Source organism: Muscardinus avellanarius (genome assembly GCF_963383645.1).
Source record: "Muscardinus avellanarius genome assembly, chromosome: 17".
Lineage (NCBI taxonomy): Eukaryota > Metazoa > Chordata > Mammalia > Rodentia > Gliridae > Muscardinus > Muscardinus avellanarius.
In genome coordinates this window covers 44,902,733-45,033,867 of record NC_137803.1, presented here as the reverse complement: position 1 = coordinate 45,033,867, position 131,135 = coordinate 44,902,733, and the positions used below count along the sequence as shown (strand labels likewise).

Genomic DNA, 131,135 nt, shown 5'->3' with positions numbered 1-131,135 from the left:
CCCTCTCCCCTTCCTCCCCTCCTCTCCCCTCTACTCCTCCCCTCCCCTCCTCTCCCCCTCCTCTCCCCCTCCTCTCCTCTCCTCCTTTCCCCCTCTCCCCTTCCTCCTCCTCCCCTCCCCTCCTCTCCCCTCTACTCCTCCTTTCCCCCTCTCCCCTTCCTCCCCTCCTCTCCCCTTCCTCCTCCTCCCCTCCCCTCCTCTCCCCCTCCTCTCCTCTCCTCCTTTCCCCCTCTCCCCTTCCTCCTCCTCTCCTCCCCTCCTCTCCCCCTCCTCTCCTCCCCTCCCCTCCCCTCCCCATCCTCCTCTCGGCTTCGCCCCCCGCGGGGCCGCGGGCGCTTCTCCCTCCTCCCCGGGGCGCCCGGAGCGCTCTCCGGACCCGACCGCAACTCCAACGGAAGGTGGAGCAGCCGGGGCGGGAGCGGGCTGGGTCTCCCCGCGGGCTCGCCTCTCTCACCGGGAGGACCAGCAGCAGACGCGCGCGCAGCGCAGCCATCGGGGCGCCGGCCGGAGCTGCAGCGATCTGCGGCGGGCCGTCGTCTCCCGGCCCCTTTGGCCTCTGTCGAGCTCGTCTGCCCTGGAGCGGGTTCTCTTCTGAAACCGGATTGGGCCGAGGAGACGCCGAGCGGCCCCTCCCAGCTATTTCTCAAGTTTTATCACCGCGGGGAGCTGTCCGAGCCTGCACCGCGCCGCGCTCGCTGGCGGGAAAGCGGCCCGGCAGCCCACGCCCGCCGCTCCCCCAGCCCACGCCCGCCCCGCCCGGCAGGACGCCCTTGGCCTGGACCAGCAGATTGCTCCCTCCAGCTCCCCAACAAACTGTGTCTTAGAGTTTAGACTCTAAGTGTTTTAAGCGTGTTTTAAGCGCATCTAACAGGACAAAATAAATGACTGAACAAAAATTACCCTGAATGGTCTTGAATAACCTGGAATGTGTTGTGCCAGGATTTAAAACCAAGTAACAGAAAGTCTGATTCAGCCTCAGCCATCTCTTTACACACCCCAGATGCGAGAACGTACACTAAGCTTTACTTATTGCCATTTTTGTGGCATTCTATGAGCCTTCTAAGAAAGAATTTGCTCCTAGATGTGAATTAATGGTCTAATAGTACTAAAACAAAAAATTTTAATGGTCTAATAGTACTAAAACTAAAAAAAAAATGGTCTAATAGTACTAAACCAAAAAATTTTCATTTTGTGATCAAAGGAAAATTTATCGCACAACACTTTTACCCTAAACTAAGGCCTATAAATATTCCATTCAATAACATTTCCCAGCGTTCACAGTCCCTAGACCATAATCTCAGGGACTGCAAGAAAGAAAATTCACAACAAAACAGTTGTGCCCAAAAGCAAAAGAAAGTTTAGGAGGGCAGAAACGCTGTCATTAGTCTGCTAGGCATACCTGTAACAGTTGGGCCATGCCCCTTTGCTTCTCTCTAAAGTGAATTGTATGTCTTCTAAGCCCCTCAGGCTGGAGACACAAGAGCCCTCTCAGGTGTGTGTTGCTGCTTCTGCTTCTCAAAGTCCATTCCAAAGCTTAAACTCTGACAGTCCAGAGTACAGGAAAGGGTGTGCTGACCTTCATTTATCCCACTCTGTGTGTGTGTGTGTGGCTGGAGATTGAACCAAGGGGGGGTTCTACCTCTGAGCTACACCCCCAGTCCTGTTTTATCTTATTTTATTATTTCATTTTATTTATTTTCAAACAGAATTCCACTTAGTTGAGACTGACCTTGAGCCTGCCTTAGCCCTTGGTGTGCAGCCCCCATACCAGGCCGCACCCTAGCCACTTCTAATAGACAGCTGGTCAAAGCCATATTATGCTCCAGTAGGTCTAGGACATCCCTAAAACTCCTGGCCTTCAGTTCTCAGGACTCAGACACCATAATGGCTCAGCTTCCCAGTCATCTCTCAGACACCAGAAGCATCCATCCGTCAGGGGGAATCTGTCTGAAAGGCTCTTCCAGGCATAGAGAAAGCACCCCAAACTTCTCTGCATGCCAGCAAGTTCTCCTCTCTCCAAACCTTCACCTCTGCCCACACCCTCACAGAAGGTTCCTCAAAATCTCCTCCCGCCTCAGCCAGTCTTTGGAAACACAAGTAGAATTGGCTTTTCTGAAGCACAGACTAGGAAACCAGATACCAACACCCGTCTCCCTTGCTCTCCTTCTTGGGCGTCACTTGGCCAGAGAAGGGGATTAAGAAATGAGGAATTGAAGTGAGGACAGAGGTGCCAAAAGATTTTGGAGCAAGGGCTCCAATTCATCTGAAGAAGCCTCTGAGGACGCAAGAACACCTGAGCTGAAAACAGAGCGAAGGGAAGGGCAGGAGAATGCTCCCGGCAAGGCAAGGCAGCTTAGCTGCGAATAGGAAGCTGAGGGACTGCCGGCTCAGAAGGCTGGGAACCAAATCTGGCTAAAGAGGGCTACTTAGTGCTGGGGCAGAAGGGTCACTTTGACGAGTTTTTACATTATTAATGCACCTATGCTTGCCTTAATAAGGTTTTCCTTAGTACTCGGGGAATATATAGTTTTGGTGTGTTTTTCTCTATTCTAAGCATTCTTCGTTTTTCTATTATTTCAAATTTGTATTGATAGTAACTAGAGTCTGACCTGATTATGACTGTCTTTCTTTTTTTTTTTGCAGGTCTGGGGATGGAACCCGGGGCATTCGACCTTTGAGCTACACCCCCTGTCCTACTTTTTATTCTTTATTTTGAAACCGGGTCTCAATGAGTTGCAGAGGATCTCACTAAGTAGCTGAGGCTGTCCGCGAACCGCGATCCTCCGGTCTCAGCCTCCCGAATGCTGGGATTACAAGCGTGCGCCACCACGCCCTGCTTATGACTGTCTTCTGAACAGTATGAAACCATAAAAGTGCTGTCCTCTAGCCATTTGGGCTGTGCTGTGCTGTGTATGAGCATAGTGCTGAGCCTGCTGACTGTAAGCCTGCTACTTCTAGCTTCTATAAAAGTTGTAACAATCTATACTGGAAAAGCTGTAGGAACGCATAATAGAGATATTTTCTACTCACATTGCAAAATACTAGTTGTTAAAGAATACTAATAATCAAATGTAGATTAATAATTATTATGGAATTTTCTATTTTGTTATAGTATATACTTGTCTATTATATTAGTCTAAGTTCTAATACAAACAATGCATGTTTTATAATTTAGAGGAAAAGCTTTAAAGACAATTTTAATGACAACTACCCTGTGGATTCAATCCCCAGGAGCAAAAAATCAGACTTGAAGATAAATTAAATTTCTTAATTACTTACATTTTCCAATATGAATTATAATTTAAAATATGAGTTTTGGTTCAAATATAGTTAGAACTGGATGTCGTCTATGATAAATTAATTTAAATCATCATGAGACATTATGAAGCATAAAAAACTTTTCTGACATGCCTTTATTTTATTTATTATTATTATTATTATTATTATTATTATTATTATTATTATTTGGTAGTACTAGGGGTGGAACTTAGAGGGTTTCGACCTCCAGGCTATAATCCCAGACCTTTTTCTATTTTATTTGGAAACAGAGTTTCACTAAGTTGCTGAGAGCCTCACTAAGTGGCTGAGGCTGGCTTTGAACTTGTGCGATCCTCCTGTCTCAGCCTCCCAAGCGCGGGGATTACAAGCGTGCGCCACCATGCCCAGCGACATGCCTTTATTTTAAAATCCTATCTCACTGGGCCTGGTGGTGCACACTGGTATTCTCAGCATTTGGGAGGCTGAGACCAGAGGATCATGCATTGTGGACAGCCTCATCTACTTAGTGAGACCCTTTGCAACTCAGTGAGACTCAGTTTAAAAATAAAAAATAGGGCTGGGGGGTGTAGCTTGGAGGAGGTCAAATGCCCCTAGATTCCATCCGCAGACCTGCAAAAAATAAAAAAGAAACAAAAGAAATTCTACCCCTCAAATTATAAAGCCTATTATGGTAAAAGAAAAGCAATTTATCATTTCCCCTTATGATTGTTTCAGTTGAAAGATAAGTGTAATAATAAAGGATAAGAATGGGAAGTGATTTTAGATTAAAAAAAAATACAAAGCTTCAGGAATCCAAATAAACTGTGACGTTTTCAGCAGAAAGCAAACTGAAGATAATTAAGAAGAGTTCTCTCTTTATGTCCAAGAGAAACGTCTGGCCTTGGAAGGTTAACTGATCTTCGGAGGTGAGCACTCACCCCGCCCACTGTGCCAAGTGGCCTTGCTCAGTTCAAAGCCAGCAGGTCCAACACACCCATTCGTCCTTCCATGGTCAGTCTTGTGGCAAGCGTAGTCCACCTCAAACACTTTTTATAAAATCTCTCCGCAATTATCATTTGATATCTGAAACAAATTTGCTAGCCAGAAAAATGAGAAGTAGGAAAAGAAGCTTAAATTAAAACCAGGTAAAAGCCTGAGCATTCCTTCCTGTGACAGAAAGAGAATTCTGCATGAAACATTAGCTCACAAGCACTTCTGGAATACGCATGATTTAGAACAAAAAGTCACCATGGAACTACTAGCCCTCCCCTAATTTCCCAAAGAAGCATTGAAAGCGTCCCTGGCTTTGTGGTCATTTTAAAAGACCTCTGGAGGCTTGGGGCTGGTGAAAAGCTTCAACCAACACCTGTAATCCCAGTACTTGGGAAGCTGAGAATGGAGGGTCATAAGTTCGCCGCCAGCCTCAGCAACTTAAGGAGGCCCTCAACAACTTAGTGAGACCCTGTTTCAAATAAAAAAGGTCTTTGTGGGGAGTTCAGAGGTAGAATGTCCCTAGATTCAATCTCCAGCATAACAACAACTTAACAATTATTTGGTCTCAAGTAACACCATTGCAGTAAATCCACTCCACAGAGAGCAGGCTGGCCAACAAGAGGATAGGTTATTTGCAGTCTCGAGGAATCAAGGACTGTCACAACAGCCTTCTTCTTCCTCAGCTAACATCTTCATAGTCCCTACTGGAAGCAATCTACTGGAAACAATCCTTCAAGCGGGAAGGAGCACGTTCCCAGGGACTTCTCACCTGGCTGGAAGGAATGTGAGTTTCCACTGAGTAAACAAAGCCCTGTTGTATGAGTAACTGGACTTTTTTTTTTTTTTTTTTTTAGGTACTGGGGATGTGACCCCAGGAGCATTCTACCTCGGAGCTATGCCCCCAGTAGCTCCTCCTGTCTCAGCCTCCCAAGTGCTGGGATTACAAGCCTGTGCCTCCACATCTGGCCTGGACTTCTTAAGGTAACTGAGTAAGAGCAGTGTAACAAAGCCTGGACTCAGAGTCCTTCTCCTTTGGAATCATCCTGTAACTCTTCACTTGGTTTCCTTTGCAGGGAAATCTCTTTCTTACCAGGTGAGACTCTAGTTTTCCCATGCTGTGCTCTCCTGTCCCCAGGAGCCCATTGCACACACTGTCTGTACAGGGGCATTGCTCAACCCTGAAGGTTATAGGAGCGAGCAGGCTTAATGCCAGAGCTCATGTGTCATTTATGTCCACGTCATTCCTGACTCACTGCCCCATCAGCCTTCTCTTTTCCCAGAAGCTCTGGAGGACCATATCTCAGCATCAGCTTGGGCAGGACACATCCCCAGCTCAGACACATATCATCATACCGGGAAGCAGAGGAGCAGCTTCTTCCACCAGCTCTCTAGAAGCAGTATGCTATTTAACTCAACATGCATTCATTTATTATTTTCTTCATTAATAGTGAAGTGTTGCTCAATGTTATTTTATGTTTTGCAGTACTGGGGATGGAACCCAAGAACATTCTACCTCCACACTACACCCCCAGCCCTACTTTTTATTTTTATTTTGAAACAAGGTCTCAATAAGTTGGGGAGGGGCTCTCTAAGTAGCTGAGGCTGACCGCAAACCTAAATCCTCCTGTCTCAGCCTCTCAAATACTGGGATTACAAGCGTGCACAAACATACCCAGCTTTGATCAATTTTATTTACTTCAAGATTTATTAATCTCGATTTTGCCTTTTCCTTTTATATACTTTTATTAATGCAACATAATTATACATCAGAATGAGATTCAAAGTGAGACGAACATACGTGCGCTCATCACTTGGAGTGTTTCCTCTTCCCATCATCTTGCTCGATTTGCCAAGCCCTTGCCTTGTGTCAGTATAGGACAAGTGACTTTCCACCAATCAACTATTTAGTGTGCATGAGACAGGCTCCGTTTGCAATATTTGGTACTTTTATTGCATTAACTTCAAACATCATACTTGCATTGCCTTTTTCGTATTATAGTAAGCTATATCCTGGCGAGGTCTGAGTCCCTCAAGCTGTTTGACAAGGTCCCAGTGAGAGGAGGAGGAGGAAGACCATGCTCACAGTGACCCTGTTTTGTATTCTGTGTTCTACTTGGGTTATTAATCAAGCCAAATGTTCTAGGTAGTCTCAATGAGACATGCTGTTCTTTGCATGTGAAGATTTTACAGAATAAAAGGTATTAAGAAACCTGGAGATTGCACAGAAATTCATAAAATCCCATATAGTAAGAATCTTTGACTAGTAAAATTGAAACAATTATAGATGTTTATAGATGCTGAGTCTTTTGAGGAAACACGTGACGTGATGCCTGCAAAATTAACCGGGCCAGTTTATATGATGAAAGAGTGTCCATGGCTGCCACTTCAGGGGGCCAGAGCTAATTAATACCCCCCTAAAGGAATAATATAAGATGGAGAAGGGAGAGTAAGTGTTAAAGGAAAATGGGTTTGGGCACGAAAAAATACTTTTATGGAGAGGTTAAGTAGGCAGGAACCTCCTTGTTGCCTGCTCACTAAAGCACAAAAGAATTTTCTTAGTAAACAATATAATAGGTGTTATTGAAAATTAGGTGTAGACATTGTATATTAGAGAAATAGAATAAGTTCAGTGTGGGTTTGGTGGTTGGGTCAGAATAAGCTAATAGAATACATAGTGGTCAAAATAGCAGATAAAATTAGCAGTTAATTTTTGAGGTAGAAACAATAAGTATAGCACTTAGTACTTAAGGATAAGTTTACTTAAAGTTTATTATGAATGACAGAGAGATCAGCCAGGCCAGGCCTCCCCTTTTGGTGTTTTCTAAACAAAGATCAAAAGAACTCAAGAAAATTGTACACTTTGTATTTTAAAATATGAAACATAGAAGTAAAATTCCTTGTGCCCTTTATAGATCTTTTGTAATCTTTGTTTCCTTTCTAATGAAAAAGCCCCCTGAATTTTCTGTACAGAAATTTCTGTTTAGCCTTAAGTGTGAACGTGCTCTGTCGCTTTGCAGAATTATGTTGTTATTTAGGTTAATATTAAATAGAATTGATTTTTGTGGCTAGGCAACTAGAATGAATTGTATGATGTTAGTTTGGATAATTTTGGATGTTTTTCCAACCATGGTATTGGGAATTGAGCTCATTGGAGCCGGTGTGTGCTGAAAATTTTATGTTAAAATATGTTTTGCCAAAAGTAGTTTGTACCTAGGTGTGCTGAGAAATTTATGTAAAAATAAGTTTGGTCAAAAGCTGTTTGTATCCACCCAAGTATGCTGAGAAATTTTGGTAAAAATATGTTTTGCCAAAAATTGTTAATACCAAGTACTTCCATGTAAAGGCATATAAAAGTAAAGCAGTGGTTCTGAATGGCAGAGTCATGCCTCCAGGTTCTCTGAGAACGGCTGTCTCTTATGCCCTCAAAGCGGTGACTGCTCGCCCACCTTTGAGAACTCCTGAATTGGCTGGCATAGGTCTTCAGCAAACCCCATCTTAGCAGATAAGTACCAGCATCAACTTGCATACATCTGGGTAGGTCTATACCACATCTCCACCCCCCTAAAAATCCTCAATCCAGAGATCCTTCCTGAACATTAAAAAAGCTGAGGAGTTAGTGATCTTCCTAGTGTGTACACAAGCTACCAGGAAGGTTATTTTGTTTCTCTCTTTCTAGAATGACTTCAGCATTATTCACATGTTCAATGAAATTGACTGTCTCAGTTTCACATTTCTGTTTAGATAGCATCAGGGAAAGTTCTGGACTTAAGTATAATAATTCACTTTTAAAATCAGAATCTCTGAGCCAGGAGTGTGGCGCATGCTTGTAATCCCAGCCTTCGGGAGTCTGAGACTGGAGGATTGTGGATCATAGACAGCCTCAGCTACTTAGTGAGGCCCTCTGCAACTCAGTGAGACCTGGTTTCAGAATAAAGAATAAAAAATAGGGCAGGGGGTGTAGCTCAGAGGTCGAATGCCCCTGGGTTCCATCCCCAGACCCACACACACAAACAAACAAAAAAATCAGACTCTCTGGCCAAAATCTTCCTGCAAGCCTTCCAGAATAAGAAATAGCCTTTTTAAAATTAATTCTCAAAATAAGTGATTCCAATCCCAAAGAAAGAGACACCAGCGAAAAGAGATTTCTCACTCCCGACTGGAGAAAGCATTAAGTAGATAATAAGCACCATCTCAATCCTCTAATGATGAATTATCTATCCTCAGCTTCTGTAATGTTCTGAAGATCTAAGAAGAAATTAGAGACCTCTGCTTTCCCCTTTCCTGACATCCTGGGATAGGTGGAAGAAAAGAAGTTGTGATCATGGATATGACCAAGACATCTTTTCTTTTATGCCTTTGGGTCTGCTCAGTGAATGCTAATCAGCAGAAAGCTACAGACCTGCCTTTCTGTGATGCCCCAAGTCACTGACACCAGTGTCAGCCGGTCTCAACTCCCCCTCGTTTGGTGTACTGACAGTTGGGATTTCTCTCTTCTGAAAGGTTTTGGGAAGTAACAAGCACACGCGAGTCTTTAGGACGTAACATAAGATAAGGAGCATCTCATTTTCTGCACGTTCCCTTTTACACCGTGTACGTCACTGGTAGGCAGACACACGAGGGCACCAAGAGCTCTGTGCCTGTCTGTCTCTTGTCACTCATCTTCCTTATGATGTGAGACTACAATGCACCAACAAAAGCAGGTCTATACACTAGGGCGTGCGAGCCTTGCTCTGCTAGGCCGCCCGCTGAGCTCTCCACACCCTCATCACAGAGGAAGGGAGTTTAAGGGATGGCGGTTCACTGGGAGAGTGCCAGATTTTCCCTCTCAGTTGTCCAAGGGCTTCTGGCCTAGTCCTCCTCTTGATCATCCTTTTAATTTTTTTTCTGTTTGTTTGTGTGGTACTGGGAATTGAATAAGGATAATTCTAGCTCCAGTCTACATCGCCAGCCTTATTTTTAATTTTTATTTTGAAACAAGATCTCACTAGGCTTCTAAGGGCCTCATTAAATGGAAGAGGCTGGCCTCAAACCTACAATCCTCCTGTCTTAGCCTCCCAAGTACTGGGATTGCAGACATACACCACCACGCCTGGTTTATAAGTGCAATTTTTAATCTCATTCAGGTGGCTACATTCAGGCTTCAGGTCCTGTATGACTGTTAGAGACATAATGGCCCTTTCTAGGGCAACAAAAAGTGTGGATACTTGGCTTCCCTCAGAAGAAGCAAGAAGACAAGGTCCTTAAAGTAAAAGTTACAGTCATTTGCAACACAGTATACTACCATGCCCAGCTCAAAGAATCCCTTTTTAAAACTAGTTTTATTCTGATTTAAAAGTAGCACCCCATTCCCCATGTTTTAAGCCTCTTTGCAGCTTTCGTCTGATCTGTGTTTAAAAAGAAAGGTTTTGATCTCCTTTTGTATTTCATGACACCCTTTCATGGAGGCATGACAAAATGTGTTGCAGCTTCTGCCCCTTATTGCCTTCTTGTCTTTGTCTGTATTCCATATTTTTTTATTTTAAAATCTCTCCCTTTAGTAAACTCCAGTAGAAACCCGTATTAAGGAAGCATTTCTCCCACATATTCAAAGCCAGAAATATCTATTGCTAGGAAGCTGTCATGGCTCTTTCTCCCCAGGCCAGGAGAAGGAGGGCTTGTTCTAACCCTTGGGCTTGGTGTTTGTATGGCTTCCACATGAACTGCACATGCCATTAAAATTTTCCTCTGCTTGCAAGAAACATAATTTTCCCAATTTACTGTGATGCTCAAAGGCATTTGCCAGGGGAAAAAAATTCCCACATTATTCTGGTATTCTTCTCCTACTCAGCTCACCAAAACCATCATGCGTGACATTATGAGGCAGTAAATATGGGACAAAGATAGGCATTCTCATTGCCTTCATACTAACCACTGCATAGTGAACACTTCATACTAAATAAATACCTTATTAGTCAGGGGTATATGACAGTCTTAGAACCACAGCCTCCTCCAATTTAGAAAACTCTGCTCCTCTCTGCCTGGAGGTGATGAACTTTTTGTTTTGCTCTATTCTCCTTTGGTTTATGCTTTACCGTGTGTGTGTGTGTGTGTGTGTGTGTGTGTGTGTGTGTGTGCACGCACGCACGTGCATGTGTGTTATTGGGAACTGAAACCAGGGCATTTTACATCTGAGCCACATCTGCAGCTCTATTTTATTCTTTATTTTGAAGCAGGATTTTACTATCATGCTGAGGCTGGCCTTGAACCTTCAATTCTCCTGACTCAGCTTCCCCAGTACTGGGATTACAGGCATGTGCCACCATAACCGGCTCTTACCTACTTTTTGTCTTTCTCTCCCACACCCTGAACTGGGATAATAAAAACATCATTGGGCCATAGATCATTGACAGTTATGGTGGCCTGATTCCTGAAACCAAAACTCTTTGCCTCACATCTTTTAGGAAGATTCAAAGGCCCTAATACTCTAAGTTGGTTATAGCCCAAGAATTGGGTATTTAAAGGGATTTTGCAGGAAGCGTTGCCTGAGATTTTAACTCTGGCCAAAGACCTGAGTGTGAGAACAGACCACCCATCTGGAGGAAAAGCATTTCAGCCTGAGAGAGCAGCAGGTAAAGAAACCCTGGGTGTAGCAAGACAAGCTTGCTATGTGAGGACAGAGACACGGCAGCAGGTTCTCGGGTGAAGTGAGGGGTACTGGAGGAATAACAAGAAGAAGCAGTGATTTTGTTTTTTAAACAGAACTCATTCAAGGGTTTGGCTTTATTTTACTTTCATTTATTCATGAGCACTCACTGAAGGATTTTGAATATGAGGGGGAATGATCAGATTTCTACATTTTTAAAATTTATTTATTTATTTGGTGGTACTGGGGTTCCTGGAAACCCTTCTACCTCTGGGCTACACTCCCAGACCTATTTTATATTTTTATTTGGAAACAGGGTCTCTTAAGCTAGTGAGGCTGGCTTTAAACCTGTGTGATCCTCCTGCCTCCACCTCCCAAGTGCAGGGATTACAAGCGTGTGCTACCAAGCCTGGCTATACATTTTATTTTATTTTATTTTATTTTATTTGTGGGTCTAGGGATGGAACCCAGGGGTATTCAACCTTCGAGCTACACCTCCTGCCCTATTTTTTAATTCTTTATTTTGAAACCGGGTCTCACTGAGTTGCAGAGGGCCTCACTAAGTAGCTGAGGCTGTCCGCGAACCATGATCATCCCGGGTCTCAGCCTCCCGAATGCTGAGATTACAAGCGTGCGCCACCACGCCCGGCTTGGCTATACATTTTAAATATCATTTATGATGCATGTAAGAAAACAGGCTCTAGAGAGGAATAAATGGCAGAGGTAGTAATTCTGTGTCGGGGGTACTGGAGATTGAATCCAGGGGATTCTACCTCTAACCCATACTCCCATCTCTATTATTATTATTGTTATTATTTATTATTATAAAACAGATCCTCACTAAGTTTTTGAGGGCCTTCATTAAGTTGTTGAGACTGGCCTCAAATCTGTGATCCTCCTGTCTAAGGCCCTCAAGTACTGGGATTACAGATATGGGCCACCATGCCCAGCAAAATTTGTACTGTAGATATAACTTGATGCTAGACCTCAAAAGACTGGTTTATAGTTTAGAGATAGGACTCCAAAGAAACAGGAGACTCAAGAAGCTTGTCAAGGACTTTGGACTAAGCAAGCATGAACAGAATTAATAAATGGAGATTATGGGGGAAGGAAACAGTTTGCATTAAGATACAAAAGGGTTTTATTAGACATGAAATTTGAGGTGCCTAATTTATGTCCAAGTTGAGATGTATTGTTTAAAACTGTTGGGACTGAAAGAGAAAATCTAGATGATGAGTAGAGGCACCCCGCTCATAGAGTCATCAAGAAAAGAGGAGCCGGCCTTCTCAAGTAGGGGTGGGCAGCAATTGCAGAGAAACAGGCTTTGAACGTGGTATCCCAGGAGCCAGGAAGACAGATCGTCAACCAAAAGGAAGCCTGGCTATGGCACAGGCTTTAGAGAAGTCAAGTAAGCTTAGGCTCTAAAACTGACCATTGGATTTGACATGAATGAGGCTTTGTCATAACAGCAAATCAAGATCCACTGGCGTGGCAGGGAGCAGAGCCCCTGCCAGTGAGGAGGAAACAGAGGCTGATTTCCTCATGCTCTTGTTCCTTGTACCTGTCACACTGATTCTTCTGAAGCACAGATGTCAGAGAATAGTGTATTGGGAGATCAACCCAGAGGGAGAGGCAGAGAATGGGGAGATATAAAAGTCAATAAAGGGTGTGTTATTTTTATTTATTACTGTTTTTCAGTAGCAGGAATTGAACCCAGGGGCACTCAACCTTTAAGCTACACCCACAGCCCTTTTTAATCTTACTTTATTATTTTGAAAGAGGATTCTGCTAGGTTGCTGACAGTCTTGCTCAGTTGCTGCAGCTGGTTTCCCACCTCTCATCCTGTGTCCTCCACCCAAGTACTGGGGCATACACTACCACGCCCATCTAATGTGTGTGATTGAGCTGATTAATTCAGAAGGATTAATCCAATTAGCTACACTTGAAAAAAATGGTGTAGCATGCACCTCAGAACTATATTACAGAAATAAGAAGCATTCCTAACTCTAAGCTACCACAAGTGCATGGGCTTAATAAAACACCCATTGATCTCCACAGCTGTGCATGTAGGAAGTGTGGACTGGGCTCGGCTGGGTCCACTCTGTTAGCATTTCAGCAGGTTGCCACTGAGTTGTCTGGGCTCATGTTTCCTCTGGGAGGCATTCACTTGCACACTCAGATTTTTGGCTGGCTTCCATATATCTGTATCACCATGGGCCTCCTTCTTGCTGACTGTTGCCTGAAGGCCACCTGCAGTTCATGAAGTCATTCCAGTTCCTTGTCACATGGACTTTCTTAATATTCTGCTACTTCTGGTTAGAAAGTAGAACTCCTTCCTCCAGCCTGCTAACATGGAGTCTTCTGTAACATAACTATGAGAGTGATGTCCCATCATCTGTACCATATATTACTGATCAGAAGCAATTCACAGGACTCACACAAACCCCAGAGGAGAGAAATTACACAGAAGCAAGGGTATCAAAAGGCAGGAGACCGCTGGAGGGTCCCTTTAACAGATGGTAACCTGGGACATGTATCCACTGACTCCTGCCCCCCATGGTTGAGGGTGGGTCCTGAGGATAGTAGCTTCCCTGATCCTCTGAACAGTAGCATCCTCTGCCCAGCAGCACCAGACTCAGAGACATGTCAGCAGAGCTTCAGGTGGGCACTGGGAGCTGCCAACCTCAGCAATATTGAAATTGGGTGAAAGATATTTGGAGTGTGGAATACAAGATGTATCTATACAGCATCATTTTGGGTCTCTGTTATATCGATTTTTCTATAAAGGGGACTGGAGGAAATGAGAAAGTAGCTGAAAGACAAGTTAAAGTCAACACATTTTATTCACACAAAAAGCAAATTGTATAGTGGTTAAGAATTCAACCCCCAGAGACAGAATGCCTAATTTATATACTGATCCGGACACATTATAATACTGTCACCCTGAACTAGCGACTTCACATTTCTGTGCTTTGGTTTTCTCATCATAAAATGAAAATAATAATAACTTTTTGTCTGAGTGATGATGAAAAGAATCAACATGTATAAAGTCTTTTTCCACAGGATATGGTACACGATAGCTGCTATGCACAAGATAGCTCTTATTTTAATTAAGCATTTCAGTTAATGATTAGGAATAATGCAGGTAAAAGTAAATAGCTGATGAATATGAGGCAAGTTTAATTGTTTTAGGGGTAGTGCATTGGAGATAGAACCCAAGGATATTCTACCTCCAAACTACATACCTCCAAAACCCTTTTTATTTACTTATTTTCAAACAGGGTCCCAATAGGTTGCTGAAGTTAGCCTTAAATCTGGGATACTTCTGTGTCAGATTCCCAAAAACTGATTAAAGGCATGCACCAGCATGCTTGAGAGAGACAAGTTTAATTTGATGAACACAGGGCTTGTTTAAAGGAAGCAAACGATGGTGAGAACCACGTAGTCATGGAGAAACTGCCTTACAGAGAGAGTTCATTTATTAGAAAGATTACAATAAATAGTACAGATGCTGTCAGTCTGGTATATTGGTGAGAGAAATATGGATAAATTCTCTTCTGCTTCGGTTTTGTAATTACAATCAGACGTGAAATGATAGAGGTGGATTAGAGACTTGAAAAGATAGTAAGTATAGAAAGGAAAATTGACAAGGTCAGTATTTGGATTTTGTCGACTAATTTAAGAAATATTTTTAGGGATAGTAGTGTAGTTCAGTAAAAGTGCTTTCCTATCATACACAAAGGCCTTAGTTTAATCTCCAACATTGCAAAGGAAATTTTAAATTTTCTAATATACACTGGTACATAATTCACTGCATATACAAATATATCAAATCTGGAACAAAAGTTTTATAAAAACAGTTACTATTACTATTCCTATCTAATACAATCTGATTGTTTACTGAATTCTATTTCATTCATTATAGATATATCAATTCTATATAGAAATGTGTATTATATATTATATATGTATATATATACATACATACATCTGGAACAAAAGTTTCCTAAGTCAGTTGCTAGTCTTATCTAATACACTCTATTTCTTTTTTAAAATTTTTTATTGGTGCATTGTAGTAATACACCTTAATGGAATACAAGATCACTAGTGGAGGCATACATGCACATATCACCCAACTAGCCTTTACTCAATTCCCTCCCAATTTTCTCTCCCTCCCTCCATCTCATATTTGGTTTAGTGATCAACCTTGAAATGTTGTTAATTTACGTCATGAACATTAGAGAATTTCCCTCTTCTTCCCTCCCATCCCTCATTTAGTTCGCCTTATTTGCTCATCTACAGTATCTCTTTCTTCGTCTAAAGTTCCTCCTATGACCCATTTTCTCCCTAGTTTTTGCATATTAGGAAGAGCATACAATTTCTTACTTTTTGGGACTGACTAATCTCACTTATCATAATGTTCTCCACTTCCATCCATTCCCCTGTAAATGATGTAATTGTGTTTTTTGTAATGGGTGAGTAAAATTCCACTGTGTACATATCCCATAGTTTTGTAATCTATTCATCTGTTGATGGAGATCTGGGTTGGTTCCATAGTTTGGCAATTGTGAATTGTGTAGCTATGAACATACATACACATGCATTAGTATGGTAGTTAGGTTTTCATATGGTAGTTTGGGTAGATACCCAGAGTGGTATTGCTGTATCATATGGTAACTTCATTCCCATTCTTCTGAGGATCCTCCATATAGTCTTCCAAAGTGGTTGCACTAATTTGCAGCCTCACCAACAATGTCTTAGAGTTTTCATTTCTCCACCTCCTCATCAGCATTTGTTGTTTGTGTTTTGAATGCCATTCTAGGTGGAGTTAGGTAAAATCTCAGGGTAGTTTTGATTTGCATCTCTCTGATTAATACACTCTATTTCTGTCTACTGACTTCTATTTCATTGAAAATATAAGTTGCCACCTATCAAATTAGGTTTATTTGCAAAAGCTTAGATAATATGGTAGAAATGTGGTCAGTGCTGAGAGTTTCAGGGCTCTGTGTTTCAGGGCTAAAGTAAAAATCATAAAGTAGGTACAAATGGGGTTTATCCGATAATAGTGTTTTGCCAAGTGATTACAAAGCAAGAGAGGAGAGAAAGGGGGTATAGGTTTATAGGACAATATATTAAAGCAATAAATAAATAAATAAATAAATAAATAAATAAATAAATAAAAGCTAAGAAAGAAAGGAAATGCTGAGATTAATGATACTATTATGATATGGTAAGGTTTACAAGTTAGAATGCAAGAGTGAGGGAACTAAGAAGCTAAGAGAAAGTATTCAGGAAGTAGGATGCTTGAAATTTAAAATCTGAATGAAATACAATTAGGAGTTATTGCAAAATAGCAAGAATAAGAATGGTTAACCAAAGAAGGATAATGAATAAAAGTGTTCAGAGTTGAACTGCCAGGAGGTTGGGAAGAAAAAATAAAAATGGTGGATAATAATTTACAAATAATGCAGTAGGTGCTAAAAGAATTAATTAAAAGGAGTGTCTAGAAGTCAGTAGACACTACAAGAAGATGTGACAGGTGATGTCATTCACTGATACATTAAAATATAAGTTACTTTTTGATTTTTTATAAATAGGGAAGAAAAATGGTCCTCATTGCTAGTGACAATGATAAGGAAAGATGACATTTACCCCATTTCAGGAGTGTGAGAGAAATACACAGCAACCCCTTGATAAGATTGTGGGAGAAAGAATACTGAAAGTAGCCAAGGTAAGAGTGAGAGTGTAAAATAGAAGAAAATATTCAGAGAAGAAATTAGAGGTCAAGAGTAATGTTTTCAGAATATGAATTTCAGAGGGAAGAATGGAAACATTTTTCAGATACAGAAAGTAGCAAGAGGTAGGGCAACATGTCGTACATTGTCCCAGTTGGTCCTTCTTGCTCTCTCTCGCTCTCTCTCTCCCCTTCACTCCTGCTCTCTTTCTCTCTGTCTTCCTCTTTCATTCTCCCCCCCCCTCTCTCTACCTCTCCCTCAAAGTTTTACCACCAAGCTTCATTCCCAGCCAGTCTGCTTGATTCAAAAGCTTTGGAACATTGTTGACATGTGATGTCACAATATTGAACATTTTTAAATACAGAGGGGTAAACATCTAATGCCTGTTGTATACCAAGCAGTATGACTTCTGAGAGTGGGGCCATCCTTCCCTGCAATAGTACACCTTAGCACAGGGATCCTCTGTATTACCGCAGAAGGATCTGTTGGATAGACATTGTGTCCCTCATTTATGGGAAGAGCCAACTTTAAAAGGCTTAGTTCTCTTATTCTCTTTAAATAAAAAAATATATGACTAACTAAAATATAAAAAATAGCTATTTTAAGGTTCCCATATAAGATGCTAATAGTTAAACGAATTTTGTCCAACTACCAGAGACTAAAAAGAGTTAAAAACAAAAGAATCCTGTCATGGCAGCACACACGTGTAATCGTAATTCCAGTACATGGGAGATGTAGCAAGATCTCAAAATAAAAGGAAATAAATTGATTGGGAGTGTAGTTTGGAGGTAGAATGCCCCTGAGTTCCAGCCCTAGTACCAAAAAGAAAAAGAAAAGAAAAGCTGTCTAAATATGACAGCTTGCCTAAAGGAACTAAGATTCAACACCAAAGGGAAATTCCTAAGAAACTGAGTTCAGGTGACTCTATAGACAAATGACACAGTAGAAGCATCAAAAGAGCCCTGGAGTTAAAACAGAGGCCTATATGTCTCTTATGTCCCTAAGAAATGTGTGGTCAGGGCCACACACCAGCTCACACATGTCCAGAGGGGACAACAACAGAACCCAAACAACCTTGGCCCCACCCTACAAAACCAGACTTAATGTACAATACCTTTGACCTGAAAAAAGTGTTCAGGTAAATACTCTACTAATATTTAATTACCATTTTACTCATTTAATCAATATAGACTCATAGTAAATAACTGAAAATGACTGTGTTTAATCTAGTAAAATTCTTCATCTTATTGAAAAAACACATACCAAAAAAGGGCTATGTGGCTTACTTGAAGACACAAAGCAGAGTCCTAAGAAGTCTAACACAAAACCTAGAGTGAGATTTGTATTACTTCTGCTTAAAGAAAAAACATTAGAAATAAATCAGACTAAAGGCGATTGCTATAGCAATAATACCATTTTTCTTTTCTATGTAAACCTAATAGATATTGGCATGATTTAAATTACTAATGTTATTTTTGGAAGCACCAATAAATCTAATTTTAACTGTTGAAAATGAAGCTATATCTGCAAGTTAAATCCTGTTTGGATCCCTAGGAAATTATCCAACTTCTCTTATTGTCATAGACTTTATTGTTTGAATCCTAATGAGAAACCAAATGAGCCTCACAGATTTTTTAAAATATTGTTATTACATAGAAGTGTTTTTCAATATTTCCATAGTATTTTATATACATTATACAACAAAGAAGAATTTAAATTAACTGATGATTATATTAAAACTGAGATAAGAGCTATAGTAACATATTAAATGATTGCTATTTTGTTTTCTTTTTATTTATTATTTTCTTTTCATTGGAGTTTTGTAGTTATACATCTTAATGTGATACAAGATGGTAAATGCATACATGCACACATCACTCATTTAGCCCTTCCCAAATTCCTATCCCATTCCATTCTCCCTCCCTCCTCCTCATGTTTGGCTTAGTGATTGACTTTGATATGTTTATAAACGTACATGAGGTACATTAAGAAATTTCCCTCTCCCCCCCTGCAATCCCCCTCAGTTAGGTAGCCATATATGGCATCCATAGTTTCTCCTTCTTTATCTAGAATTCTTCCTATGATCCCTTTTCTTCCTAGCTTCTGCATATTAGGGAGAACACCTGATTTCTTACTTTTTGTGACTAATGTCACTTAGCATAATTTCTCCAGTTCCATCCATTTCCCCTCAAATGACATAATTTTGTTCTTTTTTATGGCTGAATAAAATTCCATTGTGTATATGTCCCATAGTTTTGTAATCCATTCATCTGTTGATGGGACATCTTGGCTGGTTCTATAGTTTGGCAATTGTGGATTGGCTATGAACATAGATATACATGCATTATTTTGGAAGTTTGGTTTCCATTCTTTTGGGTAGATACCAGAAGTGCTATTACTGGATCATATGGTAAGTTCATTCCTATTCTTCTGAGGGTCCTCCATACAGTTTTCCAAAGTGGTTGCACTAATTTACAATTCCACCAACAATGTGTTAAGTTTCCACTTCTTCACATCCTCACCAGCATTTGTTGTTGTTTGTGTTTTGAATGATTGCCATTCTAGTTGGAGTTAGGTGAAATCTCAGGGTAGTTTTGATTTGCATCTCTCTGATTGTTAATGATGTTGAACATTTTTAATACATTTATTGGCCATTTACATTTCATTTTTTGTGAAGTGTCTATCTAGTTCAGTTGCCCATTTTTATAACTGGGTTATTTGTTTTTTTTAAGCAGTGAGTTTCTTGAATTATCTTTATCTTCTAGATATTAGTCCTCTATCAGAGGAATAATTGGCAAAAATTTTCTCCCATTCTGTTGGCTCTCAGTGGAGTTTCTTTTGCTAGATAAAAGCTCTTCAGTTTCATGCAATCCCATGTATTGATCGTCCTTTTAACGTATTGTGCCTATGCCCTCTTTAAGAAGCTTCAATGTTTCTGGTCTGATTTCCAAATCTTTGATCCAGGGTGAGAAAATGGGGTTTATGTCCCTTTTTCTGCATATGATTAACCACTTTTCAGTTGAAGAGGCCATCTTTTTTACAATGTATGTTTTTGGCTCCTTTGTAAAAAATCAATTGGCAGTAAGTGTAGATTTATTTCTTAGCCTTCTATTTTGCTCCACTGGTCTGTGTGTCTGTTTTTATGCCAATACCATGCATCCCTGGGATAAACACAACTTGGTCATGGTGTATGATTTTCTTTTTTTTAATGTAAAACAATTTTTATGTGGATTGTATTGAAAATGGCATATATTCACACAGTGCTTGGTGACCCCCACATGTGCTTCCCCCCCCAAAAAATGAGTGTCCAGGTTGACCATACTACATTCACACTTATAAACATAGTTGAATATAGTTCATCCAGTTAATCAACCTCAGCCTTCTTCCTCTCTTACCATTTCTAGCTTTGCTGAGCTTCCCCTCCATTATCTGGAGTTCCTCTGGTATCCCTAATATTTCCTAGTTTGGGCATATTAGAGAAACTATATGTTCCTCCTCTCCTCTCCTCTCCTCTCCTCTCCTCTCCTCTCCTCTCCTCTCCTCTCCTCTCCTCTCCTCTCCTCTCCTCTCCTCCCTTCCCTTCCCTTCCCTTCCCTTCCCTTCCCTTCCCTTCCCTTCTTTCTTCTTCTTCTTCTTCTTCTTCTTCTTCTTCTTCTTCTTCTTCTTCTTCTTCTTCTTCTTCTTTTCTCTCTCTCTCTCTCTCTCTCTATCTCTCTCTCTCTCTCTCTCTCTCTCTCTCTCTCTCTTTCCATCTCTTCTCTCTTTTGGTGGTACTGGGGTTCCTGGAAACCCTTCTACCTCTGGGCTACACTCCCAGACTATTTTATATTTGTATTTGGAAACAGGGTCTCTTAAGCTAGCGCAGTTGGCTTCAAACCTTCGTGATCCTTCTGTCTCCGTGGGGATTACAAGCATGCACCACCATGCCCAGATGCTGTTCCTTCTCTTTCTAAGTTTGCCTGATCTCACTTAACATGATCTTCTCCAGATCTTTCCATTTTCTTGAGAATGGCACGATTTTGTTCTTCTTTATTGCTGAGTAGAATTCTATTGTGTGTATTTCCCATAATTTTGCAATCCATTCATCTGTTGATGGAGACTAGGTTGGTTCCATATTTTGGCTATTATGAACTGTGCTGCTATGAAAATGGGTATGTATATGTTACTATAGTTCTCTGATTTCAACCCCTTTGGAAAGATACCCAGGAGTGGTAGAGCCAGATCATGTGGTGGATCCATTCCCAGTTTTATAAGGAATCTTCACATTGATCTTCATAGCAGCTAATTTATCTTGCACTCCCACCAACAGTGTAAAAGAGTTCCTATTTCCCCACATCCTCACCAACATTTGTTGTTATTTGACTTCTTTATGCTTGCCACTCCTATTGGGGCTAGATGGAATATCAGTGCAGTTTTGATTTCCATCTCCCTGATGGCTAATGATGTTGAACATTTTTTCATATATCTATTGGCCATTTATATCTCTTCTTTTGTGAAGTGTCTATTCAATTCAGTTGTCCACTTCTTAATTGGGTTGTTTTGTTAGTGTAGCGTCTTTTGAGCTCTTTGTATATTCTGGATATTAGCCCTCTATAAGAATGGTGGCTGGTAAAGATCTTCTCACATTCTATAGGCTTTCTCTTTAGGTTCTTGGTGGTTTCTTTCCTTTGATGAGCAGAAACTTTTTAAGTTTGATGCCATTCTACTTGTTAATTCTTGTTTTAATTTTCTGTCCTTTGGAGTTCTTATTGAGAAAGTCACTGCTGTGCCTATATGTTGGAGTGTTGAGCCTATGCCCTCCTCTAATAGCTTCACAGTCTCTGGGTCTAATTTCAAAGTCTTCAATCAATCTTGAGTAGATTCCTATGCACAGTGAAATGTAAGTATTTAGTTCCCTCTTTATACAAATGAATAGCCAGTTCTCCCAGTACCATTTTTTTCAAAAGGCTCTCTTTTCTCCAGCATATGAGTTTGGCCACTTTGCCAAAGATCAATTGACTATAAGTGTGTGGGTTTGTTTCTATATCTTCTATTCTGTTTCACTGGTCTGTATGCCTGTTTTTGTGCCAATACCGTGCTGTTTTTACTACTATTGCTCTGTAGTACAATATGAAGTCAGGGATTGTGATGCTCAGCATGGTTCTTATTGCTGAGAATTGCTTTGGCTATTCTGGGTCTTTTCATTTTCCTTATAAAAGGACCTGATAAATCATATACCTGATTTTTCTAGGTCTATGAAGAATGTCGTTGGTATTTTGATAGGAATTGCATTGAATCTGTAGATCACTTTTGGCAGAATGGCCATTTTGATGATATTTATTCTGCTTATCCATGAGTAAGGGAGATCTTTCCATTTTCCAAGGTTCTCTTAAATTTCTTTCTTTAATGTTCTATAGTTTTTATTGTAGAGGTCTTTTACAACTTTGATTAGGTTTATTCCTAGGTGTTTTATTGGTTTTGAGGTTATTGTGAATGGAATTGTTTTCTTTTATTTCCTTCACTGTGGATTAATTGTTAACATATAGAAAAGCAACTGATTTCTTTAGATTGATTTTGTATCCTGCAACTTTGCTGAATTGGTTAATCAGCTCCAGTAGTCTTTTGGTTCAGTTCTGTGAGTCTTCTAGTCTTTCCTCTTAACACCACCTTCAAAGATTCCCATATATTTTGATATGTTGTATCTCCATTTTCATTTAATTCCAGGAATTTCTTTATTTCTTCCCTTATTTCTGATCTTACCATTAATCATTCAATAGTGTATCATTCAATCTCCATGTATTAAATAGTTTCTTTTGGTCTTACTGTTGTTGATTTCTACTTTCATTCCGTTGTGGTCTGAAAAGATGCAGGTAATTATATTGCATCTTTTGAATTTGCTGATGCTTGCTCTATGGCCCAAGATGTGATCTATTTTGGAGAAGGTTCCATGGGCTGATGAGAAGAATATGTACTTTGCTGTTCCTGGTTGAAATATTCTGTATATGTCTCTTAGGTCCATTTAGTTTATAGTTTTCTGAAGAGTCTTTACTCATCTTTTGCCTTGAAGATTGATCTAGTGGCATGAGTCATGTGTTGAAGTCTCCCAATCTTGGGTCTATTTGAGATCTGATGTCCTGAAAAGTTTGTTTTACAAATGTGAGTGCACCCATATTTGGGGTATAAACATTTACTATCATATCTTCTTGGTGAATTGTTCTCTTTAATAAAAGCAAATGCCCTGCTTTGTCTCTTCTGATGTGTTTTAGCTTAAAGTCTGTTTGGTTGGATATCAGCATTGCTAGCCCTGCCTGTTTTTATCTCCATTAGCATGATATATCTTTTTCTATCCTTTCACTTTCAGCCTATGAATGTCTTTGGCTGTAAGGTGAGTTTCTTGCAACCAGCATTTATTTAGATTATGTTTTTTTTTAATCCACATTACCAGTCTATGTCTTTTAATTGGTGAGTTAAGTCCTTTGACATTCAGGGTTATTATTGAAATATGATTTTTGTTTTTTTGTCATTTTGTGTTCTATTTTCTGTTTGATAAAATGTTATGTCTTCTTTGCTTATTTGCCCCGCTGATCAACTTTATCTCTTCTCTGGTTCTGAAATTTGCTTCTTTTTTATTCTTTATGGTTTAGTTCTTTAAGTATTTTTTCTAACACTGGCTTTGTATTCACGAATTTTTTGAGATTTGGATTATCTTGGAACACTTTTGTTTCTCCATCAATTTTGAATAATAACCTTGCTGGATATAGCAGTTTGGGTTGGAAGTTGTTTACTTCCAAGGTTTAGATTATATCATACCAGTCTTTTATGGTATTCATGACTGGTTGTAAAATCTGGGGTGATATTATATTGTTTATCCCCTACATCTCACACATTCTTTTGTTTTCACTACTTTTAAGATTTTTTCCTTACCTTCTATGTTGGTCATTTTGATTATTACATGGCGTGGGGAGGTCCTTCTTTGATCTTGTCTTAATGGTGTTCTGTATGTCTCCTGTACATGTATGTTCAAGTCCCTTTGATGTTTGGAAAATTGTCTGAAATTATTTCTCTGAAGAGATTAGGAATACCATTGGTCTGTAGCTCTATTCCTTCTTCGTTGCCTTTTACCTGTAAGTTAGGACATTTCATGTTGTTCCATACTTGTTGGATGTTTAGGTTTTGTTTCTGTAATGACTTCTGTATGCTGTTTCCTGTGCTTTTCATTTTGAATGAACTATCTTCTAATAGTGATATTCTATTTTCTATTTCATCTAAATCTCCCAGAATTTCTTTCTATTGCTGTCTTTATTTCATTCATTTACTCTTTCATTTCATTGCAGACTACTTTCTGATTCTTACTTAATGTCTCCATTTTCTCTTTCATTTCTTGTACACTTGCTGTGAGGCCTTTCATTATATTGAAGATCAAGATTTGGAATTCTCCTTCTTGCATTTCTTGTAGGTTAGTATTGGTGATTTCCCTTATTTCCTCACTGTTCTTAGTTTTCATATTTTCAGGGTTCTCAGGCTTGTTTTTCTGATGTCTTGGTATCTTCTTTTTTGTGTGTGATTCTGTGGGTAAACTGATTCAATCTTAGCAGTAGGAATTTAGAAGTGTCAGAAGTTTTGTACACAGGTAAGCAGTGTTTTTTCAATGGTGAAGGTTGAGTAAGGGCAGAAGAGCTGGGGTGATGGGTACAGGAGTAGGATAAAGTAAAGGATATGATTAAGTTGAGTAAAGATTTAAGTATAATGAGGTAGTATCTGATTGAGAATGAGAGAAGGTTAGATAATAGGATTCTTGAAGATAGAGTATTTATGTATGGATATATGAAATAGCTTGAATATAAAACAAAGAGATACAGTAAAAGAAAAAAATGTTTTGAGAGAAGAGAGTAGATAGGCTAGAGTGGCAAAGTTTATAAAAGGAATGGAGGGAAGGAGCCAACATGCAGAAGGTAAAAGAACAAACAAGTCACAAAAACTAACAATTATTAATAAAAGACAAAAGAAAAGCAACTTTAAAAAGGTATAAGAAAAAAAGAAAGAACAAAGATAAAAAAGAAAAATAATACAAAGAAGTAGTGACAGTGTAAGAGGACAAAAAACAACAGTCCTGCTAATTTACATATATAGGTCCCAGACCCATATAATTATCTGTGTGTCTGTTCACTGTGGTAAATTCTGTAGTATATTCCAATGACTCTCATTTGCTCCATAACCTATTGTCAGCTTTTGAGCCCACTTTATGAGTGTTTGAGAACCCCTCTTGCCTCTGACAGCTTTGTGTTTAGGTGCTAGGGTGTTGGGTGTCACTGTTAATGAGTTCCGTATAAGTTCAGGGTTCTGCATTTCCCCAACCTGGGCTCTGTGATTTCCAGCCCTGTGTTCCATGATTTCTTGCCCTGGGCTCCATGCCCTCTGCCTTCTGGCTCTGGGCTCCTTGCTCTCCACCCTGGGTCTAAATCTCAGAATTTGTGCTCTGCACCTTCCTGCCCTGGGCCTGCACCTCCCTACCCACACTGGCAAAGGGCATCCAGTGTAGTATTGAATCGACGCCCTGTGACCCTGTGCAGGCACCATGCTTTGAACACTATGCCTTTCCTGTGTCTCTGAAAGTTCTAACTGGACTACCTCCAGGATGGGCTACCAGGTTGTAGCCCACTGGGGTCCTGCAGCTGCTCTGGGCAGCCTTCTGCCTTTGCCAAGTACCAAGTAACGCAAGTGGTTACCTTGCTGTCCTGCGGGTCGGGTCTCTGAAGGGCACAGTGCACCACTGTGGCTGCCACCTTCGGTGAGCACATGGGCTTTTGGATCTTTTTCTGCATCCCTGAAGAGTGGTGCTGGTTGCTTAAGATGTTGGAGCTCTGCCACCACTTTCTGCACTTCAAGTTCTTGGATCATTTGTTGGGAGTTCTTGGAGCTGCAGCACCAGAGCCAAAGCCTGCAATCGTGGTTCAGGCCAGTGGCCTGAGATGGCACCAGTTGTCACACCAGGTCATTCACGCTCAGGCTTCTTGAAGTGGCTATTGCATTCAGAGTACTGGATTTCCTTCTGTGGTTCCTGTTTGTGTTTTAGTTTGTTATTTTGTTTGTCAAGATCCTGTCATCTTGGTAGTTGAACTTTATCTTTTTCAGTTACTGAAATGTACTGCAACCTGAAGTCACCATTTTGAGTCTCTCTTCTGTGTGATTTTCTAGATGTGGTTTTGAATGTGTGTTGCTAGTATTTTGTTTGACAGGTATGTGTCTAAGTTCATCAATGATATAGTCCTATCGATTTTTTTTTCTTGAGCTGTTTTTATTTGGTTTGGGTATTATTGTGATACTGGCTTCATAGAATGGATTTGGGAAAGTCCAGTTTTTTTCTATTTCACAGAATAGATTGAGGAGTATTGGGATCAACTGTTCTATAAAGGTTTTAGAAAAACTTTAGAGATGGTTTTTCAGAAAGCATCTGGTCCTGGGTTTTTCTTTGATGGTAGGCTCTTTATTGTTGCTTCAATCTTTTTTATTGCTATTGGTTGGTTTAAATTTTCTATATATTATTGATTCAATTTAGAAAGGTTGTATGTGTCTAGAAAATTGTCAATCTCTTCTAGTTTTTCTATTTTTGAAGTATAGTTTTTTCAAAGTAGCTTTTGATGATCCTTTGAATTTACACACTGTTCATGGTAATATCTCCTTTTTATCTTTTATTTTAGTAGTTTGATTCTTTTTCTTTTGGTTAGGTTAGCTAGTGGTTTATCTATCTTGTTTATGTTTCAGAGAAACAAGCTTTTGGTTTTGTTGATTTTCTATATTTTTTAAAATTCTCTAATTCATTGATTTCTGCTCTGATTTTAATAGTTTCCTGTCTTCTGCTGGCTTTGGAGTTAGACCGTTCCTGATTTTCAAGGGCTTTGAAATGTATCATTAGGTTATTTATTTGGTGATTTTATGTTCTTCTTATGTGGTCACTTAATGTTATAAATTTTTCTATTAATACCACATTCAATGTGTCCTAGAAGTTCTTATATATTGTGTCTCTATTTTCATTGGTTTCCAGGAATTTCTTTCTTTTTTATTTTTGGTAGTACTGAGGATGGAACCCAGGAGAATTATTTCTCTGAGCTACACCCCCCAGCCCTATTTTTTATTCTTTACTTTGAAACAGGGTCTCACTGAATTGCAAAGGGCCTCACTAAGTAGCTGAGGCTGTCCTCAAACTGCAATCCTTCTGTCTCAAGCTTCCAAAAGCTGGGTTACAGGCATGTGTCACCATGCCCAGCTTTAGAAATTTCTTAATTTGCCCCCTTTTTTTATGACCCATTCCTCATTCAGTGGTGTGGTGTTCAGCCTCCACATTGTTTATGTGGTTATTCTGGGTCTTCTTATAATTGATTTCTAGTTGCATTCCATTGTTATCTGAAAATATGCAGGAGAGTATGTCACATTTTTTAATTTGCTAGTGCTCATTTTGTGGCCCCAGATGTGGTCTTATTTGGTGAAGGTTCCATGAGCAGCTGAGAAAATTGTGAACTCTGCTGTGGTTGGGTGGAGTATTTTGCTTGTGTCTAATAAGTCCATTTGGTTGATGGTGTTCTTTGGATCTGAAGCATATTTACTGACCTTTTGTCTAGAAGATCAGTCTATCAGTGTGAGAGGAGTATTGAAGTCTCCCAGTATTATTGTATTTGGATCTATGTATGATGTAATATCACAAAGTTTGTTTCATGAAAGTGTTTGGGGCATAAATGTTGACTATTGTTATTTACTCTTGCTGTACTGTTCCTTTTACCAGTAAAAAAAATGACCTGCTTTGTCTCTTCTGTTAATCTTGGGCTTGCAGTCTAATTTGTCTGAAATCATAGTTGCTACTCCTACTTGTCTTCGAGTTCTGTTGGCATGGATTACCTTGCTCAAGTCCTTCACCTTTAGTTTATGACTATCTTTACTTGTAAATTGTATTTCTTGCAGTCAGCATAGATGGATTCTGGTATTTAATTTATTTTGTCACTTTATGTCTTTTTACTGGAGAGTTGAGGCCATTTATATTTAGCATGATTATTGAGAGATGATTTTTAATTCCTAACATTTTGCGTTTTAACTTCTATTTGAGGCAGTGTTGGTTCTTCTTTGCTTATCTTTTTGTTTGATAAAAATTGTTATTTCTCTAATGCTTGCATTTATTACTTATTTATTCTTTGCAGTTACTCTCTTTGAATATTTTCTATAGTGTTAGCTTGGAAGACATAAATTCTTTCAGCTTCTGTTTGTCATGAAAGATTTTTATTTCCCTATCAAATTTGAGAAATCATTTTTCTTGGTAGAAAATTGTGGCTACATGTTGTTTTCTTTCAGAGTTTCAAATATGTTGCTCCAGGCCCTCCTGGCTTTCATGACTTGGTTTGGGAAGTCTGGAGTGATTCTAATTTGTTTGCCTCTGAATATCACTTGGTCTTTTGCTTTTGTTGCCTTTAAGATTCTCCTTGGCTTCTACATTAGTAAATTCGACTATTATGTAGTGTGGTGAACCTTTTTTCTGATCTTGTCTAAAGGGGTTTTATAAGTTTCCTGTACCTGTGTATCGACCTCTTTTTCTGTGTTTTGAAAACTTTTCTGATATTACTTTTTTGAAAAGATTAATTCATTTGGTTTTACCTTTTATTCCCTCTTCTATGCCTATTATTCTTAGGTTAGTTCTTTTAAGATGCTGTTTTCACAGTGATAGGGATCAAGTGTTAGTAGTACTGATATGTGCTGCTTCCCTCTGTCACCATCTTCCCAGAAGTCTCCCTAGCTTCTTTCTTTCTTTCTTTCTTTCTTTCTTTCTTTCTTTCTTTCTTTCTTTCTTTCTTTCTTTCTTTCTTTCTTTTCTTTTCTTTTTAGTGGTACTGGGGTTCCCGGAAACCCTTCTACATCCAGGCTACACTCCCAGACCTATTTTTTTTTAATATTTTTATTTGGAAACAGGGTCTCTTAAGCCAGCGAGGCTGGCTTCGAACCTGCGTGATCTCCTGTCTCCACCTTCCAAGTGTGGGGATTACAAGCTTGTACCACCACACCTGGCTCTTCTTCTTCTTCTTCTTCTTCTTCTTCTTCTTCTTCTTCTTCTTCTTCTTCTTCTTCCTTTTTTAAAAGAAAATTATCAGCCAACAAAGTGACCTGCGTGATCTCCTGTCTCCACCTTCCAAGTGTGGGGATTACAAGCTTGTACCACCACACCTGGCTCCTCTTCTTCTTCTTCTTCTTCTTCTTCTTCTTCTTCTTCTTCTTCTTCTTCTTCTTCTTCTTCTTCTTCTTCCTTTTTTAAAAGAAAATTATCAGCCAACAAAGTGACCTGCGTGATCTCCTGTCTCCACCTTCCAAGTGTGGGGATTACAAGCTTGTACCACCACACCTGGCTCTTCTTCTTCTTCTTCTTTTTCTTCTTCTTCTTCTTCTTCTTCTTCTTCTTCTTCTTCTTCTTCTTCTTCTTCTTCTTCTTCTTCTTCTTCTCCTTCTTCTCCTTCTTCTCCTTCTCCTTCTTCTCCTTCTTCTCCTTCTTCTCCTTCTCCTTCTTCTCCTTCTTCTCCTTCTTCTCCTTCTTCTCCTTCTTCTCCTTCTCCTTCTTCTCCTTCTCCTCCTTCTCCTCCTTCTCCTCCTTCTCCTCCTTCTCCTCCTTCTCCTCCTTCTCCTCCTTCTCCTCCTTCTCCTCCTTCTCCTCCTTCTCCTCCTTCTTCTCCTTCTTCTCCTTCTTCTTCTTCTTCTTCTTCTTCTTCTTCTTCTTCTTCTTCTTCTTCTTCTTCTTCTTCTTCTTCTTCTTCTTCTTCTTCTTCCTTTTTTAAAAGAAAATTATCAGCCAACAAAGTGACCAGGCAGTTAGAGTAAGAGATCATCACCCTATTGCCCTCACAAGAGATACTTGTTCCTCTTCCTATTTTCATTCCACACCCATCAAGCCTATGAACTTCTGATATCCACTTAATATTTTCTGAAGGTGTCAAGATATGCTTTCTATTACTGGAGTACACAGGCATTCAGGAAACTGCAATAAAATAAGGCTACTAATCATTTTGTATTTCCCTGCTCAAGAAGACATTTGATAATTGTATGTTCTTTCTAGGAACCAAAGACCCAAGACCTTTAAGGAAGGAAAAGCTAAGGAAGCCAAAGTTGAAAGGTCCATAGGATGTTCAAATACAGAATTCTGATGTGAAATCAGGCCAAAGAGATTTATCTCAAGCTGGACATTGCGGCACACAACTGTAATCCTAGTAACTTGGACAGCTGAAACAAGAGGATTGCAGGTTTGAGGACCTGCAATCAGCAAGTAGTGAAATTCCCAGTAACCTAACAAGGCCCTGTTTCCAAACAAAAGATAGTTTTAAAAAACTATCACACAGATATAAAAAAATACACACAGATGTATCTCAAGAAGTAAGAGATTCTTACATAACCCAAGCATATTTACCTCCAGGGCATTAAAATGCATAGAGTTGGACTAGATGTCCTGTGACAGAGAAATAACTAAATAATTTGAAATTATTTATAGTCATTGTGAAGCAATGACAATAATTGAGGACAATAGACAGCACCTCTGCCATCTGCCACCCATGCCACCCAAGAGAGAAGCAGAAGGAAGTGATTCAAAACTTCAATGCTTCACTTTCCTGTGCTAAATTTTGCAAGATTCTATATACCCAATATGTATACAGTAAAGATATTTCCTCAATATCTGTACATTAAAAAAAGAATTCGATACAGAATTACATATACATCATATCTATAATGAAAAACTGGTGCTCAGAGAAAGTAATGAAGGAATAAAAAAACTGATTTGTGATTCTAAGTGTTCTCTCTTTGTGACCCAGGTAATACAATTTGATTTTATCAAAATGTATTGACAGACCAGGTGTAGTGGTGCAATCCTGTTATCTTAGCTACTTAGAAGATTGAGGCAAAAGAATTACACATCTGGGGCCATCCTTAGCAACTTAGTAAGACCCTACCTAAAAAAAATTGATAGCAAGTATGGTGGCACATCCTTATAATCCTTGTACTTGGGAGGCACAGGTTTGAAGCAAGCCTCAACAGCTTGACAACACCCTGTTTCAATCCTCAGTATCAAAATAAATAAATCAATAATAAAAATTAAAATGTTGGAGTATAGTTCCGTGGTAAAGCACCCAGTGTTCAATCCCCAGTAACTAAAATGTTGACAGTACTGTAAGGTCATAAAAATATGAATTTTTTTTTACCTCAGTGAGTTTTCTATACAAGGAAGGAAACACACATGTGTATGCACATACATACACATAAGCATACATGTAAACCTCCAAGTGAAAACTACAGCAATGTACTGTAGACACACAGATGTCTTCTATATAGAGAATATGACATTAGAATTAGATCTTCAAAAATGTCATATTCAAAGGAGAAATGGACAATGAGTAAGATAAGACATAACAGAAGAAGGACCCAACATGAGAAAGATAGTGTGTGTACATGGCGATACTGCCACATATTGTGGTCCAGGTGAGCTAGACATCTCCTAATACCAATTATTGTACAAAAATGCTTTTATACAGCTGCACCACAGATAGTGTGCATGGAGTAAAAGGGGATCAGTATTTGAATGTTATTTTGTATTTCAAATTTATCCTCTCAAACCATAGAAAACCTATAGGTAAGAGAATGGCATGATCATATCTTCTCTTGGATGGCAGGTGGAAGGAGGGAAGACATGGGAAGCACAGATGCCAGTGGAGCTGAGAGATGCCATGGGTTTGTGTGGGGCACTGGTGGGAAGAATGCTTTGCAGAGTGGAGTGGGGAATAGGAGAGGTAGGCTACAATTCATCCTCATGAACACAGCTTTGAAGGAATGGGGCATATGTTGTATAATTTTTGCCTCATCTGGAGCTGTTTTTTATAAACATTGAGTACTTACAAGGTGCCACCTATCAGAACACAGGATTTATAGGCAGTAATCTGTTCCTTACTCAAATCCACCACGTCCTGACCTGCATTAGAGGTGTGGGAAGGAGAGGAAACAATTATCTTGCACTTTGTCATACAAGAAGTTTGTGCAGTATACACTGAGAAGACCATGCATGACTGCATTAGGAAGGCATTAAATGTTATACAAAGAGATTATTTAATGAATGAAATCATACATAGAATTATCAGAAAATTTGGTCATTTGGGACAATGAATATGACACACTATGCCAAGAGAGAGGAATCAAGCCTAAGTAAGTAATTAAGAGCACATCATTCCAGAAAAAAACACAGAAGGACCTAATCTGATGTGCAGAATATGAAATTTGTCTTTTATATAAAGAGCTTAAATTCCTAGAGAGTTAACAGGGATCTAGAGAAGAGCTGAATAAGAGATATGGCCCTCTATTGATGTCATGTAGCTTCTTAGGGCTTCTTTTATTAAAGGAGCTTCTAAACATATAAATGGAAGACCACTTTATTCTCAGAATTTTACTCAAGGGGTTGACCAGCAAATTAAGGGGCCAAGACTTCCATATGGTACCTAGGAGAAAGGCTGGAGATGAATTCTAAAGAGAAAGCCTATAGTCAAAATTGAACTTTGCATGAGAGAAGCAGGATCCAAAACTTGTCTTTAAAGGTGATAATTTAAAAAAAAAACAAATGATGAAGTAATCTGCAAATAAAACTGCATGAAACTAGCAAAACAGATTTCTGTTGACTTCCTCTCAGTAAAGTACTATCCATTTCTTGGAGGAAATCCCTAAGATTGTGCCTTTATTAAAAATTCTACCTACCTTTTTGGTTAAGGCTCAAGATTTATCATACTGACTCTTGAGCTATAAATAAGTTGAAGCTTTTTGTTTTTCGGTACTAGGGATGAAACCCAGGAGCATTCTACCACTGAGATACCCCCAGCCCTATTTTTTATTCTTTACTTGAAACAGGGTCTCACTGTGTTGCAAAGGGCCTAAGTATAGTAGCTGAGGCTGTCCTCAAACCACGATCCTTCTGTCTCAGCCTCCCAAATGCTGGGATTACAAGCGTGCACCACCACATCCAGCTTTAAGTTGTAGCTTTTTAAATACTAAGAATGAGAGACCTGGAAACTACTGTGAGCCAGGAACTAGCCAAAGGCCATCACAGGTTAGAACCCTGGTCAGACTTCTGAGAAAAGTGAACAGGAGTGACTTGGCAGGAGAGCAGCTGTGAAGCAGAGTGAGACGGGGTACATGGAGTACAACTCTGAGGCAACCACTCATGTGCGAACTCTTTCAACATGGACAGTAGTCTTCTCCACTCTCCTCAGTACAAGTGAGTAAAGTACAGAAAGTTTAGGCCATGTCTCAAATCCCATAGCTGGTGAGGGTAGAGTTGGAACTTGCTCATGCTCTCTGATTCTGGAACCTTCACACTTAGGGTTACTATAGTGACTGCCAAAGAGCCACAGGATCCCAGTCAGTGATTGGTAATGTCTGGTAGGGCAGCCAAATAGCAGCTTGGGAAGTGCCTACCAGCAATAATCTTAAATGTGCAATTTTATAGGGCTTTGGGATTAGTGTCCATTTTAAGAAGTGGATGTTTTCCTTTCCATCTAATTTCAACTCTGTATTTTTATAGTATTAAAAACTTGGTAATATTAATTGGATGCTTGCTTCTCAGCAATATTTGCAGTACACTGCAGTATACATTCTGAACAATTAAATATGTAAGACCCAGTCACCAAGTCATCATTATGAAGAGGCATGTCCTCGATTGACAACTGTTATAAAGTAAAATTTTTAAGATGTAATTATTTTCATTTAAAAATTTTATTCTATTGGTAAACTCACTGTAATTTCAAATCATAATGTGGATCATGTTTACAATGGCATATATTCTCACAGTACTTTTTAAAACATCTTTCCATCATTCTATTTTCTTAATTGGTCCTTTGAAACATGAAGTGGGCTGTGCCTGTGCTTATGTAAAAGCATTTATGATATGTCTGTTAGGTGGTCCACTCTGTGTGACTTTCATGCTTAAAAAACAATTTTTTGTTGGGTGTGGTGGCACACGCTTGTAATCCTCATGCTCGGGAGGAGGAGACAGGAGGATTGTGCAGGTTTGAAGCCAACCGCGCTGGTTTAAGAGATCCTGTTTCCAAATAAAAATATAAAAATAGGTCTGGGAGTGTAACTCGGAGGTATAAGGGCTTCCAGGAACCCCAGCACCAAAAAAAAAAAAAAAAAAAAAAAAAAAGAAAAAGAAAAAAAAAAGAAAAAGAAAAGGATAAAGAAAAGAAAAGACTAAAAAGTAGGGCTAGGGGTATATCTCAGAGGTAGGATGCCCCTGAGTTCCATCCCTGGTAATGCAAAAAAAAAAAAAAACCAACAACAAAAAAACAAACAAACAAACAAACATTTTTTTACTCATGTCTTACAACCACCCTAAGAAAGGAGTTATAGTAATGTCCCCCATTTTAGGAGTATAAAATCACATAGAAAGTATGCTACTTATCCAGTGACCACAGCATCAGTCTTTAAAATAGGACTATGAGCCAGGCATGGTGGTATATGTTTGTAATCCCAGTACTTGGGAGGCTGAGACAGGAAGATCAAGGTTCACAGCTAGCCTCAGCTACTTAGTGAGGCCGTCTGCAACTTAGTGAGACCCTGTTTCAAAATAAAAAATAAAAAAAATAGAGCTGGGCATGGTGGCACACGCTTGTAATCCCAGCATTTGGGAGGCTGAGACCGGAGGATCGTGGTTCACGGACAACCTCAGCTACTTAGTGAGGCCCTCCACAACTTAGTGAGACCCTGTTTCAAAATAAAAATAAGAATAAAAAAAATGCGGCAGGAGATGTAGCTTGGAGGTAAAATGCCCCTGGGTTCCATCCCAGAACCGCAAAATAATATTTAATCATATCTAATAATATTTATTAATAATAATACTGGGGATGAGGCTCAAAGGTAGTATGCCCCTGGGTTCAATCTCCAGTACACCTCCCCCCAAAAAAAGAAGGGCAATATGATATCAATGTGGTAATAACAGTGCACTAAATCTCTCTCCCAATCAAACTCTAAATTCCAAAAATATATAGATATCAGGAGTCAAAAGAAAGGAACTCTCTTCTCTATATCAGAAAAGCCCAATCCCATAAACTCATTTCAGACTCATGATTAACAAATTCACATTAATTTTTAAAAACTGCTTAATTTACTTTATCATAACTAGTAGCACACAAGATTTCTACACATAATTTATTAAAATAACTCTGGAAAACTGTATCTTTTACTGCACAGTAATGAAACTATTAAAAGATAGCGGGTTCTCAAATTACTCAATTTCAATTCTGAAAGTAATTGTTATAAGCCAATCATGTACATTAAAGACAAACACATTATTAGCAATCATAAATATTAGAAATGCATTTAAAATGTCCATACAGTTAACATATAGAAAGTCCATTGACTTAAATAATCCATAAAATCTGGTCTGGAATTTGGTTGGCTATTAAGTTTAATTTTGGCTTACTGTTTTAAAATCTAAGTGATTTGGCACATTTCAATATTTGACAAAAACTGTAAATGTTTACAATGTAAACTTTAAAAATGTATATGTTTAAAAATAACTTTGCAAACATACAGAAAAGACTAGACATCTCATCTTAAAAGTTGTAAAGTTGTTATCCTGGAGACCTTTCAAGAATTCTGTATTTTAAAACTTATATCAAAAACCATCACTATTTCGTATTTGTTATTACACACTACATATCCACATCCCAATTTTAACTAGACTATTTCTTTTGTTAACATAGTATATTTCTCTAAACTATCATGACATGGCTCCACAGTTTCAATGGCAAAATTAAAAATTCTTCATGAGGAAGTAATGGAGCAATCACCAAGATAACAACAAAAATAACATTACGTTGATTTTAAGAAAAAAAAGAATAAGCAAAATAAAGTGAGACAACTTTTTAAAATGTTCAGAGTTTCCAATCCAAGTACAAATTGTAAAGTTAGGAGAGAGAGAGAGAGAGAGAGAGAGAGAGAGAGAGAGAGAGAGAGAGAGAGAGAGAGAGAGATATTAGCATAAGAAAAAACTTACAAAAGTACATTTTAAAGCATTTTGAAACTTAAATTTCACTGACAACAAGAAAATGTTGAATCTACATAGATTCTACATAGAATAAAACCAAAAGATAAATTCTGCCAAATGAAATTTTAAGAATAGTCAATTCCTAGTCAGAATCTCCCTTTGCATTATAAAAAAAAGTTCAGAATGTAAGAATAAAATAATAGTAAGAATGCAGTACATACACTTTTTAGACTGTTTAGGAAAACAACAGTTTCCAAGCACCACACAAATCATTGATTCATTGACTGGAGATAATGGAAGCTCTCTACAATCGTTGAGTAGGCTATACTTTAAATATTGTATAAATATAGACTTGAATGAGTTAAATTTTATCTCCCTATAACCTGGCTCTTGTCATTGTATCCAAATGTAAACAATAATGTCAATTTCCTTAAGTTGTCCTTCTGGAGACCTACTTGGGTGAAAGACAAATAATCAAAACTATATAATTTTTTTAATGTGTACTTAGTTTCTCTGTAAATGTGCATTTAGCCAAAAAAATTCACCAAAATAAAGGGAAAAAAGCTCAAAATATAACATCTTCTATTTTTTAAAAAATCCTGGTTTTTAACAAAATGGAAAAAAATGGTGTCCAAGCAAATTGGCTGTTGTTGACTTATTGGAACATGCTCATCTTCTCGTGCATGCTTCTGCTAGTGTCCTAAATTTGGGCTCCAAGTTCTCCAAGAACTCAAGCCCATCTTCCTCTTGCCGATCACTGCAGCAACCCACAGAACCAGCCGCAGAGCCCTTCCCTTCATAGTTATACGTGAGGACGTAGTCTGGAGCGTGCTGGTGGTCGTCATCTTGATAGCACTGCTGCACTTTCTGCCCAAGGGAAAGACACAACATATCTTATTATTATTATTTAAACACCAAAATGTACTAACATAAAAATGATTGCTTTGATTTACCTTTCATTGTTTAATTTTTAATCAGAGTGTGTCCTCTAATGGATTCCTACATATAAGAAATGCACATGATTGGTCTGTATCATCAAATCACACTATAAAATTCAGTATATAACATGATTCTAAAAATTGTACAAGTGGCAGCAACTATGCAAGTGCTAATTTTAAGTAATTGTTTCCCCTGTTCAAAATGATGACTAAAAGCAAAAGTGCACCTACTGTCCTGAACCCACACTGTCAGGGGCTCAGATACTCCTGGGAAAGGCACAGTAACCACACACACTAGCACCGCTTCCTACCACCTTTGGTTTCTAAGACATGAATTATGGGATTAGAAATATTAGCACTAAGTCATGAGAGGGTGATTTAAATATCACCTTCCCTTATTTCAGTAAGAGTATTAAAAGTCAAGTGTTGTATACATGTGTGTCCCTATCACTTTGAACTACATTATGATGTGAGACTACAATGCACCAATAAAAGTATATATAAAAAATTAAAGAGGGAAAAACGATAAGGAAAAGGAAATGATTTTTTTTTGGCTAAATGCACATTTACAGAGAAACTAAGTACACTTAGAATCTAAGCATAACTAAGTCAAAATTAAGAAAAACTAATAACATTCCAAAGAGTGGATTCATAACTAATTGAAAATAAAGGTCTAAATAAATATGAAATCACAGTCATTCATAAAGTTTAAGGGGGTGAAAGTAGAGTCCTAGGACACTTAGGGACACTCACTTCACCAAGCCGGGACTGAGTGTAACTGTGCCATTCCGAGTAGTTGTATCTGCAGTTGTCCGTCTCCACGTATCCTGCCCTGCAGGGATCCAGCGTCTGATGGTACCCGGTGCCCCGGCCACGGTCCAAGGTCTGGTGTCCTACTCTCACCATTTCAGTGGCCTCCTGTCCTCCAGTTTTGACTCCTGTTTCCAATGTGCCACAAACTCCTTGAGCAGAAGTACCCACAGCATGGGTTGTTAAGCCATTGGTGGAATACTGAAATAAAAAGAGTTTGCATTGGAAAAATAGAAGGTAACACAAAAATTATAACAGAAACAAACTCACACATATAATGCTGAAAGTGTTTTGCATGCTGGGGAGTAAGCTCTCTAGGGACAGAAACTAAATCTCTCTTGTTGATCTTGCGTACCTATTCCAATCCTAGAAATGAATGTAGTGTTCTAATCAAGAAGCAATTTGCAGCTGTCAGTGGCTGGGACCTAGAGACAAATCAGAATGTTTGCTGTATGTTCCTTCTTTAATTAATTAATTAACTAACTAATTAATTAATTAACTTTTGGTACTGAGGATTGAACCCAGGGGCATTCTACCTCTGAGCTACAGCCTCAGCCGTTTGTATTTTAATTTTTTTAAATTATTATTATTATTTTTTTGGTGGGTCTGGGGATAGAACCCAGGGGCATTCAACATCTGAGCTACACCCCCTGCCCTGTTTTTTTCTTCTTTATTTTGAAACTGGGTCTTACTGAGTTGCAGAGGGCCTCACTAAGTAGCTGAGGTTGTCCGTGAACCACGATCCTCCGGTCTCAGCCTCCTGAATGCTGGGATTGCAAGCGTGCACCACCACACCGGGCTATTTTTTTAGATTTTAAAACAAGACTTCACTAAACTGCAAGGATCAAGTCTGGCCTTGATCCTTATTAGATCCTCCTGTCTCAGCTTCCCAAGTACTGGGATTACAAGCCACCATGCCTGGCTGTGTGTTCCTTTTTTAAAAGCTAATTAGAGTCAAGTGTGGTGGTGCATGCATACTTGAGAAGCTGAGGTGGGAGAATAGCAAGTTCAAGATCCCCCTCAGCAACTGAGACAGACCTTGTTTCAAAACAAAACAAAACAAAACAAAAATAAATAAATAAAATAAATAAATAAATAATAAAAGAAGGGCTAGGGTGTGGTTCAAAGGTAAAATGCCTCTGAATTCAATCTCCAGCAACCCCCCCAGAAAAGCTACTTAAGATAAGGTAGAGCTTCAGTTATGATCTTCCAGCATCTCAGACCCAGGTGAGCACCACTATCTCACAGGTCTTTACTTAGTTTAAACTCATCCCTCCTCATCTGACTAGAGCAGAAAGACAAGAAATGATGAGCCTTTTTATTCAGTGTCTACTTTAAATTCTTCAACTAAAATAAGATAAAAAGTTGCCATAAAACCTTAGCTGTGGGACTTCCGGGAAGATGGCGACCGAGAAAAGCAGGGCGTAAGAGCCCCGCTAACAACCAATCTCCATTACCACAAAATCAGCGCCTTTCATAGCCAGAAAACACCATCACCAGAGAAACAAAAAAATCACCAGGCTCCAGAGAGAAAGCGGACTGAGAACAGAGCTCAGAGCCACAGAGGAGATACACCGGCCTCACGCCTGAGGACGCGGCAGCAGCACCATACTGCCGGCGGCAGCGGCGAATTTATCAGATGGCTACAGCAAGCCGAGGTGAGCCGCTGCGGAACAGCCAGGCGGAATCTTTCGGCACAGGTAGCATCTAAAAATCCCAGTGGCTGAGCTCAGCACACACTGCAGGGACTCAGAGTGGAACTCAAAACCAGAGAAGAAAAAATACGCCAGCCTCACAGCCAAGGGTGTGGCAGCGGCGCCATATTGCCACCAGCGGCAGCAGCAGCGAATTCAACGAGTTCAGTACAGCTACATCTGCGTACTCAAGAACAGTGAGTCAAATTGCAGGCCACAGAGGAGAAATCCCAGTACTGTACTCCCTGGGACTTGACCCAGTGGGGAAGTGGCGGTGGCAGAGATATCACACCATAGGAGAACGTGCAACCTGACACCCTGATAGTCTAAAGCAGCCTCTATCAACTCCCTGGGTCGGAGACTCTGTGATACAACCCAGTAAAGGAGTAGTGGGGTCAGAGATACTACAGACTCAAGATCCAGAGCACCTTAAGCGAAGTCATAGTGACCCAAGGGAAGAACCCAGAGAAGGCACAAACTTCCGAAATCATGGGAAAGAGGAATGACACTGGAGCAATGAATGCCCACAACCCCACAATATCAGAACCCAATAAAACAGAAAATCAGAGATTTCTAGAAGATCAAATCAGGAAAATAACTGTAGAAATAATAGAGGTGTTTCGAAAAGAATTCAGAGAGAGCCAAAAAGAGATAAAGGATGCAATTAATGAAGTAAAGGCCTCAATTCAAAGCATGAACAACCGATTAGACCACATGGAGAACAGAAGCTCGCTCCTAGAAGATGATCATACCAAAAATGAATGCATAGTTTCTAATCTAGAAAAAAATATCCAACAGCAGGAATCTGACATTGAAGAAATATGGGCCCATTTTAAGAGAGCTAACCTAAGAATAATTGGAATAGAAGAGGGAAAAGAAAGTGATACCAAAGGGATCAACAATCTCTTTAAGGAAGTAATAGCAGAAAATTTTCCAAACATAGAGCAAGAGGTTGATACACAGGTCCAGGAAACTTATAGAAATCCCTTTAGACAGGATCGGAGAAGAGGATCCCCACGCCACATAATTGTCAAAATGACCAATGTGGAAGCCAAGCAGAGAATCTTAAAGGCAACAAAAACAAAGGGCCAAGTGACATTCAGAGGCAAACCAATTAGAATCACTCCAGACTTCCCAAACCAAGTCATGAGAGCCAGAAGGGCTTGGAGTAACATATTCCAAACTCTGAAAGAAAACAACTTCCAGCCAAAAATTTCCTACCCAGCAAAACTTTCTATCAAATTAGATGGAGAAATAAGAAGCTTCCACAACAAACAGAAACTGAAGGAATTTATGTCTTCAAAACCAGCGCTAGAGAAAATACTCAAAGAGATTAACTACAAAGAAGAAATAGGTAACAGACACCAGAACCAGAGAAACAAGAGTTTCCATCCAACAGACAACTAAGATTGGTTATCTGTGGAGATTCATTATTTATGTTAGTCTTTTACCTATCTCTAAGTGGTATTGTTTGCCTTTATTGTTGTTAATTTATTAGGATGTCTAGTTGGAATATTAATATACCTTCAGATATAGCATTTGGAAATATTTTATCCCATTTTATTAGTAACTTTTAACTCTGTTTACATTGTCTTTGGATATACAATTTTTTTTTATTTTTTAGGGAGTTTGTATACTCTTCTCTTGCCTGTGCCATTGAAACCATATCTAAGAAATCATTGCCAATTTCAATGTTGTGAGGTTTTATGACCCAGATTTTCTTATAAAAGTTTATAGTCTTAAGATTTATATTTAGGTCTTTTATCTATTTTGAGTTAATATTTGTATATGGGATTAGGTAAGGGTCCAATTTTATTCTTTTCCATGTAAGTATTATTTTTCAACAATATTTAGTTAAAAGATTATTATTTCCACCACCAAATGTTCGTGGAAACCTTGTCAAAAATAACTTGACAATATAGGGAAGAATTTAGCTCTAGGCTTTTATTTAACTCCAATGGTTTATATATCTGCCTTTAGAACAGTACTACACTGTTTCAATTATTGTAGCTTTATATGGTTTGAAATCAGAAAATATATATCTTCTAGCTTTGTTCTTTTTCAAGATTGTTTTGGGTATCTATAGCCCATATTCCATATTAAGATAGATTTTTTTTGTTCTGAAAAATAAATATATAAATATATGATAGTTTCACCTAAAAAAAAAATAGAAAAAAATATTCTCTGGTAAGAAAGAAAGCAAAAAGAAATATTGAAATGTTATCTTTAAGTCATCAAAAGCTTGGTATCAGACAAATAAAACTGTTATGTGAGATTATCATTTTTAATTTTGGATAAATTGCTATAATACTAGATGTCAACCACTAAGCCAAGCATGGGAAGGAGGGATGGGGAGGGAATGGGGCGGGGATCGGGTGGGGGCTGACTGGGCGATGTGTGCATATATGTCTACAAAAGTTTGTATCCCACTAAGATGTATGAATACAGTGTACCAATAAAAAATAAATAAATAAATAAATAAAGATAATTAAAAAAAACCTTAGCTGTTACAGTAAATCCTTGTAGTCTACATAGATACAATTAATAAGACAAGGAAAATACCAAGAACATCAAAGCTTTGGCCCCTGGCTTTTTATGTTGCATTTTTGGACACTCTAATGTAACTTAAGCTTTATTCTTTTCAATCCCTCTCTAGACCCATCAGGGCTTTATTTTCTAAATCTTCTCTGCTCTCATTACCAATTCTGCTTCTTATAGGGAATCTGTTTGCTCCTCTTCCGGATACTGAGCCAGAGAAAGTCAGAGCAGTGCAGTTACTTGCTAGCATTGCCCTTTTGGGCTCTTTTCTAACCTACATTATAGCTAGAAAGAATGCAGTAAACTTCTTCCCACGATGATCAAAGCTGGTAATGATTTTATTGCTGTTGCCAGAAAAAATTATAATTATACTGGTGATCTGTGACTAATTAAATGCAACATGTTTACAGCATAAGCAGCAGTTTAAGTAGATGCAAAATACTAGACCTAGCATTAAAGCCATGACACATGTGAAGTAGAAAGTAATAATGACATGCTAAGAGGCACTATATAGCCAAATTGAAATACCCTGCATCCTCACAGGAATCAAAGTTCCACAGACTGTCACTGTATGTTCCATGGAACAGATAACATTTTATGGTGAAGTTACCTGCTATCAAAAGAACTCTGTTCAGAAAACATATTTCTAGGAGTGTATATTAGATTAATTCTCCTTCTGTATTTATTTTTTAAAAGATGACTTACCACTTTGTCATCTCCGGGAGCTTCAGTGTTTGATACAATAAGATTCTGCTGGGCTAAATCATCAGGAAGCACTTTCAGTTGTTTGGTTGATCTAGAAACCCCACAGACTAATGTAAACAGGATACCTAGAGGAAGAAAGAAAATGCTTCACTTAAATCCATCATAAAATAATGTGAAGGTGAGTTCATAATTATTAATACACAAGATAAATCATAAATTAAAGACTATAAAAAACTATATATTAAAATAAGATATCTTACTAAAGCATATAAGTATGGTTGCTATGTTAAAATAGTATTGTTTGCCCTAAATAGATGTGCTACATTTGAATACTTACCACATGCAGTATTTCCACATTGAATTTTACATCTGTGATAAGAAGACAGTGAAGCTATACAGAAGTGCACTTAAAATATATGGTAAGTGTATCTGTGTGCTCAATAGATCATTTGCACTTATATGTAAATAATCAGATATAAGTAGCACTGATTCTAAGAACATGTCTTGAAAGTTAATTAATTAATTCATTCATTCATTTGTTTTGTGGTACTGGGGATTGAACCCAGGGGCATTCTATCTCTGAGCTACACTCTAGCCCTATTTCTTTTACTTTTAAATTTTGAAACAGGGTCTCACTATGTTGTGGAGGGTCTCCCTAAGTAGCTGAGGCTGACCGTGACCCTGTGATCCTCTTGTCTCAGCCACCCAAGTACTGGGATTGCAAGCATGTACCACCATGCCAGGCATGAAAGTTACTTTAAAGACTACTATTTGAATTTAAGAAAGGACTTACAAAATAGCAACGCTATGCCCAACAATATTGCAAGGATGGCCCATGTCCCAAGTTTTACTTCTCCACCACCGGTCCTTTCACTGGAGCGGATTTTGCAGTCACTTTCTGTGATGCAGTCACACAAATGAACAGTCAAAGAAGTGACTGTAGACAGGCCAAGCCTGTCTTGAACTCGAACAGGGACTACATAGGATCCAAATGGAGGATCATTCTGATAAGAGAGACGCGCCGCTGTATCTAAAAAACAAAACAGAACCAGGCATTACAGAATGTCACTGATTTCTTCTGACCTATCAGACAGTTATCATATTTCCCCAAAAATGGATCTAGTTGAATAGCACAGTTGCTAGCAGATTATAAATGTGAACAGGCTGAGTAGTCCTAATCTATAGCCATTGAGAATATATTGCATATAAAGCTTGTCTGAAGCCTCTTATATAAAGGTCCTTGGGTCTTGTAATACTATTTTATCTGTTTATGAACAAATCCTTTCTATCATAACTAACAGACATTGTTAGGAGATTAGTTGCTATCATATCTGTGTGATTTATTGTCAGAGATCAAATAGATCACACCTGACCCTGACCCTGAGCCCCTGAACATATTAGCAGGTCACGAGTCTCGCTCTTGGGACTGCATCTCCTAAAAGACACTGGGACCAACTACATGTTTGTTTGTTTGTTTGTTTAGGTGTGTGTGGGGGGGTTTTAGGTCAAAGGTAGAAAAATCCAAACCTATAGTCAATACAATCTTTGATATAGAACCCAAAACAAGTGTAGATGTCACACGCCAAAGAACAGTCCCTCCCTCACTTAACTCCCAGTGTGACATTCCCTTTTTTCTTTCTTATTTTTTGATCCTTGGGATTAAACCCAAGGACATTCTAAACCCCAAGCCATTTTTACTTTTTACTTTGAAACAAAGTTTTGCTAAATTATTGAGTCTGGCCTCGAACCGAACCTATGCTTCCCCTATCTCAGCCTCCCGCGTACTGGGATTATAGGCATGAGCCATCATGCCTAGCCCAATGTAACATTCTAATTTGTATATAGGGGTTGAATCTCTAAATATTCACTTGAATGCTTAGGTGAATAAATTATCAAATTAAGATTTTAAGATAAACCATGGTTAACCTGTTAAGCCTATTGTATAAGAAGTAATGATAATGGGACTAGCAAAATTAATATGTATGATTCATAGTGTGCCATGGTCTATTTCATTCATGATCTCATTTACTTTCCCAAATAATCCCATTTTACACATGAGTAAACTGATGGTCTAAGAAAATAAATAGCATGGTCAGATTTACATAACTAACAAATCATAGAGCCAGCATTTGACACTAAACCTCAGAGCCTCTTTTGGATACATTCTTTTTAATTTGATGTTTCCCAGGCTTTGGGATGAGTTCACAATTCAGTCTTTCAAATAACAAACTTGAGAGGTTGAGGGTGTATCTCGGTGGTATAACCCTTACCTAGTGGCCAAGTGAGACTAACAAGTTTTTTGTTTTGTTTTGTTTTGTTTTGACAGTAATGGGTGCTAAACCCTTGTGGCATTCTGCCACTAAGCTACAGCCCATCCTTTTATATTTTTAAATTTTGAGACAGTGTTGCTAACTTGCCCAGGCTACCCTCAAATTTGTGGTCCTTTTGCCTCAGTGTCCTACCACTTGGAATTGCAGGCCTGCACCACCACACCTGGCTTAGCAAAGGTTCTACATCTGAGATGCATCCCAGCCTCATTTTATTTTTATTTTCAAACAGTATTTTGCTAGGTTAATGAGAATCTCACTACTTGCTAAGGCCATCCTCGAACCTGTGATCCTCCTGTTTCAGCCTCCCAAGTCCTGAGATTACAAGTGTGCACCACCATGCCCAGCTCTAACAAGTTTTGACCAACATATTCTGCCCGTTTTACTTGGCTAGGAAGAATTTTTTTTTAATATTACCATATTCTAGTAACACTGTTTAAAACAAAATGATATGACATCAAATGAGTGAAAAGGACAAAAATCTAATAATTAAGGCCAAATCTGTTTAAGAAAGGAAAATTAATAATCTCTCCCTCATGTGCATGCACACACACACACACACACACACACACACACACATGCATGCACGTATGATGGTGCACAGCTGTAATCCCAGTACTGGGGAGGCTGAGACAGGATGATGGCAGGTTTGAGGCCAGTCTCACCAATTTGGTGAGACCCTGTTTTAAAATAAAAAAATTAAAAGATCTAGGGGTGTAGCTCAGAGGTAGAATGCCCCAGAATTAAATTCCCATATCAGGTAAAAAGAAACAAAGTAAAGGAAAGGAGGGAGGGAGGGAGGGGAAAGAGAGAAAAGGAAAAGAAAAATAAAAAAAACAATTTGGAGATATTGTCTCAGGGTCCACTTCCTGGGAACCCACCAGGAACAGAGGGCAATTCCTTTATGATGTAGGTCATAATTATCATGTTAAGAATCGATGCAAAGCTGGACGTGGTGGCGCAGGCTTGTAATCCTAGTACATGAGAGGCTGAGACAGGAGGACCACAGGTTTGAAACCAGCCTCAGCAGCTGAGGTTCTCAGCAACTTAGTGAGACCTTGTTTCCAAATAAAACATAAAAAATAGGCCTGGGTGGGTAGCACAGAAGTAGAAAGCCCCTGGGTCCCATGCCCAGTACCACACACACACAAAGAATCAATGCAGATGGGTGTTTGGAGTGGGAATAAGAATTCATAAAATTTTAACCAAGTGAAATTGGGCATAGGCGGGTAGGCAGTCACTGGAGAAGCATGTGGCACAACATGCCCAAACTAAGAGACATGACTCTTCATCAGTGGTTCCCACACAGTGAATGATTCTTCTGTTTCCTCCAGGAACAAATATTTTAGACATACTGATGTTGGAAGAACAAGGCAATGTTTAAGAACACATACCATTAATTTTTGTCAGTCTCCACCTGTTTCGTACTTCTGAATTGGAACTATCCAAACTAAATTCAAATGGTGAGCCATTCGTGGGTTCATCAGGATCAACAGCTACAACATCTGCAGAGAACTTAGTGGTCTTGCAGATGATTACTGTGTTCTTAGGGATGGAAGGGCCATTATCGTTCACATCTTCAATTACAATTCCCAATGTCCCTGTACAAGTTCTCCCATCTAGAATATTGAAAACAAAAATTATTTTTTAAATAGTTTAGTTTTCACCAGGAAATTATACACTGAAAAAATGTTTAAATATTTATCAGGTATCTATGTTTTCTATGTTGCTATGACAAAAACAGCCACAGACTATCTTCATGGAGATTTAAAAAGAAAACATCAGTACTTTAAAATGGTCTGCACAGAAAAAAACTGCAATTTAGATGTGCTCATCTATTCAATAAATTACTATAGTAAACACAGACATCATTACAGAGGTGAGTTTTAACCGATTTTTAAGAGGAAAGAGGAAAAAGAAATATAGTAAGAACAATGGTAATGGTACTTTTTTTTTTTTTTTTTTTGGCAGGTCTGGGGATGAAACCTGGGGCATTCTACCCCTGAGTTCCAACCCCTGCCCTATTTTTTATTCTTTATTTTGAAACAGGGTCTCACTGAGTTGCAGAGGGCCTTACTAAGTAGCTGAGGCTGTTCTCGAACGGTGATCCTCCAGTCTCAGTCTCCTGAATGCTGCGATAACAAGCGTGTGCCACCACGCCCGGCTACAATGGTTCTTCTAATATGTTTAAAAGCATGAAGGCACCGGGCGTGGTGTCGCACGCTTGTAATCCCCATGCTTGGGAGGCAAAGACAGGAGGATCGTGCAGGTTTGAAGCCAGCAGCTTGCTCTGGCTTAAGAGACCCTGTTTCCAAATAAAAATATAAAAATAGGTCTGGGAGTGTAGCCCGGAGGTAGAAGGGCTTCCAGGAATCCCAGTACCACCAAAATAATAATAATAATAATAATAATAATATAATAGTAAAAAAAATAAAAGCATGAAGGCCAGGCGTGGTGGTGCATGCTTGTAATCCCAGCATTTGGGAGGCTGAGACCTGAGGATCGCAGTTCGCAGACAGCCTCAGCTACTTAGTGAGGACCTCCGCAACTCAGTGAGACCTGTTTCAAAATAAATTATAAAAAATTGAGTAGGGGGTGTAGCTCGGCGATAAATGCCTCTGGGTTCCATCCCCAGACCTGCAAAAAAATAAATAAAATAAAAGCATACCCATGATCTTCAGAAAATGAAGAAAAAGACAGGCAGGTGGTAGATGACACTAGCAAGAGGAGCTGCAGGCTTTGAAAGCCAGAAGCTTAGAGAGCACTTAAGGCCTTAGAACAAGGCAACCAAATGGCAAGATAAATATTTGAAAAATTATAACAAAAATTGTACATGGAAATGTTAAAAAAGATGGAGGATTCCAGATATGGAAAAATCACTTGCAAACCAAGATCATCACTCTGGGTATAACCTAAGCGATTAATCTATCTATGTATTTGGTGGAAAACTTACTGTAGATCTAACTCCTCTGTACAAGGTCCTACACTGGAACATCTGGGAGTCAATAAGGAGGCAGTAGTGAGTACAGTTTTGAAGTCTGAAGCAGAACACAAGTCCAGCAGTTCTGTCTCTAAATCATTTGTTATTTCTGTTTATTAAAGAAGCCTTGAATGCTAGAGGTGGAAAAAAGGAAGAAAAAGCCTTTGGCACCCACTGTCTGGGATTAGGTCTTATAGGAAGCTGCCAACCTAAGTAAGGTAGAAGATGGGACAGAGCCTGCAGTCAGCTCCAACCAGGATTCCTGTGGCTCAGGACGGGCCTGGGAGCGCCCCGGCATCAGCATGGGCCAGGAGTACTGCCAGCTTAAGAACTGGTTCTGATTCGTGGGCCACAGAAAAGGAACAGGAAGAGGCAACTACAAGACTGCTATTTAGAATAGGGTAAGGCAGGAGAGGGAAAACCACAGAGGAGAAGCAAATTAAACCCCCAAGTGATATGAGCCGGCCACTTAAAATTTCCAACTGAGCTATATTTTAAAAAGTGGAAGAACCATCAGTCAGAAGATTAATTCATTCTCTGCAAGAGATCTTTAAACAGGCATATTTAGGATCTTCAAAGACATAATTGTAATTAATTATTAAAAAAGGAAATTAGCTCAAATCCCCGTAGAAACAAAACAGCGACATTCATCTAGTAGTGATTCTAGAAGAAAAAAGTAGATAGAATAGCAGAGAAACAATATTTAAGGAGACTAATTAATGAGAACATTCCGGAATTAATTCAGAAAGAATTAAAATACCTAAATCATGTTCCAAAATGAATTAGATATTCTAATTTTGCAAGCTGCAGCATAATAACTTATGTTTATTATAATTAGCATATTTGTTTTACAAAGTAATAAAATTCAATAAGATGGGATGGTAAAATTATATTTTATGCACTAAATGGGCTCTATACATAATCTCTGAACTCAGATTTACCTCATTTTTATAGGATGAATGGAATAATTTTATGGATTCATAGTGTTGTCTTTCTAATTTTATAAATATGTGGTTCATTTTGACAGTGACTTATTTTTATATAATTTCCTTGGTAAGAATTCTAAAGTCAGGCATGGTGCATGGGAAGCTGAACACAGGAGGACCACAGGTTCATAGCCAACCTGTGCAATTTAGCGAGGCCCTCTGAACCTTAGTAAGACCTTGTTCCAAAACTCAAAAAAAAAAAAAAAAAAATAGGACTCAGGTGTAGCTCACAGGTAGAATGCCCCTGGGTTTAATCTCCAGTAACACACACACACACACACACACACACACACACACACACACACACACACAATTCTAGCCCACATTATATTGTTAGTTTTTTATTTTATAAAGTTATAACCATTTTCTAGGAGTGAACTATGAAGCAATAAGCCTGTTTTCTCTGTAACGAATTTTCCTGACAATGTGAATACTACAAGATAAATATGTAGATAAGCTGAAGCTAAGTTTACTAAAGTATTTTGTCAACTTTTACTGATTATTTAATGTAAGGATTTCAAGTGTATCTATGACTAAATTGTTTTATAATTATATCTAACACTGAATATGCTATTTAAAAGCACACAGAGCTGGGCATGGTGGTGCACGCTTGTCATCCCAGCATTCGGGAGGCTGAGGCCGAGACCAGAGGATTGCTGTTCGCAGACAGCCTCAGCTACTTAGTGAGGCCCTCCGCAACTTAGTGAGACCCTGTTTCAAAGTAAAGAATAAAAAATAGAGCAAGGGGTATAGCTCTGAGGTTGAACGCCCCTGGATTCTATCCCTAGACCTGAAAAAAATAAAAATAAAAATAAAAATAAAAATAAAAATGAAAGCAGACAGAAGCTAATATATTATAGCAAATTTCTCAATTACACATCATTTTGGGGAGAAATAAAATCTGAGAATATCAAGAGTGAGGTTTAAAAATGTAAGTTTTGATTTAAAAATTGAGAAAGTATATAACTGAACATGTATATGGCTGGCTTAACAACAAATTCCTTACCATTATCTGATGCAAGGACTGTAATATTATATATACTATTTCTGATGGTCTCTGCCTCTCTATCCAAGCTTCGAGACAGAGTGATTGATCCTGAATTTTCATCAACAGTAACCCACCCTTTCGGATCACTTAATTTCTTGTATCTGTTAACAATAATGAATGAAAATAATGAAAAGCGTTATAAGCCAAATTATAACACAGATATCAAAATAAGTTAGAAATCTTTAAAATGCAAAAAAAATGAGTCAACAGTAGAACGATAAATACCTTAAGCTGCCACCACTTCTTGTTTCTGGATCATATGCTTTGTATCCATTGCTCTTTGTCCCGGACGGTAAATTTTCTTTAATTCTTACAGTTTGCACTGGAGGGCTACACTCGGGGCCCTCATCCTGGTCTTTAATGTTAATAGTAACAGTTGCTGTGCTCATGGCTGACTTGATTCCATCTCTGGAATATGGAGCTTCATTAACCACTCCAATTTGTAGGGTCACCTGTTGTTTTTCTTCATAATTCAGGGGCTACAGAAACAAATGTGAAAATCAGATCAAATCACTTAATAAGTTGGCAATGTTAACAATCACATAGAGCTTATTAAATTTGTAAATATTTAAGTACTGTATTGGAAATAGTCATGAGACTATTAAACATATGCCTAAAAACACACCGGTGGTGAGCTGGGTGGGGTGGTACATGCCTGTAATCGCAGTACTTGGGAGGCTGAGACAAGAGGATGGCAGGTCAAAGGCCAGCCTGAATAACTTTGGAAGGCCTTCCAAAACTCAGTGAGATTCTGTTTCAAAATGTAAACTGTGGTTGGAAGTGCAGCTCAGAGGTAGAATGCTTCTGGATTCAATCCCTGGTCTTCCACCCTACATATACACACAATGGTGGGGGACTGGAAATGATTTCAGAAATAATTTGATGAAGCTGTTGGATGCTAACAAATAAGATTCTCTTTTAGAGATTTCATATCATAACCAATGGTTATTTACTAACCATCCATTTAGGACAGCTTGTCTTATACTCTTGACATGAATAAAATTATTTGTATCTGGTTTGGGTAGAAAACTGGATCAATTTTGATCAAATGTTTTTAAGAGGGGAGAGAGAAGAAAATAGAAAGTTTATGAGTACTTGGGAGGCTGAGGTAGGAGGATCGCGCAAATTCGAAGCAAAACTCAGCTACTTAGTGAGGCTGTCAGCAACCTAGTGAGAACCATTTCCAAATAAAATATAAAAAATAGGTCTGGAAGTGTATCCCAGAGGTAGAAAGCCCCTGGGTTCCATCCCTAAGTACCACACACACAAAAAAGAGGAAAGTGTATGAACACTACCCTTTCCTATTATCCCTTCTCTCCCAGTTCCAAACTGGAAGTACCAAGTTTTATAGAAGATTTTATGTTACTTTGCTTAATTTTAGTTATAATAAGGATGAATGAAAGAAAATCTTCCAGGTCTTTGATCTTCCTGAGATTAGGTAAGAGAGGTTGAGTGAGACAGAGACAGGATTTAAAAGACATTTCTGGGGCCTTAAATCAAAGAAACTAGCCTCCAAACTGCAGATAACTTTAATCACTGTAAGGAAAAAGGATTTCCCCCAGTGGAACCATGTTCCTGGAGGATACTTGCAAAAGAAACTTCATAGACTCATGTGAGAATCATGTTCCAGCTAAAGATGCAATGGAAATAAGCCTAGGACTTTACTGAAGTTCAGAATCACTTAGATTGCTTCATATGCTAACTCGGCCTCTGAATTAGCAGTGGACTCTTCTCAGATGCAAAATAGTATTTTAAAGAATTCTTAAAAGCATTTATGTCTTGAATGGTTGAGGATTCCCATTCTGAATCTGGATGCTCAAGATGTTCTAGATGCTGCATACAAATGAACAGAACTGCAACTAGCCTTCCTATGGGCCTGGTCAAGGAAATCTGTACATAATTGGAGGCTGGTTTATAAAAGTCTGTCCATTAGCATCAAAGCTGTGCTAGTTTTTGAATAGTAAAGAGATATTGGTCATAACGTGGGTACTATGTCATGTTAACTGAAGACATATAAATGATTTTTAAATCATGATTTATTATTAAGGTTGCCCAAAATAAATACATTCAGCTGGGTATTGTGGCACACACCTGTAATCTTATAATTTGGGAGGCTGAGACAGGAGAACCACAGGTTGGAGACCAGCCTTAGCAACATAGTGAGAGCCTGTTTCAAAATGAATGATAATAATAATAAAATAATAATAATAATAATAATAGCCTATAATAATCTCAGTACTTGGGAGAATCTCAGGTTTGAGGACAGCCTTAGCAATGTAGCGAGACTCTTAGCAATCCAGCTAGACTCTGTTTTATTTATTTATTTATTTATTTATTTATTTTTATTTATTTATTTTTTTTGCAGGTCTGAGGATGTATGTATCCCAGGGGCATTCGATCTCTGAACTACACCCCCTGCCCTATTTTTTTATTCTTTATTTTTATTTTTTATTTTTTATTTTTTGGGTGGTACTGGGGTTCCTGGAAACCCTTCTACTTCCGGGCTACACTCCCAGATCTATTTTTATACTTCTTTATTTGGAAACAGAGTCTCTTAAGCCAGCGCACGTGGCTGGCTTTGAACCTGAGCAATCCTCCTGTCTCAGCCTCCCAAGCACAGGGATTACAAGGGTGCGCCACCACGCCCGGCTTAGATGCTGTTTTAAAACAAACAAACAAATAAAAATAAAAAGGGTTGGGAATGTACATTAGAAGTAGAATGACCCTGGGTTGAGCCCCCAGGACCAAAAATTTAGTTAGTTAAATTTTACATATTAATTAACTAATTAATTAATATATTCATTCAATTATATATTTGAAGAATGTAGCATTTACATTTATTTTATTTCTATATTTACCAGCATTCCTTCCTTTCTGTTAAACTCAATAGACTATCCTATGATATTATAAATTATAAATAACTAATTTACTAATTTATTCTTACCTTAACTACGCACAGAACTCCTTCATTGGTTTTTGGATCTGTTACAATTTTAAAATTTCCATTTCCATTTCCATTTAGAATGGTATAATTAGCTCTCCAGTTAGGAGTATTTATTAAATCTTTATCCTCAACAGTAACACGCAGGATTTCCACATCAACTGTATTTTCTTGCACTGATGTCACGTACTAAAATAATAAAAAGAAACAAAGTTTCACTAGTTAGCCCTCACAAAAACATAACGTCATGTGAAGTAATCCCTGTTCCGCCAATTTCTAAAGTACTATGTTCACATGATTTTAAACTCTTAACACCAAACTAGTAATATCATTGTGTATACTTCATTCAAAATCATGAAGTGTGGATAGAGAACATTTAACAAATAACACAAAATAAATTTTTTTATATAAATACCATGGACTTACAGAAGTTCGGGTAAATATTGGCAAGTTGTCATTCACATCTCCAATATTAATTATGCAAGTTGCAGTGCTTTGCAAACCAAAATACTGACCATTCATGTCTTGTACTTTTATTGTCAACTGGAATTTATCCATGAGCTGAACACAAAGGAAGAATTTAGTTATTGAGTAAAAGTAGCAATATCATAAATGAAATTTTTGGTTGTACTCTATAATTTTTCTTTGATAAATAATTTGGGGATATATTATTAAATGTAATAGTGCTCATGTACTAGAAGATAAGTTCCTCACACTAGTAACTTCTAATGAACTTATGAAAATAAAGTTATTTCTCAAATGTAAAGTACTATCAACTCATAGAATAGACAATCAATTGGTTTGGCCATCATTCAAAAAAATGAGAAGAGGTACAACCCTAAGTACATTTAAAATTTTCTGGTAATTAATCAAAATCCTTATCTTCTATCCAAAGTACATTTTTTCATTCAAAAATGCATTTCAGTGACTCTTGTAACTGCCTTGTAACAAAACAATAGAGTGAAATATCCTCCTGTGAGAAAAGATAGATTTTAAACATTTACATTCATAAAAAAGATTATAAATCCATGCTAAATAAAGGTCTGGGGCTATGTAAATTGTTTTCTTTTTATAAAACAAAGAATCTGGCTTTTCAGTATCCCATTCATCAGATGTTGCATAAGGCTTATTACTACTCTAAAAAAAAATATTTCTAGTTTGGTATGATGATGGACAGCTGTAATCCCAGTACTTAGGATCCTGAGATAGGAGGATCATTGGTTCAAAGCAAGCCTCAGAAACCTAGCAAGACTCTGTTTCAAAACAAAAACTAAACACTAAACCCACTAAACCGGGCTGGGAGTGTTGCTCAGAGGTAGAATGCCTCAGGTCCAATCCCTAGTGCCACACACAAAAAAGTGTTTCTCCTAATAATGGTTTTACTTACTTACTATAAGTGATTGAGATATAAAAGGGCTAAAACAGCTTAACAGTGTGGGAGACTTGAGTTCTAGTCTCAGCCCTCAAAACAACAAATGTTAGTAATCTTGGGTAGATGGAAATGTCTCTTTGCCTAGATTTCCTCTATAAAATGGTCACAATAATTTTTTCCTACCTATTCTATCTCTTTTTTCTAAGACAAAGTAAAATATAACTTTTTCACCTAAAATGTTCACATTCTCTTAGTCATCTCCTTCCTGTAATCCATTAACCACCTTGTCTTCATACAGTACGAAACTCAAGCTCCCACTCTGTGCTTTTGATGCACATTGCTTTTTGACTCCTCCTGCATAAGCTATGTGTAGACTTGGGAAACAATGGCTGACTTCAAATGAAAACTTTAAAAATCTCTCTCTGCCATACTTTCAGGAGTGCATATTTTTTGTAATGATCTGAGATTTAATAATTATTTATTAAATAATTATTTAATGGAAATAATTAACTTTCTAATAAAGAAGTCTTGTTATCCTAAATACTTGTGATATAAGAAAATTTCTGATCATTAGAAAGGAGGAAAAAAATAGTTGAAAAGTGAAATCCTAGTGTCAGAATGTTACTAGAGCTGGGCGTGTGGCACATGCCTGAAAACTCAATATTTGAGAAGCTCAGACAAGAGGATTCCAGGTTCAAGGCCAGCATCAGCAACTTAGTGAGGCCCTCTTCAACTTAGCGAGGCCCTGTTTTTTCAAGATAAAAAAAAATTTAAAAGGTTACAGGTGTAGCTCAAAGGTAGAATACCCCCTAGGTCCAATCCCAGAACCCACAAGACAACAATAACAACAACAACAACAACAACAATTTAGGACTAGAAGTATTTTGGATTTCTGATATTTTTAGATTTTGGAATATTTGCATATGCATGATGACATATCTCAGTGAGAGGACCCAAATCTAAACACAATGTTAATTTGTTTCATTTACTCCTTATAGTCATAGCTTGAAGGTAATTTTATACAACCGTTTCAGTGTGTCGGTCACACTGAATTTATCGCATGAGGTCAGGCGTGGGATTTTCTACTTGTGATGTCATGTCAGTGCTCAAAAAGCTCCAGATTTTGAATTTTCAGACTAGGAATAATTAATGCAAACTACCCAACAGCCATGCTATCATCAAGATCGCTTGTTCATACTTAGGTTACCTCTCTGTCAAGCTGTGATGAGGTTGTGGTGATCACACCCGTGGCTGGATGGATAGCAAAGAGGGTGGGTGATGAGGGCAGCTGCAGCAGGACAGAGTACTGCAGGCGCGTGTGCATGGTGTCGGGCTCATCTGCGTCTGTGGCACACACCTGCCCCACGGTAGAGCCTACAAACAAAACCAGCCCTGTTTAATTCCAAAGCTCTCCCATGTTTACTTTCTTTATTTCATGTCTCTCCACCTACCTCAGAAGGTTTTGAACCACTTTATCATATATTAAGGTCATGGCTTTTATAAGTTTGCAGACCTCTACATAAAATATCACTTCCTTTTTAAAAAAAAAAAAAAACTGGGGAATAAACCCAGGGGTGTTCTACCTTTGAGCTACACCTCCAAGCCCGTTGTAAATTATTTTTTGTCTTGAAGCAGGGTTGCTGAGAGCCTTGCTAAGTTGTTGAGGCTGGCCTCAAGCCTGTGATCCTTCTTTTTCAGCCTCCCAAGTACTGGGATCACAGGTGTGTATTAACACACCTGGCATCACTTCCTTTTAAATATCCTAGCCTCCTAACATTTGAAGAATTTGGTTAATCGTGTCCATTTGTATTGCACTTAATGTTTCGTTGTATAAATTTTGGTAATATCAGGCCAGGCATGGTGAGACACACTTGTAATCCCAACATTCAAGAGGCTGAGACCAGAGGATCGCAGTTCACAGACAGCTATTTAATGAGGCCCTCCGCACTTAGTGAGATCCTGTTTCAAAATAAATAATAAAAAATATGGCTGGCAAGGGGGGTGGTTTGGAGGTTGAATGCCCCTGAGTTCCATCCCCAGACCCACAAAAATAAATAAATGAACAAATAAATAAATAAATATGTTGGTAATATCTCTCTATGAATCTTGCATTTCTAAACTAAAAAAATTCAAAATTCTTCTTTAGCCTTTTTTTTATTTGCAAGCCTGTACTTAAAAGAACTATAAGCTGGGTGTGGTAGCGCACGCTTGTAATCCCCGCGCTTGGGAGGTGGAGACAGGAGGATCAAGCAGGTTAAAAGCCAGTCACGCTGGCTTAAGAGATCCTGTTACCAAATTTTAAATAAGTATAAAGTATAAAAATAGGTCTGGGAGCATAGCCCGGAGGTAGAAGGGCTTCCAGGAACCCCAGTACCACAAAAAAAAAAAAAAAAAAAAAGAACTCTAAGAGTCAGTCTTCTGTGAAACTTGTTGGTTCAGTTAGGTCTTTCTAGAAGAAGTCTTAAAAATTGTGTTCTAATTTCCAGATAAAATAGATAATTTTCATAACACTGAGAAAACATTTTTGGTATTCTCAATTAGTTTTATAATTTGTGCCTAGCATATTGTCACTGATTTAACCATTACAGAACATCAATAGAGAGCATTATTTTATTTTATTTTATTTTATTTTATTTGTACTGGAGATTAAACCCAGGGGCTTTCTACCTCTGAGCTACCACCTCCAGTGCTTTTTTATTTTTTTTTATTTTGAAACAAAATCTTACTAAGTTGCTGAGGGTTTTACTATGTTTCTAAGGCTGGGCTCAAACCTGCAATCCTCCTATTTCAGCCTCCAAGTACTGGGACTACAGGCATGCACCACAGAGCCTAGCCTAAAGATAACTTCAAGACTGTCTCCAATCACTGGAAGATTTCTCTATTAGAGTATGTTCTCTTACAAGGATTTATTTTACATTCCATGAGAAGGCAATAGGACTTATTAATCCCTGTTGTTGAGGCATTGTACTTAGAGAAGGTACTCACCAACTCTGCAGTTTTCAAAAACTGTGAAAACATATGTGGTTTCTGTAAAAACAGGGGCATTATCATTCTCATCTTCTACTTTGATGAGCAGGGGCAGTGGGTACTCTGGTGTATACCCGTCTGGAGTTGTTGCGAAAGCAGTTATCTGTGAAGAGAATGAATTAAGGTGAGAATATTTTTTCTTATAAAAATAACTTCCTGGAGACACTGGACCCAAGACCTTGCACATACTAAACACAAGCTTTAGCTTTTACTTCTGAGCTAAGCCTTCAGGCGACAAGACGATCCTTTAAAGTGAGACATGGCTCAACCTGCTCGGACTTTACCTGGAGACCGTTCAGGTCAGTGTTTGTCTCATCACTTGCTCATGTTTGGGGATGTGGACATTATGGTAATGCCCAAAGCAGCAGCTAATTTAATGGTGACATAGTACTTTATGTTCCAATTTATTGGATATAATAACACAACTTTAATTTTCTCACCATTGCTGTATATTGTTCATGAATATAATTTTTTAATTACTACTTTCCCAAAAAGGTCTTGATTATTTTGGCTTTGTTTTGTTTGAAAGTTTCAGGTACATAGATTTTAAATACAACTTTCTGGATCTTTCTTAATTGAAATTCCTTAAGATTACAAACTATATCTCCAGATATAGTTAACTGGGGTATTATCTATTACCTTATTTTCTACCAACTGGAATTATAGGAATACCAATGGTTACATTTATAAAAGTCTTATCCCAAGAGTTTATTAATTTAAAAAGCAAAAGTCAAGCTGGGTGTGGTGGTACACACCTATAATTCCAGTATTGGGAGGCTGAGACAGGAGGATGGCAGGATTGAGGCCAGTCTCAGCAACTTAAAGAAACCCTATTTCAAAATATAACATAAAATAGGGCTGAGGTGTAGCTTAGAAGTAGAACACCTGTAGGTTAAGCCTCCAGTGTCCCCCCCCCACACACAAAAAAAGCAAGAGTCGGAATGAAACAAATGAATGGCTGGAATCTCTGTATGGAATATAAGTCACTTTTGACTTTATCATATGAATTTAAAGTTCTGATTTTTATAACAACTACTATCATAGAAAGAGCAGAACATTATAGGCACTTAGAAGGTCATGTTGTAGCAATCCTAAATCTAAACACTTAATTCAAAACTTGAGTGTTTACTCGATGAATTTGATCTCTTAAAGACTAATTAATTCACCCAAAATAGATAATAGGTTCAGTTCCTACATATAAACTCGCATTCTATCACGGGCACCCAGCCAATGACTAGAAAGCTGACTGAGCCTTGTAAGCACTCAGTCCCCACCCCTCACCTGCTCACCAAGACTTGACTGCCTCCCACTGTGGAGGAAACATGCTTAAGCCACTTCTGAGACTCCCGTCGTCCCTCTGAACTGTGAAAAGGCTCACAAACCTTTAATGTCAACTAAACAACTGTTCTTCAAAATGGTACTCATTTCTTTTTTCTTTTTAAAAAACTAGTAAAACAGCCGGGCGTGGTGGCGCACACTTGTAATCCCAGCGCTTGGGAGGCAGAAACAGGAGAATTGCACAGGTTCAAAGCCAGCCTCAGCTATTTAGTGAGGCTCTCAGCAACTTAGTGAAACCCTGTTTCAAATTAAATATACAATAGGTCTGGGAGTATAGCCTAAAGGCAGAAAAGTCCCTGGGTTCCACCCCCAGTACTATACACACACATACCAAAAAAAAAAAAAAAACCAAAAAAACTAGTAAACCATTTATAACAGATACAATCTAATAGAGTCCAGGTTTATTTACCCTATGAACATTCTTTTAATTTCAAGTCAGTGCTATATCTTATAAAGCAGAGCATCAAGGACAAACTCAGAAAAATGGGAAAGGGCAAATGAGTTAAGAAGTGGAAATGAAAACACCAAGCTTAATAATCACCAAAACAGCATGTAAACTTCAGACTTTACCTCAAAAGATTCATATTGCTCACGATCTACTGAACCAGTACAAAAAAGGTTTCCAGTATCTCTCTCCACATAAAATAAATTTAGAGGTTCTTTGTCAACTCCAGGCCCTCTTATAGAGTAGTAGATAGTGTAGTTTTGTGCTGCATCAGATTGAATCTAGAGAGTAAATATAAACATGAGACAACTTGTTATTCCAGCAGGACTTTCCATTTAGTTACAATGAATATTTTTTCTTGTTAGTTTGTTATCATATATAAATTTAAAATAGCAATAAATCTGGGCACAGTGGCACACCCCTGTAATCTCAGTACTTGGGAGGGTAAGACAGGAGGATCACAGGTTCAAGGACAGCCTCAGCAGGTAGTAAGACTTTCATTGAACCAGTAAGATTTTGTTTCAAAATAAAAAATAAAACAGGAAGCTGATCATGGTGGTGCATACTTGGGAGGCTGAGACAGGAGGATTTCAGGTTCAAAGCCAATCTCAGCTACTTAGTGAGGTCTTCTGCAACTTAGCGAGACCCTGTTTCAAAAAAAAAAAAAATTAGGGCTGAGAGTGTAGCTCAGAGGTAGGATGCCCCTGGGTTCCATCCCCAGTACTGCTAAATAAATAAATAAATAAGTAAGTAAATAATAGGGGTGGGGGTGTGGCTTGGGCTCATAGGTAGAATGCCTCTGAGTCCAATAGCTTGGATTAAAAAAAAAAAATCAATAAAAAAGCCTAGTAATTGAGAAATTTCAAGAGCAAAACATAGAAAAATAACACAGTACATCTTATTTTTCTAGACTAAGCAAGGACTATTATAAAGATTAAATGGCTCCTATGCGATCAAATATTAGACTTGTTTTATCTTAGAAAATAAAATATTTTGGGCGGAGCATAGTGGTGCATGCTTGTAATCCCAGTACTTGGGAGGCTGAGACAGGAGGATTGTGTGGGTTCAAAGCCAGCCTCAGCTACTTAGTGAGGCTCTCAGAAACTCAGTGAGACTATTTCCAAATAAAATATAAAATAGGTCTGGGAGCATAGCCCTAAGGTACAAGGACCGTGGGTTCTATCCCTAGTACCACAAAAAGAAAAAGCATTTTGAACATGAAAAATAATAAATTACAGTCTTACAAAACTGAGTTTTTGTTATATGTGACACAATATTTTTAAGAAACTGTGTTTTAAGTATACTATCTGCTAGAAAAAAAAATCAGAAAATTATTTTCTTCCTTTTCTTTTGCACTGGTGTGAACTGCACCCAAGACTCAGTATATGTTAGACAAGTGCTCTGCCACTGAATATATATCCTCAGCCATTAAATAGTTATTTCTAAATAAGTGCATACTTATCAGTTTTTCAAAAGGATGGAAATGGTAGAAGAAATGTAAACTGTACCTGTTGAAGGAAAAGTGGGAAAGGACCCAAGGAATTCTCTACCATTGAACAAGGAATTGGAGCCCATCTTCTCTTGGCACGTTTTAGAACTATTTCTTTAGAATGTGTCTCCTTTGGTTCCTTGATTTAGAAGGCAGAAAAAAATAAATAAGTCAAAGACTATCTTATGCTCAAACATCAGAACTCTGATACATCTACCACGATAGGGCTCAAAGATCAAATTAACATCAACATTGCAAAAAAATATTAAAAACAATAGCTGCCCTAGCTGTTATGACAACAATCCTTTTGAGAAAAGAATTTTGTGGAAATATGAAAGAGCAATAAAATTAGAAGCCTAGAAGCAAAACTCAAAATGCTGTTAGCACATTGCCATGTAAAATTTAAAAATGAAAAGAATAGGAGAAATATGCAAAGAAAGTGAGTATGTACCCTTCTGTATTTAGTATAAGCATCTTGCACTCACCAGCAAGTAAGCAGAGCCAAGGGACCACAGAGAGATCTGTGTCAGGAGGAAAGAAACGTGATAGGCGTAGACTGGAATAGAAGTCATTTTGATCTGAGGTGTCACAATGCAACAGTCATGCATGTGGGCCATCCTCCTAAAATAGTCATCTATTTCCCAAACTACAGGCTATGCCAGGATGCTTGCGAAAAGTGGCGTTTCCTTAGCTAGAGAGCAATTTCAAAATTTGGTTTTGGAAATCCATGTTATATTAATGATCAACAGATGCTTATTTGTGTCTCATCCCAAGTTTTCAGGCTGTAGCATATCCCAATTTCTCCTCTGATACCCCAAATGATAAAGAATGGCAACCTGGAAGACTTCAGGCTAACACAGTTGCTCTTTGGTTGCCATTCTTCTTGAAACCAAACTATTTCATATATTTCCCAATCCCACTTCCTTCCTGGTAATGTTAGTTAAACCTCTTTGTATTTCAATTATATAGTCTTGTATACCATTGTTTGATCCTCTAAAAACACAGATATTTTCTTCTCTTCTTGGCTCTCTGTGTTGAAAAGCAATATGGTAAAACCTCTCGTCTCTGAGGACAAATGAACAGCATGTGTTGTGTAGACAGAACCATCTTCTAAAACTTGGAAATCAGGATCGCTTGAATAAATTAGATTTGCAGATTTAAAGCACTCCTCCAGGTTAACTGTATAAAACATACATAGCAGTCATTTGTAAGACAAAACATAAAAATACATACTTTAACAGCAATTTCTGACTATGTGGGAAGTCAAACACTTATCCTTCACTGGTAAATTTAGGATTTTAAAGGACATGTCAAGGCATGTGGCTAAGCTGTGCTTAAACACATACATCACTTCTGATGTTCACATCACAATCTTTTAAAGGGCAGGTGTCCTAAAATGAAGGAATGCAAACAGCAAGGTTTAGAGATTAAAGCTAACACTGAGAAAAGGTTTCCCTTATTAACAGGATTACCTATAGATAACACTAAGTAGGCTAGAGATAACTTAGCTAGTTAAAATAGGTAGTTATTAATTTAAAATGTTACTCAACTCATTAAATCTACTGTGTATAGTTATTATATTCTCTGTTCTCATGGGATTGATCTTTCCTGATACAAGTGAGTTAAATTTAAAAAAATCAATAAAAAACTATGGAAGTAAAATGCAATGTTATCAAAATGTTCTATTATAAGCCGGGCGTGTGGCACATGCTTGTAATCCCAGTGCTTCAGAGGCTGAGACAGGAAGATTGTGCAGGTTCAAAGCCAGCTTCAGCTACTTAGTGAGGCTCACAGCAACTTAGTGAGACTGTTTCCAAATAAAACATAAAATTGGTCTGAGAGTATAGCCCGGAGGTAGAAAGATCCTAGTGATCACCAAAGACCCTAGTATCACCAAAAAAAAAAAAAGTTCTATTATAAAAATTCAAAAAACAGCCAGGTGTAGTTAGTGTCCTATTCCTATAATCCTAGTACTTGGAAGGCTGAGACATGAGGCCCACAGGTTTAAGGACAAGGTGGTATGGGCGTAGACAGCAAAACTCTCAGCAACCTAGCAAGACCCAGTTTCAAAACAGATTAAAAAGGGGTGGGGGGATTTGGGAATGTAGCCTGGCACTAAAATGCCCCTAGGTTCAATTCTCAGAAACACACACATACCAAAAAAAATATTTTTAAACGATACTTTTAAACTCAAGACATAGTTTTGATATTATTTCTTAGAAGCATGTTTAGCATACCCCATATCCTTCATCTAATGTATTAAAAGCTATTTTATTATTCAAACTAAGCCTTTCTATATACCATATTTTTCATAAATAACAATATTTTAAATCATAATTGCACATGTATTACAAATAATTTTGTACTGTATTCATTTTAATTATCAGTAAAACAGATGTGGTTTTAGAAATTATACAAACTTTTAATGGATCATACCAAGTTGGAATTACTACACATTTTAACATTTTCTTACCTCTACCAACAAATTTCTCAGCATCTAGTCTGGAGGGAACATGTAGTGTCACTTGTCTGCAGGCATCACAGGCAAATGTTAGGATCTAAAAAAATCAAATAATGTTATGCCTTTAAAAGATCCTTTTAATAATGTGTGCATATGTAACCTGATTTACATATTAGATAATATACATTTAATTATACAGATAAAAAATTGAATATACAAATAAATGCTAATTGTATAAATTCATATAATTTTGAGTTAGTTTATGTAATTAGCAAGATAAAATAAGAGCATACTGGAGTAAGGGATACTTCATCAAAGGGGTGAAGGAAACAGCAAGAGCCATTGCGTGCTCTTTCGAAAAGCATATAAACTCAAAAAAGTATGCATCACTTAAACTTTGTTTTCTATCCCTTAATACATTTAATAATACCCAGGCCCAGTGATGCACATCTATAATCCCAGTACTTTGAAGGTTGGAACAGGAGGATCAGGTTGCAGGTTTGAAGATAGCCTCAGCAACTTAGTGAGAACCTGTTCAAAAATACAGCAGGTCTGGGGCTTGGCTGGGAGGTAGAATGCCCCTGGGTTCAACCCCAGTACCACACACAGAGAAATGAATTTGATAATAACTTCACTGACTAACTTAGTGGGTATTGTAAGGATACAACAACGACCTATGTGAGAAAGTGCTGCAAACGATTAGAACGACAGCAAAGATATGTAAATAGGAAAGGGGAAAAAAACAAATTTAACAAGCCAGCTAATTGTGTGTGTGTGTGGATTGAATCTAGGGGCATTATACCTCTAAGCTACACCCCACCCCTATGTTATTTTTATTTTTAAACAGGGTTTTGTTAGGTTGCTAAGAGTCTCACTACTTGCTGAGGCTGTCCTTCAGCCAGTGATCTTCCTGTCTCAGCCTTCAGAGTAGAAGGATTATGAGCTTGTGCCACCACGCCAAGTCCAGCTGATTATATCAGTAAATTTCAGTGTCTCTCAGATGTGGTACCAAATCAGTGATCTTCTAAACAAAACGTTGATGCTTTTAAAAAGAATCAAATTTATTGCTATGAGTGATTTGGAGAGTTGATGCTTTTATTACTACTCCATACAAACAAACAAACAAAAAAATGTGTGTGTGTGTGTGAGTGTGTGTGTGTGTGAGTATGTGTGTGTGTGTGTGTGTGTGTGAGTGTGTGTGTGTGTGTTACTTAAGACTGAACATAGAGGCATCTTACCTCCAAAGTCCATCCTTGCCGCGGCCCTTTCTATTTTTTGTTTTGAAGCTGTCTCACTAGGTTGCTGAGAGTCCCGCTGAGTTGCTAAGGCTGGTCTTGAACCTGTGATTCTCCTGTCTCGGCCTCCAAGTACTGGGATTACAGCCAAGCACCACTACATCCAGTTAAGCATATTACTTTGATATAGAAACTTATTATAAAGATACGTCTTTTCATAAATTAAGAATAAGGTCACTTTAGAAAACAGTGTATTAATTTTTAAGGATTTAGTGATTTATAGTGAATCAATGTCAATACAATATATATTAGAATACACATAAATTTAATTCTGTTCTCTCTAAAGTTTTACAGTGTATGCTTCTAAGATTCACATTTTTTTTCTACAGTTTTACAAAAGTCTGTGACCAAAAAACAAGATCGTTCACTGGTATTTGCACTATTATTTACAAATTCTATAAACATAAACTAAAATTATCCATGTTAGAATGAAAATTTTTATTTCCATATATAGTGAAGCACTAGTAACTATCCAATTTAAATTATATATGAAGTACAGAAAAGGTAGAGATGACACTGCATTTGGAAACTAAAGCTGGACATTGGCTACATAGTTGAGGGAGAGTAAGAGAATCATTGTTTCAAAGATCGAAGCTTAAATGATTGACACAATTCATTCACTTACTCACACACTCAACATTTATTGGCTGTTTACTGGGCTCTTAGGGTCAAAGTCTATATCTATGAATAATGTAAAGTCTTTGCCCTTATAAGAGTACATTGTAAGGAGACAAAAATTAAATATACAAGTGCACATATATCACACAATGCCAAGGCACAAATAGATCAAGGTTGTGCAAAAAAAAAAAAAAAAAAAGCAGGATAAAGGAGGTGACAACAACAGGAAGTCGAGAAACTTTTGGGACATGAGTGAGTCCACCTGTCCCCTAACTAAGGAGTGTTCCAAGTGGGACAAACACCAGAACAAAGGCCCTGCCAGGGGACTTCTCTGTGTTAGAGCACAGCAAACCTCTAGCAGTGGTTGTGCACAGCTGGGGGAGAAGGATGGAGATGAAACAGAAGGTCAGTGGGGGACATCAGGTAGGGTCGAAAAAGAAAACAGATTTTGTTCTGAGTGCAAAGAGAAGAAAGGGGTTAGAGGCTGCAGAGTGGGGTAATCTGGTGACACCAGATCACCTGCTAGCCGTGGGGTGAATTACATCAGAGAGAAGAGAGAGGGAAGCCAGGCGACCAACTGACCAACTGAGAGGACACAGCTTCATGGTGGTGAAGGGGGCTAAGGTAAAAATGTGGAGAGAGTGCAGAGAGACTGCGTTAAAACAATTCCTTCTGGATTGCAGTATCCTGGACATCCATTTATTCATACATTCAACAAATAGTGACTGATTGTGTACTATGTACTAGACACAGAACAGTAAACATCATCTCATGAAATGCTCAGTCCCATGGTGAGGCATATTTGTAATTTCAACAAAGGAGGGCAATGCCATGATGGGATGTCCTGGGAAAGCGGGGTAGCTAGCTTATCTAAGGTCACCTGGAGAGTGGCCATAAGCTAGCTGAGTAAGAGGCAGAGCCCAAATCCCAACCACAGGAAGAACGCATATAAGAGCCCAGAGATGACATAGACCTGAAAAAGAGACCCAGATGTCTGACATCTATAATATGAGGAGGAGGAGGAGGTTTAAAATGAATTCAGAAGAGCAGGTGTGGGATGAGTTCTGAATGGCATTAACCAAGTATATAGATCTTTGTTCCTAAAAAGAATAAAAGCCAGAAGATTTGTTTCAAGCAGATAAACTGGAGAAGCCGCTTTGAATTTGAACATAAGTCTCAGCAATGTGGAGAATGAATCAGAGCGAAACAACTTTTATTTTCAATGAAAGAAGAAGCATTAATTCAGAAACCCCATGCCAAAAATTGAAATAATAACACATTTTTAAGCATCCTAAAGCATCAAAGTAATAAATAAAATAACAAGGAATTGCCAGGCAAAAACTGAAGATAAACCTGGAAGACAGAGCAATAAGAAGAACTAAAAAAAAAAAAAAAAAAAGCCTGACATTGACCTGCAAAGATTCCATTCTGTTTTTATTGGCCCGGATGGAGAAAGGAAATCAGAGACCATCGAAAGTTTAAGAGACGCTCCTCTCCATATTATCTGGAATGCTAAGTGCTAAATCCTTATTATAAGACTGATCCAAGGTAAATTGGCCCTTACCTGGACTTGTCATCCACATTCACATCACTTGCTTGGTCTGAAGACCTCAAGCCATGAATCCATCTTAGCATGTGATCACACCAGAGATGCAAAAGGCACTTAACCAAATTCAATAGCCATTCCCAGTTTCTTTTCTTTTCTTTTTTTTTCTTTTCTTTTTTTTTTTTTTTTTTGCAGTTTTGGGAATGGAATCAAGGGCCTTTCAAATCAGAGTCTCGCTAAGTTGCAAAGGGCCTCACTTAAGTAGCTGAGGTTGTCCGTGAACCAGAATCCTCCTGTATTAGCCTCCCAAATGCTGGGATTACAAGTGTGCACCACCATGCCCCGCCCTTTCCTATTTTCTGAGCCTCAAAAGATAGGAATTGGCGAGTACTTCGACAATATGATTTTCATATACTATAATCACAACACCAATGGGAAAGCACTAGAAACAACCCAAATAAATGTGATAGGCTTTCCAAGATCACCATATGTAGTTCTCATTACATTGAAGGTATATTAGGCAAGAACATAAGAATTGCAAAGGAAAAGGTCAAATCATCATCATCATCATCATCATCATCATCATCATCATCTATTTGTACTTAGTATGACTTTACCTGGAAAAGCCAAGCAAATAAGCCAATAAATTACCACAAAGAGTAAGAGTATTCAGTTAAGGAAGCAAAAATAACTACTAAAATATAGACATTATTAGTCTTCATGCCCATAAATAAAACCAGTTAGCTAACATAAGAGAAGTAATTTTCAAAAGCAAAATTAGAAAGCGAATCAGTAAATTTAACAAGAAATGTACAGTGTCTATTAGCAAAAATCCTGAAAACATTTATGTAGGACATAAAAGTAGACTTACACAAAAATAGAGACATGTCACTTGGATAGAAAAAAAATCAACAACATAAATATGTATACACACACACACACACACACACACAATCAGTCCTCACCAAGTTGAATTATACAACCAATACCAATTTAATACAATACCAATTTAAAAAATCCTCTAAACGAGGTGATTCAAAAAATTTTATACAATACCAATTAAAAAAATCCTCTAAACGAGGTGATTCAAAAGTCATAGGAAAACTTAAAATTAGACAGGAAACTTATGAAAAAGGACAGTAAGAGAATAGTAGTCCTAGCAGATATTTAAAGATCCTCTAAAGACTCAAGAATTAAAAGAATGCTATATCAGGATATGAATAGGCAGACAATCACATGCATGAATTCAAAAGAAAGAGGCATGATAATTTGTATTTGCATTTGTGTGATTATATTCCGTCCATAAAGGACCTGCATCCTTATGCTACATCGACCTACAATTTATGAGGTTTTATTTGTTCATGTTCTTGCCTACATGGGGTGTTGCCAAACTTTTGTGTATTTGCCACGTTGTGAAATGACATTTCAATGTAGTTAATTCTTCCTTTTAAATTGAGCCAGGCTATGTTTTTATATTATAAGGGATGTTGTATTACTTTACATAAATTTTTCATGGCCTTGTTCATGTTGACTCTTCTTAATTTATAAGAACTTTTCATATTACACTAGCCTTTTTTGGTGGGGAGGGTACTGAGGGTTGAACTCAGCGGCCTTCTACCTCTGACTCTCTCTAGACTCTCAGCTCCATTTTATTTTTTAATTTTGAAACAGGGTCTCACCAAGTTGCTGAAGCTGACCTCAAACCTGCCATCCTCCTGTCTCAGCCTCCAAACTACAGGCACATGCCACCAAGCCAGGCTTAGACTAGCGTTTTTAAAGATGACCTGAAAATATTTGTTCTAATTTATCAATTGCCTTTTAACATTTTGATGGTACTTTAGTTTGCTTTGGCCTGGATTTCTGTCATGGAAAGTATGTTTTTAAACATCATCATATAAATTTGCCAATTTTTCAAAGTTGTCTTTTGAAATCTATCATGTTTTATATTGAAGTATTTCATCTGTTTAGTTTTCTATATTTCTATAAAGTATAGGTTCAACTTTACCTTTTGGCAAATTTTCAGCAGGCTGACATAACCTCCAAATCATTTTCATTTAATAATATCATATGTACATTTATATCTGTGTGTAACATGTCATCTATTATAAAAGAACTTTCAAAGATATGACATACAATTTACTATAAAGTTGCTTTCTGTCTAGTTAAGTACAACTTTGATGGAGGGAAGAGTACATTTTCCAAAATCATGTACTCATTTACACTTTTTTCAGTTCTATTTCTGGTTTATAGCCATCACCACTGTGATGTTAATTATAATGGCAGAAAGATGTGCCAGAGTGATAAATGCTAGTGAGCAGATCCATGAGATGTCTTTGAAAATAGAGTTATTGAGACTTAAGGATGGGATGGGGAGCGGGGTGGTGAGGGAGGAAGCATGAGCAGTTTCCAAACTTCTCCCTGAGATGCAGGCCCCCGGAGAGTGCCATGTATTGTAACAGAAGATGCTAAAGAAAAACACACTATTTGGAAATATGACTGCCATGTCTCACACAGTGGGCAGAGAGATATAAAGGCCTACTGTTCAAAGATTAAATATAGCGCCGGGCGTGGTGGCGCACGCTTGTAATCCCCGCGCTTGGGAGGCGGAGACAGGAGGATTGCGCAGGTTCGAAGCCAGCTGCGCGCGCTGGCTTAGGAGACCCTGTTTCCAAAATGAAAATGTAAAAATAGGTCTGGGAGTGTAGCCCGGAGGTAGAAGGGCTTCCAGGAACCCCAGTACCACAAAAAAAAAAAAAGATTAAATATAAACTAGGATATGTGGGCATCTGTGTAATATTTTAAGCCATACAGATGGATTAAATGGAGTAGGAAAAGGGTGTCAATTCCAAGGAGCAGGACTTAGATTTAAAACTCCAAGGGAAATCAGCATTTAGGAGGCAGAAAAGCACATGCTTGGGAGGCAGCAGCTGGGGGATTACAGGTTCAAAGCCAGCCTCAGAAACTTAGGAGACACAGCAATTTAGTGAGATCCTGTTTCCAAATAAAAATTAAAATGGTGCTAGGGGTATAGCTCAGAAGTAGAATGCCCTTGGGTTCAATCCCCAGCATGCAGGTGGGCACCCGTGTGTGTGCGCACAAACACACACACACACAAGATTACAGAAAAAAGTAGTCATACTCATAGAAGCAGAACATAGAGGTGGTTGCCAGGTGCTGGGGTATGGGAGAGATGAAGAATCAGTGGATATAAAGTTTCTCTTATGCAAGATTGTGTTCATAGTTAATACTGTACTACATGTTTAAGGCTCTATTCAGAGGCCTGAGCTCAGGTTTTGTCTCCTTGAGCACACACACCTCAGAAAAAAGAAACTAGGTAGTCAGATTTTGAGTGATCAGAAAGGTAAGAAAAAGAAGTTAATTTCAAAAATAAAGACACACCGGTGGGATGATAGAGAGAATGGAAAGTGAATTTGGTGAGGGAGATGCCTGACCTCAGTGACAGGCAGAAGAAAGTTCAGGTGGCTCCGATTTCATGTGGGAGCTGTCCTGGAGAGCTGGAGGGTTCCTGGGGAGGGAGTGCAAAGGGCAGCCACCCCTCAAAGTCATTCCTATTTAATAATGTCTCAGGCTTAGTCTTTACATATTTCTCACAACCAAAGCGGCCGCCTGAGGCTGGCGAGGCTTTGCGCAGGGAGAGCGACCTGGGAGCTTTCCGGCTTGAAGTGAGAATGAAGGGCGCAGTCAGGGGCAGCCCCTCTGCACCTCAAACTGCCAAACTTTGAAGCTAAAGAACAAGGAATGGGCTTCAGTTGGTTCCCTCATGCCCTGCCTTCTTCTAAAAAGAATCTGAGATGATACACCACGAGTTCTGGGTGTTAGGATAATCAGAGCAACGGTTTTTGTTTTCGTCTTAACTACTGTGCAGTGCCTACACTTGCCTTTTCCTTCAAAGAATAATGACCAAGGGTTTAAAAAGAGGTGACAGCTCTATTAGGAACCCAATCAAAAGTCATCTCTTTGTCATCAGCAATATATTCTATGACCGTTACTAATGATTCCATTCTTAGTTTCAGCCACTGTAAAATGTTAAGTGCTGTGTACTTAGCTTGCTACATTATTAATGTGTTCTGGGAATTTTCGTTAGAACTTTAAAATCCATTCAGATTAGAAAGACATTCTAATCATATATATATATATATATATATATATATATATATATATATATATATATACTTTCATTACTTAAAAATTTGGAACTCTTTGTGAAATGCAAGCAGAAGAGGAGGGAAAGGTTGCCCAAGTACCAATTTTTTTGTGTGTGTGGTAATGGGGATGGACCCCATGGTCATTCTACCTCCAAGCTACACCCCTTTTTGAAACAGGGTCTCACTAAGTTGCAAGGGCCCCCCTAAGTAGCTGAGGCTGGCCGCGAACCGCGATCCTACTGTCTCACCCTCCCAAATGCTGGGATTACAAGCGTGCACCACCACGGCCAAGTATTTCCCCCTCAGTTTCCGCTCACACAAGGAGCCCTCTCGGTTGTCCTCTGGATTCCTCCGGGTGCCCTTCAGGACTGAAAGGGGCCCATGCTCAGCAGGAAATGATACCTTAAGCTGATCGCTCTTTCAAATTCCCTCGAATTGAATTAATTTTTCTTTTTCCAAGAGACACAGGAAACGTCCAGCCCGAGTGCCTTTGACCCCAGCTCCCCAGGCGCCTCCCCACCCCGCCCTGCAGCCTGGGTTCCAGTGCGCAGTGGCTTCCATTCCAGCCAGGTCCGGTCTCTTCTTCCTGGGAAGCGGCTGTCCAACCCAAATAAGGCCACTTCCTTGGACTCCCAACTCTGGGAAATTTGAGATGGTTGCTGCTGTGCTCTTTAAAGTAGCAATGAAGCTGGAGGGCAGGGAACCCTGGGGGGGGGGGGGGGGCAAGAGAGCCAGCCGCCGTGGAGGACACGAGAGAGATCTGGACCAGGACAGTCGTCCCGAGACTCTGGGGACGGCGCTGCCGCGGGCTAACAATGGAGGCCAGGGAGGGCCACTAGGGCCGCCCACCTGCGGGCTCGGGAGCGGCGGCCGCGCCTCCGTCCCTTCCCGCACTGCTCCGCCAAACACCGACCCAAGCACCCACCGGAGAAACGCCCCGGGGAGCGCCCTCTCCCCCGGGATTCGGTCCCGCGGCGCCCAGCCCGACCCTCCCCGGCTCACCGTGAGGGTCAGCAGCAGCGGCCGGCCGAGGGCTGCGCTCCGGGCGCGGGCGGCCGCCATGGCGAGGCCGGGACGCGAGGCCGGGTCGGGAGGCCGGGACGCGAGGCCGGGTCCGGAGGCCGGGCGCAGCGCAGGGAGCCGGGCGGAGCTGCAGCGCGCGGCGCGGGCGGCTTCTCTGAAGCGCCGGCCTCTGCTCCAAGGGGCTTTTCCTCCGGCCGAGGGTGGGGCTCCTGGCGCGTCCAGAGACCAGATCGGCCCCTCCTTGCTATTTTCTTAAGTCTCCATTGCTTTAAGAGCTCCACAGGAGGGAACTCCCTTCGCCGCCACCCTTGGCCAGCCCTCGGCTTCCTCGCGGCCGCCACCTATAAGCCCCGCGGCCCCCGCCCGCCCGGGGAGGTGAGCGCGGCCCTGCCCGCAGCCCACAGCACTGACTCAGCCCCGCCCGCCGCCGCCGGACGCCGCGAGGGACGCGGGCCACCTGCTCGACGGCTCACCTGGGAGACTTGAGGACTTCGCTTGTTACTGTGAATTGTGTTTTTGATAGAACATCCAGATGGAGAGAGGGAGAGGGAGAGGGAGAGGGAGAGAGGGAGAGAGAGAGAGAGACAGAGAGAGAGAGAGAGAGAGAGAGAGAGAGAGAGAGAGAGAGAGAGAGAGAGCGCCAACTCTGCGGGGGCTCCCAGTAGATGTTCCAGAGTAGAGAACTTTTCAGTAACTGGTCAGGAGTTCAATACAGGAGAGAAGTCACTTTTAGGAGTTTTAGGAATGAAATGTTTACAGACATCCAGGTTCGATTCAGTCTCCATCTGGGGTTCACCATTCGCTGGGGTCTCCTGTTTTAGAAATGTCATAGTCATGACAACGATATAAAAATCACCACAATTTAGGGACATAAATAAAGGAATCAGGGCTGTGAGAAAATAACAAATCAAGAATGAGCGGCTAGGAAGAAAGCATCTGTTGAGGGCCCAGATTTCTCAAATGTGGGCTATTGATTTTTCTCTAAGAGCCTCCCTTGTCACAAGTAAAGCCAACCCAGGCCTTCTGACTTCTCTCCGGTATTGGACTCCTGACCAGCTACTGAGAAGTCCTCTACTCTGGAACATCTACAGGGAGCCCTTGCAGGGCTGGTGTGCTCTCTCTCTCTCTCTCTCTCTCTCTCTCTCTCTCTCTCTCTCCATCTGGATGTTCTATCAAAAACACTATTCACAGTAACAAGTAAAAAGAGTAGGGCAACTCAGAGTTTGATGTGCACTTAAACTTGATACACTTAATCAGGGAGATTAAAACAGAAAAGCTGTGCCCTCCTGGCTCTTCAGAAGCAGTACCGTGCATTCTGACTCACCTCCTCAACCTTTCAATTACTTAAAACAGATAAGTCAAACCACAGAGGAGAAACTTGTCTCTTCCGTTTTTGTTTAAGTCTTCTCAGAGATGTTTGGAGAAAACCTGTCTGAAAAGCCAACCAGGACACTCACACCCTTTCAGTTCTTGAAATGCCCACCATCCTGATCTTAAGCACAGAGACAGAATCATGGCAATACTAGCGTTCAATTCAAAACCGGTGCCCAGCAGCGCATGCATTCCACTGTGTGCAGTAGTTCCCTGCTCTGTTTTATTAGTGAGTGCCATATAATGAACTGTTCTATTGTCTCTAAAGGCTTAAAATTATCACTGAACCTCTGCTAATAAAAATAACCTGGTCATCAGCGTGGGACTAGGCTCGACATCTTTCTGCTTCCATATGTTTTAACCCTCATGTTTCTAACAATGATTTCATAAGTACCCCTCATCCTACTAAAGATGACATCACGGTTTCCATTAGGAAGCTTTTTCAGAAAACAGAGAAGTGAACGAGTTTCAGGTTCAACATATCTACTCAGACTGTCGTCATCACCTCGGACCATAGGATGTTTCCACACTCTTGCCTCTCCTTCAACCTCCACTGCCTGAAGGATGGCTCATGCTCTTCCTCATTCCAGACCAAGGGAGAAAAGCAATTTGACACAAATTCATTAGATGTTTATTGTCATTTTTTGCTGTTGTTCATGTGTTTGTTTCATGATGAAATTTTTTTAAACAGAGGAATGAAATATAAACTACTCTAAATAAAGTGCCCCAATTTATTGAGCACATTGAGATCAGACTCTATGGTCATCAAAATGGATTCCTCTATAAAACATGTCTGAAGCATTGGCCATAAATTTGAAGAGACAATGAAGTGTGGGTGGATGTGATTCTCTTGAAGAATGTCCTCTGGCTATGAACATGACTCTGCGGACACAAACCTGTTTCCCATCGCACTGTCGTAAAAGGTGCATCAGACTCAAAGTAAGGAGAAGTTCCTGTACCTCTTGGGCAGCTCAAGTAGCCTTTCAGGTCTCAACATTTATACTGGTTAAGTAAGATTTTTCACCAGGTGTGGTTGTGTACACCTGTAATCCCAGTATTGGGAAGCCGAGAAAGAAGGATAGCAGGTTCGTGGCCAGCCTCAGCAACTTTTAAAAACCCTGTTTCAAAATAAAATAGGGCTTGGGGGGGGGGGTCTAGAACAGAGGTAGAATGTCCCTGGATTCAATCCACAATAATGAAAATAAAAAAGAGATTTTCGGTTATCTTGGATGCTGTCTATGGTTACTTCTTCTTCTAAAATTAAACCACCAAGAACTGTTATGATGGATTTATTGAGAAGCTTGTCTTCATGACACAGAACCAGAGGGTCTTTAAAGAAACAATCTTGCCGGGTATGGTGGCATATTCTTGTAATCCCAGTATTTGGGAGGCTGAGACAGGCGGATCACAAGTTCAAGGACAGTCTCGGCAGTATACGGAGGTTCTCCACAACTTAATGTTTCAAACTCTGTTTCAAAATAAAAAATAAAATAGAGCTGGGGGTGTAGCTCAGATGTAGAATTCCCCTGGGTTCAATCTCCAGTACCACAAATAAATAAGTAAATGACAATCTGTAACCCAAGCCCCATTGATCAAATCTCCCCCGCCTAGCTTCAAAATTTTTAGTTTCAGAAGCCAAAAAGTAACATATTAAAATAATAAGATCAAATCCCACTTACACTAATATGGGCAAAGAGACGGGTCTCCTGAGCTGTTTGATTCCTGCAGGCCCCACCCCCGGAGCCTGTGGAGGAGGGAAAGGTAGATATGATATTTAAGAGAGGTCTCTCTTGATTTGGTGGGCAACAGAAAATGAAACTCAAAGCAAAAAAAGCCAGGCTGAGACAGGCGAATTGCAGGTTCCAGGCCAGCCTCAGCAACTTAGTGAGACCCTATTTCAAAATAAAATAATAAAATAGGCTTGGGAGTGTAATTCAGAGCTAGAATGCCCTTGAGTTCAATCCTTAGTAGCACAATAGAAGAAGAGACAAGATTACAGGACATTCTCTAGTTACTTTAGAGGGAAACCACCTGCTAATCACAATTAAATGTGCACGATTATTTACCTTCTCAGAATTTTCTCAAGGATTAAATGATATAATGTATGAAACATACTTGTTACAGCAGTATAAAATTATATGCACACACAATCCTAAAAGCCCAGTCCCTCAGTTCCTTGAGAGTCTTTAATTCAACCCCTAACCCCCCACTACCTTAGGTGTTTCTCTGTGGTCCTGCTCCAGGTCCTACTCTAGGGTAACTGGCCACTGGGGATACCCCAGGAGTCCCAATTCCAAGCCTTCCATTCCATGATCACCATTTTCCCTTCTACAGCTCTTGCATGCTGTCATCTCAACCCCAACAAATCCCAGATGGTGCTAGTATCTAAATTTAGAGACTCAAACTCCTCTAAAGTTATTCTTTTTTTTGGGGGGGGGTACTGACTGGGGATGGAACCCAGGGGCATTCTATCTCTGAGCTATATCCCCAGCCCTAATTTTTATTCTTTCTTTTTTTGAAACAGGGTCTCACTGAGTTGCAAAGGACCTCACTAAATAGTAGCTGAGGCTGTCCATGAACTGAGATCCTCCTGTCTCAATAAAATTATTCTAACGTAAAAAAGATGTTTTGAAAATCCTCCAAGGGCATCTCCTCTCACTTAGATCATACTCAGAATATTTCCAACAGTCCACCGGGTCTTACACAGCCAAATACTGTAAATCTCTTCTAGCCTCCTCTTCAAGAGGCAACAACCTTTAAATTATTTTCTTCCTGCCAGGAATGGTGGCACACACCTGTAATCCCTGTACCTGGAAGGCTAAGGCAAGGGGATTGCGGGTTCGAGACCAGCCTCAGCAATTTAGCAAGGCTCTTCCACAACATAGTGAGACCCTGTTTCAAATTAAAAAAATAAAATAGGGCTGGGAATGTAACTCAAAGACAAAACATCCCTGGGTTTAATCCCCAATACCACACACAAAACATCTTTGTTTCATGATTTATTTCTTCAATATTTTGATTTATTTCTTCAGTATTTTGCACACAACTTGCTTCCTAAAATGTAAAGATCTCTCTTTCCTATTTCTTGCTCTCTACTTCTCAACCACCGTCACTACCATATGAAATAAAATAAATCCCACTTTATTTTCTGGGCTCTTCTCTTTCTCTTTTTTTTTTTCTTTAACAAGCTTTTTGAGATATAATTCACTTCTTTGTTTCTTGCATTTGTTTTACTTCCCTCAGAAGTAATCCTCACTAGCATGTTGCTGATTGTCTGAATTTTCCTAACAGAACTCTAGAGCCTCCAGCCAGGAATGGCAGCCATGAGTACTAGGTGGATAGGGAGAAAAGAGGTAAAAGAAGACACCTCATGGTCCTTACTGAGCAGAGGGAAGAAAAGGGGTTTGGAGTATTTATACAGAAAGAAGTATTTGTACCCCTAGTCGCTTAGATAGCTAAATAAAAAATGGTTCTTTTCCTAGTCAGTTTTTAGTATTTGGGAAGGGACAGGTATTAAGTAATAACAAAAGGACATCCTTTATTTCCAACTTAGGAACAGGAACTAACTTCCAGAAATACAAACAAATATCCCAAGTCCAAAATACTCCTGTCTGAGGTCATTATTCTTCCATGACAAAACTGTTTTATTTTTTCATAGTAGTTAATGGTTGCATAATCCAGCAGCTAACTCAAGTAAGAAATGAGGGAGTCATTCCGAGACACCACTCGGCCTCCCCGTCACCTCCTGTCAATTCCAGGCCCCTTGCTGGATTCCATCCCTAGGTCCTCATTTGAACCATCTTCATTGCTCCACACTTCCCACCTATTCTCCAAAACAGTGGTTTTCAAACTGTACCTCTTGGAACTATGTGATTTATGTTTACTTGCAAAACAAAACAAATTTTACTTCTTGTTACTTTTTGTTTGATCAGTTTGTTTTTAGAGTAGTTACCTCTGCATACATTAGAAAGCCTTCCTGTGCCTTGCCTGGGGAGCCTTCCCTGGCTTCTCCCTGTGCAAAGCACTTAGATTTTTTCAGGAGTGCACTAGCCTTGGGTAGCAGTGTGGTTATTTGATATATAACTCTGTCTCTTTGGGAGTGCATTGATTTTCTTATCTTCATTTGCTCAGATACTTGCAGAATTCTAAGTTAGATCTATGTTTGGACACTGGGTAAATTATATTGTTAGTAACAAAGAAAGGGACAACAGAAAAGTTCTAGTCTATAAAGGAGCTAAATAAGTTGCTTTTGAAAATATTGAGTTTGAGATTTCTGTGGGGGACAAAACTGAAAATAAATAGTGAGCAAGGTAGATATGAAAATTCAAAAGAGACATCTGACTTATTTATGAACTTTGTTATTACCAATATGTGGATAGTTAGCTCCCAGTGAAAGCAATCTATTTAGCTCAATGATTTTTAAAATCTTTATTTTATTTTATTTTTGCGGCACTCACTGGGGATGGAGCCCAGGGGCATTCTACCTCCGAGCTACAGCCCCTGCCCTATTTTTTATTCTTTATTTTGAAACAGGGTCTCACTGAGGTCCAAAGAGCCTCATCAAGTAGCTGAGGCTGTCCTTGAACCGTGATCCTCTAGTCTCAGCCTCCCAAATGCTGGGATTACAAGCGTGTGCCACCATGCCTGGCTTTTTATTTTATTTTTATTTTTATTTATTTATTTGTTTTGTTTTGTTTTGCTTTGGTTTTTTTTTTTTTTTTTTTTTTTTTTTTTTTTTTTTTTTTTTTTTTTTTTGGTGGTACTGGGGTTCCTGGAAGCCCTTCTACCTCCGGGCTCCACTCCCAGACCTATTTTATATTTTTGAGACAGGGTCTCTTACGCCAGCAGGGCTGGCTTCGAACCTGCGCGATCCTCCTGTCTCCGCCTCCCAAGCGTGGGGATTACAAGCGTGCGCCACCACACCCAGCCTTTATTTTATTTTTAACTGACATATATATAGTTGTAGGACACAATGGCTATGACACGATACATTTATACACTGTAGAATGATTAAACCAGGCTAGAGACATATCACCTCATATACTTCTTGTTTCTGATTAATTATATCACTGAGAAAATTATGCATCGAAACCTTGATTTCTTTGCATATATTTTGGGTATAATAATATGATGTTTTGATATACACCTTTTTGTGTGGCACCTGAACAGAACCCAGGGGTATTGCACCTTCCAGCTACACCCCCTTCTTTTTTTTTTTTTTTTGCAGTACTAAAGATGGAACACAGTGGCATTGTCCCTCCGAGTTATACTCCCGGCCCTATTGTTAGTCTTTTTATATCTGAAACAGGGTCTCACTGAGTTGCAAAGGGTCTCGCTAAGTAGCTAAGGCTGTCTGCAAACCTCAGTCCTCCAGTCTCTGCCTCCCGAAAGCCGAGAGTACAAGCGTGTGCCTCCACGCCCAGCTGACATACATCTTTTAGTGAAATGATTTCCACACTCAAGTAAACTAACATCTCCATCATCTTCCAGTTACCTTTGTTGTGTATGGTCAGAGCACCTGAAATCTGCTCAGCAAGTGCCAGTGTGCAATTCAGTAGCAGCCTTGTCCCCGTGCAGTATATGAGGTCTCCAGAGCTATTCATACTATAAAACTGCAATTTTGTGTACCCTTTGACCGCTCTTCTCCGTCCCTTCCCATCCCGGCCCTAGTAACTCTAGCCCATGCTCTGTTTCTGTGTGTGGGAGGGGTCACTGGGGTTTGGACCCAGAAGCATTCTACCTCTGAACTACACCCGCAGTCCTTTTTAATTTTTTGCAACAGGGTCTTGCCGGGTTGCTGAGGCTGACCTTGAACCTGCGGTCCTCCTGTCTCAGCCTCCCAAGTACTGGGATTACAGGTGTGCCGCCACGCCTGGCTTTTACTCTCTTTTTCTATGTGTTTAACTTCTTTTGGATTTCATATATAAGTGAGATCATACAGTGTTTTTCTTTCTACCGCTGGCTTATTTCATTTAACATATCTTTCAAGCTCATATATACAAATAATCTTTTTTATTTTTAAAGGCTGAATAATATTTCGTTCTATTCCACTACACCCCAGCACTTTTATTTTTGATTTTTGAACCAGTATCTCCCCAAATTGCTGAGGATCTTGCTAAATCTCCAAGGCTAGCCTCCAACCTGCAATCCTCCTGTCTCAGCCTCCCAAATACTGGGATTACAGGTGCCATGACCACACCCAGCTCTCTTTCTGCTTTAGACACAGATATATTGGTGGGAGTTGTCTTGTGACTGTGAAGCAATGTGTAAAAAAGAAACTTCACAGAAAAAAGAGAAGCCTTCTAGGGCATTGAGCCAGATTCAGCTTGTTTTACATTAGAGAAAAATAAAATTTTACTATGTTTTAAGTCATTGTTATTTCTGTTACAGGCAATCTAATCAATCTAGTACAAGTTCTAGTCAATTCACTGGGTTTGTTGGGGTTGGGAAAGCCCTTCATTAGAACCTACAATGTGGAACAACAGAATCCCAGCCCAGTGAGTTAGAATATGTAATCACCATTTGCCATAGAGCAAAATCTTAAAATTGTCTTCCTTGTCATATGCTGAAACTGCCACAATGTCCATTTGTTAGCCCAGTTTTGCTCATTCCCATCTGAGTAAACATTTTTAAAGAGTTTTGCATTGTGATGGAAATTGATGGCAATTTTTAAAATTTACTTTGGTTTCCTTTACTTTGATTAAATGAAGCATGACATACCTCAGGCTATTAGCATGTAACTGTGTACTGAGTCCCCTGGACTTCAGGAAACATATTACCAGACCATTTGAAAGAGAGGACAAATGCCGGGCGTGGTGGAACACACTTGTAATCCCCGTGCTTGGGAGGTGAAGACAGGAGGATCGCACAGGTTCAAAGCCAGCCGTGCTCTCTTAAGAGACCCTGTTTCCAAATTTTTAAAAAATAGGTCTGGGAGTGTAGCCCGGAAGTAGAAGGGTTTCCGGGAAACCCAGTACCACCAAAAAAAAAAAAAAAAAAAAGAGAGAGAGAGGGAGAGAGAGAGAGGACAAATGAGGAAGTAGTGTGATCAACTTATTTATTCATTTATTGGGTTTTAAGCATTCTTTGTATATTGCAGAGGCAAATTGTGGGAGGGGGTCCCGGGCATTGAACCCAAGGGCATTCTACCTCTGCACTACATCCCCTGCCCTAGATTTATTTATTTATTTATTTATTTATTTATTTATTTATTTATTTTTGAAGCAGAGTCTCACTAAGTTGCAGAGGACCTCACTAAGTTTCTGAGGCTGAGGCTGACTGTGAACCTGGGATTTTCCTTCCAAGTACTGAGCCACTATATATCCATCTTCAAAACAAAAATTTAAAAAGTGAGCTGGGGTTGTATCTCAATGGTAGAGCAAGCACCTGCCTAATATGTATGAGGCCCTGGGCTCAGTCCCTCAAGACTACACACACACACACACACACACACACACACACACACATACCAGTCCTAATATTGTTGATGAAACCAACAAATAAAATACTTTTAGACTTGAAGGATCAGATTAAATGATGTTCAGTGACCTGATAAATGTCACACAAGTTGATAGAAGAATTCAAGTCTGCTGACTCTTAGAACTGCGACCTCTTAAGAACCGAGGCTCATGACCCTAAAGAGTATGCAAGTGGCCCATCCCCTATATTATTCCATTTACATGAAATAATTAATATTTTGCTCTGCTTTGAGGCTCTTCTGAGGAACAGTGGAATACCTTCAAAACCCATTTATGTTGTTGTTGTTGGTAGTGGTGGTATTTTTTTTCTCACTCTTATCCCAAAGAAAATAAATTCTCATGGCAGATTAACTTCATTGAGTCAAAACTTGAGTAAAATAATTATTTTCATGCTTTTTTTCTTCTCTCCCTATGTCTTAGATTGAGCAATATAGAGCAAAAAACTAAAATTTTATGGCTTAAACATAGAAAGGAGAATTCACTTCCATGAGCAATTTAAAGGCTGGAACTCCATGCACGTTAGCACTCTGTGAACTTAAAAGTGATCCAGCCTCGGCTGGACCCATTCTCAGTGTGTGGCTTCCAACCCAAAGATCACAAAATAGCTGCCTGAGCATCAAAGTTTCATCTGTGCTTTAGATATCAGAAAATATATTTGGAGAAATAGAAAAAAAACTCTTTCAGCTGATTCTGTTTCCATACGGATACCTGCCCAGAAATCTCATACGCAGCATTTTCACTTCTTATTGGCCAGAATTGAGGGCATGGTCACATTTAGTTCAATGGCTTGGGAAATAATGATCTCTTAGCTAGGCATGTGGACACTCTCAATGAAACTGGTATTCTACCTCTAAGAAAGAATGAGGTTGGGAATAAATTGGTAGATGGCCAGCAGACTCTGCTACAATTTTCTAAAATGCCAAGGAACATAGGTGTTTGTCAGTGGCAAGAGTCCTTTTAATTTTAAATGTATTTAACATTAAAAATAAATTATTATTTAAGACTAACAAATAGAATTTATAGGTTTAATAAATGCAACTTAGATTACATATTTATAATGCATATTTAACAATGATCAATCATGAATATTAATGCTAAATTAATATGATATTTAAATGCTAAACTTTTTAAAAGATTAAAAACAGTACTCATTTTTTTTTTTTATTTTGGGTGGGACTGGGGTTCCTGGAAGCCCTTCTACTCCCAGACCTATTTTTTTTAACATATTTTTATTTGGAAACAGGGTCTCTTAAGCCAGCCCGGCTGGCTTCCAACCTGCACTATCCTCCTGTCTCCGCCTCCCAAGCATGGGGATTAAAAGCTTGCACCACCACACTGGGTTGTTACTCAAATTTTTTACATGATTGAAATAAAGAGAATATGCTTACTTGATCCAAACAACTGATTTATGACAGCACCTTAGCCAAACCTATCATATTTGAAGTCAACTATACCCACAAAAATAAAACTTTTAGACTTCTGGGAAGATGGCGAAGGAAAAAAGCGGGGCTTACGAGCTCCGCTTACAACCAATCTCTATTACTACAAAATCATCGCCTTTCATAGTCAGAAAACACCATCAGCAAAGAAACAAAATGTGTAATTACAAGGGACAGAGAAAAAGAGGGCTGGAAAAACAAGACACAGAAAGAAACCAGATCGCAGTGCTGCAGCTGGAGCTGCGGCACGGAGCGGCGGGCTCCATCTTTCCTTGTAGCACCAGGCTGAAGAGAGGAGGGGGACTCAGAACGGAGCTCAGAGCCACAGAGGAGATACGCCAGTCTCACGCCCGAGGACGCGGCAGCAGTACCTTACTGCCGGCGGCAGCGGCGAGTTCACCAGATGACAACAGACCAACGCACTCAACAGCCGACTAGGCTCCAGAGAGGAGCGGTGGACAGCGAGCTGAGGTGAGCCGCTGCAGAACAGCCGGGCGGGATTCGGCAGATTTTCGGTGCAGGGAGTATCTAAAGCTCTCAGTGGCTGGGCTCAGCACACCCTGCAGGGACTCAGAGCAGAGCGCAAAACCAGAGAAGAAATATGCCAGCCTCACCGCCGAGGGCATGGCAGTGGCGCCATATTGCCACCGGCGGCAGCAGCAGCGAATTCACCAACTCCACTACAGCTTCATCGGCGCACTCAAAAACAGTGAGTCAAATTGCGGCCCCTAGAGAAAAAATCCCAGTACAGTACTCCCAGGGACTTGACCCAGTGGGGGAGTGGCGGTGGCAGAGATATCACACCATAGGAGAACGCCCAACCTGGCACCCCCCCATGGTCTAAAGCAGCCTCGATTGACTCCCTAGGTCTCACACTCTGCCATACAACCTAGTAAAGGAGTAGTGGGGACTGAGATACCACAGACTCAAGATCCAGAGCACCTTAAGTGAAGTCTTAGTGACTCAAGGGAAGAACCCAGAGAAGGCACAAACTTCCGAAATCATGGGAAAGAGGAATAACAATGGAGCAATGAATGCCCACAACCCCACAACATCAGAACCCGATAAAACAGAAATTCAGAGATTTCTAGAAGATCAAATCAGGAAAATAACTGTAGAAATAATAGAGGTGTTTCGAAAAGAATTCAGAGAGCCAAAAAGAGATAAAGGATGCAATAAATGAAGTAAAGTCCTCAATTCAAAGTACAAACAACTGATTAGACCACATGGAGAATAGAATCTCACTCTTAGAAGATGATCACTCCAAAAATGAACGCATAGTTTCTAAATTAGAAAAAAATATTCGACAGCAGGAATCTGACATTGAAGAAATATGGGCCCATTTTAAGAGAGCTAACCTAAGAATAATTGGAATAGAGGAGGGAAAAGAAAGTGAAACCAAAGGGATCAACAATCTCTTCAAGGAAGTAATAGCAGAAAAATTTCCAAACATAGAGCAAGATGTTGATACACAGGTCCAGGAAACTTATAGAACCCCCTTTAGACAGGATCGGAGAAGAGGATCCCCATGCCACATAATTGTCAAAATGACCACTGTGGAAGCCAAGCAGAGAATCTTAAAAGCAACAAAAACAAAGGGCCAAGTGACATTCAGAGGCAAACCAATTAGAATCACCCCAGACTTCCCAAACCAAGTCATGAGAGCCAGAAGGGCTTGGAGTAACATATTTCAAACTCTAAAAGAAAACAACTTCCAGCCAAAAATTTCCTACCCAGCAAAACTTTCTATCAAATTAGATGGAGAAATAAAAAGCTTCCACAACAAACAGAAACTGAAGGAATTTATGTCTTCAAAACCAGCACTAGAGAAAATACTCAAAGAGATTAACTACAAAGAAGAATTAGGTAACACACACCAGAACCAGAGAAACAAGATTTTCCATCCAACATACAATTAAGATTGGTTATCTGTGGAGATTCATTATTTATGTTAGTTTTTTACCTATCTCTAAATTGTATTGTTTGCTTTCATTGTTGCTAATTTTTAGGATTTCTAGTTGGAATATTAATATACCTTCAGATATAGCATTTGGAAATATTTTATCCTATTCTATCAGTAACTTTTAACTCTGTTTACATTGTCTTTGGATATACAATTTTTTTTACCTTTTAGGGAGTTTGTATACTCTTCTGTTGCCTGCCATTGAAATCATATCCAAGAAATCACTGCCAATTTCAATGTTGTGAGGTTTTATGACCCAGATTTTCTTCTAAAACTTTATAGACTTAAGATTTATATTTAGGTCTTTTATCTATTTTGAGTTAATATTTGTATATGTGTTAGGTAAGCGTCCAATTTTATTCTTTTTCATGTAATTATTATTTTTCAACAATATTTAGTTAAAAGATTATTATTTCCTCCACCAAATGTTCATGGAAACCTTGTTAAAAATAACTTGACAATATATGGAAGAATTTATCTCTAGGCTTTTATTTAACTCCAATGGTTTATATATCTGACTTTATAACAGTACTACACTGTTTCAATTATTGTAGCTTTATATGATTTGAAATCAGAAAATATACATCTTGTAGCTTTGTTCTTTTTGAGATTGTTTTGGGTATCTAGAGTCCATATTCCACATTAGGATAGATTTTTTCTGAAAAATCAATAAATAAATGTATGATAGTTTCACCAAAAAAGAAAAAAGAAAAAAAAATTCTCTGGTAAGAAAGAAAGCAAAAAGAAATATTGAAATGTTATCTTTAAGTTATCAAAAGCTTGGTATCAGACAAATGAAACTGTTCTGTGACCTTATCATCGTTAATATTGGATAAATTGCTATAGTACTAGATGTCAACCACTAAGCCAAGCATGGGAAGGAGGGATGGGGAAGGAACAGGGTGGGGATCGGGTGGGGGCTGACTGGGCGATGTGTGCATGTATGTCTATAAGTTTTTTTTTATCCCATTATTATGTATGAATACAGTGCACCAATAAAAAAATAAATTTAAAATAAAAAAATAAAAAACTTTTAAAGCATACATGGTTAAAAAATAAACTGGCTCAGTGAGCAAAGGTTGTAACAATGCACATAAAATTTCCAAAATAATCTTAGAATATTGACTCAGCTATCGGGATATTCAAGTTATTTTATTTTTTGTATTTTGGCTTTATTTATTTGTTTATTTATTTGGGTATTGAGAATTTATATGTCCTTGTATATATTGGGAAGTTATATGTCCTTGTATACCCTCTACTACCTGGTACTACTAAGGTTTATATTCATGAACTTGAGAACACAGAGGGAGCAGTTGTTGCTTTGTGAGTGGTGAGACGTGAGCTTGGTTTGGGTCACCAACTGAGCTGGGGGAATTTAGCTTTCTTTTGTGTTGGTCATGGGCCTGCTGCTTAGGGCTGCCTGTGTCGCCCATTCTAATTGACTGTGATTAGTTATAGTTATAGCTGCCTTTCCTTTCACTCTCTTTGAGGCAGTACTAGTCACAGTTTCAAGTGCATATCTCCTAGGGTGTTTTTTTTAATTTTAATTTTAATTTTAATTTTATTTATTTTTTTAACAATTTTTTAATGAACATAAATAGTATACATTTAAACTATATTTGGTGCCCTCTCTGCCGCCCCCCCCTGTCCCCGTTTTCCCTTCCCCCCTCCCACCAGTGGTTGTCCAGGTTAACCATGTCATATTCATAATTTTACACATGTTCAGATGTAGACCCTCATTAATCAAGATCAGCCTTCCTCCTCTCCTATCTTTCCATTCAAACTTTGCTGATACTTCCCCTCCATTATCTGGAGTCCCACTGGTATCCTCCGTGTTTCCTAGTTTGGGCATATTAGAGGAAACATATGTACCTTCTCCTTCTGTGCTTGGCTGATCTCACTTAACATAATGTTCTCCAGGGCTTTCCATCTTCTTGCAAATGATATAATTTTGTTCTTCTTTATGGCTGAATAGAATTCCATTGTGTGTATTTCCCACAGTTTTGCTATCCATTCATCTGTTGATGGAGATCTGAGTTGGTTCCATATTTTGGCTATTACAAATTGTGCTGCTATGAACATAGGTATGCATATGTTGCTGTATTTCTCTGAATTCAACCCCTTTGGATAGATACCCAGGAGTGGTATAGCTGGATCATATGGTGGATCTATTCCCACCTTTCTTAGGAATCTCCACACAGATCTCCATAGCGGCTGAACTAGTTTGCATTCCCACCAACAGTGTAAAAGAGTTCCTTTATCCCCACATCCTCGCCAGAATTTGTTGTTTGATTTCTTTATGCTTGCCACTCTGACTGGTGTTAGATGGAATCTCAGTGTAGGGAAACAATCAATAACCTAAAGAGGAAGCCTACAGAATGGGAAAAGATCTTTACCAACCACCATTCTGATAGGGGGCTAATATCCAGAATATACAAAGAGCTCAAAAGGCTCTACACTAGCAAAACAAACAACCCAATCAAGAAATGGGCAAATGAACTAAATAGACACTTCACAAAAGAAGAGATAGAAAGGGCCAATAGATACATGAAAAGATGTTCTTCATCACTGGCCATCAGGGAGATGCAAATCATAACTAGGGTTTTTTAAAAAATACAGACTGTGATTCAATAGGGCTGCAGGGAGGCCCCAAGTCCACCTTCCCGATGCCAGGGCTGCTGGCTGGCTGAGTACTTCCTGAGAGAGGGAAGCACAAGGTCATAAATTCCCAGATTTGACAGGACATCAGAGCCTTGGTCAGCTGGCCTCACATTTCTAGAAACAGCAGTTTAGAATTTTAGTATGGGAGCTGAGCATGCAGCTCAGTAGTATAATATGAGGACCGGAATTCAATCCCCTGCACTAAAAAAAAGTTCCTTGTTTCTTTCTCCAGTTGGCTCTTCAGGCAGAGAAATGTGGTGGGTCAAGAACAGTAGCACATCCTTCTCGTAGGATGTCTGCCAATGACAAGGTCTCTTCAGGCACTTGGATTTTAAGGGCGAATGAATTATACAAATGTCAGCAGCTCTTTAATTCCAGTTCTCTATATGTTTTAGGAGAAGCAAAGGCAAATAAAGATAGTCCATATATTTTTACTTTGGATTAGGGAATTTCTTAAATTTTTTTCTTACTTTATCTGGTAGAAAATAACTCTACATGAGCCAGACATGGTGGTACGTGCCTATAATCCCAGCACTTGGGAGGCTGAGACGAAAATGTTCAAAGTTCAAGGCCAGCCTCAGCAACTTAGCAAAACTTTCAGCAACTTACCCTGTTTGAAAAACACAAAAAATGAAAAGAAAAGGAAAGAAAGAGAAAAAATAGGGCTAGGGTATGTAGTTGGAAAACAGAATTCACCTAGTTTCAATTTCCAGTATCATAAAAACAAAACAACAACAACAACAACAACAACAACAACAACACAACTCTACATGAATTATAGGTATGAATTCAGGATAAAATTTTCAATATCACAAATGAAGCCTTGAAATTTATTTTTGTACTAATTCTGTAATGTCAGTTAAAGTTTCTAAACATGGCCAAATAAAAATCTATAGTTATACATATTTACTGTTGCACACCAACAACTAAATTTAATTTTTTTTAATTCTATGTGTTCCTGGGCAAAATGCAGACCAAAGGAAGGTCACACTTGTTTTTAGTTGTTTTTCTCTGAGGTTAGGGCATAAACAACATCTAACTATGTAAATTAGTTTGTCAAAGGATATTTAACTCCCATCAATCAAAACTTACCTTAAAAAGTAGAGTTTCAAATCATTTTCTTCATAAAATGTGTTTTGTGAATTTGTAGTTTGTCCATCTGTTTTCATATTTAACATTTCAGCCTACATATATACATTTGAAAATGGTTTTTAGCTTATTGTTGACAGTAAATATTTGAGGTAATTTAAATGTGAATTTTATCTTTTATGTAAATAGTATCTATTCAAGAGTTTTTTTTTAATATGCTCACTTAATTTCATTAGACCCTACAATACATACAAGGGTCTACCCATTTCTTTAATGGTGCTGGAGATTGAACCCCGGGGTATTCTACCTCTGAGCTACACCCCCAGTTCTATTTTATTCTTTTATTTTAAAACAGGGTCTCCCTATGTTCCTAAGAGCTTTGCTAAATAGCTGAGGCTGGCCTCCAATCTACAATCCTCCTATCTCAGTCTCCCAAGTATGGGGATTTTAGGCATGGACCACCACACTCAATTTTACCCATTCTTAGTGATGTTTTCTTCTGCTACTGCTATACTTTTTTTTTTCTTTTCCTACCTAGAAAAGAAAGCAGCTTTATGGGAGATAAAAGAATCTGGCAGAATGGGTCGATAAACACTGCTTGCTCAGCACTAATTTTATTTAAGATCTAGGATGTTTATAACTAAAATACTACTTAAAAAGGATAACAAAAATCCTCAACTTTAAAACATCTATTTTGAGTATTTTCCAAATAACATAACATACAACATTTTCTATAAATAAATATATGCATATATAGCAATTTTAAGAAATATATTTAATAAACTCAAGAGGAATTAAAAGTTCAAGGTTAGAAAGTATTTAATAAATTTCACTAATAAAATTCACACAGATTTTCATCTATTTTGGTATTTCCATTTTTTACATGAAATATTTGAAATCTGATTCACAATAAGGAAAAATATATATTATACATTTAAGTATAGAAAACAATTCATAACTATTAATTTATGTACTGACAATTAACTGACAACATATATGAAATATAGTATTTTATTGACAAGCTAAGTTTGTAAACAGTTTGGTGGCATTTCATAAATTTCATCAATCATACAATTAAGATTTAATTTGGGATGTAAACAGAAAATGATTTTGAATTGCCTAAATAAATAAAACAGTAGTTATGAGTTCTCTTTGAGATAAATTTAATAATATTTTTAAAATGTTTATATAGCCCCAAATTATTAATACAATTTTTTTTGCATTTTAAAATAATTCTTTAATACTTTTAGAGTGCCTTCTCTTGCTTACTGAGAAATCTATTTATGAACATTATTTATGTTCAGATATAAATTTTCTCTTCTATACTTAAGTATGAGAGAAATATGAAGATAAACAAACACATATAAGAATATTCGGCTAATAATTTTAAATTTTCAGGGATTATTTTATATAAATTATGATATATACTTCAAATTTATAATATATTTTAAAATTTCAAAACTCATATAATTGTCAGAGAATAAAAATTTCATTACCCCCAAAATTGTTTTAAAATTACCATATAAATCATAGATTATAGTGATCTTACAAAATTAAATCAAGTTATTAAGACTTTTTTCTTCCAAAATCCAATTTTATACCAAGAGGCATCTTTCCTAAGTAGCTGAGAATGAAAAGACCAGTCATAAAACTTAAAAGAAATGATCATTCTTAAAAAAAAAAAAAAAACAGTGAATAGATTAAAAAAAAAACTAGTTTTGTTTGGATAAGAAGTTCTCTTATGGTGTGTATAATCATAAATAGTTTTCCACAAATGACTATATTATATGTAGTTTCTTTCTAGATCAATAAAATATAATATTAAAATGTCATGCCTTCAAAATAATTTATTTACTTATATGTTTATTTATCCATCATAATACACATTTTTGGTTAGTGTTGCCAAAATAGATTTTAATTTTTTAACATATACATGATAGACACTACTTATGAATTTTCATTTTTAAAATAATTACCATTGTAGATGTGTTTTAAGTTCCAATATGTATAGGGCATACTTAAGGAGTCCAGTGTATCTGGGTTGCTGCCGCTTGCCTTCAGGGTTGACTGTACAAATGCTTGAAGACACGGAATGAAGCTATGGAAATGGTGGGTCTGTGTCAACCTAAGTTGTAAATATTCTTGCCAAGGCATTTCTATATTTCTTAAAGCTAATAGTATGTCATGTTGGGCAGACAAAACATGTTTGTGAGCCTAAGTCAACTCATGGTCATCAGGGTTGCAAGTCTCGCATGGAAATCCCTTGTTATTCTTGGGAAAGCTCTGGAGGTCAAATTGCTGGGCACGCATTCTGGTCTATGTCTCTCCAACTATTCTAGAAGCTGTAGGACCCTTATCGCACACCCAACGGGTGCACTTAGATCCAATCACTAAGCTCTGAAAACTCCTGCAAGAAGCCAGTGAGAAAGGAGCCCATTTACCAAATGAAAGGCTGCAGCTAAGAATACGTCAAAATACTTCTTAACCCTCACAGGTACAAAGAAAGCAATTCTCTGGTACTAAAAGAAATATTTATAAAAGCATACTGCTCCCCAAGATTTTAAAGAAAATATTTAATTTGTATCTCTAAAATGAAAATGCATTTTGGATTAAATTCTGCAACACCCAAGTCTCCCTCATAGTCTATAGCACACACCATAGAAGGTACAAGAGCGAGCACAGCGCTTTCCCAAAGGGGCAATATATACATGCACGTAAGAGAAAATGAACAACGACACCTTTGCCTATAGACACAGATATTCTATCCACAAGGAGAACTGAGGGGAGCCTCAGAGTCAAGGTACCCTTATTTATACACAACTTAAAGTTCACCAGTAAGAAACAAAGTCATCAGCAGATGAGGCTATCCTTTTACATGCAATGATGTTACCCTATTAAAAGATACATTTACTTCTTTACACATGTCTTTGCCAATGTCCGAAATTTGGGTTCCAGGTGATCTAGAAACTCCAGCCCTTCTTCTTCCTGCCGATCGCTGCAGCAGCCGACCGAGCCGGCCATGGAGCCTTTGCCCTCATAGTTATAGGAATGGACGTAGTCTTTGGAATGCTTGTGTTCCTCGTCCTGTCCACACAGATACACCTTCTGTACCGAGGAAGAACACTTTATATTATTTTTAAAAAAATAACATCTAAACATATTAGCATAAAAATGATGTCTTTGATTTACCTTTTATTGTTTAATTTTTAATCAGAGTGTGTCCTCTAATGGATTCCTACATATAAAAAATGCACATGATTGGTCTATATTATATTCATTTTAAAATATAGCAAATAAATAAATGCTCCTAGTGAACACATTTATGAAAATTAAGGCTTATACATATGTCATATGACTTACAATTTCCCATTTGAACATAAGATGTTTAGTTGAAATTTACCTCTGTAGGTTCTTCACATATGTGGGGAAAACTTAAACTGGCTAGGATTATGCTAGTGGCTATTTAGACATTATTACAGAGGCATTGATACGTTAAACTGTCTAGTATCAACCTGTACTGATTGACTGGAACCAAAAAATAACCAAGATAAAACCCAAAATAAAAGTTCAACAATCCATCTGATTTATTTTGATCACCAGAACTTCATAATTCCATGAAGAACTCAGGCACACTAACAATTGTTTACAATTTATGATTGCTCTAAAACAAATATTTTACTCTGATTTTTTGTGGAAAATTTTAGAAAAAGATCACTATCAATTTTTTTATTTTTCTTAAAAGTATCTACATTTGCCACTCCTAGATAAAAAGTAATATACACTGTATTCTAAAAATGAAACTTTTCAGAAGATTCTTTTGTTCTTTGGGTTTAGATCTGACATCTGTGTCTATGATAATTCCACAAGAAAGCAGGTGAAGTGTTCAGGGCATGTGAGGAGTAAAATTGGGGATACCTTTATTCATAAATAATGTTTTAATGTTCATGTAATGTGAACCTAAAACGAATGGGACTTACTTCGCCCAGCCGAGGTTGGGTGAAACTCTGCCAGTCCGTGTATGCGTATCTGCCGGTGTCTGCTCCTCCCTGCCCGACTCCCTTGCTGGACTCTAGGGTCTGATGGCCACCTCCTTTGCAGGAATCCAAAGTGTATCCTCCTTTGACCATCTCAAAACTTTGCTGTGTTTTGATTCCCTGGCCACCAAGGGTGCCAGATATGCTTGTGTCACAAATGTTGGACGTTTGAGTGGGGATCCTAATATTTGCATCCTAAAAATAAAATTAGAATTATCAAATGAATGAATCAAACAAAAGTAACAATCTACTTTCATTGCTCTCCCATGACAGACAACTCACTTACTGACTGTACCTCAATTACCCACATGTAAAATAAGGATAATAGTAGTATCCATATCATAGTTGTGATAGGTTAGACTATTAGGACCACCAAAAATTTATACGTTTGAGGGCCTAACTCCCAGGACCTCAAAATCTGTCCTTGTTTGGAAACAGGATCATTGTAGATATAACTACTTAAATTAAGACAAAGAAATATCATATTAGGTGCATCTCTAATTTGATATGAACAATGTCCTTATGAACAGGGGAGACTTGAGCCAGTCGTGTTGGTGCTTGCCTGTAATCCTAGTACTTGGGAGGCTGAGACAGGAGGATCACAGGTTCCAAGCCATCCTCAGCAAATTAGCAAGGCTCTCAGCAACTTAGTAAGACCCTGTTTCGAATAAAAATAAAATAAAATAGAGATGGGGAGCAGCTCAGAGACAGAATGCTTCTGGATTCCGTCCCCAGCCCACAGAAGGGGAGGTGGAATTAGGCAGAATAGGAAGCCGACGTGGGAAGATCTATGCTGCCCTCAGTGAAGGACATGTAAGAAGCTGGGCGAGAGGCCTGGGAATCTTTCCCTGATGCCTTCAGAGGGAACTGGCCTCGCCAACACCTTCACCTCTGATTTCTAGCCTTCAAAACAGTTACACAATAAATTTGCATTGCTCAAGTCATTCTGTTTGTTTGTTACGCCTGCCCTTTGAAACAGATACAATAAGACTGTGAAGTTTAAATGAATTAAAACATGTGGGGCACTTTGAACTCTGCTTGGCACGGTAAGCACCCAGTAAACATCACAAGTTATTATTCCTGCCATTATTACTATATTAAAATGAGCATAATTGGATCGTCATACAATTTAAAGGGAAGTTAAGTCTGATTTACCGTCACTTCCTCTCCAGGTCCTTCTGTATTTGATACAATTAAGTTTTGCTGGGCTACATCATCTGGAAAACATTTCTTCACTGTCCTTTTAGCAGTAACACAGAAACATGTGAACAGAATACCTAAAAGTTTTTTAAAATTTGAAGTAATGTATTATTTTTTCTGGTATGAGTTAAATATTTTGACTATACAATATTTTTTAAGTCTCTTTGCACAACATTTTAAGATTTATTCCATCAATTGAGATCACAGATGGTCATAAAATTTAAAGCAGAATATTTTTAAAATGTGCTAGTAAATAGACTATCTCTGTCTTAAGATTTAATGATACTCTCTCTTGGATCCAAAAAGAACTTCTAAGTATCTTTTATTTCTTCAAGGTTGGAGAAGTAACTTCATTTGTGTGAAATTTAAAATAGATTATTGGCATTTGAAATTGTACAGAACACACTTAACAGGCTTAGAACAACAAAACAAACATGCTTAGGCACACATACAAACAATAAAGGCAATATTATGATAAGTCATATTAGAAAGCAAATAGTTGTTTTCTCTCATGTGTGGTAACTAGAGAGAAACTGAGTAACAAAAGAGACTTCAGATAAAGGGCGGATACTCCAGGAATGATGGAGGTGATCTAGGGGAGGGAGAGAGGGGGAGAGAGACGTGATAAAGGCGACAGTTCAAGCAATGCTATATACACATATGAAAATATCAACATCAATCTCAATGACATGTACAAGGAGGGGAGAGAGCGGGGTGGAGCCACAGGGAAACACACCAAGTGGTGCGTACATGTGTCTTCCTATCACTCTCTGTCTCATTATGATGTATAAATACAATAAAAGCATGTTGAAATAAATAAATAAATAAATAAATAAATAAATAAATAAATTGTCAGAGGAAAAGAAAGGTAATTACATGACTTCAGTGTCTGATTTTCAAAGTGTACATCAACTAATAGAGTACCTGAAACTCAAATCAGAATTAATTAGGATACAACAAAGACTCTGGGACAAGTTTAGCATCTCCAAAAACACAGCCGGCGGAGGGCAAGATCTTGTTCCCTTTGCCTTCCCTGCTTTTCCTCATTGGCTCCCGATGTGACCAGGTTTCCCTCACTGGAGTTTTTGTGTGATGTGCACTATATCACTTCATTAATAACAGGGAACATATACATCTAGGCAAGATTTGGAACTACTTTGTTCTCACTATTTTTTTGTATTTATATATTCTCTATATAAACTTGGCTGCTTGAAACAGTACAATATTTTATATGGGATAAAATTATTTTGGGGAGAGAGAGAGAGAGAGAGAGAGAGAGAGAGAGAGAGAGAGAGAGAGAGAGAGAGAGAGAGAGGCAGGGGATTAAACCCAGGGTCATTCTACCTCTAAGTTCATATACTCCCACCCACATGTAATTTTTTAATTTGAAAAAGAATCTCACTAAATTACTAAGTGCTAATCTCAAACTTGAGATGCTCTTGTCTCAACCTCCTGCCTTAGGATTAATATGGGAGAAAATCTTAATAATTTTATATAATATCTTCATTTCAAATATAAAAAATGAATTCAAAGAAATGATTGGCCCAATGTCTCATATCTAATCATGGAAAAACTAAGGGTACACCTTTGGAATGTACTTTAAAAGTTTCATCTGTTCTTATTGATAATGTTTGTTCTATGACTCGGAACTCCAAGTCATAAAGTGGATACAAGATTTTTGTGAGCCCCCAGCTCATAGCATTATCAGGGAGTGGGGGAGCCCTTAAGAGGCAGCCTACAGGAAGGAAGTCCAATCACCTGGAGTATGCCTTGAATGGATTTTGAGACTGTCCTCATCCTGACTCTCCTTTGGCTTCCCAGCTGCCCTGAGATGAGCAGCTTTGCGCGGCTATGTGCTTCCCTCCACAGATCCACAGCAACAGAGCCAACTGACCATGGACAAAAACCGCTGAAAATCTGAGCCAAAGTAAACCTTCCTTCCTTATAAGTTGTTACCGCATGTATTTTGTTACAATAATGGAAAGCTGACTAGCACATGAACATTAGATAAAACTTCAGTTAACACATTCCAGATAATAATACTTACATAATAACAATGCAGAACCTAATACCATGGCAAGAATGGCCCATCTTCCAAGTATTACGTTTCCTAGTTTAACATCCCTCTCATCTTTAATATTCATTCTACAGTCAGATGGAGTTGTACAATCACATATTCTCACTGACAGCACATGTTTGGCAGAAAAGCCATGTCTGTCTTGTATTTGCATTGGCACAGAATAATAGTTGTAATCAAGATTTTGCCTTGGACGAAGAAAGGCATGTTTACCTAGGAGGAAACAAAAAGGAGACAACATATATATATATATATATATATATATATATATATATATATATATACACACACACACACACACACACATTGATATTACCTTTCAAGAGTACTGTTATTCCTACTTACTACTTGGGATTCTTGGGAGGAAAATTTAATTTGTAATAAATACTCTAATAATCCTAATGATTAATTTTTCTTTTCTGCAAATGATTTTAAATTCCAGGAACATGGGGAAAATAATTAATATTGCTTTCTGCTCACACTGGATTAACCCATACTTTACATGTTATTTAAATGATCACTTAAAATAGATTTAATTTTTTCTTAAAAGACAAGCAGAATAAGAGTCCAAGCAGAAGGGCTGGAGAGGCAGCTTACAGGTAAAATGCCTGCCTAGCGTGCACATAGCCCTGGATTCCAGCACCTAAAAAAATAAAATAAAAAAAAGAAAAAAAGAAAGTTCTAACATGTATAAGTTTAAAGCTAAGTATTATCCTTTTTAGGATTGATAAAATTTTCCTACAATGAATACATATTGATGATAAATTAAGGTAAAAGTCAAAGCCATCAGCTTTCTTGATCCTCTATTAATTATGGAGTGTTAGCACAATTTCTTACCATCCTTTGATTCTATGCTCCAAAGTTTTCTGGCAGAATTATCCAGGAGAAATTGAAAAGGTGGGCCATTATCAGGTCCATCTTGATCTATAGGTTCCAGAATAGCATAATCTTTATCATGCTTACAAATGGTCACATCTCTATTGATTTGTGGTGGGTGGTCATTGAAATCTTCCAAAAGAACTACTAATGTTCCAGTGCAAGATCGGCCAACTAAGAGAAATCAGGAATATGTTATTTCTCCACTTAAAAATGTATTTATTTTCAATATTTTGTATAATACACAATTGACATCTGCTTTCAACTATTTTCCAAAATCTCAGACACCATTACTACAAAATATTGACATGTCATGCTTCCTGAAAGATTGGTGGCTGGGACATATGATCCCTTCAGTTGGATTTTACAACTAAAATGTATGAGATGATGAGGAGTGTCACTTCAGGGTAACCTGTTGAAAATAAAGTTGATTTCTCACATCTTTTTTTTTTTTTACAAAGAGCATATATTCATCCTTACAATGAAAATAATTATATTTGTTCTTCTTCTCTGCTTCTTCTCCTTTTCCTCACATATTCTTTGCTCAACTTTTGAGCTTCTCACCAACACCCTTAGAGGCGGCTTTCTTTCCTGTTGGCTTTGGTACATTCTGTTGTCACTGCCAAGGTACTATTATCTTCTTTGTTAAGTAAACCCTATTTTCTTTCTTGCTTTCTTCCTGTTTCTTATCCTGAGGATTAAACCCAGGGCTTTAAGTATGTGCTTATTTTCAAGAATCTACTTGATTTTTATGGATGAAACTTGTGACTCCTACAGTGGTTGGTGTTCATATTCTCCTAGGGGCTGGGCGTGGTGGTGCACACTTGTAATCCCAGCGCTTGGGAGGCTAAGACAGAAGGATTACACAGGTTCGAAGCCAGCCTCAGCTACTTAGTGAGGCTCTCAGCAACTTAGTGAGACCCTGTTTCCAAATAAAGTATAAAATAGGTCTGGGAGTATAGCCCAGAGGTAGAAAAGCCCCTGGGTTCCACACCCAGTACTACTACTACTACTACTACTACTACTACTACTACTACACACACACACACACACACACACACACTTGATTTGATCCAGAAATAAACAGAATCTACCTAAAGTACTCCTAGAAACATAACTTATATTTATATTTATTTCTAGAAAATGACACTCACCTGCATCCGTTGCCACTACTGAAATGTTGTATTGATTGTTTTTTACAAACTTTGATTCTCTATCTAGTACTTTTACGGTTTTCAAATCTCCAGTGTGTTCATTAATTTCAAACCAGTTATCTTCATCTCCTAACTTCTGATACCTAATTTTTAGAAATCAAATATAAGTGACCAAACTATAGAGCTAACACAATCTTAAAATTCATCATTTTGAAAAATACATAGAACTCTCCTAAAATGGAAATCACTTTACCTCCCAATACAAACTTAAAGAGCTTTTAGGAAGTGCATTACCTTAAGCCTTCACCGTTGTGTGACTCCGGGTCCAATGCTTTGTATCCAAGGAGTTCTTGGCCAACTGGAAGGCCGTCTTTACTCTGAATGACTTTGACTGGTGGCTGGCATTCAGGGCCCTCATCACTGTCTTTCACTTTAACAGTGACAGTGGTCGTACACATTGTAGGAGGAGTTTGGGAGTTTGCTGCTTTTGAGAACTGGCCTTCATTAAGTACACCAATTTGCAAAGTGATTTGACGACTGTGTTCATAGTTCAATGGCTGTTCAATAACCATATTTTACTCAGTCAGTACACATCATTGTATAGAAGATTTATGATTATTAGTCCATGTTTCAATACAAAAGGAATATCATTTTATACATTTGTTACCAAACATTGGTGCTAATATGAAGACTATAGTTAGTTTCCTAAAATAATAGTGTCAAATGCAAAATTGCTGATTTTAAGAGTCAGCTAGATTTTTTTCTCACTTTCCTTTTGGCAGACCATGCATGCCTTCATTTTTTATTATAAATTTAAATATTAATAGAAATTCAGAATAAATGTTTGAAAGACTTCAAATTACTTACCATATGAGATAGTAATAATAACCCAAATACTTCCAAGCTAATACATAAAATAATCAGATAGATATTTGTCTCTAATGAAGAAGTTGCACTGAGCATCTATGCCAAAATATATAATAACATTATTTACCAGCACCTTTTCAAAGCACACTAGATTTGATTTGAGTCAGCTAAGTTTCTGAAAGAAATGCTCAGTTCTAAACTGGATAATTAAAGAGGTTATACCTAAAAATGACAGTTAAATGATGAAGAAAAAGAAAAAAGAAATCTAAGGGATAAACAAAAGAGAGAAAAAGAATATGTGACATAATAAAAGACATTTTATGGGCCGGGCGTGGTGGCACATGCTTGTAATCCCCACTTGGGAGGCGGAGACAGGAGGATCGCGCAGGTTTGAAGCCAGCCGCACTGGCTTAAGAGATCCTGTTTCAAAATAAAAATATAAAAAATAGGTCTGGGAGTGTAGCCCGGAGGTAGAAGGGCTTCCAGGAACACCAGTACCACCAAAAAAAAAAAAAAAAAAAAAAATGACATTTTACAAAGATTTTATCAGGAAAACACAATTTTTACGTAAGGCTTCTTGAAACATCTACTGTCTCTTAGAAATTAATGAGGGAATCTTTGCAAGAGAGTACTGAAGTCTGTAGACAGAAGGATTCAGAGAGGATTCAGGAGGGTGTTGAGATCTCGTCTCAGGCAAGTGTCTGTCAAATATTTCTCTGTCTTGGTTTTCTTACATATAGAACAAAAAGTTTGTCACTGACATGACTATACTTCAAAAAATGTGGGTAAAAATAATAAAAGAAAAAATCTATGCAAACCAATGTAAATTATTTTAGCATTATACTGCAGTGTTCTAGTAATACACAGGAAGCATTAACTTTTTATCAGTGTACAAACATAAGTTAGAATGCTTCAAAGGATACTTTAAATATTTCATTTATTTACCTTGACAACACACAGGACTCCTTCATTTGTATTTGGGTCTGTGGTAATTTTGAAGTGTCCATTTTCATTGCCATGGAGAATTGTATATACAGCTTTGGAATGAGGCGTGTTGGGCAAGTCTTGGTCATGTACCGCCATTCGTAATATCTCAACATCAATTCTGTTTTCTTCTACTTCTGTAAAATACTGAAAAAATGTATTGTTAATTAAAAATCAGTACCTTTAATAAAATGGCTTCCTACTCTAAAAATTGTATATGAAGAAAATGCGATGTAGAAATATACCCTTATATACTGAGAAAAAACTTACAAGTTTAGTCGGGTGTGGATAATTCCAGCATTCAGGAGGCTGAGATGGGAGGATCGCAGTTCACGAACAGCCTCAGCTACTTAGTGAGGCCCTTCGCAACTTAGTGAGACCCTGTTTCAAAAATAAATAAAGACTAAAAAATAAGGCTGGAGGTGTAGTTTGGAAGTAGAATGCTTCGAGGCTCAATCTCCAGTACCACACACACAAAAAATGAAAACGTTAATCAATTTATTATTACTGCATTATTTGTTTCCATGTTAATTTCTTTCTTTCTTTCTTTCTTTCTTTCTTTCTTTCTTTCTTTCTTTCTTTCTTTCTTTCTTTTTATTTTTTTTGTGGTACCGGGGATGTAACCCAGGGCCCTTCTACCTCTGGGCTACACTCCCAGACTTATTTTTATATTTTATTTGGAAACAGGGTCTCTTAAGCCAGCTTCAGCTGGCTTCGAACCTGCACAATCCTCCTGTCTCAGCCTCCCAAGTACTGGGATTACAAGCCTGCACCACCACGCCTGGCTTCCCTGTTAATTTCTAAATTTACATTTGATTCACTGGTAAATATTTTAACAGAAAAGTTACTTATTTATTTATTTATTTATTTATTTATTTATTTATTTATTATACTGGGGATTGAACTCAGAGCATTTTACCTCCAAGCTGCACCCCTGCCTTTTCTATTTTTATTTATTTATTCTTTTTAATTTTGAAACAGGGTCTTGATAGGTTGCCAAGAGTCTCACTAAGTTGTTGAGGCTGGTCTTGAACCTGAACTCCAAGTACTGGGATTACAAGAGTATGCCTCCATGCCTAGCAAGTTTTCCCCCTTTTGAGAAATTACAGTAGCCCTCCTCCCCAAAGAATATGGCTTCAGAGGCATATGATGTTGAAAAACCAAAAAAGTGCTATATTAGAATCTGCTAGAGATGTAAGATGAATTCACAGAAGGGTGATGACAATTGTATGTAAATTTGAACCCTAGTTATTCCTTATATGTGCCCTATAGTATGAGTTCTTGAATAAGCTACTCAGCAAACATTCCATTTCCTTATATGAAATAGGAGATGTTAGAGGCATTAATGTAAGAAACTACATGAAACCGAAAGTGGTGGCACACGCGTGTAATCCAGCATTTGAGAGGCAGAGACAGGAGGATTGCAGTTCATGGACAGCCTCAGCTTCTTAGTGAGGCCCTTTGCAACTCAGTGAGACCCAGTTTCAAAATAAAGAATACAAAATAAGGCTCTAGCTGTAGCTCAGAAGTAGAAGGCCCCTGGGTTCCATCCCCAGTACCAAAAAACAAAACAAAAACAAAAACAAAAACTACATGAACATGTCAATTACTGCATTTTACTGGCTTTTCGGTCTTTGACTCATACTCTAGTGCAGATTATTGAAAAAAATGAGAATTATTTATTAAAAATTCTGGGAGAAAGAACCATTTCCTAGAGGTATCATTTCAGGTGTGGTGGCCTTTCTCACATATATGATACAGGAGAGGCCACTGTGGCTGGTAGGTCAGTGTAGACTCTGCCTCCCAAAGAGAATACAAAGCCAGACCCTTTCACCCAGAAACTTGACACATAAAGGACACCAGAGATGCAGGGCCTTCTCCTCCCACCCCATTATAAAATTACTCAAGTTCAAACAGTTGGGAAGAATCTTTTTTTTCTTTTCTTTGCAGTTCTGGGGATGGAACCCAGGGGCATTCGACCTCCGAGCTATACCCCCTGCCCTATTTTTTATTCTTTAATTTGAAACAGGGTCTCACTAGATGCAGAGGGGCCTCCCTAAGTAGCTGAGGCTGTCCGCGAACCATGATCCTCTGGTCTCAGCCTCCTGAATGCGGGGGTTACAAGTGTGTCCCACCATGCCCCGCAAGAATCTTAATACTCAAGGAAACATTGAGCCCAGGAACTGCTTTGAGGGTGAAGAAGCTCTAAGTAGCCAAAAGCATGATTATTTTCCTACCATCCAGAAACAACTGGCACTTCAAAGAGTTTTACCAAAAAAAAAAAAAAATCATTGTTCCATCTCTTTGTTATTTGTGACATCTATTCAAGCAAAGTTCATGATCTCACAGAGTTATCATTTTCTAGATCCAGTTTTTGGAAAAGTAGATAAAATCTAGACAAATGGATCCAGAGATACTAACCGAAGTTTCTGTAAAATACGGTGGATTGTCATTTTCATCCTCAAGTGAAATAGTAATTGTTCCTGTAGAAAATAAACCAAAAGGTTGGCCTGCCATGTCTCGCACTTCCATTATTAACTGGTAAGTATCACATTTCTGGAAAAAAAAAAAAAGGAAAAGGGCACACTGATGAACAGTTATATTTCCTGTAATTTGCAATTATCATAGCCACTGTGATTGTTTTATGAATATTTTATAAGTATTCTTTATATGTTTATAATTTTCTTAGGATTGAACCCAGAGACTTGCACATGCTAAGCATGTGCCTTACCACTGAGCTACACCCCCAGCCCTAATCACAATTGCTTAAGCAAACACCATAAATGCAAATAAAAGAGATTAGCGAGTGGGAAGCTGACACATCTAATACAATATTTCAAAATTTAAAGCTACTTTACTCATAATTGCCAAAACTTAAGAGAAACCAAGGCATACTTTAGTGGGCAAATAAATAAATATACTGGGGAATTCAAACAAAGAAATATTATTAAGTGCTAAAAAGGAATACACTATGAGCATATGTATGTGTAATACTGCTCTATCAGTAAGATAGAGCAAAACTTAAGAGAAACCAAGGCATACTTTAGTGGGCAAATAAAGAAATATACTGGGGAATTCAAACAAAGAAATATTATTAAGTGCTAAAAAGGAATACACTATGAAGCTATGAAATGAGAAGACATGGAGGTAATTTAGATGAGAACTACTAGGGAGATTACAGCCTGAAAAAGGCTACATGCTGCTGGATTTTCACTGTATGACATTCTTAAAAATTAAAATTATAGATATAGTACAGTGGCTAGTGGGTTCCGAGGGTGAGGAAGGAAGACAAGGAAGATCACAAAGAATAGGATGAGAACAGAAGAACACAAAAGATTTTAAAGTTGTGAAACTCCCCTGGATGACACTATACTGATACACATCACTACATATCTGCCTACATATAGGACCAGGAATGAACTAAGGTAAACTAGGGCCTTGGGTGATAATGATATGACAATGCTGCTTTATATTGGTATAAATGTACCATCGTTGGTACATGAGATGCTGTATAGAAAAAAATGGTGCTATACAACATCTTTCGGTGGGAGCAAGGGGGATATATGGGAACTCACTGTACTTAATTTGCCTGTATCCTAAACTTCTTTAACAAATTAAGTTAGCTAATTAAAAAATTACACATATTAGAGTTAAATAAAATTACTTTTTGTCAAACAAAAATAAAATAAATTTAAAGCAATTTCAGTATTTATGCATTATATTAAGTCAATGAAAGCAAGTGAAACCTTGTCTATCGCCTAGTTCTTTCCCAACATCTCTGTAGACATGAAAGTCTCAGAGAAGCCTTACAAAAGACGCTTAAGAAAAAGCCATAATGGTCATATTGTAACCTGTTTGGGGAGTCAATTACCAGCTTAAACCTAATTTAATCACTGAGAAGTTAATCAATGTATTACCTCTCTGTCTAGTAAAGGCGTCATAGTAGTGATGACACCTGTGTCTGGGTGAATGGAGAAGTGCTTTGGATGATCTGGGATTTGTTGTAGAATTTTAAATTTCAGACGAGTGTGTAGAGTTCCAGGTTCATCGTTGTCTATGGCAGTCACTTTCCCCACTGAAGTTCCTGTTTAGACAAATTCAATATTGTCAAAAAAATTAAAATTTTAGTGTAATTGAGTCATAAACAAAAATGAAATCAAGGCATTGCTGTAGCAAGTTGTCAAATACCCCACAAAAGATAAGTTTTACAGATAATCTGAGGGATGTATAAATGTCCTACTAAACTTCTCCAAGCCCCTTCCTGTTTGAACTTCAATTACGTGGATATTGTGAAGAAAAGGCTTTGTAGTCTGTATATATCAGGACAGTTCTAACCCTACCATTCATACATTAGTTCTCTCTCTCTTTTTTTTTAGTGATACTAGGGATTCAACCCCAAGGAATTCTAACTCTGAGCCTTTTTAAATTTTAATTAATTAATTTTTTTTTTTTTTTTGCGGGACTGGGGATGGAACCCAGGTGCATTCAACCTCCAAGCTATTTTTTATTCTTTTTTTTGAAACAGGGTCTCACTAAGTTGCGGAGGGCCTAAGTAGCTGAGGCTGTCCTTGAACAAGACCCTCCAATCTCAGCCTCCAGAATGCTGGGATTACAAAGTGCGCCATCACGCCAGGCTTTTTAATTTGAAATAGGATCTTACTCAATTCCTGAGAATCTCACTAAATTTCTGAGGGTGGCCTTGAACTGTCTCAGCCTTCCAAGTCCTGGGATTACACGTCCAGTTCTCAAATTCTTTTCCCCAACCTACTAATCCCAGTTCATGAGCTCTGCTTGAATGAGAGCTTCTCTGTATTCTCTTTCATAGCCCAGCTTAACAATGTTAGCTAGAGGAATATCACTCTTCTGCATATGATAACAAATATCTTTGCTTTTGTATTCTAGGAAATGTGTTGAATTATTAATATGTGAATTGAATAAATATGCACCAGCAGGAACACCTCTTAGACTACCTTTCTAGTGCAGACTGGCTATGGCATAGTATTTTGCAAACCACCAGCTGATAGAGCAGTATTACACATACATATGCTCATGGCAGCGAATGGAGGAGGCAGTAAGAGCTAACACTTCTTATACATTTTTAAAATAAACTTTACTAGACAGTCTTAGTATGCACTTTGATAGGCCTAGGTTACATGTTGGCTTCATCTAGCATCGAAGCAGTTTAGAACATTTTTTCAATTTATTTGAAAGATACACCAAAAAACAGAATGTATAAAACTGATTAGCATTCTCAGGTTATAATGTATTTTTGGGCCCCTGAAAATCTGTTGAAATTTTAGAAATATTCCAACTACATATTGCTTTATAAGTTCGCCTGCAACTGTGTGTACATGGTAAAAATAAAAAACATAAACATTTGTCTTGCTCATTCATATCTGTAGTGGATTAAGCTGATTAGAGAGAAACCTTAGACATTGTTTATCAGCCTCCTAAACATGCACAGCAGAGTGCGCACAGAAAGATTTGCCTTTGAAAAGGGTGGTGAGTTGTGTAGCCTTGAAAGTAAAACATTTTAAAACATTCTGCATAATCTTAAAGCACTAATGAAAAAATAAACTGAAGTAAAACTTTCATCCTATAGGCATTGGTTATAAAATGGAGGCTAATATTCAGCGGTCATTACATAATTCAGAAAATCAACAGCTTTGTGAAATTATTGCTTGGAATCTCAGTACTTGGGAGGCTGAGAGAGAAGGATCTCAGGTTCAAGGCTATCTCAGCAACTTAGCTAGTCTTTCAGCGACTTGGTGATACTCTGTTTCAAAATTTAAAAAAATAAATAAAGGGAGGACTGGGGGTATAGCTCAGAGGTTGAATACTCCTGGCTTCCATCTCCATCGTGCACACACGCGCGCACACACACACACACACACACACACACACACACACCCCTAATATTATACATATGTAAGCTACAAAACTCAAACTCCTTGAATTTCAAATATTAGTTAAAAATATTCCTTGACACATTAAAGTAGACTTTCCTGTATCTTTTGTTATGTCATTCTCCCTTGTATTCTTCCTAGAATAGAAGAAAACATTGAATTTTCCCTACATCTAGCCTTTTGAATACCTTTAGATAAATGCCAATTTTAAAAACAAACACCGAATGCATCCGTGTGCATGGTTCTCACTTTGCTGGCCTGCTCCTAAAACCTGGTCAACCTCACTCTCTCCCTCCTGGACTCATCGCCTAACTTCTTCCAATCAGAAAGCTAAGCTACCTCCCTCTACTACTGAGTTTCTGAGCAAGCACAGAAAGCAAACTTCACTTTCACAATGGTCAACCCTATAGAGAACTAAGTCAGGAAAATACTGCAAAAATTGTAAAGGCTATAAAAGGGGAAATGTGTGGCATTTTATGTTATGAAACTGCTTCAATTAAGAAAAATTTGCTCAGAGCAATTTGACCTATAATAGGGATGTCATATAATATCAATTTCTAGTGAGGGAGAAAAGTGTATATAATCAGAAATGCCCAAAACGAAGCAGGAAGTATAATAATAAATTAAAACATTGTAAATTATAATACTTATTAAGTGTCAAATAATCTTATCATACCATTATAAGATATGAACTTACCAGATCGGCAATTTTCGGGTATACTAAAAATAGTCACTTTGTTTTCAAAATATGGGGCATTATCATTATCATCTTCAACTTTGAACAGCAAGGGGAGTGGGTAATCAGGTGCATAGCCATCTGCAGTTGTAGCATAGCCATAGACCTAAAAGGGAGAAAAAGGCCACCAGCTCATCTCAAATGACAAATTAATCCAAAAGTAAGCCTAGCACTAGGGCAGAATATTTCATTTTAAAAATCATCCACAAAGGTCTTTGGAATTATGAAAGGCTCTATGGAAAGATAGCATTCAGGTGCACTGTACGCCTGCCTGCCATATGGCTTCATCCCCTTTAGGTGTTATCTCTCATTATTCTCCTACCAGGTACCATGCACTCCAAGCACAACAAACCGCAGGTGCTTACTGAATTAACTGCATGCTGTCTTACTTGTTAGAATATATGCAGACTTTCTCCAGTTATGCTAATAAAGTGTTTTTTGAAGTCTATAAAATTGCAATCATGTATATAATTACAGACAGATATATATCACAACTAAACTATTTTTTGATTATGCCTCTACCTACATTTTTTTCATTTTTCTATCATAGGTATTTCCTTTTTTGTGTGTGTGGTACTAGGGATGGAACCCAGGGGCATTCGACCTCTGAGCTACACCCCCAGCCCTATTTTTTATTTTTTATTTTTGAAACAGGATCTCACTGAGTTGCAAAGGGCCTAAGTAGCTGAGGCTGTTGTAGAACTGCGATCCTCCTGTCTCAGCCTCCCAAATGCTGGGATTATAAGTGTAATACCACCATGTCAGGCTGGTATTTCCTTTTAATAAAAATACTAATGGAACCAGGGAGGCCTACGATCCTAGTACTGTGGAGACTGAGGCAGGAGGATCACAGATTAAAAAACAGCCTTAGCAATTTAGTGAGACCCTGTTTCAAAATAAAAAATAAAATAAATCTGAGGGTGTAGCTAAGAGGTTAAATTTTTCTGGCTTCAATTATTAGCACCACAAAAATAAAAAACTAATAGAAATAAAAACTAGGGCTGAGGTATAGCTCAAGGGTAGAAAGCCTCGGGTTCAATCCCTGTACCATGAAGACAATGCTAACGAGGCATGTACACACCCAAAGCCCGCCTCGAGGGGGCTCTGAGACCCACTGAGGACGTAACGTCTTTTTCTTTAAATGCCCTCAATTATTTCTTTACATTCTCCTCGTGTGATTTGCTCATAAGTAAAAATAGGCAATGAATTTCCAACGTTCCTCTGATTATTTCACCTGTAAGGGCTTGGATAAATTATTTTTAAGTAATGCTTTTATATCACTAGGAGTAAAATGTTTAGAGAATTTGGGAGGAAATATAAAATTGTAAAGAAATTATGCCACTAATATCTCATCATTCTTCTCAATTATGAAATATCTAAAACAGAAATTGCTTAAAATCTGCACTGCCAAGCCAGGCACAGTGGTACACGCTTGAAATCCCAGTACTTGGGAGGCTGAGACAGGAGGATCGCAGGTTCATGACCAGCTTCAGTAACTTGGGAGGCCCTCCACAACTTAGTGAGACCCTGTTTCAAAATAAAGAATAAAATAGGGCTGGGAGTATAGCTCGGAGTATATATATAGCTGGGAGTATAGTCCCTGGGTTCAATCCTTACTACCACACAAAATAATAATAATAATAATAATAATAATAATAATAATAATAACAATAATGATAATAATAATGATAATAATGATGATAAACCTGCATTGCCTTATAAAGTGCTTTGGTAGACATTCTAGGATAGGATCCAACCTTTTTGTATGAACTATAAAATCTTTAATACTCTCTGATCTTTATTTTCCTTAGTGTCAAACTAGACTTCATCCTGGATTTTATTGCTGTTGTTGTGTTGATTTCTTTTTAACAAGTGGATTTTCCTGTCACTGATGTATCAACCTAGAATACCTAGCTCTTCTCTCCTCCTCCACAATTGTAAACTTCTCTCAGAGCTGCCTGAACATGGCCACCAACTTGAAGATGTCTGTTAACATACTGTCTGGACCGTAAGGCATAAGATGTCTGGACTGCCCACAGATAAGTCCTTGAGCTTCTTTACTGCCACCTCCTAATAATCCAAGACTATAAGGGTTTAATCAGTATTGTTCTCTCGCATTCCCCCAAACCATTGTGAATTTCTCTCCTACACCAGATTAAACATCAGTACACTGAAGAGATAGGTAAATTTTGTAACAAAATTTTAATTTTCAGAAGAAATAGAATTTGTTTTTAGATATGATTGGACAGAAGAAGATAGAATGATAAATTTGTTCTGGATTACTAAGGAAATAAGATAGTGCCTAAGGATGTCATTGCTGAAGAACAGAGAGAAAGAGAGGGAGAGAGAGAGAGAAAGAAAGAGAGATAGAAGCTCCATGGTGTGTAAGGGGCAGAGGCTGTGGGTACAACGGCAGCACATGCACATTGAGAATTGCATTGGATGACTGGAGCCCTACCCAGATAAGTCAGAATTTCTGGGCATGGACCCAGGCACCTTTTTTTTTTTAATTCTTATGTAATTTACAACATACAACAGTGGTTGAGAATAATTGAGCTACTTTATTATGGAGAACTTTAAACCTAGTAAAATGTATTGTCAGTTCTCTGGAACTCTGATCAAAATATGTACCTTAAAATTTGTCATTATCCCAGTGGAGTGATGGAAGGGGTCTAGGGTAAGGTGAATTAATGAAGGAAACACTTCCATCGACATTATATACATATGTGAACTCATCATTGTCAATCTCAATATCACGTCTAGGGAAGGGAAAGGAGTAGGGAGGGGGGGAAGCTCACCAAGGGCTGTGTGCGTGTATGGCCCTGTCACTGAACTACATTATGATGTGAGACTACAGTGCAACAAAGTATATTAAAATAAAATGCTCTCATTATATTTTATGCCTTCCCTCACCTTTATGTCCCTTGTTATATCTGTTGTCTCTTTTAGCAATGGCAGGAAGGGAAATTTAAGGTTTATTCTGAATATGAATGCTATTTTAAATATTAAAAATATTGACCTTTTCATGTGTTAAAAAGTAACATTGAAAATATAACTAAGCCAATAATAAAGACAAAATTCTGAATAATTATTTCATTAATTTACCAAAAACTGATCATACTGCTCACGGTCAATACTTCGCGTACAGTAAATATCTCCAGTGTCTTTCTCTATGAAAAACAAATTGAAGGGATCTTTGTCCACTCCTGGTCCACTTATGGAATAAAAGATGGTGTAATTCTGTGCTGCATCAGATTGGATCTATAACAATAAATGATAATTATGAATATAGCAATTATGACATCTTCATACCTTCAATCTAAACTTTTATGATAGTTTATTTTTTATAACTCGCTCTTTTTTCCACTTACCTATTCTTTCTATCCTCTGCTTAGGATATTCATTTCCTTATAAGAGGATAAGCAGAGGAAATAAATATAAATATAAATTCCACCTATTCTTTCTTTTCTCTGCTTATCCTATTCAACCATCTCCCAAGTTTTCCAAATTTTTATTTACATTTGGCAATGTGAAAAGCCAGAGTCTATCACTTATTTGTCCTTAAATTCTTTTATTGGTATAGTTAACAAAATTTGTGGAGTGATATGCATTTATGATTCCTGTTCACTTATTTCTACATAAAGTATAGTAATACTCCCAATAATTTTAAATTATTTAGAATTAAAAATTAGATGATTAAAAAGTACTATAGAAATAATAGAACTTTTCTTGTAAAATTGATTCCTCAAAAATCTCTTATCTCCAAAAATGTCCTATGCTTATGTTTCAGCTATCTGGCAGTGAGACAATCTTATGCAGTAAACAGAAAAGTGGTCATATTTTGAAGAATGGGTCCTAATTTAAGCAAGCGTTGAATTATGCAACACAGGCATAACACTGTGTATGAAAACTAAAACATCTAGCAAAGTATTGGGGTGACTTTAGATGTAAACCTACAGATATAAGAAACTCCAAATATTAAACTTGGTTCCAAGTGTCTAAATAGGATTTCTGGAAAAGAGCAAATACACTGGGTGACTCCGTCGTGGCTAGTGGTTCGAGTGAATAGATGATTCTACTACTACCCATATTCTAACACTCTGATTGCATACACCGTACAACTTGCAAATGGAAAGTTTAACAACAAAAAGTGTACTACATGTGAAGGCAAGTTAGATGAGATGTACCTGCTGCACATGTTGTGGGAAAGGACCTAAGGAGTTCTCCATCAGTGAACACGGAATCGGAGCCCATTTCCTCTTCTGGCGCCTGCGGACTGTGTCTTTGGCATGTCTTTTCTTAGGAGCCTACATTTGATGAGAAACAAAGAAAGAACACTGCTCATCATTCTTGAGATTATGTTTTTGCACATCTACATCAACACAGAGAGTGTAAGTAAGAAGGATACATAACAATATCATGGATCATCTCCAGAGCATTCCTGTTTTTACTGATAGGACACACACACACCCCTACCACAAGATCCAAACTACATTATACTCCCTTATTTCACTTATTTATTGATTTAATCAGTTAATAAAAAAAACTTATAGGGCCTTGGGAATACTTTCACCTTAAGTTGCCATAGACTGTCTGGTATTGTGGTTCATGCCTATAATCCCAGTACTTTGAAGGCTAATATAGGAGGATCTCAGATTCCAAGCCAGCCTTAGCAACTTAGCAAGGTCTCCTGTTTCAAAATAAAAACTGAAGTAGGGCTGTGTTTGGAGGTAGAATGCCTCTGGGTTCAACCTCTAGTATCAAACAACAACAGCAGCAGCAGCAACAACAACAAAAAAATGATGCTATAGAACCTCCTAAAATCAGGTGATCCATTAACAAATATTCAAGAATTGATTTTAAAACTGAAGTATGTTTATTTCTGTAATATGAGCATTCTTTACAATTTGGATAAAAATAATATTTTAAAATTCAGTTAAGAGGAATTCTTGTAATAAAAAAAATCTGCCGGGAAATCCTCTTGTAAGTTGAAATCACTTATTACTTCCTGGATTTGTAAGACCAAAATCATTGTGCTGAGTTTGTTTTAAGTGAGATATGAATCGCAGAAGCCTTCCCACTCCCAGCACTGATCACCACCCTTCAGAGCAAGACAATGAGCCTGTGCACTCACAGCAGTCCTGTGGCGTGGCCACCACGGGATTCTCTACTATCAGGACTAAGTTTTAGACACTCTCTTTTCCTCTTTGAAGAGAGACTCAAACCCGTGTGGAGTTGGGAGGGAGCCATACAGCTGCATCTCTGGCCACAGAGCTAGAGACCCGCCCTTGCCTGCCTCATCCAACCCTCCTTTTTATTGCCACACCTGCAAACATTCTCTGAAACCTTTGATACTGTGACTTTGCTCCCTGGCTGTGGAGAGTGCTCATGGTTTAACAACTGGGTAAACAGCTCCAACACTCCTCAATAGTCTAATCTTTCTTTATATTAATTATAAATGAAAAAACATACAAATAATCTTTAAGGATAGCAATTTTAATCTGCAAAGAAGTCTATGAAATTAAGAACTCTCATCAATACTTTAATATGCAAGGCTACTTAAATCCTTGCCCATTATACCTTTTTATCTCTTGCTGAGAGTACAATTTCTATCTCATCTTGTTTCTCCCACTGACTGTCTGAGAGCAAAATGGAAAATGTCTTTCCTTCAGAAGACAAAAGGAGGTCACGTGTGGTGTAAATTGAGCCATCTTCCAGAATTCTGAAGGCGGGGTCACTGGACAGAACATGGCTGGTCGACTGGAGACACTCCTTCAGATTCACTGCAGGAAGAAATTTCATGGCAATTTGTCAGGTGAAACAGGAACAGAACAAGTTTTACAGGAAGAACAACTGAGAGTTAATGCGTGAGAAACAAAAAGAGGGTGGTGACAGGTAGTGTCTTTTGTTTTGTTTTGTTTTGTTTACTGTTTTTTTATACTGAAGATTAAACTCAGAGGCCACCTACCTCCAAGGTATACCCCCAGCTCTTTTCATTTTATTCTGAAACAAGGTCTTTCTAGGTTTCTAAGAGTCTCACTAAATTGTTGAAGCTGATTTCAAACCTGCAATTCACTTGTCTCAGTCTCCTGAATATTAGGATTACAGGCCTGTGCCGCCGCACCCCGCTAGTACCTGCTATTCTAAGCAAGTTCTTAGGGGCCATGAAAATTAAACAATTGTCAAATCATATTTCTCATTGCTTTTATCATAAGTTAATTTAAGAATTGAACTCTTTTCCTAGTGTTGCTATATTTATTGTTTCCACAAACCCACAAATAATATTGACTTTATAATGATGTCTATTTTATTTGACATATATGTATATATATATATATATATGATATTTCTTGACTTTATAATGTGCCAATCAATGCACATTTAGTAGAAATTGTACTTTGTGTTTCAAATTGTAACTTGGATCTTTTCTCAGCTGGTGATGTGTGGTGAGATTCTTTCTCATGATGCTGGGCAGGTAAGCAGTAGCTTTCATTAAGACTCCTGATTAGACAGGAAAACAAGGGATTCTCTACAGTGGATTGTGTTGCTAACCTGTGATATTTGGTGTATTATATGTGTTTTCTACTTGTATTTTCAACATATAATGAGTTCATCAAGATGTGACCCCACTGCGAGTCAAGCATCTGTAGATACAGATGTATATACATACATAAACAAATTTGTTGTTTTATATCAACAAAGTATTTTTTAATATCACAGGGATTTTAACTGTATGATTTCAGTATATTTTGCAATATCTGATAGTTAAAGCTATCTTGCAATAAGCAAAAACAAACAGGTCTATTCCTGTGTGTGTGTGTGTGTGTGTGTGTGTGTGTGTGTGTGTGTGTTACTAGGATTGAACCCAGGAACATTCTGCTTCAGATTGACAGCCCTATCCATTTATTTATTCATTTGTTCATTCATTTAGAAGCAGAGTTTCACTAGTTTGCTGAGAATCTCACTAAATTGATGAGGCTGGCCTTGAACTTGCAACCCTACTCTTTTAGCCTCTCAAGTTCTGGGATTACAGGCATGTGCCACTAGGCCCAGTTGGTCTATTCTTAAGTAATATTTCTCATTAGTATTTCAAATAATCTTTCTATAGTATTTTTGTGAGGTTTAATAAACTCAATCGCTAATGTGCCTTGATGACTACAATGGTAAGAACCACTGAATGATGAATTTCACAAGCTAGTCTATGAAATAGATCATACAAATTCTTAGTGAATACTTGTTCATTGTTAGGAACTTCAGTACAAATTTTACTTGGGGCACCTAAATTTTAACACATTTGTTTCACATCTAATCAATTTAAAGAAGCTGGCATTGGAATTTTGGCAGCAGGTTAGTAGATGCATCAAAAATAAACTTCTGGTTTTGGTGCTTTGCTTAGTTTGAATTAAGATTATTTATTTATTTATTTATTTTTGTGGGTCTGGGGATGGAACCCAGGGGCATTTGACCTCCGAGCTACACCCCCTGCCTATTTTTTTAAATTATTCTTTATTTTGAAACCGGGTCTCACTGAGTTGTAGAGGGCCTCACTAAGTAGCTGAGGCTGTCCGCGAACCGCGATCCTCCGGTCTCAGCCTCCCAAATGCTGGGATTACAAGCGTGCGCCACCACGCCTGCTGAATTAAGATAATTTAACCCTCTGATGTTTGCTAATTTTTCTGGCAAGGAAAGTATACAAGTAATTTCAATATCTTAATTATTTTAACCACCACAAAAAAAACACAAATAGCCTATCTTTTATTGTATCATCAATTTCACTGCCAAGTAGCTAGTCTATGGCTTTTATCCCAAAAGCCTTTATAAAAGCAGCCTGAAGCTAAATGTATCAGTTTCCAACTACTAAATTCTCATAACGTGTCTCACCTTTTCCTACAAGTGTTTCATCCTGCAGTTGAGAAGGAACTTGAAGAGAAATTTTCTGACAAGCATCGCAAAATAATATCAGAACCTCAAAAGAAATAAAAAAAATGAGGAGTTACATTTGTTCACATACTTCAATTATGGTTTTGTCTTATTGATAAAAAATATTGTCAATCTTGGAACAAATTTTTAAATTTTTAATTTTTTCTATTTATTTTAGAAATAACCAGAAAAGAATGGCCTTAGGAACACCACAGTCATTGAGTATCCATGAAAAATCCAGTGAGCAGTTCTTAAAATCTGCATAATATTGTATAATTATAAGAAAAATGTCATAATTTGTTAATTTTATAATACATACAGTATATTGTTACTAAGAATAAGTATCATTCTAATTATTTATCCTGAAAAAAGAAAGTACTTAACTCTACCATTCACTGATCACAGCCCTATTCTCAAATCATCATTTCCACTGTTTGAGGGTATAGTTGATGAGAAAATATTTGAGGATTTTTTTATGCTCATAAAGAACAATGCTCCCCACTATTCCAAGTTCTCAAACAACTTTTCAGAAAATCTTGGAAAAAATTTCAAAGTCTAAAAATCTTCAATCACACAACCAGTCTAAAAAGAAATGAATCTCAAAATGTAAATGACTGTCTTTAAATACGTAAAAAATTTCAAATTAAATTCAAGAAACAGGTATGTTTTAAAAACATGGGCAGTTCAAAGAAGACAGATACTATCTGAAACATAAAAGCTATTAGTCTGAAGGCTTCTATAAGTTCAAGACATTTTTATTCTTTATTGGCATATGCTACTTTTTTTATTTTCTCTTTTCCTTATCAGAATGACTGCATTTTGGTTACTTAAAATTAAAATGAATCAGATTTTCCAGAACCATGTAGGTCAACACTACGACCAGTCTTCCTCTGAAGACCTGTTTCTAGAGTTAAGGGACACATTACTATGAAAAAGAAGGGAGAAATATCAATATTAACGATGTGTACATTAGGTGTGCTGGCATATGTCTATAATTTCAGTACTTGGGAGGCTGAGACTGGAGGATTGTAGGTTTAGCCTCAGCAACTTAGAGAGATCTCAGCAACTTAGCAAGACCCTATTTCCAAATAAAAAATAAAATAGGGATTGGGGTATATCTTGGAGGTAGAATGCCCCTGGGATCAATTTCTAGCACCAAAAAAAAAAAAAAAAGAAAAGAAAAAAAGTGTACTTCTTTTCCAATTTATTTCAATTCTGTTAGATATATTGTACTTCTTTTTCAATCCAATTCAAGTCTACTGGATATATTGTAGCCGCCTATTTAAATAGATTACAATTTTACAAATCTCTGTCAAGAACATAATATGAAAAGGTAGAATTTTAATACATACTTTTTCAGTTTTAATTTAAATAAGCACTTCTAAAACACAAGGCACTCTATTTATTTGATTCTTAAATATACTCATCCTTAATGCCAAAGAATGCACTAAATTATATCTAAAGAACTTTCTGAGGGTAAAGCATTCTATTAGAAGTTATCAGCCGGGCATGGTGGTGCACGCTTGTAATCCCTGCACTGGGGAGGCTGAGACAGGAGGATCGCGCAGGTTTGAAGCCAGCTTCAGCTGGCTTAAGAGACCCTGTTTCCAAATAAAATACAAAAATAGGCCTGGGAGTGTAGCCCGGAGGTAGAAGGCTCCTGGTTCCATCCCCAGTAGCACACACACAAAAAAGTTGTTTAAATATTCAATGTGGAAAGACTACATTAATCAGAAATATATTCACACATGTATACACATTTTATATATGCATATATTTGTATATATGTGCTATGTAAAACATGATATATCCACATTTCCATTCCCACGCTCATCTTGTTTCCCCCCAGCCCTGCGACCCCCTCAGTGATGCCCCCCTATAGGCAGGGCCGATGGAGGTTTCCAGCCCTGCGACCCCCTCAGTGATGCCCCTCTATAGGCAGGGCCGACGGAGGTTTCCAGGCTTTGGTTCTCTTCTAGTCTACAGGTTAAATCAGTGGCTAAGTGATTTGGAAGGGGCTGTAGTCAGACAACCTTTCAGTCAGAATGGGAGTCAAGGATGACTCCATGTAGCATGAATTAACGAACACTGGGTAGCATAGGGACCACAAGCAAAGGAAATCTGGGTGGAATCCCTTGAAAAACATTTACCACATTTTATGCAATGCTAATTCAAGGTGGTCTCTGAGCCTTTCTCTCCCCAAGCAGTTACAGTCATCAACCCTGGATCGTCTAATAATTGTATGGAGAAAATGCTTGTTCCTATATAGTAAAATCTTCTAATTCTGAAAATATAATTCTGAAAAGAAGTTCATTAATGCTGGATAGAGATATGAAATAACTCTCTTCTTCCCATCAAAGAAAAAACACAGTTGTAAAGCTATTAAAATTACAAGTGGAAGGCAGGTTAATGGCATTTTCAATAACTGTCACATTTGCTGTCTTATTCTTAAACTAAGAGCTCTGTCTTTCTCTCAGCTCTTCTTGGATAAACTAAGAAAGTCCTGGATAATTCATACCTTCCCCCAAATTTGTTTTCACTTCTTGCTGTTCAGCAGAAGAAAACATGTTAAACATGTTATATACACACAGTTATTTAATGACTACTAGCAAAAGCAAGCCTCAGAACCTTCTGGGCCAAATGCCTAAGGCCTGAATGTATTCCAGTACTGCTTAGATAAACACCACAACAAGAAAGAATGAGGATCCTTAAAAAACTTCAGAATCCTGGCAGCAGGTGCTTGAGGAGTGAGCTCAACACACCCCATCCTGGACACAAGTCTCAAGACTGATTCTGCATTTTCTCAGGAATGCTTTGTTTTCCTAGTCTGTTCCGTGCTTTCTGTCCCCACCTCTGCTCTCGCTCAAGCCCAAACTGGAAGCAGAAAGCGCGTAGTGACATGTGTGATTCCATAAGCCTTTGATTGCTACTCACCAGGAAAGAGAAAAGCAACTGCTTACAGAAGATGCTCCCTGGGGCAGCAGAGGCCACAGCCATCAGAAGCGGTCCCAGTGGTCAGGGCCAGTGACCAGAGAAAGCACGGGGGTGCCTGGGATGTGCAGGGCAGCTGAGCTGATGCTGGCACTTGTCAGGATGTCCTGCTGCCACCGTGGCACAGCTGAGCCAGCTTGGGAAGAGTCAAGAGGCAAATGACAACGGACAGATGTGGCGGGAGAATGCTTCCCTAGTGTTGCTCTGGCTGGTCTTCCTCCTTCCAAGCCAGTGACCTCTGCATGGAAAGAGGTTTTCCTACAAGTGGGAAGAGTGAGGCTCAAAGCACCCCAAAGCCAGTCACTGGCTCCTCCTCACAGTGGCTTTCAAAATTTCTCCTGCCACTTAACACACAGGCTACAGCAGGCGGGAACACCCTCCATGCTCAGCCCTCCTCCCTTTCCCCCCGGGGTTGGTGCAATGAAGTCCTCCCCGGTTATTACCCCCTCCCACGGCCTCCCCTCCTTGGCCTTATTAACCTGCCTTGCCCCTGGGTACTAACACAAATTGTGCACCAACTCCATGCAAGGAAGTGATGCCTCCTTAGCTGCTATTGGCAAATCAGAGGCCATCAGCATGTGCAATCACATCCATCTGCAGTTATCTCCCCATCTAAGCACTTAGGTGTAGTCTGTCACACAGAGTGGAGCTCTGCCAGGGACCAGGCATGCCAGTTGGAAGCAGAGACCTCACAGGTGCATCATGTCTACTCCCTATTATTTTCTGTCTACTGGGACTTAGTACTCTAGACAGCAGGAGCAACGTCCAGAGTGCATCACCCTTATAAAAGCAAAATAATAAAGAAGTCCCTGGGAAACAATTTTGTTATTGCTCTTTTTTGTTGTAGGTGAAGGCATTTTTTATTCTTACCTTTTTTCTAGGATGACTAGAATCTGGAAGATCAAGTCTCATTAGGATCATTCCATTCAGCCTAATTAACTGTGTACTACAAGTAATAGCCTGGATATCCAAAGCTAATGGTACAATAATGTTGCCATATTTAGGTTTTGTAAACACATTGATGGCTTGTATGAGGACATTAGCATCCTTTTTCCTGCCGCAACTCAGTAAGCTCAGTGGGTCAGTTGCATTCAAGGGCAGCGAAGGAAGTCAGAGAGAGAAGATAAATGTTTTCAGATGGCAATTGCATACTTTAGGCATGGAGGGACAACTAAAATTCACATTGCCTGAACCACTGTTGGGAATCAGGAGTCATGGCAGGTATTTCGGTGGATATTGCCAATTGTTTATGGAAGCTCCTTTTAGGAGATAATGGAACCACAGGAGACTTAGAACTTGCCCTTTGTCCATGGGTAAAAAGTGGTGAAGGAGACATGTGAGCCTAGATCTACCAAAACACTGCTCTTCTTTTTATTTCTATCCCTATACCTGTTTGTGGAAGGTACCTAAAGAGCTACAAATGTTTATTCACTTAAGAAATGCTTAAAGGTCTATATAGTAGGTTCTGTCCTTTGCTAGGAAGGAATACCACACAGGAATAAAGAAAAAGAGATCAGAAATGTTATGGTTTTAATAGAAAAAGTGTACTTTTTGGAGGAGAAAACCAAAGATATCAAAAGATAGAGTAAAAGGTACTAGAGCAAATATTAAATATTATAGCAATTAAAATAGAAATTAATAAGTAATTAAATTCTTAGTTCAAAGATTTAAGTAGAAGACCTTTAAAATATGCAAATATTGCATAACCTGTTTTCCATCCAATTTATTATACAGAATAATTTAATTGTAAAGGCCCACATGGATCTTGTATTTTTAATCTTGTTTAAAGTGTATCAAGAAAATATACCTTTCTATGAATTTTTAAAATATGTTGTATTCATAAATAAATTACTGAAGATTTATGGGCAAGTTAAGCATGGCCAGCTATTAGAAAGAGCTGGTTATGAACAAATTCAAGGCCTTAAAACAACGATTTATAGATAGGACTGGTCTGTCAGGTAACCCTGTTTATTCTAAAAGACTAGATTAGTGCAGATGCTGGACCTACAGATGAAGCCAAAACTAGGACCAAAGATAGCAGTCACTAAAGGGCAAAATAGGGGTGCAATTTTTATACAGTAAAATTGTACAAAAAAGGAAAAAAGAAGCCTCAGCTGTATAAAGCATCATCTCGGGTCCTGTGAGTTCAGTGCACCACAGTGGAAAGCCCCTTCAATCCCACTGGTCTCCTACACTTTATCTGGGTAAGGGCTATTGAAAATGAGAAATAAAGTGTGTGCCTTGATCATTACTAGCAACGATTTAAGTATGTTTACATAGCATACTAATTATTTTACATAAAATGACCACTCCTCATTATTATCAGCATCAGCACATACCTCTGGGTAATTTAGAACTCCATTCAATGTGCACTCTTCTCTCTCTCTCTCTCTCTCTCTCTCTCTCTCTCTCTCTCTCTCTCACACACACACACACACCCCTCAGAGAAACAAAACAGAACTGTTTAGAATGAAGAGATGCGGCCAGTAATGTAACTGGAAAGTCCAGGGATGCCCCAGGTTCAGACTTAGTTTCATCCGATTCTTGGGGCTGCTCTCTTTGTGTTGATTACATTATCATCAGTTTTCCAAGTGTGCAAGCAAAGATGGCCCTCAGAAGCTCCAAGAGTAGACCAATCCACTCTTGAAAGAGTGTGTTTTGTTCCCAGTACTTGGAGTAAGACACAATTCCTCTGTCCTGAATCGTAAGCCTAAGTTTTTATTCCATTTCATTTTCTTTCTTTCTTTCTTTCTTTCTTTCTTTCTTTCTTTCTTTCTTTCTTTCTTTACTTGTGGTACTGGGGTTCCTGGAAGCCCTTCTACCTCCGGGCTACACTTCCAGACCTATTTTTACATTTTTATTTGGAAACAGGGTCTTCTAAGCCAGCGAGGCTGACTACAAACCTGCGCGATCCTCCGTCTCTGCCTCCCTAGCGCGGGGATTACAAGCGTGCGCCACCACCCCCGGCTGTAAGCCTCAATTTAAAGGCAGAAGGTAAGCCTGTGGTGGCGCACACTTGTAATCCCTGCTCTTGGGAGGCACAGACAGGAGGCGGAGACAGGAGGATTGCGCAGGTTCGAAGCCAGCCGCGCTGGTTTAAGAGACCCTGTTTCCAAATTAAAAAAGTATAAAAATAGGTCTGGAAGTGTATCCCGGAGGTAGAAGGGCTTCCAGGAACACCAGTACCACCAAAATAAATAAATAAATAAATAAATAAATAAATAAATAAATAAATAAATAAGTAAATAAATAAATAATGCAGAAGGTAGCCTAGACCAAGTAAGCGAAAGTAGTGAAGTCATTACTTAAAGTCAACCAGATATACAGACAGAAAAAGGAGGAATAATGGCTAGAGAGGCAATTTGATAGGTTGCCACTAAACTAACCTTTATTTTATTGTAATTTGAATAATATCACTTACCAACTAATGATTTCTAGCATCTTGTTTACATCAGGCATGATGCTGATGATACAAAGCTCAAGACATCACCTCCACCCTCATGGAATTCATAATCTATTATACATTTTGAAAATTAGCTAAAGTAGTTCTTATGATGATTAGCATTAAAACCCTGGTGAGGTGAACTTAACAATTATTTCATACTTGTACTCATTTCCTGCTTGTTTTCTCCAGTTACTATTTTCTTTGTTGATCTTCAAAATTGAATAATAAAAAGTGTTTTAATATAGATAGAACCATAATATTAGTTATTAATCTTATATATTTGAATTGTATTAATTAAATATTTATTTTTAAACATGAGAGTATATACTAATCACCTAAACTTTGTTATGACAGAAAATTAGGAAAGACAATTTACCTATGACCTAAAGGTAATCTTTCAGTTAATATGTTTCCAGTATAGCTTCTGGGTATAGAACTTGTAATATCTTTATACTTGTGCTATGACTGCATAATTTGTAGCATGCCTTACCCTTTAACCAGATAAAATCTGTTATGACATGACATGTGTCCTGTGTCATGAGACCTACATAGATACCATACTAATGAATGTAATAAATTCCTTCAAATAGATGCAACAATTGATTTAATTACTTCCTAATATTCAGCATTTAAGTTGTTACCCTTTTTATTAGTAGTAAGACCATCCCATCATTATATATAAATATTTTCTGGATTTAGAATTATTCATAGAGATAGAGTAGAAGTTTTAGGTCAAAAGATAAGGGATTCAATGGTTCTTGGTATAAGCAACCAGCTTGCATCACAAAAGCAGAGGACCAAGGTAGAGTCTTACTGACAAACAGTGCTACAATATTTCAGGAAGAACTGAATATCATTATTTCATTTAAAATTTCTTCTATTTTGGTAAGAGAGAAATTATAATTTCAATTATTTACCTAGTCACAATATAACATTTTTTATGACTGCCTCGTCTAATATATATGTACTTTTAATATATTGGCACATTTAAGATGAACCAAACAAGTCATTAATTTAAACTTGCACTTCAATGGGTTAGCCGGGCATGGTGGCGCACGCTTGTAATCCCTGTGATTGAGAGGCGGAGACAGAAGGATCTCGCTGGTTCAAAGCCAGCCGTGCTGGCTTAAGAGACCCTGTTTCCAAATAAAAATATAAAAAATAGGTATGGGAGTGTAGCCTGGAGGTTAAGGGTTTCCAGGAACCCCAGTACCACCAAAATAAGTAAATAAATAAATAAATAAATAAATAAATAAATGTAAGAAAATTGCTGTTCATTTTCATTTCTAGCCTCTAATTATATTTTTGTAATTAAATATGATGAGTGAAATAGCATTTCTTTTGTCTTATAAGATCTTTGAAACCCTACTCTTCCCTGAGAAATTATTGCTATATGATGAAGTACGAACCACAAAACTAAACCACAGCTATATATAATGATCTGTGGGCTAGTTTGAAATGCAAGAGCTTGCCATTTCTATAGCAAATGTGATGCAGACTCAAATTATTTTCAAAATTTCTTTGCTACTGAACTAAAAAAAAAAAATTTCTTGCATTTCCTGAAGCTGATTTTAAATATAGCAGCAAAAAAGTCTATTGATTGGTTTCTAAATAGTGTTTCATGAAATTCCTCTAAGAATTTGATCTTATCAAGTTAATCGAACAAACATGTCATAATCTCAACGGTCCTTGTTGCTTTTCAGGTCTAACAGTGAATCTGAAAGCTAAGATTGCCACGTGCTGTATCTTTGGGTGGTGAATTGGCTCGGACCACCCTCCCCCGTGCCATTCTGGCATGGGGCTGTAACTATCTTCTGTATTTCTATCTTTTTAATAAACTTCTTTAAATCTTAAAAAAAAAAAAACCTTAGATTGCTAGGGTTCCCCATGGTCACTATGAACTAACACTGTTTCTTTTCCTTTTCTTCTTCCTTTCCTTCTTTCTTTCCTTCTTCCTTCCTTCCTTCCTTCCTTCCTTCCTTCCTTCTCCTCTCCCTCTCCCTCTCCCTCTCCCTCTCCCTCTCCCTCTCCCTCTCCCTCTCCCTCTCCCTCTCCCTCTCCCTTTCCCTCTTCCTCTCTCTTTCTCTTTCTCTCTTTCTTTTTCTTTTCTTTTTTGCAGTACCGGGGTTGAGACCCATAGACATTCTACCTCCGAGCTATACCCCTAGCTCTATTTTTTTATTCTTTATTTTGAAACAGGGTCTCACTGAGTTGCAAAGGGCCTCAACTAAGTAGCTGAGGCTGTCCTCGAACTGTGATCCTCCTGTCTCAGCCTCCCAAATGCTGGGATTACAAGCATGCACCACCATGCCCAGTTCCACTCTTTCTTAATGAGCTAGAAAATACTTAGAAACACAAAAACTGTTCTGCACAAATTCAAATAAAAACATTTTCTACTGTGTGATTAGAGAAGGTTGCAGATGATACTGTCTTTTAGTAGAAGTTTCCCTTACTTTGTATGCATACTCAAATTATTCAAGAATTCTTAGACTTCTTGCCTGTACTTTAGAGGTGTGTGTGCATGCTTAACGCCACTCTTCCTCCTAAGACAGATGATAGGTCTCAGGCACGATGGTAAATAAAGACGTTCTTTACCCCAGCTTGGCCAGGGCGCTCTGGCTATACTCTACTGCTCTGGAATGTGCACTGTGGTTTGTTTTGTCAGACCCCCGCTGGTGTTATTAAGCTGAGAGATTTGGATTGTAGGGAATATGTTGCTGTACTACTAGGTCTGCATGTTCGTTAGCAGATAGAGAGTGATACTGAACTGTCCTCTACCCTTTTGATTAGGAGATTGTTTTTCCTACATTCATCCACATAACGAATAACTGAAGAGAAGACATTAGACTACAATAGGAAATGGGAAGGATTTGTGAGGAACTTCTTATGCCAATTTTATTCTCTTCATTATGGTCAAACTTGAGAGGGATTGTCATGTTTGCATTGTTCAAATTTTTCCCTTGGTCCTTTTTATCCAAATGATAAAATCGATAATGATAAAAAGGATTTGCCTAAATGTATTTCACCAGTCCTAGGTGAAGACTGGATTTATGTCTTTGTTTGAAAGTTGCTAAGACTGGCTTACTGGTTGAGTAGATAAATTTATAAAAATAAGTCAATACTGTAATAAATGGGTTTTAAAAACTGGATGTTGAGTGTTTCATGGTGTCAGCATATCATTTCGATTTCTAGATTCTGCCAACCTCTTAGTTATTGCAGTTAAAAGAAATGGCAGGGGACTTCCGGGAAGATGGCAACCGAGAAAAGCGGGGCTTAAGAGCCCCGCTAACAACAAATCTCCATTACCACAAAATCAGCGCCTTAAATAGCCAGAAAACACCATCACCAGTGAAACAAAAAATCACCAGGCTCCAGAGAGAAAGCGGACTGAGAACAGAGCCACAGAGGAGATACACCGGCCTCACACCCGAGGACACAGCAGACGTGGCAGCAGCGCCATACTGCCGGCGGCACTGGTGAATTCACAGGACGGCTACAGCAAGCCGAGGTGAGCCTCTGCGGAACAGCCAGACGGGATTTCTCCGCGCAGAGAGCATCTAAAGCTCCCAGTGGCCAAGCTCAGCACACGCTGCAGGGATTCAGAGTGGAAATCAAAACCAAGAAGAAAAACACCAGCCCCACAGCCGAGGGCGTAGCAGCGGCGCCATATTGCCACCGGCGGCGGCAGCACTGAATTCAGTGAGGCCAGTACAGCTACATCTGCGTACTCAAGAACAGTGAGTCAAATTGCGGGCCACAGAGGAGAAATCCCAGTACTGTACTCCCTGTGTCTTGACCCAGTGGGGAAGGGGCGGTGGCAGAGATATCACACCATAGGAGAACGTGCAACCTGGCACCCCCCACAGTCTAAAGCAGCCTCTATCGACTCTCTGGGTCGGAGATTCTGTGATAAAACCCAGTAAAGGAGTAGTGGGGTCTAAGATACTACTGACTTGAGATCCAGAACACCTTAAGTGAAGTCATAGTGACCCAAGGGAAGAACCCAGAGAAGGCACAAACTTCTGAAATCATGGGAAAGAGGAATAATACTGGAGCAATAAATGCCCACAACCCCATAACATCAGAACCCGATAAAACTGAAAATCAGAGACTTCTAGAAGATCAAATCAGGAAAATAACTGTAGAAATAATAGAGGTGCTTCTAAAAGAACTCAGAGAGAGCCAAAAAGAGATAAAGGATGCAATTAATGAAGTAAAGGCCTCAATTCAAAGCACAAACAACCGATTAGAACACATGGAGAACAGAATCTCGCTCTTAGAAGATGAGCAATCCAAAAATGAACGCATAGTTTCTAATCTAGAAAAAAATATCTGACAGCAGGAATCTGATATTGAAGAAATATGGGCCCATTTTAAGAGAGCTAACCTAAGAATAATTGGAATAGAGGAGGGAAAAGAAAGTGAAACCAAAGGGATCAACAATCTCTTCAAGGAAGTAATAGCAGAAAATTTTCCAGACATAGAGCAAGAGGTCGATACACAGGTCCAGGAAACTTATAGAACTCCCTTTAGACAGGATCGGAGAAGAGGATCCCCACGCCACATAATTGTCAAAATGACCAATGTGGAAGCCAAGCAGAGAATCTTAAAGGCAACAAAAGCAAAGGGCCAAGTGACATTCAGAGGCAAACCAATTAGAATCACTCCAGACTTCCCAAACCAAGTTATGAGAGCCAGAAGGGCTTGGAGTAACATATTCCAAACTCTGAAAGAAAACAACTTCCAGCCAAAAATTTCCTACCCAGCAAAACTTTCTATCAAATTAGATGGAGAAATAAGAAGCTTCCATGACAAACAGAAACTGAAGGAATTCATGTCTTCAGAACCAGCACTAGAGAAAATACTCAAAGAGATTAACTACAAAGAAGAAATAGGTAACACACTCCAGAACTAGAGAAACAAGATTTTCCATCCAACAGACAACTAAGATTGGTTATCTGTGGAGATTCATTATTTATGTTAGTCTTTTACCTATCTCTAAAGGGTATTGTTTGCCTTTATTGTTGTTAATTTTTAGGATTTCTAGTTGGAATATTAATATACCTTCAGATATAGCAATTGGAAATATTTTATCCCATTCTATTAGTAACTGTTAACTCTGTTTACATTGTCTTTGGATATACAATATTTTTTTATTTTTTAGGGAGTTTGTATACTCCTCTGTTGCCTGTGCCATTGAAATCATAACCAAGAAATCACTGCCAATTTCAATGTTGTGAAGTTTAATGACCCAGATTTTCTTCTAAAAGTTTATAGTATTAAGATTTATATTTAGGTCTATTATCTATTTTGAGTTAATATTTGTATATGGGATTAGGTAAGGGTCCAATTTTATTCTTTTCCATGTAATTATTATTTTTTAACAATATTTAGTTAAAAGATTAATATTTCCACCACCAAATGTTCGTGGAAACCTTGTCAAAAATAACTTGAAAATATAGGGAAGAATTTAGCTCTAGGCTTTTATTTAACTCCAATGGTTTATATATCTGCCTTTAGAATAGTACGACACTGTTTCAATTATTGTAGCTTTATATGGTTTGAAATCAGAAAATATATATCTTCTAGCTTTGTTCTTTTTCAAGATCGTTTTGGGTACCTAGAGTCCATATTCCATATTAGGATAGATTTTTTTCTGAAAAATAAATATATAAATGTATGATAGTTTTACCTAAAAATAGAAAAAAAATATTCTCTGGTAAGAAAGAAAGCAAAAAGAAATATTGAAATGTTATCTTTAAGTCATCAAAAGCTTGGTATCAGACAAATGAAACTGTTATGTGAGATTATCATTTTTAATTTTAGATAAATTGCCATAATACTAGATGTCAACTACTAAGCCAAGCATGGGAGGGAGGGATAGGGAGAGAATGGGGTGGGGATTGGGTGGTGGCTGACTGGGAAAAGTGTGCATGTATGTCTACAAAAGTATGCATCCTACTATGATGTATGAATACAGTGCACCAATTTTAAAAAAAAATATATATATATATAAAGAACTAAAAACCCAACAAAACCAAATAACCAATTCACCAAGTGGACAAATGAACTGAACAGACACTTCTGAAAAAAAGGTGGACAAATGGCCAATATTTATAGAAAATACATTCAACATCTTTATCTGCCAGGGAAATGCATATTAAAACCACATTGAGATTCCATCTCATCCCAGTCAGAATGGCAATCGTCAAGAATACAAATAACAAAATACTGGCAAAGATGCAGGGAAAAAAAGAACCCTGCAGTTAGTGGGAATGTAAATTGGTCCAGACACTATAGAAATCAGTATGGAGGGTCCTAAAAGAAAACAAAAAATAAAACTACATTATGATTGAGCTGTAAAAAAAAAAAAAAAAAAGAAATGGCAAACATTAGGAGAGTCTTCCATGTTATTAATTGTATCATAAAACAAATAGACAACATGCATTAGAAAAAATACTTTCTTACAGAATTCTATTTCTACTTTCATTAATAAAGTACTTAGGAATGTTTGGCATTCTATTGTAGCACACAATGTACACAATGTATACAACAGATGAATGGAGAAAAAAGAAAGATAGTAACTCATGAATATTTTTAGAATAACTATGGTAGGAATATACCTCTTTACTTACATTGGTGTTAATTATGGCTTCCTTTATGTAAATGGATTAAGAGTGATTAACCTTAAACAAAAGAAACTACACCCAGTAAAGCACACTCCCTTTATGAAATACCATCACTTAGTCAATGAGCTCCAATTATCGTTGCATTATGGTGCTTCTGCAATCAATTGGTACCAGACAATTCTCTTGTCGTGGGAGAGTCCAGGAAGCAAGACTCTAGAAAATGCTGAGGTTGGGAACTCTCAGATCCCTTTCTCAAAGTTTGGATTTGGATTGTAATTGGCCCAATATTTTTTTAGGTCTTTAGATCAGGCTTGTATAGAATATGCCTACTATTTATTAATAAGTATCTACTATGTACCTCAAACACTGCTAAAAATGGGAAAATAACAAAATGAATAGGGAAAACAATTATACTCTAAAAATGAGTACAGAATTGTTAAGGAGAAAAAACATGCATCAAAGGAAAATAGGACAGAAACATATGATCACATGCTATGTATTGGTATAAAAATAGAATGTGCTAGCCGGGCATGGTGGCGCACGCTTGTAATCCCAGCATTCGGGAGGCTGAGACAGAGGATCACAGTTCGCGCAGACAGCCTTGACTCCTTAATGAGGCCCTTTGCAACTCAGTGAGACCCTGTTTCAAAATAAAAAACAAAAAATGGGGCTGGGGTGTCGCTTGGAGGTACAGTGCTCCTGGGTTCCATCCCCAGTACCGCAAAAAAAAAAAAAAAAAGAATGTTTTAGACTCTTAGAAGAGGGCATTCATTGTAGACTGGGATACTCAGAAAACCAATTGTGACATGTTATTGAGGTAAAACTGAAGTGACTTGTGGGGAACACAAGCATAAGTCAAGGTCCTTGAGCTCAGAAAAATCAAAGAGATATTAAAAACAAAGAGAGACAGCTGGTGTGGTGCATGTCTGTAATCCTAGTACTTGGGAGGATGAGCTTGGAGGACTGCAGATTTAAGGCCAACCTTAGCAAATTAGGGAGGTCTTTAGCGATTGATAAGATCCTGTTTCAAAATAAAAAATGAAATAGGGCTGGGAGTGTAGCTCAGAGGCAGAACACCCCTAGATTTAATCCCCACAAAATAAGCAAAGCTAAAGAAGGACAAACCACCGGTGTCCCCCTGACTATGAAGCTGAGGCTAAGAAAGAAATGAATACATCCCCTAAATGAAAACTTGACATGTAGATAGGAATAGATAAACAGAAAGAAGGATGGAAAACTTCTGAATTAAAATAGGCTCAGAAACATTCACAAAAGGAGAAATGAACAAAATGGATTGGAGAGAAAAGCCAGTCCCTGTGGGACCCACCTTATCTAGCTGGTGTTCAGTATGTCCCTTCCATATGTATGTCTAATGCATCTGTAGGTTTTTAGATACAGACATGTAATCAAAGAAAAAGATGAGAACAATGATAGCCCAGCAGGAGAAAGTAAAACTATGTGCAAATGACATGAGTACAGAGAAGGGAGACAGTAGGATCGCTGCCAATAGAAAAGCAATGGTATTAGAGTCGGTTTGCCACAAGGAAAAGGTGATGTCTTAGTGGCTTGTGAGAAATGGGTAGAAGTAACAAGATCTGTAAATGTGAAACTATTCTAAGTCTGAAGGAGGAGCAATATTAAGAGAAATGCATATCCTCCATGCCAGTCTGGTATGGAGCTGTATTTCTATTTTCTGTATTTCTATCTTTCTAATAAACTTCTTTAAATCTTCAAAAAAAAAAGAGAGAGAGAGAAATGCATAATCCACACCAATAAATACTAAAGAATACTGTTTATTCAGGGAATGATCAGAAACCTGTAGGATGTGATAGAGCTTGGAGATATATTATGAAAAATGCTTTTAAAATATGGAAGTTTGAGGCCAGGCATGGTAAACATACACTTGGGAGGCGGAGATATGAGGATCACAGGTTTGAGGCCAGCCTCAGCAAATTAGCAAGACTCTCAACAACCTAACAAGACTTTAAAAAAAAAAATAATAAAGCCAGGCGTGGTGGCACACACTTGTAATCCCTGCACTTGGGAGGCAGAGACAGGAGGATTGCGCAGGTTTGAAGCCAGCCTCGCTGGCTTAAGAGACCCTGTTTGCAAATAAAAATATAAAAATAGGTGTCTGAGAGTATAGCCCAGAGGTAGAAGAGTTTCCAGGAACCCCAGTACCATCAAAATAATAATAATAATAATAATAATAATAATAATAATAATAATAATAATAAATAATAATAATAACAACAACAATAACAATAAGGGTTGGGGATATAGCTTGGAGGTAAAAACTCCCTTGGTTCAATCCCCACTATTTAACCTACAAAGAGGAAAAGTCAATTGATGGAGGTGGCACCATTTCTACTGTATAGCAGTGTCGCAGCTGGGAAGAAAATTCCTCAGGGCTGGAAGACTCTGGCAAAACTGAAGCCATTATCCCTCTTGATTTTAGTTATAATAATGATAATATTAATGAAATTTGAACACTGCTTTGATTGAGGATTGCTGTTTTGTAATAATCGGAAAATTGATGTGAATATGACTGGAAAATGCCCTAAGACTTGTGCTGGGAATAGCACTAAGAATATGACTATGGGAGAATTTTCAAGAAGCTATATAGAAAAAAGCTCTCTGCTCCTCTGCTTACAACACCTAACTCACTTAAGGTTTTAGTCATGAAAGGAAAAAGTTAAGTTTAGGCAAATTATACCTACTGTGCAAGGTCTTCCATATGTTGCTTATAAGTTAGGGGGTTGACTGTAGTATCCCCCTCAGGGGGCTAGCACTATTCAGAATACTTTTCCACTTTTCCACCTCCAACCATCCTCCACTTTCCTGTACAGGAGTGTATGATGAATGGAAAGCACAGAGTTAATATTACTGGAAAATGGCTTGATGTCAGGACTCTGCCATTCCTACAGAGGGTTGGGCAGGCAGGGACCTCCTTGGTGCCTGCCCACTAAAGCACACAAGAGTTCTCTTGATAAACAACTTAATAAGTATTATAGAAAATTAGGTGTAGGTATTGTATGCTAGAAAAATAGAATAAGTTTAGTGGGGGTTTGGTGGTTGGGTCAGGATAAGTTAATAGAATACCTAGTGGCCAAAATAGCAGATAAAATTAGCAGTTACTTTTAGAAGTAGATACAGTAAGTCTAATATTTAGTAGCTAAGATAGAGTATAAGATAAGTTTAGTTAAAGTTTATTATGTGTGATATAGAGTAGTAATAGGTTTTGTGTGTCAATTCATTACAAATTAAAAAAAAAAAAACAGGAAAAACAGGTGGCTCCAAGGTGTGCCTGCTATGTGAAATTCAGGTTCATGAAAAACTAGATGAAAAACAATGTATGTGTAATGTGGTTTTGAAAACTAAATGAAAAGCAAAATACGTATGATGTGGCTTGCTGTAATTTGTCAGATTTGAGTATAAATAAAGTATATTCTAGGGCAGAGGCAGAGATGCCTTCCCCCTGCTACTAAGCACGGCATCTCTCATTCTTCAATTTGGCCGACCTCTTCAATTACACCTCCTTCAAGACCCCTGGATTGGCTGAGGCTGGACCCTGGCAGTCAATGTAATATAATTTAATAGTTGGCTTCAAATATTTATCAAGTAAAAAGCTTAAACTTCTTTTGTTTCTGTTTTTATGCTTTAGAATAGTTTCAGATTTATAGAAAAAAAATACAGAGATGATGCAGTAAGTTTCAAAACATTTCATACTGTCTTTCCCCATTATTAATAGGTTAGTATAGTAATTTATTAGAATTAATGAATACAGTATTATTGACTAAAGTCTAGAGGATTCTGCCCCCAAATTTCTTTAGGTTTTACCTAATAACCTTTCTCATTCCAGGATTCAATGTGAATATCACATTACATTACTTAGCATGTCTCCTTAGGCTTCTCTTGGCTTTAAGACTGTCTTTGTTTCTCAGACTGTCTTTGTTTCTGAGTACCTCTAACAGTCTAAAGAGCAGTGGTCAGCCAGCACATGTCCTGTTTTCTCTGTGATTAGATGGGGAAGCTGCCATCTATTGCATCATACCACATGAAGGATATATATTATCAACATGACATTTTATATAGATTTTGTTTTGCTATGTAAAACAAACTTATCACAAAACAGAGTATCAATGTACATTATCACTGACAATAAATATAAACTTGTTTTGCTAAGAAGTAGAAAACCACTCAAAATATTTATACCATAGAAATCATCAAATGCTCTGAGACTCTTCTTTAATCTTTATTTTTTTCTTGAAAGGTGGCTGTTAAATATTAACCAGCATAACATTGATTGACTTCTATTTGTTCTAGTTTGTTTATAGACATGAATAATCTTATTCTATTCTCTAAGTGACTAAATGCACACCTGCAGACACACACACATGCCATATACTGAACATGCACACACACACACACACACACACACACACACACACACACACACACACACTTTCCCTTTCTTATAGAAGAATTAAATCAGAATAAACATGTTGAGCCTAAGTAAAAAAAAATTGTCTGCAGGAGTTTTGGAGAGCTAAGTAAAAAAATACCTAGATATAAAGTAGAATTATAATGAAGAAGAAAAATAAAGAATAAGAGTCCTATGAATTATTGTCCAAAATGTTGTTTTGTTGTTCTTGATAATGTTGAAATTTATTTTGTTTGTTCATTTGCTAAATGTGGAAAGCCTTCTATGTCTGGAGCAACCACTAGATATGTATTTCCTTAAAATAAGTCGCAAAGAGAAATGTGTATTTCTAGAGTTCCACAGACTTGAGAAGTGCAAATGTTTATAATAGCTGTTGTGAATTAGAATGCTATATGTAATTTTTAAACCACAATAATATAGAAGTTTCTCCCTCCCTACCCCAGCCATCTGGACTTGAAAGTTTATATTTGATCCCTGGTTGAAAGACAGTTGTCT

General features: G+C 38.2%; 2 protein-coding genes across 3 annotated transcripts; both read right to left on the bottom strand.

Moving 5' to 3' along the window:
* Window positions 1-36,298: 36,298 nt before the first annotated feature.
* On the bottom strand, window positions 36,299-71,415 carry DSC2 (desmocollin 2; the record flags this gene model as incomplete). Its single annotated transcript, XM_080714578.1, has 16 exons — window positions 36,299-36,496; window positions 37,321-37,578; window positions 42,315-42,439; window positions 43,108-43,344; window positions 46,036-46,260; window positions 49,614-49,756; window positions 49,881-50,134; window positions 52,600-52,785; window positions 53,023-53,157; window positions 55,176-55,342; window positions 56,954-57,098; window positions 58,904-59,059; window positions 60,287-60,406; window positions 61,247-61,446; window positions 62,741-62,825; window positions 71,356-71,415. The coding sequence occupies 16 exons, from the start codon at window positions 71,413-71,415 to the stop codon at window positions 36,299-36,301; spliced, it is 2,694 nt and encodes an 897-aa protein (XP_080570704.1).
* Window positions 71,416-90,284: 18,869 nt separating this feature from the next.
* DSC1 (desmocollin 1) lies at window positions 90,285-116,128 on the bottom strand (the record flags this gene model as incomplete). Of its 2 annotated transcripts, none has more annotated exons than XM_080714579.1 (16): window positions 90,285-90,482; window positions 91,355-91,606; window positions 92,567-92,688; window positions 94,659-94,901; window positions 95,526-95,738; window positions 96,719-96,861; window positions 97,013-97,275; window positions 98,531-98,716; window positions 100,991-101,125; window positions 102,487-102,653; window positions 105,173-105,317; window positions 108,317-108,472; window positions 109,399-109,518; window positions 110,792-110,994; window positions 113,093-113,177; window positions 116,066-116,128. In XM_080714579.1, 16 exons carry the CDS (start codon window positions 116,126-116,128, stop codon window positions 90,285-90,287), a joined length of 2,694 nt encoding a protein of 897 aa, XP_080570705.1. The 2 variants fall into 2 exon arrangements, with proteins under 2 accessions (XP_080570705.1, XP_080570706.1); XM_080714580.1 differs by lacking the exon at window positions 90,285-90,482 and adding an exon at window positions 90,577-90,612.
* Window positions 116,129-131,135: the final 15,007 nt, after the last annotated feature.